The sequence below is a fragment of the Leptodactylus fuscus genome, chromosome 5, assembly GCF_031893055.1.
Source record: "Leptodactylus fuscus isolate aLepFus1 chromosome 5, aLepFus1.hap2, whole genome shotgun sequence".
In the NCBI taxonomy this organism is placed as follows: Eukaryota; Metazoa; Chordata; class Amphibia; order Anura; family Leptodactylidae; genus Leptodactylus; species Leptodactylus fuscus.
Window position 1 is genome coordinate 131,911,787 of NC_134269.1, and position 144,179 is coordinate 132,055,965.

Below are 144,179 nucleotides of genomic sequence, written 5' to 3' on the forward strand. Positions count from 1 at the left end.
CTGAATGGGAACCAAGGCTATATAGGGAGGAAGAACCCGCCCATGGAGTTGAAAGGAAGGCAGCTGTCAATCACAGGGCACGGCCAGATTAACCCTTAGAGGAGCACAGCAAACTGAAGGTGAAGGAGATGGGTGTGGTGGAAAATCAATTACCAAGGTAAAGAATAGGGCAGTGTTCAGACAGTGCAAGGAGAAACCAATGGAATAAATTACAACCGAACATGTCTCCTGCACCGCAGCGTGCGGCCGGATGATGGCGCCAACGCCCTGATGGGCAAAGATGTTACACCCATTCTGATTTTTTTTTCCAGCTTCCTAGTACATTGTACAGAATATTAAATGCTAACATTATAAAGAATATTTTCCCAAAAAAACATTAAGCCCTCATATGAACCCTCTGTGAACAAAAAAAATAAAAATGTTATGGAGTTTGGAAGACACAGAGTCAAAATAAAAAAAAAATGCCTGCAGCGCAAAAGGGGTTAAAGGGTTATTCTCTACAAGTCACTCTTTCATCACCAAGACTCATGTGGGAACTTTATAAAACACCAGAGAACCCGGAGAGAGCAATAAAAATAAACATCACTAAATCCCAATATATACATGTAACACACAAAGTATCTAGGGTTAAAAACCACATCCCTGTACTTCTGATGCATCTGATACTTCAAGGATGTACCAAAGTAATTTCCTACAATGGTGCAATCCCACAGACTGTATCCTCACAGTGATAAGAAACATACAAGACTCAGCATGGGAGGGTTTCCGACACTTCACGTGTCTATGATATCTCTCAAACCCAGCCCATTATGATGTGATCATGCCACACCCTACTGAAACAGACTTAAAAATAATAATAAAAAAAAAAATGAATAAGTAAAGGTTCAGAAGATGAAGAGGTCGTTCAGGAGTTCAAGCCAGAATAAGCCTTTTAGATAATTTTACACAGATAAATGTTCTGCCACTGAATATACTGTACTTGTAATTTATCCTATTTTCAGTAATGGTTATCTGGGTAACATTAAAAATTCCTGCATTCACTACAACTGTTAGATTATAAAATACAATTATAATTCTGAAGTGCTCAGTATATTAGATGTAATTTCTGATCCTAAAGAAAGGTAGCATGGCTCTAAATTATAATATCTCTATTGAAATCATCTTGGTGAGAATTATCTAGCAGTCTAAATTGTAGCACTTGTCAAAATCAACTGTATAGCATCTGAAGAGCTCTTGTGAATCAACAAAACAGATGTATAGTGATGCAAGGTTGCATTGAGATGGAAATAAAAGTGAGATAGATGGCAGTCATTGCCCTTAATCTCTTGAACTTAGCACTTCATGTATTGAATGTCAGAGGTCTGTCGAATATTATTTATAAAAAAAGAAATAAGGCTGATTCTTAATAATGCAGAAGAAAACACTTTATAATGTGATTCTCCTTACAGCTTTAGCAATGGGTAATAGAAGGTGGCAATCATAACACAGTAAATACAGACAGTGTAAAAGTAAGGGATGATAGATTTCAGATCACTACTATACGTTGCAATTCCTATACAAATCCATACCAATGTCTTTTAAAAATTGCTTTGTTAGTTTCCCCATCATACTCTCCATCTCTGCAGCCAAGTCTCTTTGTGATGACCACCCAAAATTTCTGAAAGATAAAGTTCTATTAGAAGGGTGGAATCCTCAAACAAGAGGTTAATACTTCCGGCACATAAGGAAAATGAAAATCAGTCATGGAAAAATTGGATGTAGTTGAGGATTGATCATCTCAAAGAGGTGGAGTTTTGAAAAGATTTCATAGCATATTAAAAGATTAGGCACATTGTTCATATAAGCATTTATGTTTTTGATGGTCAGAATAATCTGGAGGTTAAACGTTTTCCATGGCTTAATCTTAAGCTCTTCCCTGACTTAGTCTACAGACAGACAAAAAAAGCACCACAAACAGAACACAAACTTCAAATAATACATGGAGCACCTTTAGCTACTTGCATTCAACTAAAACTTTATAAAAAATATTTACTAAGTCACAATACAATACTATTAGAGATGAGCAAGTAGTACTCGATCGAGTAGGTATTCGATCGAATACTACGGTATTCGAAATACTCATACTCGATCGACTACCACTCGCTGTTCGAATGTAAAAGTTCGATGCAGAACCAGCATTGATTGGCCGAATGCTATACAGTCGGCCAATCAACGCTGGTTCTTCTCCTACCTTTAGAAGTCTTCTCCATGCAGCTTCCCCGTGGCGTCTTCCAGCTCTGAATTCACTCTGCCAGGCATCGGTCCTGGGCAGAGCCGACTGCGCATGTCCGCTTGTAGTGCAGGCATGCGCAGTCGGTTCTGCCCAGGCCCGATGCCTGGCAGAGTGAATGACGAGTCGGAAGATGCCGCGGGGACGCTGCAAGGAGAAGACTTCTCAGAGGATCCAGCCCGACCCTCACTCGTGGACTTGGTAAGTATAATTTGATCGAATGTTGCCTACCCCTGAAACAAGCATTTTCCCCTCATAGACTATAATAGGGTTCAATATTCGATTCGAGTAGTCGAATATTGAGGGGCTACTCGAAACGAATATCGAACCTCGAACATTTTACTGTTCGCTCATCTTTAAATACTATATATTAGGCCTGGTTCACATCTGCATTCGGTATTCCATTCGAGGAGGCCACTTGGAGACCCCCCAAACAGAATACTGAACGCATTGACAAGCAGTGAGCTTATGAAAGCACACGGACCTCATAGACTATAATGGGTCCGTGTGTTTTCCGCACGCTGTATGCACAGAACATGTGGAGAGAAGGGTACTTCATGAACTATTTTTCTGTCTGCATGACTTGTGCGGAGACTTTGCAGAAAACGCACGGACCTCATTATAGTCTATAGGGTCTATGTGCTTTCATTGCTCACCGCTTGTCAGTGCATTCAGTATTCCGTTCGGGGGTCCCCAAATGGACTCCCCGAACGGAATACTGAACAAAGATGTGAACCAGGCCTAAATTTACTAATTTTAATTAATTGTTCTTGAACACAACAGTAATTATTATAGCATTAATTAATTAAGTAATTACATCACATTACATCATGTATTTATTTATTTAAGCAGGGATAGGTGCAGCTTTGGGTTTAATGAATATTCAAGAATATTGTCTGAATCCTGCCAAAGGCAAAGGGATTCAGTTATACTCAAGACACAGTTTCTGCTAAAAACCTTATCAATACACTAACCATGATATAAAGTGGTATGGTTCTTGGATATCACTGAATCCATTCTGTAGCAGGAACCATTCAACATTGGCACTATTTTTGAATTTTGATAAAAACCTGCTACTCAGTTTGATGTTTTAGGCCAGGGCCCCACGTGATGTAAATGCTACAGCGGAAACATTAATGCAAAAATTGCATCCCTGCAAAGTGGATGGGATTCTAGTGGAAAAATATGCGAAGTGGACAAGCTGTGATTTCGAAAACCATCAGGACTCTACTTCTCTCTGTTCCATTGATCTGGTTGTATTTTTAACAGAATCAGGAAGAACCTGGCTGCATTCACCTACGAATCATCTCTGCTGCTTGCGGCCTCCTCTTCACTCTTCAGCCTTGTTGCCATGATGTAATGTGTGGCACACGGGAGCCCCCTGGAAGCTGCAGAGAAATATTGCAGTGAGCAGGAGCGGGAATAGGTAAGTTAATAGGGGCCATTACCAGACCTCTATTGACTATTAAAAAAGCTTCATGGGTGTGGCAGGGCCAAATCACAGGGCTCAAAGGGGGATTGGGGGATTTACTGATATCTTGATAGGCCAGTCTGAGACTGTCTACAAATCAATAATATATTCTGGGCTCCTGAGGGGGAGGCGAGTGCTTTCAATGCGCCTTAAGGTTCTGCTTATGGCCTCTGGCTGAATTTACAAGCTCTGAGGTTCCACTAAGGCCTGTGATTGGGTCTCAGCAGTCACATAAGGGTCACCAACATCATCACGCTTTTGTAATAGCGTCATTCCATTGACACACAATAAGTGTATATTATGTTCCTATACCTATCCTTGGTCTTCAATTAATATACTATGGGGTCCAAATAACCACAGAAAGCACACGCTTGTGGAAATTAACATCTTAATAAGTACTTCTGCCCTAGCTCTCTTCAGTTTGTCAATAAAAAACTGATCAACTTTTTTTTGTACAAATTTGCTACATGATTGGATTTATGAAAAATAGAGAGCCCAGATGTTATCCATGTGCAAGACCCATGGGACCAAATTTATTAATAGTTAGACAGTGCAAACTTAGGCAGTCTGAAAATGCACCAGATTTATCACAGTGACTGGATGATAAACTTGACTTATCTTCAGACTGTCTAGTATATAATTATACCAACCTTTAGTTGGTTTACTTTGTTCCAGAATTTTTCAGCATTATTTTGGTGCGTTTTTGGGGGCATCATGACACATTCAAGCTATATCCCATGTTAAGCATTTTGGAAAATTCTAGCCCAAATTATATACACCACACTGCACCAATGACACACTATTTTTACGCCCGTGTCTAGCTGTAACCGCAACATTAAATCTAGGTATGACAATTGGGGGTAATTTAGCATCAAAGGTAGTGGTTTCCTGGATTTAGCAGAAGTGTTGGTGGCGCTGGGTGCCAAATAAACAGCAGGTCAGGTGGTGCAATACAAAATAAGTGACTTTATTCAGCTTATAGAGGAACAAAAATAACAAACAACTTAGCTCACACACAGGGCAATACCTCACTTTTACTGACTAATCTATTGAGGGCAAGATACTCTACTGAGGTTTCTTCTCACCAGTCCGGCTCACACTGAGCTTAACCAAATCCTTTATGGAATCCAGTCCTTTTGGGACAGACCTCCTGTCTGTCTCTAACTGGTTCACATTTCACCTGCTCCTACAGGTCACTGGCAGTACTCCCTCTCTGGATTTGGGTTCCTTCTAGAATCCAGTCTTCTTGGGACAGACCCCTATCTATCTCTAACTGGTCCAGTCCACCTGCTCCTGTAGGTCACCAGCAGTACTCTCCTGCTGTGTGAACTCCCTCTGGAGCTGAGCCCCTTTCCCAGGTATGGGTGTGGTCAGGCTCCTTTTCAACCCTGTTTTTGGTTGCTCTACAGTGCCCTCTAGGTTCACACCCTCACATTGGTCATAGTGAATTTTACATGGACCAATGGTCTTGGAAAAAAACGGATGCCTGCAAACCCCCATTTAAAATCAATAGGGTCATGTGCTCTCTGTGGACGTCTGAATATGGGCAAAAGCCTCACACGCAAAAATCAATTTATTTCTGAAAAAAAAAAAAAAATCTTATTTTCTGGGCAATAGAAACATTTACTATAACAGACAGTCCAGCAATAGACAAATATCCTTTTTAAAAAGAATTAATCCACAAAGAAGTCATATTACAAGACGTCAGCAATAATATGATATATACCATAGCATATAACTAAATGGTTTACCTTCAGTAGCCACGTTGCCATTTCTAGGACTGTGATATGGCTGATACACAGAAAATGAAGTCATTCTACTTTCTATATAATTGAAGTTTGTAGGTTTAGTGGCTAGATTTATACTGATTGATCATATGCACTCAAAGCATAATGCTTAAAAACTCCCTGCTGAAAGCTATTGTGCAGTTTGGAAGAGAAGAACCACTGCTAAGTACCAATTGAGATGATGCTGTATACTTGCCATTTTTAAAGGACATTTCATGCCACTTGATTATGTTAACTAGGAATGTTTGAAATTTGAACAGAATTGCAGTGAAATGGCACAGTAGTTATGTGTTACAGAGATGGAGTTCTTTTCTGCATCTAATGACAATCACTTCTTGAAGACCGTTTTATCTAAATCTGTCATAGAAATGTTGGTGAATTCAAATATGGGACTCAAGTGTCCTATTTACTGGGGATGCTAAAATCTATGAATTCATATTCAGTTATAGAGGAGGAGGTATCATCAATTCTATCTGGACATGCCATTATTACAAAATGCCAAGCTGATGTCAGAGCTCATGAATAATTCCAGGCAAGATAGCAAGATCCTTTTCACCTAATCGCATAATTCATTGGGAAAATGTAAATTTATTAATTTTAGATGATAATCAATACATCTTTTTTCCATGTACAGGATATAAAAGTTAAATATCGCTATATTGAGCGTCATACATAATTCTATATATGCAGTATGTATATATATATATATATATATATATATATATATATATATATATATATATAGTATATGTATTGCAATAATGTATGAGGAAAAGTCTTAGATCATGTGCATGTGTCAGGAAAAGATGTGTCTGGAAACGATATAAACCAGTAACAATAGGTTACTGAGTTGCTTCTTCAACCAACTGGAATGTGGGTACCGTATTTAGGAATGACTCAAGATCCTGGGTGGTCAGGTTGCTGCCTGCCATTATCCAGAGTGAAATCATCCAGAACAGTGTGTATGGCTATTGTATGTAAGAACTAGAGGCTGCAGGCTGGACACACTCTATAGCTGAGTCTTCTTCCATACCAGCTAGTGAGATCACAGCCAATATCAAAACTTGGCAAACCCAGGGAAATGCTAGACTCTCACTTGGCTTCGGGCCACTTCACACACTAAACTACCAACAGTTTTATTTATTGTGTAGGAATATACATAGTTGGAGATTACACTGGGATCTGCCTGTGTCTGATATCATTAAGTGATGCATGGTGAATAAATACTGTATATAGCTTAAGCCCACTATCCTGTTGGTCAAGTTGTGCACTTAGAGTAACTGCAGGATAAACTCTGTCTGAATAAGGTCTTCATATCAACTCTCCCTTAAAGTCCCATAGTGGTCCCTGCACACTGACTAAAGTCCACAAACCACCTGGCCAGAGGAGTAGCTAGGGGTTCAGCACATAACCATGTGAACCCCCAACTTAGGTATAACAATATTATTAGTGATGAGCGAGTAGTACTCGATCGAGTAGGTATTCCATCGAATACTACGGTATTCGAAATACTCGTACTCGATCGAGTACCACTCGCTATTCGAATGGAAAATTTTGATGCAGAACCAGTGTTGATTGGCCGAGTGCTATACAGTTGGCCAATCAACGCTGGTTCTTCTCCTACCTTTAGAAGTCTTCTCCGTGCAGCGTCCCCGCGGCGTCTTCTGGCTCTGAATTCACTTTGCCAGGAATCGGGCCTGGGCAGAGCTGACTGCGCATGCCCGCGTTGCAAGAAAATGGCCACTTTGACTGTAAGCGGCCATTTGCTTGTAGTGCGGGCATGCGCAGTCGGCTCTGCCCAGGCCTGATGCCTGGCAGAGTGAATTCAGAGCTGGAAGACACCGCGGGGACGCTGCATGGAGAAGACTTCTCGGAGAATCCAGCCCGACCCTCACTCGTGGACTTGGTAATTTCAATTTGATCGAATGTTGCTTACCCCTGAAACGAGCATTTTCCCCCCATAGAGTATAATAGGATTTGATATTTGATTCGAGTAGTCAAATATTGAGGGGCTACTCAAAACGAATATCGAGTATTTAACTACTCACTCATCTCTAGATATTATCACTATATGGTGACCATATAATGGTAGCTATTGGCTTTACACAGGGCTCTGGAGACAATTTAGGTGAATACAGTGCAGTTACATTTAGTTACTTACAGGTGATGTCTCTGAATAATCGTTCACATTCCCTGCCTCTTTCATCTGGACCACCATGACCACTTCTTCCAGTCTCTGTAATGTTTTCAGCACAGACATTTTAGGCTTGTCACTTTTCCACCTGACCCACATTGCCCTCACCTGTACACCCATCCTTATACTACCCCAACTATAAAAAATATAATATAACCCCCCCATAATGAATAATACCCCCAAATGCACCTTTAAATTAATAACTTCCCTGTGTAAATGGTACCCCTTATTAATAATGCTGTAGGTGTTTCCTAATTAAAAGATAAAAAAAAAATATTAGGGTTCCAATACCTGGACTCCCACTGATCAGCTGTTTGAATGAACCGTGACACATGTGTAAGCGCCATGAACACCTCTGTTTATATAGTCTAAATCTCATAGCAGCCATGTAATATAACTACAGCCTCGTCAAATACACATCTATGTGACAATGCTGGAATTACATCACACAGTCACTATAAACAGACAGCGTGAGATATAAACAGCCACCATAGCCCCATCATACAGCTGGTCAGTTGGGAATCACTGATCTCTTAATGATGATTTATTCTGAGGATAGATCATCAATGAAAATGAGCTGGAAAACTACTTAAGGCTAAGGCTCCATGTGGTGTCCTGCAGCAACAGAGCACTGTATACCTACAAAAACATCAGCCATTTCCCTATAGGTATAATAGAAGCTAGCACAGAGGGTGCATGATGGTACATCGAGTCTAATTAGTGTATGAATAAAAACGGACTTATTCAAAAACCACTGAGGCAATTTACATACTAAAGGCTATGCAAGGATGGGATTAGTTAAAAATGACTTTTCCCAATGATAGAGCCCCATTTAATTAAATTGTCCTGATATTATGCCTCTAAGGGTTCATTCACATGAAGTCAATGGGAGGCTTTTTTTCTGCGCGGATTCTGACGCAAATTCCGCATCAGAATCCGTGCACGGAAACTCCATGTGAATAGACCCTAATTCCCCCTGACATAAATACTGCACCCCTAATGACCCATTATATAAATGACCACACCTTTAAGTTCATAATGCCCCCTAATATCAATGATGTCCCCTAATATAAATAACTTCCCCCTTGTATTCATAATACCCTCTAATAACCCTTATATAAATGACCCCCCCTTATATTATACTGTAGTTATAATTACTCCTCCTAACAACACCTTAAACTATTAAAATACACATAACTAACTTAAAAAAACAAAGAAATAAGTTATACTCACCTACCTGCGACTCTGATGCCTACAGCTGTGGTATCCTGTGTGTCCATGCGTTGGACATCTGTCTCAGCACGGGCGGTGCGATGCTATGACATCTTCGCGTGCCCTTGCTAAGAAGTAGATGTCGGTCTGCCTGTCTTGTAATCTGCAAGCAAGATTTGGCTTGTAGTTTACAAGTTGCTGGAAGATGTATCAATGGTGCTGGGGTGGGCACAGGAAGTCAGCACCCAGCAGCCCGGTGGAATCCCTCAGGAGCTTGGGGCTACAGCACTTGCCCAGGTTTACCGGGTGTTGACGCCGGCCCTGCCCATAGCAAACCTTTTGCTTTTCTCTACCCCCATCACAACATAGCAACCCCATTCCTGGCTCCCATACGGTATAACGCCCCATTTACACACTATAATGTTCCAAAGTTGCCTCTGCCCAGCATAATGTCTCATAGCAGCCCCTGCATACAGTATAATGTCACTTAGCAGCCCCTCTACAAAGTATAATTTCCCATAGTGGCCGCTCCATACAGTATAATGCCTCATAGATGCTACTTCACAAAGTATAATGTCACAAAGTGGTTCCTCCACACAATATAATGTTACATAGTGGCCTCTGTAAACAGTATAATGTCGCATTGGGACCCCTGCACACAGTATAATGTCCCATAGTGGCCCTGCACACAATAAAATGTCCTATAGTGGCCCCTACAAACAGTAAAATGTTCTACAGTGGCCCTTACACACAGTATAATGTCACATAGTGGTGCCTCCACCCAGAAGAATGTCCCACAGTGGCCCCATCACACAGTATTATGTACCATAGTGGCCCCTATGGTGTTGGTTACAGAGATTGCAAAAATTTCAAGTTCAGAAGAACCTGAAATTTTTGGGGTACACCACCCACAAACTATTATTATACTTTGGGGTCTTTTCAGACCCCAGAGAATAATGATCCAAGGCCCAGATGTGGTTACAAACATAAAGACCAATGTTACTTACCTCTCCTCTTCAATTATGTCTTCAATAACTCCTCTTCAATGATGTCATTATGTATCTTGACATCGACCTAGCCCACATGAGGTCACTAAAGAGGATCAAAGACAATGCAGAGTTCTGCTCAAACCCAGGAGAGGTAAGTAACACTGCTTTTTATGTTTGCTCGTCTCCCCTAAGGTTGCGGGCTCCGAAGCAGCCGCGATGGCTGCGACAACGGTAGTTATGCCACTTGGGGAGGGTTTGTATGATGGTATGTGATGGCATCTGACTGCCTCCTTTACACATCCAGTGCATACAGTAAGATGTATGTATGAATATGTGCAGAGCAAAGAGTTAGTGTCTGCAGTGTGTATGTGTACAGCACATAATGTGTGCATGAGTGTGTGTGGAAATCAGAATTAGTATATTATGTATATTTATGAGTGTATCCAGCTCATAAGGTGAGTGTATGTGTTACAGGCAATGTTTGAAAAGCAGTCATTCTATACAATGCCTAGGCGGAGAGAGAGATCGTCGGAGATGCTGTTAAAGGAAGTGTAAGCCTGAGGAAAACGGCAGAGATAGACCTTCATATCGCGCGTGTGCGGAAGTGGCAGCGGCTTCATGTTAGAAGCGAAGCACGCGATCATCATCAGAGATGATTTTTATAAGTTTGTAGACCGGGTATTTTTGGACACAGAAATACATAATGTGTTTGTGTTTCACAGTATTTTTTTTTTTACTTTTATATGTATTTTAGGGAAAGGAGTGATTTAGAACTGTGATGATTGATGGAATTTCAGTGTTCTGATAACGCTATTCGAGGACTCTGGACTGGTTAATGTGGAGCATGGCCATTTCTCATATAGTCAGTACAGGCAGGGGTGAACCTTCCCCTTTCGCCGCCTGAGGCGAACTATAGAAAGCCGCCCCCCCCCGGGGCCGGGAGGAGGGGGCGTGGCCTAGCAGAGGGGGCGGGGCTTAGCGGGGGGTGGGGCTTAGCACCGTTCGCCAGCAGAGATTCAGGCCCGGAGACTGCCTGCTCTCTGTCTGAGCGTGAGGGGAGGCTGCTGGAGCAGCGCTGCTCCAATGGCCTCCCCAAACCACCGCTCGGTGCTAAGCCAGTCCAGGACAGCTTGTCCTGGACTGGCTTAGGGAAGCAAAAATGCCGCCCTGACATAGCGCCGCCTGAAGCGCTCGCTTCAGGTCGCCTCATGGGAGGTGCGGCGCTGAGTACAGGATTTCCATATTACCAGCAAGGCTGTTCTGCACCTCCGTAAAGGTTTGTTCACATGGAGTTTTTTGCAAGCTGAAAAACTCTGCTTCAGGAATTAAAAAATATTTTTAAAGAGGACCTTTCATCAGATCGGGCACATGCAGTTCTATATACTGCTGGAGAGCTGACAGTGCGCTGAATTCAGCGCACTATCGGCTTTCCCGATCTGTGCCCGGTGTAAAGCGCCATCGGTCCCGGGACCGTAGCGCTTTAGTGTCAGAAGAGCGTTTCTGACAGTTAGCCAGGGACGCCCTTCTGCCCAGCAGCACCTATCACGCTGTACTGTGGAGCGGGGAGGAACGCCCCCTCCCTCTGCTCACAGTGCTCGTCCATAGACGAGTATTATCAGGAGCAGGAGGGGGGAGTTCCTCCCCGCTCACACAGTACAGCGCGATAGGCGCTGCTGGGCAGAAGGGCGTCCCTGGCTAACTGTCAGAAACGCCCTTCTGACACTAAAGCGCTACGGTCCCGGGACCAATAGCGCTTTACACCGGGCACAGATTGGGAAAGCCGATAGTGCGCTGAATTCAGCGCACTGTCAGCTTTCCCGCAGTATATAAAACTGCATGTGCCCGATCTGATGAAAGGTCCTCTTTAAGGCTGAAGCCTCACATTTCAGAAACACAGTTTTTTGAGCCAAAGCAAAGAATGGTTACAAAAAGAATGGGAAATACTTAGGATGCTCTTATGTTTTTACCTTTTTCTCAATCCATTCTTGGTTTTGGCTCAATAAACCACAACAAAATCTCCAACAAAAAAAGCTCCATTTCCACAATATGGAGCTTTAGGCTGGAGCCCCATAGACTGGAAACACCGCAATCTGTTTTTGCAAAAGCTATTTTAAAAAGCGCATCCAAAAAAGTGTCACGTTTTTTCCACCTCCCATTAATTTCTTTGGGTTTTTCAAGGCGGAAACCGCCTGAAGATGGGTCATATTATATTTTTTCCTCTGGTTGAAAAAAACAGGTGCAAATAATTCTATTATACCTGATCTCTGTGTAGTCTCCACTCCTAATTTTGGTTCACAATTACTGAACAAAATCACTGACCAAACGCTGCTGTGTGAAAGCAGCCTATGGGTCAGTGCACACTGATTTTTTTGCGGCTGATTTTGGCACTGAATCTGCCTGAAAATCAGCCTCCAAAAAAGCTTCCCAATAGAGTTCTAATGGGAGGCTTTTTTTGGCGGCTGATTTTCAGGCAAATTCAGCGTCAAAATCAGCGCCCAAAGACTCTGTGTGTGTTGACCCTAATACTTGGGAACTCCTCTGAACCACCTGACTTTGCTGAACAATCACAAGCTGTCCCCAACAACCTGTATAGTTTTGTAAGGAATAATGATTGGTTGGTGGCATGGACATGCCTCCTGTTTGGGTAGGACCTTCTCTATTTAACTGCATTGATGAGGCCAGCATGTGCTTTAGTACATTGCTATACTGTTGGTGCGCATGGCTGTTAGTATACTAGTGTACAATGCAACATGTAGAATATTTTATCTAGTATTTGGTCCCCTGATTAATCAAACGCAGAGGAAACATGCAGGGACAGAATCAATAGGCAGGAGGGGGACTTGCATATGAACTAAGGTGCTTTTCATTCTAGCTCTATCTCATAGATTGTAAGCTCTTGCATGCAGGACCACTCCTATTGTTTGATATGTTTTTCTTTGTCCCATTATAATGTTTCATATTGTCTGTTCATGTGTTCTCTGATTTGTAAAGTGCTGCAGAATATGTTAGTGCTATATAAATAGTTATTATTCTTATTTATTATCTGACAATATTAGAGACTATATCAGCTGGCAGTGCAGGGATAGAATCAGTAGGCAGGAAAAGTGGAATTTTGCACAGCAGAATGTTGCTGTGATGATTACAATGTACTAATGAACTTTGCATTAGAAGTACTCATTTAGTGGACTCTTGCAGAGTATACAGTTTGCTATTTGGGATGCACTGAGGGGATAGTACATATCAGCAGTTCCTTCTCCATGTTCCTGTCTCCAGTGTACTGACAACATATCAAACATCCCTGATTTCAATGATATATGAAGAGCATTTACATTTTAGGCCTTTTTTTTTTTTTTTTTTTTAAAGAGCCAAATCCAGGAGTGGCTACAAAAGTAATGAGAAATCAAAAGAAAGCATCTACCTTTTGCTCAATCCACACCTGGCTTTGATTTAAAGAAACTGCAGCAAAATCTGCAACAAAAAAACCCTGCTTTTCCAAAGCTTTAGCTTCAAACTACTGTCCAAACTGTTCTCGGGTTAAACTGTGAAGAGCTTTTCTCCAAGCCCCGAGCACACTGGGGCAAAGAGGCCAATAATTTCTTGCCCTCACTCACCATCCCACAGGCCACATTAATCCTGTAGGCTGTGAGATGGGAAATCTGTGGCACAGATAGTACAAATGGCACAATAATGTCCTCTGGTTTTATCCAAACAAGTTTAGACTGAACCATACCAGGGGACTACCTTGTCTGAACACAGGATTATATAAATCTAGTGTTTGTCCATCTTGTGGCAATAAACCCTGAACTACCTATGACTCCACCACAGATGCAAGCACAGATGTCTGTGCACTATATGTGCCATCTGCACCACTGATCATCAATCTCTCGGTAGTGAAGAAGGGACAAACAAAAATGTGTATTTTTAAATAATTTTCTGTGGTGGCACTGAAGGGGGCAAGGGATCACTCTGGATAACTAAGAGATACTATATTGAACCCATAGGGAGGTGTTATGGGGAAAATGGGTACTGAGGTTCATAGTTTATCCAGTAGTACCCATCACTGATAAGAAGGCACTGTAAATAGGAGTGCACTAAAAACACAGCCATAGTTCTGTCAAAGTAAAATGTTACATGTAAGTCTATAGACAAACAAATATTAAGCAGTAATACAAACTGAGAATTTAACCATACACTGCACTGATACTCGCTTTAACATGTAAAAGGCTCCAAAAATTATCAATTTATTAAGGAAAAGTGCATGCATGGTTTTTGAGACATCCATGGTGGTTATATTTCAAAAAGCAATTGCTTGTAAGTACTCCAAGGGCTTATTGTTATACGGCAGACAAATTTGTGGCAGTAAAACACTTGAAAAGTCATGAAGACTTAGCTTTTTTTTAAAAAAAAAAAAAAAAAAAAAAACGAAAAAAAAACAACAACCCTTTTTTGATTTTACAACACTGTAATAATGCCTCCAACAAAGTGCTATAGTGGAATATGATGGTGGACCCGGCTGCAGGACATATCGGCCTGAGTAGTGGCAGTGGCGGTAGTGCAGCTGTGGCAACATGTGTGATAGTATGAAAGGTATGGAAGTATGATGGACCAGGCTGCAGGAAATGTTTGGTGGCAGGAGTGGTAGCTGTTTAGAAGTAGCAGCAGTACAGTAAATGAAAAATGATGATGGAGAGATGATAACACTACTATTCAAAGGAATCAGTCAGAGATGCTTGAATATCCTCATGGATCCATTCCTGATTCGTTTTGACAAAACTCATTTTTTCCACACTATCTGTGGACAGTTTTGTCCTTTTAGATGATACAATGCCATCATCATCACTGAACACTCTCTCGGCCACTGCTTTAACCTATTTACCCAGAATTCCACGGGGTCAGAGTTATTTGCTGGACTATAGGTGTACTCTAGGTATTACTGTATCTGCTGGTGCAGCCGATCGGTGTCAGTTGCTTGTTATGGCTCCAGTTGGCGCTGCGAGCTGAAAAAATTTTGGTTCATCAACTTCCATATAGTGTACTGAGCCTGGTTGCTGCTGCTCTTATTTTCCTGACACTTGTTGCAATGGCAGAGATGGAGAAATGGCTGAGTGAAGTGGACTGAGAGCGGGCAAAGGCCACCTGGGTATAACTGCAACTGGCAGTTGCAGTGGTCTCCCTAAATGCAAACTAGATTTCCAGCTTATTCTGATGATGATCACATTTTTCTTCACTTGGGGAAGAAGGGAAGAATCCCCCAATTTTTTCTTTATAGCAAGGGTCCAAGAATGCTGCCATCCAATACCCAATCCTCTGCTCAATGCTAATACCCTTGTTACTGTGCAAGGAGAGGAACATACAGTCTGCCATGAAAAATAGGATGGATTTTTTGCAGGGCTTGATGTAGTTTTTATTTATACCATTTTTTGGAATGTCTATTGTATTGATCACTTTTTATTTAGATATCAAGTGAAATAGTGAAAACACAGTGGTTTGGCACTTTTTTTAGCCTGCTATAACAAATGGGAAAAAATATTTTAAGTTTTTAGTATGAGTTTTCGGACACAGGGATACCTTATTTGTATGCGTTTCACAGTTTGTTTGTTTTTTTTTTATTTGATATGTATTCTATGGAATGGGGGGGGGGGTGATTTGAAGCCTGGGAGCCTTCAGTAGGGAAAATGGGCACTAATCATGGGCATTAGTGCTGGGTCTCTTCTGTATAATACAACAGAGGCCCAGCGGCTATAGCAGCCACTCCAGAGATGAGTGGATGTTGTGAAGGGATTAAATTGAATGGGTTAAATTAGTCTTTTGTTCAGTAGAAGTATGATAGCAAATTTAAAAAATTTTCCGAGCATCAAATTAAATGAGTATAAACTATTTCTATCTCCTTTTAACTTAGTGTTGAGGTAGCAGCACAATGAGGAAACCACAGAGTGGCAAGGTGACATAATATGGAGATGGCAGAAGCACGAGGAGGCCAGAGAGTGACATGGTGACAGGGGGGGAGGTGGGAGGCACAAACAGTACCCACTGATGATGGCGACTATAAGAAGGAGCACTTGACTTCAGATGGGTGGCAGTATCAATAGAGTACTTCTCTGGCTGAAAGAATAGAAAAGGACAGAGGCGGGTTGAGGACAGATGAGGATGCAGGGCCTGCTCCCAGGCCATGCCAACTAAAAGTTGTGTCTGACGAACCCCCTGACTCTTGCTTTGGGGTGTCTGATGTGACTTGGGAAGAAGTGGATGACAGAGTCCACCATTCTAAAATCTCAGGCCTCTGGAAGTGAAAATGGCGAATAAGCCACTTTTCTTTTTCTCCAACTAATAAATGTCAACAAAAAGGTTTTACAAAGTAATGGACAGTGTCTGCTTTTAATTTGGTATACAAAGAGAATTTTGTTGCTGCCCTTCCACCTCTTGTTCTGCCACTGTACCTGCATCAATGAATCGTCTAAGACAGAGTTAGGATATCCCCTCTCCAGAAACTTACCCTGTACCTCAGCCAGTCTCTCCTCCCTGGCCTTCACATTATCAACTATGTGTGAAATCCTAGTAAGTTGATACTTAAGGAGGGACTTGATGGTGGCCGGTGTTTAACAACTAGGATAATGTAGAAGGGAATTCCTGTTAGTCTCCTTAGTGTACGTGTGACTGTAGCCTCCTGTCATTGGTTTTGGTAATTTGTGTATCAAGGAAGCTAATGGTCATATTATCATGATGGAGGGTAAACTTGAGTTCTGACCAAATACTGATGTTTTGTGAACTCGTTTAGAAAGGGGGCCTACCCAAATGCAAATGAAACCAATATAGCATTCATCGGTATTGTCCCCAGGTCATGAATTATAGTGAGAAACACAGACATGTTCAATATAAAGTACATTTGACCAAAGGTTCAATATATTTTCCACAAATATAGCTAAGGGGGAAAAGACCGATTTTTATTGGTGACCCTGGTGGGTTCTGTAACAATTTGTGTATTTTTGGTAGAGCGTAAATGACTGGGGTGGTGGGAAATTGTTTGGTCAGAAAATTTACAATGTCCATGTCAATTGTCCCCTTGCGGAGGTGATCAGATAGAGTAGCCTTAATCCTGTCTGCAATCTTGTAGACTGAATTACTAGGTAAGGTCATGTAGACATTTATGTCCTGAAGTTGGCTCTTAATCTCAGAAATATATTTTACCTTATTCATGATCACCAGGACACCTCCCTTGTCTGCAGGTTTGATAGTCAAAGTTTTATCTTTCAAAAGTAAGTAGTGAGTAATGGCCTTCTTGTCAGTATTGGAAAGGTTCATGTTGCAAGAGAACTGTCCCCTTTCCACATTTTTTCTGAATGTGTCCAGATCCCTTTTAATAAGGGAAGTGATGGTCTCTAATGTTGGAGAATTCCTAGGTGGGGGGAGGGTACACCTGTTCCTCAGGCCTAATTTTCCTGCTCTTATGAGACAAGTGGGACTGTGTGTGGTCACATCACTTTGTCCCTGTTTATCAGCAAAGTGGATCTTTAATTTTAGCAATCTGAAAAATCTCTGTATATCAAGATCTAATTGAAATAAATCAAACTTGTACGAGGAGCAAAATGATAGACCACTTTATAGGAGCTCCAATTGTGGTGAAATTAAGTTTTTGATAAATATATTAATGTCCCCACCTGTGATCTAGTAGACATAGAGGAACTCGATTGTTGAACATTCTCAGTATTAAATCTGCCTCTCTTACTAGTACCCTCTTTGTTGTTGTGATGTATAATTAGGTTTATAAGATCTTTCACTCGTGGAGCTTGATCTTGAATACTCGGGTGAACATTGGCATAATCTGGTTCCGTCTGGTGGAGAAATATCCTTCACACCACCTATAAACCAATTCGAAATTATAGTCCTCTTGGTCTCTCTGGAATTTCTTCCTTTTTTGTGCTTCAACATTTTTCCTGTGGTTCATTAATGTTGTATCGAGTTTCTTTAAAGGCCATAAATTCTGTGCTCGGATGGCACTTCCAATGCACTTCCAATGTTTTAACTTGTTTCTGTAGGGTAGTGATGTTCTTCTGCAGAAATGTGATAGCAGCATGATATTTAATGAACACTTAAATATCTGTTCAAATTTGTTAAATATCTGTTCAAATTTTACAATAATGCTTATTCTCTTTGAAGATAGTTGGGACTGCGAACATGCGCAATCTTCTGGGTTTCCTTTTGACCTTAATATATTCAGCAACCTTTGCGCAACGCAGCTCTATGTTGATTAATCATCTGGACTCCTTCTCAAAGTCTTGTGAGAAGGTGACAGGAAAAGTGTTGGAGTCCAGCTATATCAGCCCCAGGTTTCTGACATGTATTTTCTAGGGTGTTTCTGGAGTAGGCCTCAGCCAAGGTCTAGATCCTTGGCTCATTACTGGACCAGAGAAAAGCTGCAGATCCTGTATTCGAGTGCAGTTCAATGGAGTGAGAGGAAGTGTGTGATTGTGTCCTGTAACCCTAAGTCCATTGAGACAATATTACGCTTGTTTTGCTCATGTGGCTGGAAGTAAGCCACATGTATAGTTAGGTTATCAGTTCTGTTTAGTTAGTCGCTCAGACGAGCAGGTTTTTATTTTGTTTTGCTGAAGTTAAGGCTGTATTTTGTTTTGCTCATTTTGTGCCTGAAGTCAAAGTTTATTTTCTTGTTATTTTTCTAAATAAACCAGTTTGCATATTTTGTGTCCCGATCTTGACTGTTTGGGTCTGCACCGCTACTACTACCGAGCAGTCTCTAATCCTCGTCTCAACAGGTGCCATTGCAAGGAATGCACAACTGAAGTTTACTTGAGCCAAAATGTTGGCAGTCTCTTCCTGGTTATAGAGAAAAAGTGAGTTGATTCATATCCAAATAGCAGCCTTCCCACAATGGGTGGATACTTTATCAGCAGGGTGTGAGTAGCTCATTATAGAACGTGTTGAGGTAGGGTCCCAACAATTATTAGATCAATTGTAATAACTTCCCACAGGCGTGTAGTATTCCAACTTGTTTTATTAATCAATTTATTAGGGTTAGTTCACGCGAAGAGTGGAAGGGCGGATTTTGGGACCGAGAGTGACGCGGGGAGCCGCATCACTTTCAGGCCAAAATCTGCCTGCCACGACTGTTGTAGCTTCCAACAGGCACGATTTCTCCATCTGGAGAAGGCTCAAATGAATGGGCCGACTCCGGAGGTTGCTGCCGCGAGGGGGACACCGCGGCTCAATGAGCCATGGAATCCACCTGAAGAAAGGGCAGCTCGCTTCTTTTTCCGCTAGCGGCAACATGCCGCTAGTGTAAAAAAGAACGCTAGCGGTCTCCATAGACCACCTTTGTGAGGGGGCAGATTATGATAATGTATTCGCCATAATTCGCCCCCTCTGTGCCCGTGTGAATGAGCCCATAGTCTAACCAGACTAACCAACTCCTTTTGGCCATAGAAGCACAGCATTGATTCATTTACTACCAGTTACAAAAATGGACAGCTAAATAAAAGCTACTGAAATCTAATTTGTATGAACAAATCCTAATTAGAGATGAGCGAACACTAAAATGTTCGAGGTTCAAAATTCGATTCGAACAGCCGCTCAATGTTCGTGTGTTCGAACGGGTTTCGAACCCCATTATAGTCTATGGGGAACAGATACTCGTTAAGGGGGAAACCCAAATCCGTGTCTGGAGGGTCACCAAGTCCACTATGACAACCCAGGAAATGATGCCAACACCTCTGGAATGACACTGGGACAGCAGGGGAAGCATGTCTGGGGGCATCTAACACACCAAAGACCCTCTATTACCCCAACATCACAGCCTAACAACTACACACTTTACACACTCAATACCACCTCTCTGACAGTAGGAAAACACCTTGAAACATGTGTATTTGGCACTTGCAGTGAGGAGAGCTTGTCACCAGCAGTGAATTTGGCCCTTGTAGTAAGTTGAGGTTGGCACCAACATTTGTTTTGAAAATCAGGGTGGATTGAGCCTCTAACCAGCAGAGTTTGGGCAAATTCATGGTGGAGGGAGCCTCTAAAAACCCCAGTTTGGACCAATTCATGGTGGAGGGAGCCTCTAAAAACCCCAGTTTGGACCAATTCATGGTGGAGGAAGCCTCTAAACAGCCCAGTTTGGGCAAATTCATGGTGGAGGGAGCCTCTAAAAACCCCAGTTTGGACCAATTCATGGTGGAGGGAGCCTCTAAAATCCCCAGTTTGGGCCAATTCATGGTGGAGGGAGCCTCTAAAAACCCCAGTTTGGACCAATTCATGGTGGAGGGAGCCTCTAAAAACCCCAGTTTGGACCAATTCATGGTGGAGGGAGCCTCTAAAAACCCCAGTTTGGACCAATTCATGATGGAGGGAGCCTCTAAACAGCCCAGTTTGGGCAAATTCATGGTGGAGGGAGCCTCTAAAAACCCCCAGTTTGGACCAATTCATGGTGGAGGGAGCCTCTAAAAACCCCAGTTTGGACCAATTCATGGTGGAGGGAGCCTCTAAACAGCTCAGTTTGGACCAATTCATGGTGGAGGGAGCCTCTAAAAACCCCAGTTTGGACCAATTCATGGTGGAGGGAGCCTCTAAAAACCCCAGTTTGGACCAATTCATGATGGAGGGAGCCTCTAAACAGCCCAGTTTGGGCAAATTCATGGTGGAGGGAGCCTCTAAACAGCCCAGTTTGGACCAATTCATGGTGGAGGGAGCCTCTAAAAACCCCAGTTTGGACCAATTCATGGTGGAGGGAGCCTCTAAAAACCCCAGTTTGGACCAATTCATGATGGAGGGAGCCTCTAAACAGTCCAGTTTGGGCAAATTCATGGTGGAGGGAGCCTCTAAAAACCCCCAGTTTGGACCAATTCATGGTGGAGGGAGCCTCTAAAAACCCCAGTTTGGACCAATTCATGGTGGAGGGAGCCTCTAAACAGCTCAGTTTGGGCAAATTCATGGTGGAGGGAGCCTCTAAAAACCCCAGTTTGGACCAATTCATGGTGGAGGGAGCCTCTAAAAACCCCAGTTTGGACCAATTCATGGTGGAGGGAGCCTCTAAAAACCCCAGTTTGGACCAATTCATGATGGAGGGAGCCTCTAAACAGCCCAGTTTGGGCAAATTCATGGTGGAGGGAGCCTCTAAACAGCCCAGTTTGGACCAATTCATGGTGGAGGGAGCCTCTAAAAACCCCAGTTTGGACCAATTCATGGTGGAGGGAGCCTCTAAAAACCCCAGTTTGGACCAATTCATGGTGAAGGGAGCCTCTAAAAACCCCAGTTTGGACCAATTCATGGTGGAGGGAGCCTCTAAAAACCCCAGTTTGGACCAATTCATGATGGAGGGAGCCTCTAAACAGCCCAGTTTGGGCAAATTCATGGTGGAGGGAGCCTCTAAACAGCCCAGTTTGGACCAATTCATGGTGGAGGGAGCCTCTAAAAACCCCAGTTTGGACCAATTCATGGTGGAGGGAGCCTCTAAAAACCCCAGTTTGGACCAATTCATGGTGGAGGGAGCCTCTAAACAGCCCAGTTTGGGCAAATTCATGGTGGAGGGAGCCTCTAAAAACCCCCAGTTTGGACCAATTCATGGTGGAGGGAGCCTCTAAAAACCCCAGTTTGGACCAATTCATGGTGGAGGGAGCCTCTAAACAGCCCAGTTTGGGCAAATTCATGGTGGAGGGAGCCTCTAACCAGCCTAGTTTGGACCAATTCATGGTGGAGGGAGCCTCTAAAAACCCCAGTTTGGACCAATTCATGGTGGAGGGAGCCTCTAAAAACCCCAGTTTGGACCAATTCATGGTGGAGGGAGCCTCTAAACAGCCCAGTTTGGACCAATTCATGGTGGAGGGAGCCTCTAAAAACCCCAGTTTGGACCAATTCATGGTGGAGGGAGCCTCTAAACAGCCCAGTTTGGACCAATTCATGGTGGAGGGAGCCTCTAAAAACCCCAGTTTGGACCAATTCATGGTGGAGGGAGCCTCTAAAAACCCCAGTTTGGACCAATTCATGATGGAGGGAGCCTCTAAACAGCCCAGTTTGGGCAAATTCATGGTGGAGGGAGCCTCTAAAAACCCCCAGTTTGGACCAATTCATGGTGGAGGGAGCCTCTAAACAGCCCAGTTTGGACCAATTCATGGTGGAGGGAGCCTCTAAAAACCCCAGTTTGGGCAAATTCATGGTGGAGGGAGCCTCTAAACAGCCCAGTTTGGACCAATTCATGGTGGAGGGAGCCTCTAAAAACCCCAGTTTGGACCAATTCATGGTGGAGGGAGCCTCTAAAAACCCCAGTTTGGACCAATTCATGGTGGAGGGAGCCTCTAAACAGCCCAGTTTGGGCAAATTCATGGTGGAGGGAGCCTCTAAAAACCCCCAGTTTGGACCAATTCATGGTGGAGGGAGCCTCTAAAAACCCCAGTTTGGACCAATTCATGATGGAGGGAGCCTCTAAACAGCCCAGTTTGGACCAATTCATGGTGGAGAGAGCCTCTAAAAACCCCAGTTTGGACCAATTCATGGTGGAGGGAGCCTCTAAACAGGCCAGTTTGGGCAAATTCATGGTGGAGGGAGCCTCTAAACAGGCCAGTTTGGGCAAATTCATGGTGGAGGGAGCCTCTAACCAGCCCAGTTTGGACCAATTCATGGTGGAGGGAGCCTCTAAAAACCCCAGTTTGGACCAATTCATGGTGGAGGGAGCCTCTAAACAGCCCAGTTTGGACCAATTCATGGTGGAGGGAGCCTTTAAAAACCCCATTTTGGACCAATTCATGGTGGAGGGAGCCGCTAAACAGCCCAGTTTGGACCAATTCATGGTGGAGGGAGCCTCTAACCAGCAGAGTTGGTGGAAATCAGGGTGGAGGGAGCCTCTAACCAGCAGAGTTGTGGGAAAGCAGGGTGGAGGGAGCCTCTAACCAGCAGAGTTGGTGGAAATCAGGGTGGAGGGAGCCTCTAACCAGCAGAGTTGTGGGAAAGCAGGGTGGAGGGAGCCTCTAACCAGCAGAGTTGTGGGAAAGCAGGGTGGAGGGAGCCTCTAACCAGCAGAGTTGTGGGAAAGCAGGGTGGAGGGAGCCTCTAACCAGCAGAGTTGTGGGAAAGCAGGGTGGAGGGAGCCTCTAACCAGCAGAGTTGGTGGAAATCAGGGTGGAGGGAGCCTCTAACCAGCAGAGTTGGGGGAAATCAGGGTGGAGGGAGCCTAGTATTAGCAGAATTGTGCAACGCTTATGGTGGATGAGTATGAGGATGCGGAGGAATTGGAGAGGTTGAGTACAGACATGGAGTTTCATGTTGGGGTGCTTTACACAGGTGGGCCCAAAAATGAAGGCTCTATCCAGTGGTGGTTCATTTTTATCAAAGTGAGCCGGTCGGCACTCTCAGCTGACAGACGGGTGCGCTTGTCAGTGATGATGCCACCGGCTGCACTGAACACCCTCTCAGATAGGACGCTGGCGGCAGGACAGGACAGCACCTCCAAGGCATATAGGGCAAGTTCAAGCCACAGGTCCAACTTCGACACCCAATACGTGTAGGGCGCAGAGGGGTCGGAGAGGACAGGGCTGTGGTCGGAAAGGTATTCCCGCACCATGCGCCTATACTTCTCACGCCTGGTGACACTAGGACCCTCCGTGGCGGCACTTTGGCGAGGGGGTGCCATCAAGGTGTCCCAGACCTTAGACAGTGTGCCCCTCGTTTGTGTGGACCGGTGAGAACTTGGTTGCCTACTGGAGGAACTGCCCTCCCTGCCGCCAACGTCACATGCTGGAAACATCTCCATCATATTCTGCACCAATTGCCTGTGGCAAGCATTGATGCGATTGGCCCTCCCCTCTACCGGAATAAAAGACGAGATGTTGCTTTTATACCGGGGGTCAAGGATAGCAAAGATCCAGTACTGGTTGTCCTCCATGATTTTGACAATACGCTTGTCGGTTGTAAAGCACCCCAACATGAACTCAGCCATGTCTGCCACAGTGTTAGTTGGCATGACTCCTCTGGCCCCACCGGAAAGTTCAATCTCCATTTCCTCCTCATCCTCCATGTCTACCCATCCGCACTGCAACAATGGGACGATTCGAAGTTGCCCGGAAGCCTCCTGTATCACCATCACATCATCGGACAACTCTTCTTCCTCCTCCTCCTCCTCCTCCTCCTCCATTAAACGCAGTGAAGCGGACAGATGTGTGGACCTACTCTCCAGCTGTGACGGATCGGATGCTATCCCTAACTCCTCTGTGTGATCTGAGTTATCCCTGATGTCAATCAGGGATTCTCTCAGAACACACAAGAGCGGGATTGTAAGGCTCACCATCGCATCCTCAGAGCTCACCCTCCTTGTGGACTCCTCAAAGACCCGTAGGATGTCACAAAGGTCTCTCATCCATGGCCACTCATGGATGTGAAACTGAGGCAGCTGACTTTGTGGCACCCTAGGGTTTTGTAGCTGGTATTCCATCAAAGGTCTCTGCTGCTCAACCACTCTATTCAACATCTGAAACGTTGAGTTCCAGCGTGTGGGGACATCGCACAAAAGCCGGTGTTGTGGCACATGCAGGCGTTGCTGGAGAGATTTTAAGCTAGCAGCGGCTACTGTCGACTTGCGAAAGTGGGCGCACATGCGCCGCACTTTCACCAGTAGCTCTGGAACATTGGGGTAGCTCTTTAGGAAACGTTGCACCACTAGGTTGAAGACGTGGGCCAGGCATGGAACATGTTGGAGTCCGGCAAGCTCCAGAGCTGCTACCAGGTTCCGGCCGTTATCACAAACGACCATGCCTGGGCCCAGGTGCAGCGGCTCAAACCATATTGCCGTCTCATCGAGGAGGGCATCCCTCACCTCGGAGGCAGTGTGCTGTCTGTCCCCCAAGCTGATCAGCTTCAGCACAGCCTGCTGACGTCTACCAACGCCAGTGCTGCAACGTTTCCAACTCGTAGCTGGGGTCAATCTAACAGCGGAGGAGGAGGCGGTGGCGGAGGAGGAGGCGGTAGAGGAGGAGGAGGAGGGGGGTGTTCTTCTCGTGTCCCTGCCAGGAATGTTAGGCGGGGAGACGAGGTACACCGGGCCAGTTTGGGAAGCAGTCCCAGCCTCAACTACATTCACCCAGTGTGCCGTCAGTGAAATGTAGCGTCCCTGTCCGCATGCACTTGTCCACGCGTCGGTGGTCAAGTGGACCTTTGTGCAAAGCGCGGAACTAAGGGCCCGCCTGATGTTGAGTGACACGTGCTGGTGCAAGGCGGGGACGGCACACCGGGAGAAGTAGTGACGGCTAGGGACGGCATAGCGAGGTGCCGCAGTTGCCATCAGGTCCAGGAAGGCGGGAGTTTCAACAAGCCGGAACGCCAACATCTCCTGGGCCAGCAGTTTAGCGATGTTGGCGTTCAAGGCTTGCGCGTGTGGGTGGTTAGCAGTGTATTTCTGCCGCCGCTCCAATGTCTGAGAGATGGTGGGTTGTTGTAAAGAAGCGCCTGATGGTGCCTTTGATGGTGCAGGAGAAGGAGAAGTGGCGGAGGCAGATGAAGTGGTGTCCTGGCTCGTCCTCTGGAGTGCATCGCCAGCACAGTCAGCAGTGGCAGTGGCAGAGGCAGAGGCAGTGGCAGAGGCAGTGGCAGTGGCGTGAACGGCAGGCGGCCTTTGTCCTGCCGTTGCTGCCTGCCACTGATTCCAGTGCTTGGATTCCAAATGACAGCGCATTGAAGTGGTGGACAGGTTGCTCTTCTCAGAGCCCCTAATCAATTTCGAGAGGCAAATTGTGCAGACAACACTATATCTGTCCTCGGCGCATTCCTTGAAAAAACTCCACACCTTCGAGAAACGTGCCCTCAAGGTGGGAGTTTTTCGGGGCTGGGTACGAACTGGAACATCTTGGGAGATTCCGGGTGTGGCCTGGCTTCGCCTAAGCTGCTGACCTCTGCCGCTGCCTCTAGCTACCCTTTTTGGTGCTGCACTTGCCTCAACATCCACACTACTTTCCCCGCTTGACATCCCCCCTGTCCAGGTCGGGTCAGTGTCCTCATCATCCACCACTTCCTCTTCCAACTCCTGTCTCATCTCCTCCTCCCGCACAATGCGCCGGTCAACTGGATGCCCTGACGGCAACTGCGTCACATCATCGTCGATGAGGGTGGGTTGCTGGTCATCCACCACCAAATCGAACGGAGATGGAGGAGACTCTAGTGTTTGAGCATCTGGACACAGATGCTCCTCTGTTAGGTTCGTGGAATCGTGACGTGGAGAGGCAGGTTGAGGGACAATGAAAGGAGCGGAGAACAGCTCTGGGGAGCAGGGACAGTTGGGGTTATTGTTCTGTGAAGCTTGGGAATTTTGGGAGGAAGGAGGACAAGACTGTTGGGTAATAGGAGGAGAGGAGGCAGAGTCTGACTGGCTGCTGGACAATGTGCTGTAAGCGTTCTCTGACAGCAATTGCAAGACCTGTTCCTGGTTCTCGGGCCTACTAAGGTTTTTACCCTGCAGTTTAGTTAATGTGGCAAGCAACCCTGGCACTGTGGAGTGGCGCAATGCTTGCTGCCCCACAGGAGTAGGCACGGGACGCCCTGTGGCTTCACTGCTACCTTGCTCCCCAGAACCATTCCCCCGACCTCGCCCACGGCCTCGTCCACGTCCCTTTCCGGGAGCCTTGCGCATTTTGAATTCCCAGTTAGAAATTGGCACTATATACCAGTAGCAAAAATTGTGGGTGCACGTAACCCCAATATATTCTTTGAATTCCCAGTCAGACAATGGCACTATATACCAGTAGCAAGAAATGAGGGTATTTATAACCCCAATATATTCTTTGAATTCCCAGTCAGACAATGGCACTGTATACCAGTAGTAAAAATTGTGGGTGCACGTAACCCCAATATATTCTTTGAATTCCCAGTCAGAAACTGGCACTATATGGCAGTAGCAAGAAATGAGGGTATTTATAACCCCAATATATTCTTTGAATTCCCAGTCAGACAATGGCACTGTATACCAGTAGTAAAAATTGTGGGTGCACGTAACCCCAATATATTCTTTGAATTACCAGTCAGAAACTGGCACTATATGGCAGTAGCAAGAAATGAGGGTATTTGTAACCCCAATATATTCTTTGAATTCCCAGTCAGAAACTGGCACTGTATACCAGTAGTAAAAATTGTGGGTGCACGTAACCCCAATATATTCTTTGAATTCCCAGTCAGACAATGGCACTATATACCAGTAGCAAGAAATGAGGGTATTTATAACCCCAATATATTCTTTGAATTCCCAGTCAGAAACTGGCACTATATGGCAGTAGCAAGAAATGAGGGTATTTATAACCCCAATATATTCTTTGAATTCCCAGTCAGACAATGGCACTGTATACCAGTAGTAAAAATTGTGGGTGCACGTATCCCCAATATATTCTTTGAATTACCAGTCAGAAACTGGCACTATATGGCAGTAGCAAGAAATGAGGGTATTTGTAACCCCAATATATTCTTTGAATTCCCAGTCAGAAACTGGCACTGTATACCAGTAGTAAAAATTGTGGGTGCACGTAACCCCAATATATTCTTTGAATTCCCAGTCAGACAATGGCACTATATACCAGTAGCAAGAAATGAGGGTATTTATAACCCCAATATATTCTTTGAATTCCCAGTCAGAAACTGGCACTATATGGCAGTAGCAAGAAATGAGGGTATATATAACCCCAATATATTCTTTGAATTCCCAGTCAGACAATGGCACTGTATACCAGTAGTAAAAATTGTGGGTGCACGTATCCCCAATATATTCTTTGAATTACCAGTCAGAAACTGGCACTATATGGCAGTAGCAAGAAATGAGGGTATTTGTAACCCCAATATATTCTTTGAATTCCCAGTCAGAAACTGGCACTGTATACCAGTAGTAAAAATTGTGGGTGCACGTAACCCCAATATATTCTTTGAATTCCCAGTCAGACAATGGCACTATATACCAGTAGCAAGAAATGAGGGTATTTATAACCCCAATATATTCTTTGAATTCCCAGTCAGACAATGGCACTGTATACCAGTATTAAAAATTGTGGGTGCACGTAACCCCAATATATTCTTTGAATTACCAGTCAGAAACTGGCACTATATGGCAGTAGCAAGAAATGAGGGTATTTGTAACCCCAATATATTCTTTGAATTCCCAGTCAGAAACTGGCACTGTATACCAGTAGTAAAAATTGTGGGTGCACGTAACCCCAATATATTCTTTGAATTCCCAGTCAGACAATGGCACTATATACCAGTAGCAAGAAATGAGGGTATTTATAACCCCAATATATTCTTTGAATTCCCAGTCAGACAATGGCACTGTATACCAGTAGTAAAAATTGTGGGTGCACGTAACCCCAATATATTCTTTGAATTCCCAGTCAGAAACTGGCACTATATGGCAGTAGCAAGAAATGAGGGTATTTATAACCCCAATATATTCTTTGAATTCCCAGTCAGACAATGGCACTGTATACCAGTAGTAAAAATTGTGGGTGCACGTAACCCCAATATATTCTTTGAATTCCCAGTCAGAAACTGGCACTATATGGCAGTAGCAAGAAATGAGGGTATTTGTAACCCCAATATATTCTTTGAATTCCCAGTCAGAAACTGGCACTGTATACCAGTAGTAAAAATTGTGGGTGCACGTAACCCCAATATATTCTTTGAATTCCCAGTCAGACAATGGCACTATATACCAGTAGCAAGAAATGAGGGTATTTATAACCCCAATATATTCTTTGAATTCCCAGTCAGACAATGGCACTGTATACCAGTAGTAAAAATTGTGGGTGCACGTAACCCCAATATATTCTTTGAATTCCCAGTCAGAAACTGGCACTATATGGCAGTAGCAAGAAATGAGGGTATTTATAACCCCAATATATTCTTTGAATTCCCAGTCAGACAATGGCACTGTATACCAGTAGTAAAAATTGTGGGTGCACGTAACCCCAATATATTCTTTGAATTCCCAGTCAGAAACTGGCACTATATGGCAGTAGCAAGAAATGAGGGTATTTGTAACCCCAATATATTCTTTGAATTCCCAGTCAGAAACTGGCACTGTATACCAGTAGTAAAAATTGTGGGTGCACGTAACCCCAATATATTCTTTGAATTCCCAGTCAGACAATGGCACTATATACCAGTAGCAAGAAATGAGGGTATTTATAACCCCAATATATTCTTTGAATTCCCAGTCAGACAATGGCACTGTATACCAGTAGTAAAAATTGTGGGTGCACGTAACCCCAATATATTCTTTGAATTACCAGTCAGAAACTGGCACTATATGGCAGTAGCAAGAAATGAGGGTATTTATAACCCCAATATATTCTTTGAATTCCCAGTCAGACAATGGCACTGTATACCAGTAGTAAAAATTGTGGGTGCACGTAACCCCAATATATTCTTTGAATTACCAGTCAGAAACTGGCACTATATGGCAGTAGCAAGAAATGAGGGTATTTGTAACCCCAATATATTCTTTGAATTCCCAGTCAGAAACTGGCACTGTATACCAGTAGTAAAAATTGTGGGTGCACGTAACCCCAATATATTCTTTGAATTCCCAGTCAGACAATGGCACTATATACCAGTAGCAAGAAATGAGGGTATTTATAACCCCAATATATTCTTTGAATTCCCAGTCAGACAATGGCACTGTATACCAGTAGTAAAAATTGTGGGTGCACGTAACCCCAATATATTCTTTGAATTCCCAGTCAGAAACTGGCACTATATGGCAGTAGCAAGAAATGAGGGTATTTATAACCCCAATATATTCTTTGAATTCCCAGTCAGACAATGGCACTGTATACCAGTAGTAAAAATTGTGGGTGCACGTAACCCCAATATATTCTTTGAATTACCAGTCAGAAACTGGCACTATATGGCAGTAGCAAGAAATGAGGGTATTTGTAACCCCAATATATTCTTTGAATTCCCAGTCAGAAACTGGCACTGTATACCAGTAGTAAAAATTGTGGGTGCACGTAACCCCAATATATTCTTTGAATTCCCAGTCAGACAATGGCACTATATACCAGTAGCAAGAAATGAGGGTATTTATAACCCCAATATATTCTTTGAATTGCCAGTCAGAAACTGGCACTATATGGCAGTAGCAAGAAATGAGGGTATTTATAACCCCAATATATTCTTTGAATTCCCAGTCAGAAACTGGCACTGTATACCAGTAGTAAAAATTGTGGGTGCACGTAACCCCAATATATTCTTTGAATTCCCAGTCAGACAATGGCACTATATGGCAGTAGCAAAAATAGTGGGTGTATATAGCCCCAATTCTATTGCTAGGGGACTTGCAGGGTATTTCTGGGGTGAAGGTGGGGGGGCACACCGTTGGAACGGGTATCGGGGGTATATATCGGGTATACGGGAATACACTGACAGTGTATTCCATTCAGGATCCTGGGAAAGCTGGGTTGCGGCGATTGAGCCCGTCAGTGCCACGTTACACTGACAAGCTTCTCCCTGGAATTTAGCTCTTACAAGAGCTGTTGTGGTTGTCTTCTCCTTCCTATCCTAGCCTGTCCCTGCCTACCCAGAATCTAAGCCCTAGCTAGCTGGACGGAAACCTCCGTCCTCGGTGAATTGCAAGCTCAGAATGACGCGAACCTGGGCGGCGCTGTTCTTTTAAATTAGAGGTCACATGTTTTCGGCAGCCAATGGGTTTTGCCTACTTTTCTCAACGTCACCGGTGTCGTAGTTCCTGTCCCACCTACCCTGCGCTGTTATTGGAGCAAAAAAGGCGCCAGGGAAGGTGGGAGGGGAATCGAGTAATGGCGCACTTTACCACGCGGTGTTCGATTCGATTCGAACATGCCGAACAGCCTAATATCCGATCGAACATGAGTTCGATAGAACACTGTTCACTCATCTCTAATCCTAATGCCTACATACTGATGTACTATAGTAAGTCCAATCTGCTACATTTGCGCATTATAATGTTTTACTAACCTTATCATTATAATAACACAATATATGACTATCATAGATAAAAGGCAAGGAGTAAACAAGCCATAGTGTTCAATGTACGCACAAATGATTACACTATGAATATACAAAGTAATCAAAATATTTCACAATTATATAAAAAAATAAAATAAATAAAAAAGCACTTTCCGATGTGAAAAGGTGCAAGCTACTTGGCAGTATTACAAATGCAAAATATGCAACAATACTCTGCACACAGCAGCAGGATATAAAAAAAATATCAATCAAAATTGCAATACTACATATATATATATATATATATATATATATATATATATATATATATATATATATATATACACTCACCAGCCACTTTATTAGGTACACCATGCTAGTAACGGGTTGGACTCCCTTTTGCCTTCAGAACTGCCTCAATTCTTCGTGGCATAGATTCAACAAGGTGCTGGAAGCATTCCTCAGAGATTTTGGTCCATATTGACATGATGGCATCACACAGTTGCCGCAGATTTGTCGGCTGCACATCCATGATGCGAATCTCCCGTTCCACCACATCCCAAAGATGCTCTATTGGATTGAGATCTGGTGACTGTGGAGGCCATTGGAGTACAGTGAACTCATTGTCATGTTCAAGAAACCAGTCTGAGATGATTCCAGCTTTATGACATGGCGCATTATCCTGCTGAAAGTAGCCATCAGATGTTGGGTACATTGTGGTCATAAAGGGATGGACATGGTCAGCAACAATACTCAGGTAGGCTTTGGCATTGCAACGATGCTCAATTGGTACCAAGGGGCCCAAAGAGTGCCAAGAAAATATTCCCCACACCATGACACCACCACCACCAGCCTGAACCGTTGATACAAGGCAGGATGGATCCATGCTTTCATGTTGTTGACGCCAAATTCTGACCCTACCATCCGAATGTCGCAGCAGAAATAGAGACTCATCAGACCAGGCAACGTTTTTCCAATCTTCAATTGTCCAATTTCGATGAGCTTGTGCAAATTGTAGCCTCAGTTTCCTGTTCTTAGCTGAAAGGAGTGGCACTCGGTGTGGTCTTCTGCTGCTGTAGCCCATCTGCCTCTAAGTTTGACGTACTGTGCATTCAGAGATGCTCTTCTGGCTACCTTGGTTGTAACGGGTGGCTATTTGAGTCAATGTTGCCTTTCTATCAGCTCGAACCAGTCTGGCCATTCTCCTCTGACCTCTGGCATCAACAACGCATTTCCGCCCACAGAACTGCCGCTTACTGGATGTTTTTTCTTTTTCGGACCATTCTCTGTAAACCCTAGAGATGGTTGTGCATGAAAATCCCAGTAGATCAGCAGTTTCTGAAATACTCAGACCAGCCCTTCTGGCACCAACAACCATGCCACGTTCAAAGGCACTCAAATCACCTTTCTTCCCCATACTGATGCTCGGTTTGAACTGCAGGAGATTGTCTTGACCATGTCTACATGCCTAAATGCACTGAGTTGCCGCCATGTGATTGGCTGATTAGAAATTAAGTGTTAACGAACAGTTGGACAGGTGTACCTAATAAAGTGTCCGGTGAGTGTATATATATTACTATTAGAGATGAGCGAACGCCGTTCAATTGAATTAGTATTCGATCGAATATCAGGCTGTTCGATATATTCGATTCCAATCGAATAACACGCGGCAAACACAGTAAAAATTCATATCGCCTCCCAACTTCCCTGGCGCGTTTTTTGCACCAATAACTGTACAGGGGAGGTGGGACAGGAACTACGACAATGTAGGCATTGAAAAAAAATTGCAAAAAGCCATTGGCTGCCAAAAACATGTGACCTCTGATACATAAGAATAGTGTTGGCCATCTTCGTTTCATTTTCGTTTTGGAGTGATAGGGAGAGCTTGTTCTCAGTGTGAGAAACATAAAGTAAACCTGCCAATTATGCAGCAGGGTAGCAGCAGGGGATGTGGGCGAGGAGGTGGATGTGGATATCCAGCTGGGTATCCAGTCCACAGTCCAGGTACTGGAGAGGGGCTGCCAGAAGTGCCCCTCGACAGTAGCAACAGGGGACGTGGGCGAGGACGTGGATATCCAGCTGGGTATCCAGTCCACAGTCCAGGTACTGGAGAGGGGCTGCCAGCACCCAATTCACTCATCATCCTCCTCCTCTTCCTCCAACCCAGGCCCCTTCACCCTAATGTAATTGTTAAAAAACTTTATTATTTTTTCTATTTTAATAAATTTTTCATGGATACCCCCCAAGGGCCTGCAAAGCAATTTTTTAGGGCTCCAGCCCAAGGGCCTGAAAATTAATGTTTTAGGGCTCACCCCCCGAGGGCCTGAAATCTAATTTTTTTAGGGTCACCCCAAGGGCCAAAGAATAAAACACTTCTGCTGCTTGGCTCTAGTCACCCCAAGGACCAAAAAATAAAACACTGCTGCTGCATGGCTCTAGTCACCCCAAGGGACAAAAATAAAACACTGCTGCTGCATGGCTCTAGTCACTCCAAGGGACAAAAATAAAACACTGCTGCTGCATGGCTCTAGTCACCCCAAGGGCCAAAAAATAAAACACTGCTGGTGCATAGCTCAACTCACTTGAAGGTCAAAAAACACTGCTGGTGCAAGGCTCAACTCACCTCAAGGGCCAAAAACACTGCTGGTGCAATATTCCACTCACTCCAAGGGCCAAAAATACTGCTGGTTCAAGGCTCAACTACGCTCAAGGGCCAAAAACACTTCTGGTGCAATATTCCACTCACTCCAAGGGCCAAAAACACTGCTGGTGCAAGGCTCAACTAACCTCAAGGGCCAAAATCACTGCTGGTGAATTTTGTTCAGTTCCAAAGGACTCTGTGTTTAGATTTGGCTCAGTTGCAGCTCCAGAACATGCCTTGGAAGGCAATGTTTCCTTTAGTGGCTCCATCTCAGCAGGATGGTGATGATGAAGCTTGGTTAAATCTGGTGTCGGAAGGGAAAGTGGTTTCTGATCTACATCTAAAGTACTGGAGCATGTTGTTTGGACTATTCCCACCTGATCAGAACCCTGTAGAGGTAATGTAGAGTCCGATATTAGAGGACCATTACTGGTAGTAGTGGTTGCAGCCAATTCTCCACCTTTGCGGTCCTCTAAATAAAAGTTACCACCAGGACTTGATGCCAAAATGTTATCAATTTCCCAATCACAATCAAGGTCAATGTCTGGGTCCTCAGTCCAATCCACTGCATCAATCCAACACAATGAGAGTGATAGTTCTGGAACCACCGTTTTAGGGGCTAACAATTTTAAAGGAGCTAACACTTTGCTGGTGCAAGGCTCAACTCACCTAAGGAGCAAAAATCTCTGCTGGTGCAAGGCTGAACTAACTTAAAGAGCCTACAACTCTGCTGGTAAAAGGATGAAGTCACCTCAAGGGCCTCAATCTCTGCTGGTAGCTCAGCTTAAGGGCCTCTAACTTAATTTGGAAGGGCTCACGTTAAGGGCCAGAAAAGTGAATTTTGGAAGGTCTTACCACATCACACATACACACACATCCACAATGACAGTTCAGGGTGGGTAATGTTGGATTTCCCATTGCCTATTCCATCTGTGGTTGTCATGGGCAACGTGATTTAAAGGGGTGCTTGTTAATCTTTCTTTAGCTTAAATGTGGGTTTCTGTCCATCCAATTGGGGAAGAAAGAAGGTTTTCAGGTATTTTCGCACTTTAATAGATGTTTTTTTTTTTTGAGTGTGGAAAGTGTGTAGTTGATAGGCTGTGATGGTGGGGTAAAACTGTGACTTGGGCTTGTTAGATGCCCCCAGGCATGCTTCCCCTGCTGTCCCAGTTGCATTGCAGATGTGTTGTCATCATTTGCTGAGGTGTCATAGTGGACTTGGTGGCCCTTCTAAGTCGAATTTGGGTTTCCCCTGAAACAAACAGTTTTTCCCCATAGACTATAATAGGGTTCGATATTCGTTCAACTAGCCGAATATTGAGGGGCTATTCGAAACAAATAACAAATATTTCACTGTTCGCTCATCTTTAATTACTATATATAATTGTCAGATTCATTTACAGAGAACAGGAAAAAATACCATACATATTTTTCCAGGCAGAAATGATGTGTTCTTAGCTTGTTTACAGTCCCTTTTCTCATTTTTTCCATTCAGCACAGTCTTCCAGGTACACAAATAAAACTTAACTTCCAATAAATAGCTAAAATAAGTATGTCAAACCCAATTCACATACCAGTATGGAAAATTTAAAGTCCCTTTAGAGGTTATAGCGGGCAGATAGATAAACACCATATGTGTATATGTAAAAAATAGGGTAAATTGTTTAATCTTACCCATACACAGATTCACATTGAAGAGTCAACGACTGGGCCAAAGGTTCACTCAAGTAGTTGTTGCATAATCCCTGCAATGCACCTAAACAAGTTAACCCTGACCTCCAACAGACCCGCCCTTGCAAGGGCAATTCCACAGAACTATCCCCAAATTACTGTCCCTTACAAGGGAACTTCTTCCTTGTTTCCCAGAGGCAAGACATGTTTAATTTTGTTTGTATAGAATGTATACCCAGCTTACCACAGCACTTAGGGAGAGCATTGCAACTGCCAGTCCATCTCACTCAGCCAGCGCTTCCCCTCCTCTGCCAGTGACAAAAGTGTCAGGAGGAGTAAAATCAGCAGCAGCCACACCCTGTACAGTATTTGGAATTTGATGAACCAAAATTTTTTCAGTTCGCAGCGCCAATCAGAGTTGAAATTGGCAACTGACACCCATTGGCTGCACCAGCATGTACAGCCCAACCTAGAGTACACCTATGGTTGAGTAGATAACTCTGACCCCATGGGATTCTGGTCCAATAGGTTAGTTCAGTGGTTAGTGCTGGCCCATTGGAGTTTTATCTTGTCCAGTTCTAGGTGTCACGACCAAGAGGGTGTTCAGTACTACTGGTAGCAAAACTGTCCACAGTTAGCATAGAAAAATTAACTTTTTACAAAATGAATCAGGTATGGATTTGTGAGGATTTTCAAACACCTCCTGCTGATACCTCCAAATAGCAATGTCACCATCTCTGGTTATCATTATCTTCCATTTACTCTACTGCTGTGGATGCTACCTGATACTCCTAAATAGCTGTCCCAATGTAGAATAAAAAAATCCAGAACCGCTCCTAGAAATAAAATTAACTTTTATTCCTCCAGTTAAAATCCATCTTCAGGTCATGGTACAAAGAACCCTACACGTTTCGGAGCAGAAAACTCCTTACGCTGTGTTCACACCAGCGCCCGATCTCCGGTTCCAGGTTTCCATCTTCTGCCAACAGAAGACGGAAACCTGGCAGACCATGTCCGGCCGTGAGCGCCTGTGAGCAGTTTGTGCTCTCCGCGGCGAAACCAGGTTTTTCTAACCGGACACAATGTCCTGCATGTCCGATTTTGTGTCCAATTAAAAAAAAAAACGGTTTAGCTGAGGAGAGCACAAAACGTTCATGGGCGTTCACAGCCGGACACTTTCAAACGAATGGGTTTGAAAACTGACTGTAGGTTTCCATCTCCTGTCCAGTTTCGGGCAGGAAACGGAAACCTGCATAACAGAGACCGGGGTGCAGATGTGAACGAGCCCTTAGTCATAGCATATTTTTATAACCTCCAATTTGTCATAAACCACACCCTGAGGAAAATCACATTAAATGCACTCGCATGTGTATGACACAAACTCAATATGTTACCATAAAAACAAATAGCTATAGACATCATGTCACATTCACTTTGACATAACTTCTGCTGTGTTTGCCTTAGAGAGCTAGAAATAGGATAGATATTTCTAGGAGCCCTAAGAGTGTTCTACAATGTCTTATGTCAATTTGGAATGTGGTTTGTACCGAACTTATTCGTCATGAAACAAACAGGGGACCCTGATAATAAATGTATACAATGTTCACAGATTTTTCTCTCTATTCGGTCTATGGAGGCAGAGCTACTACTCTTCACCAAGCAATGGTCCAGGGCCTGCAGATATTGATTGGAGAGAGAAAACACCAGATACTGCCTCTGCATTTGCTGTTGCTATAGTCCTATTTCATAGCTCCAGCTGCAGCCTCTAGAGAAGCCATCGTAAAGAGAAGTGAAACCTGCAAAGGGTTTTTTTTTTGTTTGTTTTTATAACAGCGCTCCTATGAAGACACACTATACTTGAGTTTGATTGATTTCTGAACCTTGCTCCAAATTCTGTCCCTCTCCAACATGGAGCAGTAGAAGTTTGCATTCAACTGACCAATGTTTTTTCACTGTACTGTGGCTAAATTTTTGGAATCTTTTTACACACGCCTTAATGTTCCCTTTAGACAGCAATGCCACTCAAACTGGTTGTTTGCTGTTGTAGCCCATCTGTTCTTAGGAAGGACAGATTATGTATTTGAACACATTAGTTGCACAGTGGACACACTGATTTCCAAATCCGTTGTGGTTTTGGAAATCGCAGTATATCAATTATAAATACGTAAACGTCAGCAATTTCCCTATAGGTGTATAAAGAAACCTCTGCAAACTTTGTGGGAAAAACTGCATTGTACTGCAGGTGGTTTTTCCTACAGCACTTTTTTGCTGCAGCCAGCCAATTGGGGCCTTAGACCTTAGTGATGAAGTAAATTTTCCAGAACTTAATACAAGCATAGTCCACTGTTTGGGTAGGTGGTCTCATCCATACTCTTCCCCCTAGGAACATGCAGGCATAGTATACTTAAACTGAGTGTTCACACACTATATTTAGGGTTAGAGATGAGTGAGTAGTATTCGATCGAATGCCTCTCCTGCATAGTTTTTGGTGTACTTGATCGAATACCACATGGTAAATGCAGTAAAAATTTGATGCCCCTCCCACCTTCCCTGGTGCTTTTTTACACCAATAACTATGCAGGGGAGGTATTTGATGGAATACTACTCACTCATCTCTGTTTAGGGTCAGTGCACACTGAGTTTTTTGGCGCTGATTTTGATGCTGAATCTGCCTCAAAATCAGCCCCCCAAAAAAGCCTACTTTGGAAGCTGACTTTGAGGCGGGTTCAGCGTCAAAATCAGCGCCCAAAAACTTAGTGTGCCCGGACCCTTAATGGGGTAAACTCACACACACAGCTCTCTCCAAGTTGATGGACGGCCAAGCAGAAGGTGGTACACATTTCAGTAAATGTTGCTAAGGAGATGTGTATTTGGCATCAGGTTTGAGGTCTTGTAGTTGGATAATCATGTACATGTACATAAACATTGAGCAGTCAATGGGGATAAAATCTGCATTACCTCCCGATAGACAATTCCTCGGCATTAGCATTAAAAGTATGCACCGGCAATTTAATCCTCTAAGTAGAAATCCTGCAAGCTCTGCAGAGGATGTCAAAACCTGCTGATATCTAACCGAGTCAGCTCCAAGTTTGTATATCCCGGTCCACTCTACCTTTCCATCAGCCAGTGCATGTGGAAATAGAAAACTAGCTCTCTAATTAATCAAAGTCAGATCTGCCTGAACGCCTGGAGTTGCGGCTGATCCTCGTACCAGCTTCTCTCATGTTCTCTCTCTATGTTTTTACCTTGAAAACTTCTGCTCTGAGCTGGGAATGCCTGAAGGGCTTGCACGGTAAGTCAATGTGAAATTATCTCAGCAGGAAGAAGTTGCTTTTCAGCTTAAATGATTTAAGGCAGCAATTTTTCACACTCTCAAACTCTGACAAACGCACAGATTGCCTCTCATGTTTGACTTCAAAATATTCAAAGAAAAGCTATTTTTATTAAAAACACTCTAGAGAAAATTGTATGTCACTTGTTCTCTGATATAACTTTATTTCTCCTGACAGTGACAATTTGCACCTCAATAAATTCTTTTATTTTTTTCTCCAAAGCTAATTCAGCTTAATATTAGTATTTATACATAATCATATCAACTTGTCTCCATGAAATGTTTAAGGGTGTCAGGTATATGTTCCTCATTGTCACTCTGTATGGAGTTCGTATTCGTTGGGATAAGTTGATAAGAAACATAGTTAGTCACTTGCACTTGCTTTCGTGTAAGTTGGGGGAAAAATGTGTTGCTGCTGGCTTGCTCAGTGCATAATGTATACAAAAGTTATGTTGTGTAAAATCCTCAGTTTTAGTTTCTAGTGTTATTGGGAAAAAAAGAGATATTAAACATAATTTAACCCTTTAAGGATTCCACCTAGTTTGGGCTAGAGTAACTGTCATTTCATTTTTTTTGTTTTGTAAATGTTTAGATGAATAAATTTGTCCCCTCCTGCCTGCTAAACTGCTTAATCCACTGCTCAAAGTGAAGACGGATTATCATTCATAGACTTCTTTGGAGACGGGAGGGGGATAGAGGAAGAATAGCTGAGCCAATGAGAAAGAGAGAGTCACAGACACTGTCATCCTACTGCAGATGCAATAAGAGATCTATCTCACCATAGTTTTATTCACATCTATAAAACTCACATCTATAGTTCTTAGTACTGCTGAAATCTGCTGGAACTCCTGAAATTTACTGGACTCCTCTTTCTCCACTCTCCATAGACTTTTATGAAACCTGATCTATGTGTGAACTCGCAACACTCTTCAAAGAAAACTGGTCTAAAAAAGTAAACTGATCAGTTTAAGGGTAAGTTCACATGGGGTTTTTTGGTCAGGGTTTTGAGGCCATATTCGCTTCAAAACCCTGACCAAAAAGACAGCTCCTATTGAAATCAATGGGAGCCACTCAGGTCTTTTTTCCGGGAGCCGTTTCTTCCAGCTACCGGAAAAAAGAAGCGAGGTGGTCATTCTTCAGGCCAAGTCGCCTCGCGATTCAGCCTGAAGACACACCCTCCTCCGGACTAGGCCCATTCATTAGGCCTAATCTGGAGTAGAGTGCACGGCTACCCGGTTTTTGGATCGGAAGGCCGCCTCAGGTTCCGATCCAAAAAACCCTGTGTGAACTTACCCTTAACAAGTTGGACAGTTTTTTTTTTTTTTTTTTTTTTTTTTAAATAGAATAAGGCTGAGACCCCACATTGCAGAAACACAGCTTTCTTTTTTCTTGCAGATTTTGCTTTTGTTTTTTGAGCCAAAGTCAGGAGTGAAATATTATGGAATGGAAAATATAAACCAAGCTTTTAGACATTTTCCCTTCTATTATCTGCAACAAAAAAATCTGTATTTCTGCAATGTGGGGCATTAGCCTAATGTGAGTTATTTTCATGTTGTAAATGTTTCAATGTTTGGGGGGGTTTTTTTTGCCCACTAGATCAGTCACAATGGGCAGAATGAAGGTGAGGGAGGGTCACTTCAAACAATTATGTCTCAGACATTATAAAATGTACAAACTTGTTTTTTGTGTCGTATGAAAAAGGAGATTCTCACAAAAAAAGCAAAATGTACAAAAAGGAAGTTTATATGTTTTATAATGTCTGAGATATAACTTTGACTTGACCCTCCCCCTCTCATTTTCTCTACTACGCAACCCTGTATTCTCCTACTCAGTAACATTCAGTGAGAGGCAGAAAAAGCTCTCCATACAGAAGGAAGGGAAAGATTTAACAGAAACGATCCAAATAAAGAAAAATATATTACAAAATGTATTAATGACACAAATACTGCCAAAATCGAGAGTTGTTGGAAAGTTTAGATATGCATTAACTTTTCTATGTACACTGGGGAAAAGTCAGAACTTGAAAGCTCTATAGTACTCTTGGAGACCTAGATAAGGCAGAACAGCAACACTAAACTTATTAGACTCTGTATGTATGTATCTGCACATGGTGTTGTGTGCTGGGGCCCACCTGTAAAGTTCATTTTAGGGGCACACTGTACAACTAAAAGGGTGTTGACACTGTCTTTGTTTTTCTAGTATTTGCTTCAGACTGTTTTTGTGATGCAAGCCCTCTTAGTAGCTTGATAACTGGTTGTTGCTTTCAACTAGGGTCCTCTTATTTCTGTGAACCTGGAAAAACTGCTCACACAACAGATCTCAGGCAACAGCAGGATGATTATTGCTTAGGACCCCTGCAGTGATGATAACAAGGTGGGACTGGAGAGGAAATATACTGTTCTGCCAGCTTTTGTACCTAGATGTTATCTCATTGTCTATATAATAATAAACTGGGTAATCTGTTACGTTATCTACCCAGTAAGCTATGTATACAGTGAGTCGTGCACCACTCATAAAGGGTGTGACGGCATTGGGGTCCTATCCCACTGGCTCAGGAGCCTAAGGGTGCTTTCACACTGAGCATAGGCTGACTGATTCTGAACGTTAAAACACGTTCAGAATCAGCGCATACAAAGCAGATCCCATTCATCTCTATGGGAGCCGGCATTCGTGCGCTCCCCATTGAAATGAATGGGCTGCTTTTTTCCCTATTGGTTTCAATGTGATACGCGCAACAGTCCTACATGCGATTTCATAGTAATTAAGATTAAATATGTTTCATGGGACATTCCATTTAATCCTTTGTATTGTATTATACTATAAATACTTTCCCAACACAATTTTCTTGGCCAGTATACAATTTGCTGAGTATTATCCAGTAACTACACAGATCTGTGCATGTACATTTAAACATTTAACTGTAATAAATAAACAGTACATTCTGTATACACAATGTAGTTAACATTTTTCAGATGGATATAATCATGCATACTTTTTTACATTTATTTTTTTAGTTGTTTTTCACTTTTTACTGTAAAGGACAGGGTTTATATTGAATATAGACTAATTAACAAAATATTTACCCAAGGGAAACATTCTAAGATATTTAATATTAAAAGTATGCCTTGGGAAAAGAAAAATAATTGGATTATATATTACCTGCTACTGCCCAGTGATCATGTGTTCTTCATTTCAAATATCAAGACCATCCAATACATATTAAGGAGGCAAATATTTGTTATCCAAACACTTTATATAATTTCCGAATCATGATTACTTTAAGATTGCTTATCAAAAATCAAAATAGATTAAATTCATACTTCATGTATTTTATCAGTATGTAAAAGAAATGTGAAATTCATTGTCATAAACATTTATAAATGTATTTTTGTAAAATGATAGGAGAAGAAAAAAGAAAACCCTATTTGCACTTTACCTTCAAAATCAGTGTAGATATAATTTAGAACTGAAGACCTGTGTAACTCCTATAGACTACTGTGAAAAAGACACCAGACAGTCCCAGGTAAGGAGTTGTGGTTGCTATGTGGCATCTTTGGCAGCCAGTCTGTTTAAATAACTCTGCGGTTTAGCCTTAAAGGGCAACCAAGTTCTCATCAAAACTTGAAATCTTTCTAAAGGTCTTGCTGGGCAATCTTTTCTCTGGCTGAATATGCCTTCATATGGTGGTGTCCTATCAGTTTTATTCTGCTTATAGTCCCATTATTATTCTACTGGTTTCTTTACATGTATTTCTCCAGAAGTAACTAATATAGCAAACATATAGCTGAGAAAAGCCCAAATGAACATAATATAGGAAATCTGGGAACGCTGGTCTTGCAAATCCAGGTTACAATTCAGCTTAACCCCTTCACTCCTTAGACTTTTTTTTATTTTTGTTTTAGACTCCCTGCCTTCCATACTCCACAGTTTCAGGTTTTTTTTTCAGTTTACAGAGCTGTATGAACAGTTAATGTTTGTGAGACAAATTGTACTGTGCCCCACATTTAATATTCTGTACAATGTACTGATAAGCTGGAAAAAAGTTCTAAATGGGGTGGAATTGGAGAAAAACTGTTTGCATCTTCCTTAGGGGCATTGTTTTTACAGAGCTCAGTGTGTAATCAAAATGACATGTCACTTATATTCTGTTTCTGTACGATTCCAAGGATGCCAAATATATATAGTTTTATTTACATTGTAACCCCTTAACAAAAATCCAAAACCTTGCAAAAAACATTTTTCTTTGTAAGCTATCTGTAAGCTTGGTAAAACAATATATATATTAAAAATTCAGCTAGATTTACTGCATGGGAAACTCATACTTTCATAATTAGTAAAATTGAGCTACTCGGGTCATATAACATGGGTCATATAACTTAGGTCCTTTATTTTGTTTTATTCTTTCCCCCAAATACAGTGACACCTCTTTGAGCTGACTATTCACACTTGCATAGAAAAATAATCTTGTATAGGGGTGGTCCTCTCAAAGAAATATATATAGAATACCGATTTAAGTGTGTAATGGAGCAAGCATGTACAGTCCCCAAATAATGATGAGCCAAAAATCATGTATTTTATTGTTCTGCACATTACACAAAACCAGGTACCAAATAAGCATATGTAAGGGTGTGAACCTAGAGGGCATTGTATAGCAACCAAAACAGGGTTAAAAAGGACTCTGGCCACACCCATACCAGAGAGAATTGGGCTCAACTCCAGAAAGGGAGTGCTGCTGGTGGCCTGCAGGAGCAGGTGCACTGTGGACCAGTTGGAGAAAAACTGGAGGTCTGTCACAAGAAGGCTGGATTCTAGAAGGAGTCCAACTCCAGAGAGGGAGTGTTGCTGGTGACCTGCAGGAGGATTTTGGACCAGTTAGAGACAGAAAGGCGGTCTTTCCCAAGAGGACTGGATTCCATAAAGGATCTGGTTAAGCTCAGTGTGAGCTAGACTGGTGAGAAGAAACCTCAGAGTATCTTGCCCAAATAGGTTAGTTAGGGTTCAAGAACTGAGGTATTGCCCTGTGTGTGAGCTAGCTTGTTTGTTATTTTTGTTCTGTTATAAACTGAACAAACCCACTTATTTTTGATTGCGCCACCTGATCTGCTGAATATTTGGCACCCAGCGCCACCAATACCTCTGTAAATCCAAGAAAACTGCTACCTTTGATGCTATATTGCCTCCAATTGTCACACATATCACACAGAACTAGGCCCAGACCTGGAATAATAGAAAAGCCATTGTACTGTATACAAGTCACTCCAATACAAGCAGATAACCATATAGGATGCCAACTCTTTTTTACTCTCCTGGTGGTCTGCACATTTCCTGGTTGAACATAGGTCCATCATTCTTGGTCCCTAGCATGACACTCTTTCTAAATCTTGGTCTTCAGCATGGCTTTCCTCTCTTTACTAGATGTCAGCATGGTATTGTGGTCTTTAGCATGGTTCTCCTCTCATTTATAGCCCTCAACATGGTATTACCTTTAAATCTTGGTCCTCAGCATTGTCCCCTTTCTGGAACCCAGCATAGATTTCCTTTTCATTCCTAATTCCTAGCTTGGCTCCCCATTCATTCTTAGACTCCCAACATGGCTCCCCTTTACACTTCCCATCTTCACTGCTATCCTTGATGATATTTGCTGACATTTTATGGAACTGAACCTAAACTTTAAAGTCCACCATTGAATACTCTGTTGCTTACTGCCAGTCTTTGAACACAGAGGTGCATTCATATTTATGTCAGTGTATGTCAGCCCAATGTATAGTCTACATGTAGAGTGGAATCTTCCATAGAGTATAATGGGAGAAAAATTGGTCAATGAAAAAATTTGATCTTTAAGAAGGTGGATCTTCTGGAGAGGTTTCACAGTACAAATTTTCATGGTGCTATGTACACTGTAGGACTTTAAAAGAGCCATCTTAGTATTTATGACTATATCCATAACCTATGCTATAAATATCTGAAACCTGTATGTTCCCCCCACTGGGACCTGCATCTCAGGATGTTTGTATCCATAAGTGAATGGAAAATGACTGTGAAAGTGCACATACTCCATTTACTTGTACAAGAGTTATAGAAATAGTCAAAACTGCCCGACAAATTATTTCCATACAAGTGACTGGGGAGACTTGCACATACATGGCCCCTCTCTTTCCAACTCAAGAGCATACAGGTTTACATTCTTGAGATCAATACGTGTACCAGAAGTGTAACCTGGTCCAGATGAATATCTTATGTTCTTCAAATGCATAGCCCGATGATAAAAGTAATGATGGAAGCTCAGTATGGTGCATTCTACTTACAGTACTTATGGTTGCCAGATATGACGCTTTTAGGAGACAAGGGCTTGACCTGTTGCTCCATGGACCATGTGAAACATAGCATCAACTTCAAGACACACTCTGCTCTTTTCTCACCTATTATGCTAGCAAGCCTCTTAGCATATTTACTTACTGATCAGAAGATCAGCAATGGAGATCTGTGGCCCAGGTTACATCTCACACAGAGTGATCTTGTCACTCAGAAACAACCGATAAGCCATCAACGCCTGCAACAGTTGGCTCTGCCAATCCACATTGATTTTCTCTATTATGGCCACTTCCATAGACTTGTCTCTGAGGCTCAAAATTGGATCTGCCTCCAGACCGATGTGAGAAAAACTTATCCAAGAGCTGTATCTTTAGGAAAATCTCTACCTACAAGTTTCTGCTGGCCAAGCCAACAAAACTATCAAATCCAATGTTTTTTTCTTTTATGGGAGAAAAAACTTTAAATTATTTGACAGACAAAGAAGTAGCATTTATTCTCAGACACACCTATGGCTTCTCTACCTGCGTAAGGTCTCGTTCACACAGGGAGCAGAAGGGCGGATTTTGCCACTGAGAGTGACGCGGGGAGCCGCCTCACTCTTGGGACAAAATCTGCCTGCCACGACTGTCGTGGATTCCAACAGTCACGGCTTCCCCCTCCGGAGTCGGCTCAAATGAATGGGCCGACCCAGGAGGTTGCTGCCACGAGGCGGACGGCGTGGCTCAGCAAGCCGTGGAATCCACCTAAAGAAAGGCCAACTCACTTTTTTCCGCTAGCGATAACATGCCACTAGCGGACAAAAGAACGGACAAAAGCTCTTGTGAAGGGGCCCTAAGGTTACAGCAGTCGCAGTATAAACTACTCTCAAGGTGGTATCAATCTCCGGAATGGCTCCATAACCACAAATTAGCAGACTCAAACTTGTGCTGGTGATGTCTGAAGCAACTGGGAACTATGCTGCACATTGGAGGCATTGTATTCTTTTCTTTGTACTTGTTCGCTTAATAATTTTCAGAATCCCCAAAAAAAAAGTGTAACGTGCCAATTATCTATGGCAGGTCCTATGGATACTGCCATAAATGCTGAAATAGTGACAGGAAAGTTTCAAGTTATACGGAATATTCCTGCAAAACTAGTCGTATAAATTAATATGCTTCTCTCTAGTTTTCCGCTGGTAGATTCAACTACTTATTATTTGGGGAAATAACCAGCTTTCCAAAACAACATATCACAACATTGATATTTCAACTGCTTGTATATTTTTTCTTTCATAGATCATAGGCTACAGCCCGTATTTTATTATATTTAATTGATGATTGAAAGTAGTGCATGCCTCAAAGTATAGACTGTCCTTAGCAAAATGAAGAACTGTTCTTGCAGCTGATATGAATAGATGTAGCAGGTTTTAAAACAAATGGCCACAATACCTTATGGTATTAATGTAGTATGTCTACAACTGTTTCCATATAATTTGCCTTTCATTTGTTTTGTATAAGAACAGCCATGTCATCCACATAATGTAGAGCATGGACATCCACTTTATACTTGCACAACTGATGGACATAATATAAGACAACCAATTCAGCATTTCAGTGACATCTGGTTACAACCCCTTAACTTGGTCATGCAAAAAAACAAACAAATGGTATGGCATGTCCCTGGCTATATCACAAAAGCCGGCAAAGCAGTACCTCTTCTCCCACATCACTTTCTGGTATGCAGTTAATGACTTAGGATGTACTTCACTGACTTCCTGTATTGCCCATTGCAGAGTTAAAGGGATTTTCCAACCCCCAAATTGACATTTCATATTGATGACCTTTCAGACTGATGAAAGTTGAGTGTTTCATTTGATTTGCAGAGAAGAGAGTTGTTAACAGAATTGGATTAAAGGGGTTGTCCCATCACAAGGATCCTATCTATACTGCTTGTTAATCTGGATGTAAGACTTTTCCTAAATACACTGCTTCAGCAAAACTGCTTTGTTTGTCCACTATCTTACTTTATTCAATTCTTTGTGGCCACAGCCCTGACTTAGCTGCTCATGAGTCAAGTGATGTATCTGCCTGCTCTCAGGAGGGAGGGAGGAGGGGCTAAGTGCAGGGAGCGAGCCTGTGTTTCTAGCTATTCCTGTGTCTACACCACATGACCTAGTTCCCTGCTGTCAGATAGGGGAGAGGAGCTTCTTTCATTTCTTCTGTTCTCCCAGTTATCAGGCTAGCTTATTCAATTGTGTTCATTATGGCAGAGACAGGCAGTCTCTGTATGTAACACAGAATGGAGTTCCTGCTGCCTGTACTTCATAGTCCAATATGGGTGGGCGGAGCTAAACGGCAGGTTGCATGTGAAACCCCACCCACTAAATGATGCAAGAAACCAGGAAGAAAGAAGATTTTACAGCAGTAAAGACTGATGAGTATGTGAGGTGGGAATACCCCTTTAAAGGGCCTAGGGCCCACCAGAGGAACTTATTTTGGGGGCCGACCCAGCTGCTTCCTGTTAATAGCCCACACTACTGCTAGTAATATGCTCCTTTATTGACATCTTACATATGTGCTGACTATCCAGCACTACGAAGTATGTTTCCTGTATCATCATCCTCTATAGTACTCCGCATTCCCCTATAGTGCTATGGCCAGTTCACCCACAGTACTGTATGGGAAAAGACACGGCCATGGAGCACTACACATGTTATACAGTCCTATGAAAAAGTTTGGACACCCCTATTAATCAATCATTTTTAGTTCTAAATATTTTGGTGTTTGCAACAGCCATTTCAGTTTGATATATCTAATAACTGATGGACACAGTAATATTTCAGGACTGAAATGAGGTTTATTGTACTAACAGAAAATGTGCAATATGCATTAAACCAAAATTTGATCGGTGTAAAAGTATGGGCACCTCAACAGAAAAGTGACATTAATATTTAGTAGATCCTCCTTTTGCATAGATAACAGCCTCTAGTCACTTCCTGTAGCTTTTAATCAGTTCCTGGATCCTGGATGAAGGTATTTTGGACCATTCCTCTATACAAAACAATTTAAGCTCAGTTAAGTTTGATGGTCGCCGAACATGGACAGCCCGCTTCAAATCCTCCCACAGATGTTCAATGATATTCAGGTCTGGGGACTGGGATGGCCATTCCAGAACATTGTAATTGTTCCTCTGCATGAATGCCTGAGTCGATTTGGAGCGGTGTTTTGGATCATTGTCTTGCTGAAATATTACTGTGTCCATCAGTTATTAGATATATCAAACTGAAATGGCTGTTGCAAACACCAAAATATTTAGAACTAAAAATGATTAAGATTAATAGGGGTGTCCAAACTTTTTCATAGGACAGTAGATTAGAGTGAGGGAGTTGTGATGCAGGCAGAGCACACAGGGATCAAAGCAGAAATTTTAATCCCCTCTCCTCCCCTCCCCCGTCTCCCTCACAGTACAATGCTCCACAAGTATATAATGCTCCACAGTGCCCTCAACTGGAGAAAAAAGCTAAAGGCGTCTTTTTTGGGGGGGCGTGGCTTGCCATCAACCGAAGCAGGCACATCCGAGCTGAGCTCCTGCACAGCTACCTCAATCTACTGTATATCTGCGGCTGTAACCACCATCTGACCCATTAGCTGCCCTGAGGCTCTCCCCCAAGCCTGGGGCGCTTATTCCTCTACTCCAAGGCCAGATAACGAACTTGGCCCCTTGTGGCCTACCTCACTCCCGGAGCTTCACCGGCCTGCTACAAGTCTCATTACATCAAGGGAGCTCCCTCCAACCTCGTGCTTACTTCCGGCCCTGGGCTTGCTGTCAAGGGTGGTATCCTGCTCCTCAGCATTGTCGCGGCACTCCTGAGTGATCCATCTTTTCTGGAGCCTGGGAGGCCCGACATCCTGGAGTTCAAGTGCTCTCTGAATCCTACAGAGTATCTGCAGTCTTGCATCTGAGCTGGGTGAGCCCATTTTAGACTTTTGTGTAGTTTCAGCAGTGACCTTCTGTTGTGCCTCCTGGCGCTGACTGTTTTTGCCTTACTGTTGGTTGCTGGGGAGGGGAGTGTAGAGCTCCTACACTCACCCTCCCTGTGCTGAGTCTATGGACACTTGTGTTTGTGTGCAGCTTTCTGGATAACTCCTCCTGGCAGTGTATTTCAGAGCCGTGTGAGAGTTCCGAGCCCTTCCACCACCATCAGGGGGGCTCCTCACCCTCCCTGTGCTGAGTCTATGGACACTTAGACACACAACTTAATCGCCCACTGTGGTTCAGAGCTGACTTGGAATAATACCACTGTGCGTCATCCTTACTTCACTGACGTTTCTCAAAGGAACCCTCACACCCCTCTTCTAGGACATCTCTACAGTGGTTTTCTTATTCTCTACAGTGGTTTTCTTATTGTCACCCTCTGGTGTCTTTACCATGCCTAGGAGGAAGCCCTCTTACTCGGGAGTCCCCAGAAAGCTCTCCGAGTTCTTCTCAGCGGATCCATCCGGCTCTTGAGGGAGTTCTGCTCATTCCTCTACTGGTAGTCTGCCTCCACTACAAGATACTGATTTGTCTCAGATGGCTGACTCTCAACCTACTGACTCCCGGCATTTGCAAGCGTCCAGTGGTAAAAGAGGCCCAAGCCTGTCTCCTCAAGGGTCGCCATCCAGCAAAGGCCCGGTACATAAAAAGGGAGGTCATGCCACGATTGATACCTCCAGCAAGACCTCTCTCCTCAGCCATGAGGTTATCTCGGACTTTCCGGTGTCCTCAGACCCGGCTACATGTGACACCCTGAAGGGAATGCTAGTTTTGCTTCAATCTGGTATTCATAAGAGTGTCTCCTAGTGGGCAAGTTACAGGACAGCATTGACGCCCTTGGGGATGATCACATCAAACACAAGATGGGAGAGTTTTCCACTGCACACAACAAATTGGTTGATGCATATAATGTTCTAGAGGTGGAGGTTTGCTGGTTAAAGATCAAAGCAGCAGATGCCGAAGATCATTCCAGGCATAACAACATAAAGCTACACGGTATCCCTGAGGACATTTCTTCCGAGGACCTCCCAGCTTATATCAAATGCCTGTTCAAAAAGATCTTGCCCCATCTCACTGATCTTATGCTGGACAAAGCGCACTGCATACCCAAGGCAGGCTCAACACCTGCTGAGGCCCCTAGAGATGTCCTGACTAGAATTTATTTTTATCACATTAAGGACTCCATACTCACAGAAGCCCGGAAAAGTAGCACCCTTCCCGCACCCTTCTCGGCAATCTCTGTATCCGGACCTGTCGGCAGCCACTATTATTATTATTTATTTATATAGCACCATTAATTCCATGGTGCTTTACATTTGGGGGTTACACACAATACACAAAATATACAGGTAGATATAATACTAACAATGACCGACTGGCACAGTGGGGTAGAGGGCCCTGCTCGCGAGGGCTTACAATCTATGTGGGAAGGGGGTAGAGACAGAAGGAGAGGGGGAGACTGTACAGATGTCAGTGAGGTGATAGAGTTATTGGAGGTTGTAGGCCTTCCTGAATAGGTGAGTCTTCAGGGCCTTCTTGAAGCCTGTGATTGTGGGGGGTCAGTCTTATGTAGCGTTGTAAGGAGTTCCAGAGTATGGGGGATGCACGGGAGAAATCTTGGAGGCAGTTGTGTGAGGAGCGGATGAGAGCAGAGCAGAGTAGGAGGTCATTAGAGGATCTGAGGTTACGTGTGGGCAGGTAGCGGGAGATTAGTTCAGAGATATATGGAGGAGCCATGGTTTTGTATGTTAGCATTAGTAGCTTGAACTCAATTCGCTGGGCTATAGGTAGCCAGTGGAGGGACTGGCAGAGGGGAGCAGCCGATGAAGATCGGGGGATGAGATGGATTAAGCGAGCAGAGCAGTTTAAGGTGGACTGGAGGGGGGAGAGGGTGTTAGCTGGAGTCCATGGAGAAGGGTGTTGCAGTAGTCTAGGCGGGAGATTATGAGGGCCTGGACGAGCATCTTGGTAGTTTCCTGGGTGAGGAAGGGGTGGATTCGGTGGATGTTCTTTAGCTGGAGGCGGCAGGAGGTGTTGAGGGTTTGAATATGTGGCTTGAAGGATAGGTCAGAGTCCAGGGTTACGCCAAGGCATCGGGCCTGTGGGACAGGGGTAATTGTGGTTCCATTAACTTTGATAGATGGGTCAGGTGGAGGGGCCATACAGGATGGGCTGAAGATGATAAACTCTGTTTTCTCCATGTTGAGTTTGAGAAAGCGGGAGGAGAGGAAGGAGGCTATGGCCGCTAAACAATCTGGAACTCTGTCCTCGGACTTACTGTCTGATCCATTCCCCATCTCCAACGGTACTCACCAGGGTTGTCCCCTCTCACCCATAATATTCGCGCTTGTAATGGAGCCGTTGGCGGAGTACATTAGGCTAGATAAAGACATTGCGGGTATCATGGTTGGTCACACTCAGCATAAGGTTGGCTTGTATGCGGACAATGTAATTTTGGCATTGACTTCTCCAGGCCCTTCCTTGAAGGCTGCCACTGCCACTTTAGAACGATTTGGCAGAATATCTTATTATAAAGTGAATCCTACTAAATGCCAAATTTTACCTATCATTATTCCCCCATCTCTGCGGGAGGATCTCTGACTTAACTTCCCCTACCAATGGAAGGATGATTGTATCACATATTTGGGTATCACCTTGACGGCCCCTAGTTCTAATTTATTCTCGGCAAATTATATCCCGCTTGTATCTAAGGTATCCTCCCTTCTTGCTAGCTTTGCTAAACTGATGCTGTCCTGGGCGAGCAGGATCGCTATTGTTAAAATGATGGCACTGCCTTTGATTTTATATCTATTCCGCACTGTGACCATCCTTATACCTGACTCCTATTTCTCTAAACTTCAGCGCATACTTTCACGGTTTATCTGGGAGGATAAAAGATCCAGGATCCGATTTCAGGTGATGTCTAGGCCCTGGTCTTCTGGGGGCGCTGGAGTCCCTGATGTTACAAAGTATTATGTAGCGGCAACCCTTGAGCAACTCCGGGTTAGCTGGAGTGATGTGGCTAATTGGAGGTGGGCGGAGATTGAGGAGTCTATGCTGGAGGCTCCACTCATGAGTATATTACACCCCAGGGACCTTTGCCCGCAGTTTCATCAGGCCCCATTGCTGAGTATAAAAGCGTCTGCATGGGTGTGGCGATATTTCCTGTCACATACCTCCTTAGAGGATTTGGTCCCCCTAGCGAAACTCCCACTGTTATACACAACCGTGTTTCTCCCCCAGTTGAGGATTTGCAGTTGGATAGCGAAAGGTCTTTGCAAAATTTCCCATCTCTATGTGAATGATTGCTTTAAGTCCTCCTCTGTATTGCGGGAGGAATATGACCTCCCTCACAAGGATTTTATCAAATTCCTGAAGCTTAGGCACCTTCTTCAAATCCATGGAGCGTTGAGACTTGTTTTTCCCAGGCTTGAATGGAGACTGTGGAGACGAACCACACCTCTTAAAGGCGGCACCTCAGCTTTTTATACTTTTTTATCCACCCCTCAGAACAGATCAAACCTCTATGCCTTTCGAGGTGGGAGGTGGACCATGACAAATCTATTTCTCTGCCTGAGTGGTATGAGGCCTGTGGGTTTGTTAAGCGGGTGTCAAAGGGTGCGGCCCACTGGGAGACAGCTCAAAAAATCCTTCTACACTGGTTACGCAGGTTATTTCCAATGTGGGATTTTTTTTATTGCACATTGCCAAATGATAAATCCATGGCAATGTGCAAGATCTGCAAGCATAAATACTTTGGCCATACAGGAACAAATGTAGGAACTACATCTCTACATACTCACATGAAAAAGCATTACCAGCTTCTTTAGCAAAATAGACTAGGCAAGGCTATGGCAGGAAAAGTGAGCAAGACAATCTTATTCCATCTCCCCATGATCTTTCTTGTAGGCAAGCCACATCTACACTTAGCACATGGTCATTGTGATCATCACCATATCCTCCTCTTCCACAATGTCAGTGCTTCATATAGGAATGTGTGTCCAGGAAACATCAATTTTCAACCAGTCACTTGGCGTTTCTGTAACATTACTCACACCTGGCCAAGTTGCTGGTTACACTTGCTATTGTATCACTTAATGGATTCCACTGTGTTTTACCAACTGATGCTTTCTACGAACCTCAATGGAAGATATGTAGTCACAGTTATTTCTCTATGAAAGCTGCTACTGCTTTATATCACTATGTGTAGGAGAATGTGGACCTTTTTTATGGAAATGTTATTCTTGGGAAAGGTATGCACCATTGTTGAATGTGAAGAAGTATTGGAAGAATATGCAAATCTGTCTTCCATGATGTAAATAGGAAGACAGTGCCTCAGTGGATATTCTTGCATATTCTTCCCATGATCCCTCACAGTGGAGCGCCTATGGCTTAATAAGACTCCACACACCTACATGGTGGTCTCTCCATAAAGAGTGACAATATCCCCTTAACCCTGTCTAGAAGCCTCTCACCTCTGCCAAGTCAGTCTTCTCTACGCCAAGCTGAAGAGATCCAAATAGATTGAAACAGCTGTCCTCGGCTGAGAGACTGTACTTCGTAAAATCTCACATCATTGCAGTAAAGGCCTCTGGGAAGGTCGGGCATGATGTTAAAGGGCGTGCACCCTAGTGGGCTGCATGACTGAGGCAATGTCTTACTATTTACATCATTGAAGACAGATTTGCATATTCTTCCCATGATCCCTCACAGTGGAGCGCCTATGGCTTAATAAAACTCCAGACACCTACATGGTGGTCTCTCCCTAAGGAGTGATGATACCCCCTTAACCCTGTGAAGAAGTAATTATGGACAAAGATAATATACAGCTTTCAAGGCCCATTGAGTCAATGTTTTGAGCAGCAGTGGCCACAGTTCAGAAGCACAACAAAACCAGGGGCTAGTTCTACCTCATTTGTTCAGGCCCAGTTCCTCCAACCATGCAGGGCTTATCTGCCATCTCTGGATCTTCCTCACTGGACTGTTTCTCACCCCCATTTTTATCAGAGTAAGGCCTTGCTTACACTGATCGCCATGCAGTTTTACAGCTAATGTGCCTGAATCAGAGAAGCCTTACAGTGGAGGAGTTGCTTCACTGCATCCTACAGCAAGTACCCCACATGTTGCTAGAGACAATGGCACCAATATTGTTGATAGTCTGTAGTTGGCTTGAATAACATATTATCTCTATATGACTCATGAGCTGAATCTGGTGGTGTGCAGCTTTATTAACATGAATAATGGATTTAGTTTTAATCAAGTTGTATTGAAGTTTTCCAGAAAGACAAACACACAATACAAAATGCAGGTATTACAAACATCACAATGTATGTGCTAGGGTACTTAAAAGTCCAAAAACAGGTAAAAACAGAATGAGGGGGAAAGAGAGGGGAAAGAGATGGAAAGACACAAAAAGATGCCCAGACACAAAAGGAGAACACAAGAGGAGTAGGCAACAACTAACAAGGTGGAAGTGAGGGGGAGGCCCAGGGAGAGTCAAGAAAATAGAGTGGAAAACTCAGGAGACTCTCGGAACACAACTCATGGTCACCAGAGGGATTCAAACTTAGACCTGGAGGGAGAGTCCTCTGGTACCAAGACATCCATCTGTCTAATGAGGAGGAACTCCTGGATCCATTCCAGAAATGAGGGAGCAACAGAACTGTGCCAGTGGTGTGGAATAACCATCCTGGCGGATGTATGGAAGTGACGCAGGAGATCACCCTTAACCTGGGATATCTTGCCTGGGATAAGGGAAGGGAGAGCCAGTTGGCAGTACCACACCGCTAGCATACAGAGAGAACACAGAAGATAAGTAAACCTAGATCTCCCTGCGCTCCCACCAGATGTGGAGGAGAGAGCCCACAGCGGAACCACAGCACCAAAAGGTGCCAGAAACCGAGGGGTAAATCCTGTGCTGTGGAGGAGGTCTGAGAAATGGTACCAGCGAGTTAGGATCTTGAAGTTTTTCTCCTGAGCACTACACTGCAGCGGGAGTTTGTGCATGAACAGAAAAGAGTGGGCCCAATCAGCTGGAGATAAATGCAAATCCAGGTCCTTTTCCCAAGAACTGGTGTATGAGGGGAGACCCAGGGTGACAGCTGACAGCAGGACACCATAAAAGAAAAAGAGGGAATGCACTGGGGGCTCAGCCTGAAGAAAGATGCTCTCAAGGGCAGAGGGGGCACTGACAGCAAGGAAAACTTGCAGAGGAAGGTGGAAAGTTGATTATACTCCAGCCAGGAAATCTGGATGTCGGGAAAGGTCTCCTGCAGCTGACCAAGGGAGGGTAGCTGCGATGACCCAGCAAGCTTACCTAATCGAATATCGTTACTAGCTGACCAACAGAGGAACCGAACAGCAGAAATGCCTTGTGGGAACATGGAATTCTGACAAAAGGGGCTAACAGGGCCGGGACCCTTGCCAGCGAGCCACCTCTGCAAATGCAGTCCCAAACTGAGAGGAAGTGTGAGGAGGGGGTGGAGGTTGACGAAGAAGCTGTTTGAAATGAGAGGGGACCCAAGGGAGAGAAGAAAGATATGTGGAAAGAAGATCGGCTAACTCAAAATACATATCTGGGTTTAAGTAAAACACAGTTGTTAAATTCTGCTACTAAATTAACATAGTCCCAAGGGGATGTATAATCTCTCTTTTTTTTTTCTTTTATATAGGTTGTGAGCCCCACATAGAGCTCACGATGTACATTTTTTCCCTATCAGTATGTCTTTGGAATATGGGATGGAAATCCAGGCAAACACGGAGAGAACATACAAACTCCTTGCAGATGGTATTTTGCCCTTGGTGAGATTTGAACACCAGGACTCCAGCGCTGCAAGGCTACAGTGCTAACCACTGAGCCACCGTGTGGCCCCTCAAGGGGATGTATAATCAAACAGTGTTAGGCTAGGTTCACATCTGCGAATGACAGAGAGCCCGACCTCCAAAACAGTAGTCACCCATGAAGACTGGCAGACCCCATAAACTATAATGTGGTCTCTTTGGTGTCCGTTGGGCTGCTGCCAGTTATAGTATAGTTCATACAGAACTTTCTGCTGATTTCTGATAGTTTCTTATAGAGCGTACTACACAGTGTAACATTTAGAGACACCAAAGACTCTGATGGTACTAAAAAGTTCTGAATAAATGGAGTTCAGTTGGAAAGAACATTTTTTCTTAAAAGGAATTTTCACAGGAGACCATTACCAGGAATGTTAGGCTAGCTGTTAGAGAGTTAACATGGGCTTATAAAAAACTATATTGTCTTAGTTGGAAATACAATCCCTAGAATACTATAATAAGAACAGTTTTGTGCACAGAGGGCTGAGGTTTCATGTGCAAGATTTATCCTGAATTGGGAAAAAGAAGCTGCAGCTAGCTCCAAATGTATCTTCTCTAGGAAAAAGAATACAGCTCATGAGAAAGTAAAAATAAAAAAAATTAAGCGAGATCACAGGAAAGGTTTTGAGACTTAAAGGGATCCTATCATTCAATCACTTTTTTTCCCGCCCCCAGTGCTACAAAAGAACTTATTTACATATCAACAGGAACCGGGATTTTAGGCGAACGGAACCCCTTAAGGGGTTAATGATATGTCATAGGTATATAACATTGCAGACACCAACCTTGTATCAAATTCGCTTATTAGATAATAAATACCGATAGAATCTTTTGTTTATAAAGATCTATTAGCTGGCTTTTTCTCTTGCTGTTTTTTCGTGTATTCTGATTCTTGACCTCTGGCTTTCCCTATTGACTACTTTTTTGGATTTAAATTTTTACACTGCATTGCTCGATTGTTACTGGACCCTCGGCTAGCTGACTTCCCTTTTTTGTTTGTCTTGTCTGTGTTTTGTGTTTCACGTATATAGGAAGGGATCATCTCCAAGTTGCCGCCTATTACATAGGATAGGACTAGGCAAGCAGGAAGGGACAATGGGGGCTTTCAGCTTAGGACTCACTATCTCTTGTGCCCCTTACCAGGATTTCCAGAAGCTACTGGGGAATTGCTCCTATTGCAATTCCCTAACACCAGATATGTATTTCAAGTTAGTCGTGGGGTGAGGCTTTTGTACCAGAGGCTTTTGTAGTTATAATAGACACCATGGACTAAACTAGTAACCAACCAATTTCATATATCTGGGAAATGTGGTAGTAGCTCACTGTCTCTATATGAGTGATTGAGGTTCTAGACTGTTACAGTAGGAAAATTCTTGATAACATTTGAAACTGTTGAAGCTGGGATGCCAAGGTCTTTGAAGATAGTCTTGCACCCTTTCGACAGTTTGTGCATGGTGAGAACAGCATTTCTCTTCTGCTTAGACAGAATTCTTGTCATTGCCACCATGAACAAGGAACAGGGACTAAAATGTCCTCATAGATGTGCAGTATTATATACCGCTAGAAAGCCAACAGTGTGCAGAATTCATCGCACTGTTATCATTCCCAATATGCGCCCTGGTGCTAGAGATATAGGTGCCGTTAGTTTAGATAGCAATATCTCCTCACCGTCATCACTGGGCAGTGTGGAATGCCCCTCTCTGACAGTACAAGCCTATGGAAGAGTACTGCCTGGGGAAGGGGAGCTCCTTAATAGCCCAGTGATGATGTTGATTTATAAGGCCCGCCTTTCTGACAGTGGAGAGATATCGGGTGCCAAAATAATGTCACCAATATCTCCAGCACTCAAGCGCACATCAGGAAAGCCAACAGTGCGCTGAATTCAGTGTACAGGCAGCTTTCTAGCAGTATATAATACCACACATCTACTAACAAGATGGAGACAGGGGAGCTTCATTTCTAATAAATCACAACTTTGTCTGATTTTGTGTTTTATTTCAAAGTGAGCAGCACATTACATTACTTATGCCCTGGCATGGTTTTCATTTGCTTTTTTCCTGTAAATGTTTTATTTTGACATTTGTGTCTTGGCTTTTCTGTAGCAAACATGTTTATTCTCCAGGCAGTTTCTAATCACTTTATTTTAGGAGACATTTTACATACTTAATGTTAACGGTTGGAAATAATGGTGAGCACAACTGTAGTGTAAGTACATTATACAGTACATAGTGAAGAGATGGAAGGCAGTGCTTATAGAGGTCTTCTTTAAGATAAAGCTTTCTAGGTATTAAGTATTTCTTAGAGAAAACATCTATTGTACAGCCGTGTACACATTTTATATGGAAGCATGCAGACCATAGTTCTGTTAGATTCAGTACAGATTCAACATAATGGCATGCTCCATCAGAATCTATATGTATTTAGGTCAATTGAATCTCTGCAACTTCTGTCCACAGTCATATATGCTCTGTGTCCTGGACTCTAATGTGCACGAGCCCAACATATGACAAATCTTGCTTTTGACAAAATAATTATCATATTAAAATGACATTGCAAGATAAAATATACCCAATATGATCAATTATTTTATACCCTTTACAGGACTGTTAGATTTTAAATGACTCGATCTGCATTCATAATATCATTTTTCGATATAAAGATGAACTACTCTTTGTTCCAAAATGCTAATTATATTTCAAAGAATCTCCATGAACAAGATATTTCCTAAACCCACCTACAGTGGATCCATTTGCATTGCAAGGCTAGCACCATGTAAAGCTGTATGAAACCATAAAATACATTTTCATTGAAAACGGATCACTTTGCATTATGCTAGTTTTGTTACCCGCTGATAACGTGAGAAATGACTAGGACAAAAAATAACAGTTTTCACATAACATATGTGACCTTGAACCAGTGTATGAGCCAAAGAGACAGTACAAACACAGCTCCACCAGACAAGGGACTTTGATGCTGGGTAGCTAGGGGGTCAAGCGCAGAAAGGGGAAATAAGTGGTAAAATCACTGTCTCTAGACTCCTCAGATAAAATAGAAACAAGCACTTGGCATTTTCAGTGCTGACAACCTGGCTTGTTTGTTCACTCTAATGAGCACTCTGGCTCCATTAATGAGCAGACTGAATCCATTATCATCATCATTTCAAAAGGTAGCGTGCCACTAAATAGCTTCCCATATTAGCAGGCATTGCCCTTGTTGTTCCATTTGATCAGCTGTGGCAGCAGGGAGCTGCTGTACTCTCACTTTTTCTGCTGGGAAATTAGCAAGTGAAAATTAGTTTTAAAAAAAAAGATGATGTATGTATATAAAATATATATGTCTGACCCTTAAAATATCTGTAATAAAATACTAATACAAGGTTATGTGTCCAAGGCTGAAGAGCCGGGAAAGGGAGAATAGCAATTTAAGCATATTTTTAAAGCTGTCTTATTTTTCCCTTGGACAAACAATCGAGACCTATTCATCTTTCATGCTAACACCTTTCTTGATAAATCAAAGCACCAATTAACTTTGTCAAAAAAATCTGGTGGCGTGTTTACGCTAAGAGGCTGTTGAGGGCAGCAAAAGCTCACTGTGCAACCTTTTGGTTTGCTAGCTAAAGTAAATGCGTTTTCTTCATTCCCTTCTTCCTTTATATCCTTTTTATCTTGTAACTGGAGCTCTTCAATGGATACCATTCTTTACAGTGTTAAGGGATTTTAATTAGGCCTTGACTGCAGCACTATATGTACCTTGTGGCAAGTGAATGAAACGAAATTGTACATATCCATATAAAAGTATTAGGGAAAATAAGAAACAAAGCAAGCATTGAAATAGAATGTAAAGTTCAAGTGTTTTCAAATTAGTAATGTTTTGTATTGAAAAATTTCGAACAGTTTCTTAATTTACATCTGGAAATGTTCTGGGAAGCACCACATAGTTTCTCTGATGTTTTTAACAAGAAAATATAATATTTTACAACTGTAACACCTTTAAGTTTGGGCCACACAGGCAGAGATCGCAGCATGTTACACTATGTACTCACCACACTCAACACACTGCAATCTACAGTAAGGCTACACCCAGACGAACAAGGTGAAAAATCACCTTAAAAAATGTCCATTTTTCACGGCAGTCTTGCACCACAGGGGCACCTGTTATCTGGGAACCCCCATACATTTGAGTATATGGAGGGATCCTTGAAAATAGATGAATAGGACGACAACGGACCATCAAAATAGCGGCCGTGTGAGTTACCCCCATTGGCTGACACTGAATGCTTGCTTGCATACATGTTTTCTGTATGTTGCCCCTGCCTTAGGCTAAGCTCAAGCATGGGTTTGTTTAAGGCTGAGGGCCCAATGTAGCAGGCTACAGCAAAAAAAAAAAAAAAAAAAATGCTGGAGAAAAGATAGTGGTGGAAACGCACCATAGTTTTTTCAACAGCGTTTTTCACAGAAAGTCGGCAGAGGAACACTGCCCCTATTATATGGAAAACAACAGCATTTCCATTGATATAATTGACATGCTCTGATTTTCAAAAACACAAGCATTTTTGAAAACACAGCTTTTCCGCTACAAACGTTTTTCTGCAATGTGTGGATGGGATTAGCCAGAATCACATCCACTTTGCTGGTACTGTAAAATGCTGAGTTTTTCGCTGTGGCATTTCCATCGCGGCCAAAATGTTTTTTATCCAATGTGAAGCCCTCGGCCTAAAGGGGTTTTCTAAGAAAACAGCACAACAAGCCAAATTTTACAAAAAGTTCCCTAGTACATGATTACTGTGCACCAAGTCACCAGAAAATTCTTGAATAGACAAACCAGCACGGATATAAATAATAGATAAACCTTAACGTTTAAGGGACACATTAAACTTAATAAAGATCCTGAAAAAGTGGTATGGTTTACGCATCATTGTACACAAAGTAGAGCAAAAGCTAATCATAGGCAAGAAAAAGGATAGATCTTACCCCTTTAGTTAATTGGGAGTCAGTGTATTGGCAAAAGATATTGTGCAGACATGCCCAGAGATTGTTGCCTTGCGGGGCTGTACAATATCCTTTGCCACTGCACTAATTCCCAGTCAACTAATAAGGTAATATCCATCAATTTTCTTGCTTATGATTAGCCTTTACTATACATTGTGTACAATAGTGCATATGAACCTTTTTAGGGGCTTCAGTGATTTTAATGAGTCTATTAAAAGTTGTTTTATGTATTCTTTATATCCATGCTGGATTGTCTATTTAAAGGGTTCACCATTCCTCACCAGTCTGCTGGCTCTCTCTTCTTCTCACTTCCTGAATTCTTTAGAGACTGTCAGGTATGCTTTGATTGTTTGATGACCCAACACTATGAAGTACCTCAATAGATATAGACATTTCCTTTACCATGAAAGATAATTTAATGATTTATTAGGATTGCTAGAAATCGAATATACATGCAGATCAAATAATATGCACAGTAAATTTATATTGCTTTACACAGGCTTGCAGAGAAAAAAAAGTACATGCTACCAGGACCCAGGATGGAGAGTGGGATTGTCTTAATCTCACCTCTTATGTCCGTGAGATAACAGGCACTGAACAAGTTTCCTTTCTAGGCTCTTAAGTTAAATGCAATTAGCTGATCTGAGACTGTGACCTAACCGGAAATAACAGCTCTGAAAGCAAGCATGATCCAAGAGAACTCAGACCCCCTCCTCTCCAGAGAGAGTCATTCTGCCAGCCCTGAGATCAGATAACAGATCGGGGACCAAGGAAACATGTAAATAATAGAAATAATAATTTCACAAAACATTTTTAAAGCTATTTATTTAAGAAAATTCTTGAATTTACATAAGCTAATTAAGATCCTTTGAGATGAGAATACCTCTTTGAGTCCAGAGCCCCACGGGATGGAAACATGATGATTTGCCCGTGGTGGAAACCCAGCGGGAAAGATCACGGCATTTTACAGTAAGTGCAAAGTGGATGGGATTCTAGTGAATCTCATGCCCACTTTGCAGTAAAAACCACGGTATGGACATGCACCAACACAGTTTTGGAAATCACAGAATGTCAATTATATCTACGGAAATACTGGCGGATTCCCATAGATAGAATTGTAACAGAAAGTCCGTAGAGGAAAACTCTGCAAAGTTTCTGTTTAAAGCACTGCAGGAAAAACCGCAATGCATTGGCGCTGCGGTTTTTCCTGCAGTGCTTTATTGCTGCGGGTCGTCCAGTGGGGCTTTAGCCTTAATGCACAGCATGTCAATTTTTGATATGGATTTGTTCTACAAAAGTTTTTCTTTGTACTGCATAAGTTGAAATATGTGGCAAATGTTCTACAAAATTCACATGTAAAGGGCGAATCTCTTTTATGCATTGGACAAACTATTGGCTTTGATTTTCAAATAAAGCCCAAATTTTTTTCAAAGCTAAATGACCTAGCAAGTATTTTGACTTGGCTGAGAAACGTATTTTATGATGCTATATTATATCTTCTGTTATTGTGTAATTCATTTCTGTATTGTATGTACAAAACAATCTGTATCCATTGTGATTTATATAGGGTCAAATATTTCTAATCCTGTCCCAATTTTAGATAACTCAAACTACACAGTCTTAAAAATCACCAGATTTATCACATTTAATAATGTAAGATAATAAATCTGGTACATCTTTAGACCATCTAGAATAAGTTGATACCACCAATCTGTAGGCTTAATTTGCCAAAGAAATTTTTATTGGAATTTTGGTGATTTGTCGTACACATTATTGCATTTTAAGTCTCACCTACTTTTATAAAGCCTCACCCACTTACCAGAGAAAGTAAAAACCTGAAAAAAATACAAAAATACAAAAATGTAATCTAGTATCTATGGAGGTGTCTACATTTAAATGATGTCCAGTTAGGTGAATGATTCCCATTTATATTAAAACTAAGGATAGTTAGCATAGCATGTTGTGATTTTTGCCATGAAGCCATGCTGTGTTTAGAAATATTGCTTAGTATGTGATACACTTATCTGGATAATCTGAATATGTCCTGTCAAGGTGACAAATTTGTTTCTTTGGAAAAAATTTAGGCAGAATTCTGGTGAATTTAGCTTTAGCTAAGTTCAGATTTCTATGTATAAAGTGTAATGCTCTCAACTGTCATGGGGCCTGATACAGAAGGAGATCTGTCTGCACTCACTACGGCGTAAAAAAAATCACAGAAGCTTTCGTCCATCATGGTTACTTTTTGATGAAACAAGAATGTTTAGGGAAGAGATTCCTCTTAATCTAGTGGGGATTGTCATGTATGTAAATGTAAATTTTGCCATTAGCAGTATTTATATTTAGAGATGAGTGAATAGTATTCAATCGAGTAGGTATTCGATCGAATACTACGGTATTCGAAATACTAATACTCGATCGAGTACCACTCGCTATTCGAATGGAAAAGTTTGATGCAGAACCAGCATTGATTGGCTGAATGCTATACAGTCGGCCAATCAACGCTGGTTCTTCTCCTACCTTTAGAAGTCTTCTCCGTGCAGCTTCCCCGTGGCATCTTCTGGCTCTGAATTCACTCTGCCAGGCATCAGGCCTGGGCAGAGCCGACTGCGCATGCCCGCTTGTAGTGCGGGCATGCGCAGTCGGCTCTGCCCAGGCCCGATGCCTGGCAGAGTGAATTCAGAGCCGGAAGACGCTGCGGGGACGCTGAACGGAGAAGACTTCGCGGAGGATCCAGCCCGACCCTCACTCGTGGACTTGGTAAGTGTAATTTGATCGAACGTTGCCTACCCCTGAAACGAGCATTTTCCCCCATAGAGTATAATAGGATTCAATATTCGATTTGAGTAGTCGAATATTAAGGGGCTACTCGAAATGAATATCGAATCTGGAACATTTTACTGTTCGCTCATCTCTATTTATATTTACTTTTATTACTGTATCATTGAAAATGTATGTGTGATTGTCAGTCAATGATAAATAGTTGTTTTAGCTTATACTATTGATTTCAATTATTTTCATGCTCATATTGAACAGTATAAACAAACCTTAGTTCACATGTCCAAGACACAAACTAGGTGTTTCCAAAGGAAAACTTTCTGTACAGATTTTTTATATGAAGGAAAGAAAATATATAGAATGCTTTAAAAAAAATTCTAAAGTTATTCAACTTTGATATTTTTAAAATAGTGAAGTAGAATTATTGCATACTTTAAGTCCTTCCCACCGCAGCCATTTTTTTTCCTTTTTACTCCTCTTTCCAAAAACCTTACAATAAAATACAATAACCTTTTTTATTTTTACATTCAAAGCAGCATATGAGAGGTTAATTATTGCGGGACAAAATGATACCATTTAATATCCTGTAATATATACTGGGAAGCTGGAAAAAAAATCAGAATGGGGTGGAATTAGAAAAAAATCTGCATTTGCGTGATTTTTATATGATTTGATTTTATAGTGTTCACTGTGCAGCCAAAATGACGTCATCTGTATTCTATGAGTCAGTACAATTATGGGGATACCAAATGTATTTTTTTTTTTACATTTTAAACCCTTTAAATAATTAAAAACCTAAAAAAAATTCTGACATCTGTAACTTTTTTATATATCCGTTTATGAAGTAGCATTAGGTGTCTTATTTTGCTGGGCTAGACGTACTTTTTGTGTATGCCATTATGGGGAATGTCTGATGCTTTGATTACTTTTTATTCCATTTTTATGAGAGGCAGAATAGCCGTTCAGTTTTTTATTCAATTCACATCACCACACTCTCTACAGAGTGACCACACATAGATAAAAATAGGAATGTTAGTATATCTTTTTATATTATCAGGAGATCATATTGCTTTGAGAAAAGGTGCTCAACTTTTGCCACACATACCTTTACCAGTCCAGCAAAGTCATAACGTTAGGTAAGCTACATATGTAGTTTTACTGTAATGCTGTTGCTGGTTCCTACAAGCAATATATTCCACCACCACTGCCAGGACAAAGTCTTCCGTCCTCCTCACTACTAGCAATGATATCACCTGTATTCCACATTTTGTGTGATCAAAGCAAAGGTTACTTTGGAGAAAGGAAATGGCCTCATTTAATCGCAGGGCCATTGCTCTCTCCAAGGTAACCTCTGCTGAGTCCTTGTTAAAATTTCTAAAGTTAGTAAGAAGTGAGTAATGGCAGGTGAATTCCTTTTTCCAACCTTGTGACTGTCTCCATAATAACTACCAGTTGAAATTCCTACATTGGGACATAGAAAATAATAAAGTTGCTCCTTTACTGAGGAATTGTAACATTTCACCACTTATAAAGCAGTATTTCAAGTGCATTTTGTATTGTTTTCATATTCCAGTAAATAGACACAGCCATACATTTATTACATTTATTGTTGCATATGTATGTATAACATATTGTACATATAGTAATAACAAACATAGCTATGGTAATAAATGATTCTTAAAATGTTTTTTATTTACTTATGGATTTTCCTATCTATCTATCTATCTATCTATCTATCTATCTATCTATCTATCTATCTATCTATCATCTATCTATCTATCTTTTTTGAAACACAGCTACATTTGTAAAATCTAATACATGCAGTAAGGATCTGATCCTTAAGAAGAAAATGTTTTTTTTTTCTCCAACATCTGCATTTTTTACCTATGTATATAAATTAAAAAAAAAACTAAAACATCAATGCCTATATAGGGTTAAGAGTGGTTGTCAAAGCTGTAAAGATTTTTAATTTAGCTGCATGTTGTCTAGTGTCTGGGGTGGTTTGCTTCTGCAGTTCCTGTGTGTTCCTCTTCGCCTTTGGTGACACCCTCTGATTTGAACTTGGAATCACAAGAAAGCCATTCTAACACTGTCACTGTGTTGCCAGGAGATTATTTCTTTTGTTAATATTTTACCATTATATTTGACAGGATTTCACATTTTCTGTAGTCCGCCTTTAGTACATTGAACTGCCAGACAGAGAAATTAATACCCTGAGTGACTGTATTTTAATTAAGCAATTTCATGCAAATTACAAATTTTAGATTGCCAAATAATATATTACACAAAAATTGTAGGCTGGCTGATCTGATATGCATGGAGTATTACTCTTCCAGGCACTGTGCATACATGGGAAAATGAACAAAAATGCTAATTTCCAATCTACTATGCAAACGGTAAAAGATGCCTATTTAGATACATATGCTTTTCCTGGAATGGGTAAACATTTCTTGAATTTAATAAAGCTGAGATCTGAAGGTGTATGAGGGTGAATAGGTGTATATATAATATACAAGTGGCTTGAATACTTAGAATTCACTCTCTTATGACAAATTGTGATGTCATTGTTAAGATGTCATTGTTGTAAAATACCATAAAGGCTTTGTTCAATTGTGTGTGTGTGTGTGTGTGTGTGTGTGTGTGTTTTTGCATGTTTTGCAAAAAAATAAAAAATAAAAAAAAATAAAAATGCAAATACTGCAGGCTTTTTCAAATATATATATGCATTGTGAGCAATATTTATCATTAGTATATTATAGTATATATTATATTACTATGATATATTCAAAAAATTTTATAATTTTTTTTCAGACCTTTAGTATAAGACTCTTAGTTGTATTTAAAAAATATAAAGCAAATCCTGCTTTAAAAAAAAAAACAAAAAAAAGAAAAAACAAAAACATCCAAAACAAAGAAAAACAAACAATATATATATATATATATATATATATATATATATATATATATATATATAAACACGCACATGATATATTTGGAATTATGGCTAAAAAAGCTTGTAATGTGTAAACTATATAAAGATGGTTGATCATATATGGTCAGCGCAAAGAATAATCACATTAACTACCCTTTGAAGAAACATACAATGGACTACACATATAGATAAGTAGATGAAGAACAATACTTGCATTCTAAATACACAAAGAGATTCTTCACAGTAACATTGTTGAACCTTAATATTGAAACATAATACTCTAGCACAGGTGGCAAAAAGAAGGATTAAAAAAGGTAGTTGTCATTTACAGTATATTATAATTTATAGCATTGATATATATGAATATGGCCATTTGTGTGCGTTTCATGAGAAATTGCTTTGATAACTAAACTGGAGATCAATTAAGTTTGTATCCATCTGTCAATTAATATTATTCAGTATTATATAGCCAATGCAATTCGTCATGAAGCCTGATTCAACACAATATCACAATTTGCTGACAAAAGCTATGAAAGGTTGTATTTCACATCTCCTCCACCCACATAGTTACCACACATAGACAAATAGGATAGTTAGCACACCCCATTGTATTAATTTATCAGAAGGTCATGTTGTTTTCAGAAAAGTCGCTTAAGAGGTTATTCCCAGCAAATTGCAAATTGAGGTGAATGGGAGCTACGGAAACAGCTGGAAGTATTTCTGCTGTAAGGCTGTATTCACACAGAGTAACGCCAGGCGTTTTTTGTGTGTTTTTTGCACATAGCGCTGCGTTTACGCCGCGTAGCGCCGCGTTAACGCCGCGTATACGCCGCGTTAACGCCGGGCAACGCCACCGCTAAATAGCGCGGCGTTAACGTGGCGTATACGCGGCGTTAACGCGGCGCTACGCGGCGTAAACGTGGCTCTATGTGCAAAAAATACACAAAAAACGCCTGGCGTTACTCTGTGTGAATACAGCCTATTACATACAGAGTGCTACTCCTCAGATCATTCAAGCTGCATTTTGATCCACATGCAGGAAAAAGTTGTTGAAATCAGCAAACTCTTAGTATTCACAGTATTACAGTAATGTGGAATGTAAATTACAGCCTTTCTAGTGTCACCTGTAGGTACAGTGGCTAAATCAATGTGCAGTCCATTATGGAACAATGAAACATGACAAGGGTCAGGCTTTTGGTCACCCTGCGCAAAGGTCTATTTCCCTATTCTTACTCTACTGTATATTTAGCTTGTTGTCTTTTTTTTCCCAAACAACCAGAAACAGGAGCACATGCACTAGTTGCCCCCACCCTCAACTACGCTCCAGCTAGGGACATCAGCCAAACCTGAGATACCTATATGTACTCTGTATATAAAATACAGTATTGTTAGTCCCGAAATGCATAGCTGTTTCCATGCTATATCATCTGCAATAAGCCTTGGACATTCTATGATGTTTTTTTAACATGGATTAATAAAGGTTAAATTTTATTCTACGCCTGGTGGACACTGGATTCTTCTTGCTTCGCTAATTCATACCTATATGTAGACCGCACTGTATCAGATTTCATTTGTTCATCATCAATAGAGTGGGGTTCTTGTCTTTTTGAGATGCCCTTTAAGGGTGGGTCGACATATGGCATTTGCATCAGTATCAGTTTTTTGTCCTTTTAGTCATTACAACTGATGCCAAAACTGATGCAAAAATGCATCAGTTGTCACCAGGCTTTTTCACAAATTTCTACTCAAAAAACATCATTACACTGTAAGCAGCCATTTTCTTGTAGCGCGGGCATGCGCAGTCGGCTCTGCCTAGGCCCGATGCCTAGCAAAGTGAATTCAAGGCCAGAAGAGGACGCGGGGACGCTGCACAGGGAGAAGAATCCTGGATGGGAAGGCATTAATTAACCAGAGCCAGCACGGCTTTATGACCAATAAATCTTGTCAGACTAACCTGATTTCCTTCTACAACAAAATCACTGAATGGTTGGAGCAAGGGAATGCCGTGGACATAGTATATCTTGACTTCAGTAAGGCATTTGATAAAGTATCACATAACCTTCTTATTGAAAAAATGATTAAGTATGGCTTTGACAAAAAATCAGTTAGGTGGATTCACAACTGGCTTAATGATCGGGCACAACGAGTAATACTAAATGGCTACACATCGAACTGGAAGAAAGTCAAAAGCGGGGTGCCGCAGGGCTCTGTTCTGGGCCCAGTACTTTTTAATATCTTTATAAATGATCTGGACGATGGAATTATTGGGGAACTCATAAAATTTGCAGATGATACGAAGATAGGAGGAATAGCCAACACTAGAGAGGAGAGAGAGTGTATTCAAAAGGACTTAGACACACTGGAACAATGGGCTGAGGCGAACAAAATGGTATTTAACAGGGACAAATGCAAAGTTCTACATCTGGGTAACAGAAATGTAAAAAACATATATAGTATGGGAGGAATAGAACTGAGTGATAGTGGGGGGGCGGAGCCTGACCTCGAACTGCTATGGACGCTTAGCCTGTGAGCTCCATAGCGTGTGTCCTCTTATTTGCCATTTTATAGCGAACACCAGCCTCCACCATGGTCAAAATTGGTCGTGACAAGCCTACAGACTCCCAGGAGACGAAGGGTTTGCTCCCACACCAGGCGGCCATGCATAAATATCTCAAAAAGCAGCTCTTCAGCCCGGCCGCATCTACCTCAAAAATGGCGCCGGAAGATATCTCCAATGTCGCTGACGCAGCGATTGACTCGGATGGAGAAGGATCCCTAACCGACTCCAACCCAGCTCCAATTTCTAAGACTTACCTGCGTAAAGTTCTCACCCAAGCAATAGCTCCTCTGGTCGCAGAGTTTGCAGAATTCCGGGCCGAACTCAAGTCCACCACTCGCAGAGTCGACCATCTAGAGGAGGGACAAAATGAACTTCTAAAGACAGCAGTCTCCATGGCGGATCGCATGGACTCTTACTCTGCACATTTTAATAATACCTACCTGCTTATGGAAGACCTGGAAAATAGAGCTCGCAGGCGCAACTTCAGGATCCGAGGCCTTCCGGAGTCGTTCCTTCCAGACTCCCTCCAAACGGTAGCTATGTCCCTTATATCCTCCCTAATAGGACAAGAAGCAGCAACTAAAATCAGTATCGAGCGCACTCACCGTGCGGCCCGTCCAAAACCCTCCCCAGACGAACCTCCGAGAGACATTATATGCGCCCTCCTTTCCTCCTCTGATACCGCTGAACTCCTGCGTGTTGCCAGAGGAAAGACGGATCTCTCTTATGATGGCCACACGGTGCAGCTTTTCCAGGATCTCGCACCGTCCACCCTGCAGAAAAGGAGACTATTTAAACCACTCCTGGAAAGGCTGAGGGCCCAAAACATCCCCTATGCATGGCTCTTTCCCTTTGGGATATCTATTTTGAAAGATGGCAGACGTCTCACCGTTCATCAGCCGGCGGACCTGGAGCCTCTCTGGGAGGTCCTTGGGATTCCACCGATACAGCTTCCCTCGTGGATGCCTATCCAAGATGACCCGCTGCAGATACCTTCCTTCCCGCTCCATGACACGGGGATCCCTCGAACCCCCCGGCGCTTGAAATCCCCTGCTAACCGCAAGCCGCTTGAGAAGCCAAAAACTGGCTCCCAGAAAGCCAGATAGGTGACATGTGAGTTACTAACTCTCTCCTGTTTGTTTCCCTCTGACCTCCTGGCGTTACGAACTTGCCCCACCGGATCCCTTCTACCGTCCCACTGCCCTTATATCCACTACCTGCCTCCCTTCCCCTTCTCCGCTCAACCATATTTTATGTTGTTTTGTGTTATTAGTGTTTTAACTACATGATTTTGGTGTATAACTCTCATTGGACTGTTTCATTCAATAATCAGAAGATCTGGGTCACTGGACTTTGTTCATCATATTTTGTGTCGTCCCAAAATGGAGGACGTTGTTTTCTTATTTGTTTACTTCTTCTCCACTTTTTGAGCGGGCTTTTTCCCGCCTTCATCTTCGTCTCTGTTTATCTTCAACTTTCTGTCTCCTAGCCCAACATTCTCCTACTTTCCTATTCGCTCCCCTCCACCCAATTACCTCTCCCCTTTTTCGCTCCCTCTCTTCCTTTCACCACTCCCCTCCTTAAGCTCCTCCTGCTCATCTCATTCTTCCCCCTTTGGCTTCATTTCTTCTCTTCCCCCCTGCTTTCTACTTCCTGCTCTCTCCTTCCCCTACTTTTTGGTTCTGCCCCCCCTGTTCTTTCCTTATCCCCTTCTTCCATAAGGCGGCATCCGCTTATGAGCTCCGTCACCACCACCCACCATATTATCGTCATCCTCATATATTGTACGTACTCGAATTGCATGTTTAGATGTTTTCAGTATCATAAGCGTCTTTACTGTGTCCCACATTGCATCCTCCCCCCCCCCCCCGGTCGATAACCCTTTACCGTCCCACCCCCCTCTCCCCCCCTTCCCACGCTCCCTCCCCCTTCCACCCCCCCCCTTTCCCTGTCCCTTCCTTGCAGATGCGATACAGACCTCATATCCACCTGACGCCTATGTTTGCTATCAACCGCTATATTCATGCATCATATGTACTTAAACTACGTGTTTCGCTTTTTCCGTACCATATGCATCTTTACTGTGTCCTACATCGCATCTTCCTCCCCTAGTCCATAGCCCCTCCGCTTCCCCCTCCCCCCCCTTTTTTCCCTCTCCCTATCCTTTCCTTACAGATGTGTTACAGACCTTGTATCCACCTGATGCTTATGTTTCTTAGAGCGCTCTTATCCTTGATGTACTATTAATCGCCATATTATTGTTTTGTCTCATACATCATATGTACTTAAACTGCATGTTTGGCTTTTTTCAATATTATATGCATCTTTCCTGTCTCCCGCATCACACCCTCCCCTCCCCTGGCTTATAACCCTCCGCTATCCCATTCCCCCCCCCCCCTTGCTCCCTCTCCCTTCCTTCCTCACCCCTCCCCCCCCACCCCTCCATTACAGATGCGATAGAGACCTCATATCTTCCTGATGCTTATGTTTGCTAGAGCGCTTTATTTCTCGATGTACTGTATATCAGATGTCATTTGCCTCATAACATATGCTGCTGTATGCCTGATAGCAATTGTCCTTCTCAGTTTTCCTTTACCGACCATGTTCACAACCCTTCGCCCTCTCATCCCTCATCACCCCGATCCCTTCCCCCCCCCCTACCCCCTCCTTCTCCCTTCCCATCCTCCCTCGTACCCCTCCCTTAGGGTCTCAGTAATACTCTTATTTCCATTACTCAGTGACAAACAGTTTATCGCCTTATCACTTCGCTTGGTATATTTTGATTATTGCCCCTCTTCTAGTTTTCTCGTTCCTACTTATGGTACGGTGGATATTACATAGCTTCTTAGGTTTATAATATCAGTCTATGACTAGTTATTGCCTTAGATTGCCCCCCCCCCTTCTTCCCGGGATGTTCCTCCCCTATATTACAGACCAAAGACCATACCGCTTGATTTATGGTATTTTCAGGACACGTATTAGATCAGGCACTTCTTTAATTCCTACTGTCCACCCCGAACGCTGTTCACTTCTATGTGACAGATTTTGCACTATTGACTGTATTGCAGGCCCACAGTCACCCTACAACTCCTTTCTTGATTCACTCTCCCTGAGTCCGTGTCATCCCCTCCCCTACCTTCTCTTCCCTCACCTTGTTTAACCCCCCCTCCCCATCGTTTCACCTTGTCAGTTAGTGTCTTCCTCCCCTTCCTTCTCATTAGCTCTCCTCCCAGTCCCCCTGTCCTTCCTTTCCCTCCGCTCCCACTTCTACCCCCACACTCCCCTCTGTCACCTCCTCGTTGTCTTTCATTCCCACTTTCCCATCTTCGCTCCCACCCCCTTCTTCCTTCCCTTCTCTTATTGTTTTCTGAGCCCCCCCACTCTCCCTCCCCCCTTGCATCGAGTATGTCGACTCCTGACTTCGCGACTCTTACTTACACCTCTTACAATGCCAAAGGTTTAAACTCTCCACAGAAGAGGCACCATGTTCTCCTCCTACTTCGAAAGCTTAAATCTTCTGTTGTCTTTTTACAAGAGACCCATTTTAAAGCGGACAATATACCTAAATTCCCATCTAAAGACTATAATCAATGCTTTCATTCTCCTCACCCACTAAGTAAAACATGTGGCGTTTCCATACTCATTCATAAAAACACCCCCTTTCAACTTTGTCAATTGTACTCAGACCCGGATGGCAGAGCTCTCTTCATAAAAGGCACGATAGCCTCCACTGTCTTTACCTTCGCGTCGGTTTATGCGCCTAACAAACGCCAAGTACCATGGCTCTTAAACGCCCTTTCTACTCTCGCCTCCTTTAAGGAGGGATTCCTGGTCCTAGGGGGAGATTTCAACCTCTCGCTCAACCCCCTCCTGGACTCCACATCCAAATCAACTCCTATCTCTCAACGTCTCCTAGGCAGCTTGACCCGAGCTCTTAATGATCTACACCTACTGGATGCCTGGCGTGCCTCTCATCCGTCTGATAGGGACTACACGTTCTTTTCGCACCCACAAAACTCGTACCACCGCCTAGATTATATCTTCATCCCCTCGGATTTACTTCCTACCCTCCTACACACGTCTATCGGCACGATCTCGATTTCGGACCATGCCCCTGTCTCCGCTACACTGGAACTCAAATCCCTCCCCAAACCCCAATGGACTTGGACACTAAATGAGTCCCTATTGGAAGACACTGACCTTGTCACAGACCTTGAAGCCTCTCTGTCTGAATACTTTAAACTAAACGCGCAACCTGACATTTCCCCTGCTATAGTATGGGAAGCGCATAAGGCCTTCATTCGTGGCCACCTTATTAGACACGCTTCGATACGCAAGAAGGAAAAGCAGAGAAGGTTAGACGGACTTCTCATCCGTATTGCTCAACTGGAAAGATCTCACAAACGATCCCTGGCCATACAGTCCTTACCCTCTCTTACTGCCTTACGTGAGGAACTTAAAGACCTCCTCAACGCCAGACAGGCCAAACACCACCTACACTTCCGATCCCTTTTATATGCACATGGGGACAGAGGAAACAAACTTATGTCAGCCCTCATCAAGAAAGCGAAGTCGAAATCCTTCATCACCTCTGTTAAATCGCGTACTGGAGCTCTAGTTACCTCCACTCAGGATATTGCCACAGCATTTGTCCAGTTTTATACCGATCTGTATAACTTAAAAAACTCCCCCACCGACTGCCCCGAGACGGATAGGGCACGCCTCACCATTAAATTCTTGAACTCACTTAACCTCCCTACCCTGTCCCCCACTGACACAGCAGCCCTACTAGCCCCTGTTACGGCCAGTGAACTAAACTCAGTCATACATAGCTTTCCCATAGGTAAAAGCCCTGGCCCGGACGGCTTTCCTCTTCAGTATTTTAAAAAGTTTCTTAATATTCTCTCACCGCACCTTGTCAGATTGTGTAACGCACTCCTCCTGGGAGGGTCCCTCCCATCCCAATCCCAGGAGGCTTATATAACCCTTATCCCAAAAGAAGGCAAAGATCCAACCCAATGCGGGAGCTACCGCCCGATATCTTTACTTAACGTGGACCTTAAAATCTGGGCCAAGCTACTCGCCCTTTGCATTAGGCCCCTTCTCCCAAACTTGATCCATGACGAGCAGGCCGGATTTGTTCGTGGCAGGGAAGGCAGAGATAATACAGCGATTCTTCTACCACTGATACAACGGGCAACCACCCTCAAAGAACCCTTGATACTGTTAGGAGTGGACGCGGAAAAGGCGTTCGATAGGGTGGATTGGGACTTCATGCGCTCAACGCTACTCAAGTTTGGCTTCCCACCGCCCTTTATAGCTGCCATATTTACGCTCTACGCCCATCCCCACGCACGGATACGAATCAATGGTACCCTCTCTAGCCCATTCTCTATCTCTAACGGTACACGCCAGGGATGCCCCCTCTCTCCCTCCCTTTTCATTTTAGTTTTGGAAACGCTCCTGCAAGCCGTTCGCCAGTCTGATCTTGTTCAGGGAGTCTCCATCAAAGGTCGCACATTTAAAGCGACAGCATTTGCGGACGACGTACTTTTTATTATATCCAACCCCCTTACTGGCCTTCAAGCCGTTACAGACATCCTCACTGCATATGGTGCTATTTCCAAATACAAAGCCAATTTATCAAAATCTGAGATCTTACCTGTCTATTTACCGCCATCTCTCAAGACCACCTTACAGACTTCAACCCCCTATCAATGGGCTGACACATCCCTTAAGTACCTTGGAATTTACCTGGCCCCAAACCTGGCAGACCTCTACAACTTAAACTTCGCGCCGTTGCTCCGAGATCTCCGAAAAGACCTTGACACGTACTCCTCCCTCCCACTTTCGTGGTTTGGTCGCAAAAACCTCATCCAGACTTATCTAGTCCCTAAGATCTTATATAAATTGAATATGCTTCCCATCTTCCTCCCTAAGATATTTTTTGTTAAAATTCGGCAGCTCTTCTCCCGGTTTATCTGGAGAAATAAACCCCCGAGACTCTCATGGGCGTTACTGGTTAAACCGAAAGCTGAAGGTGGTATAGGCCTACCAGACATATCGCGCTACTATGCGGCCGCTCAATTGCGATGGTGGTCGACCCTTACCTCTCCTATCCGACCCACAACTTGTGAAAGAGATGCTCGTACGCTGTCGATGCTTTGGCTCCCACCCCCGCGCATACCAACCTCATTTTCTTCCTCGCTCCTACTTCGTGGTGCTCTAGAAATCTGGAGATCCTTGGCGCACTCGCTTGCGCCGTCCCCATCTCCGCTACTTCCAGTGGGACTCTTACCTTGCCTCCAGCTGTTCCCCTCGTCAATAGACGATGATCCCTGGCGATCTTTGATGCATGTCACACTATTGGATATTGCCTCTCCAGACGGCCTATTGTCTTGGGAGAAATGCGTTCCACTACTCCCATCTAGAAAGCTATCCTTTCTACACCTTCGAACTCTTAAGTTCCACATAGACAAGTTCAATGCCACTTCTCCTCTACGTACCTCCCTCACTCTCTTTGAAAAGACATTGGTTTCCAAAACAGGACTCCTGAGGAAGACCTCTGCCCTCCTACACAAACACATCCACCCTTCCAAACCTTCCAAACCGGCATTCATCTCAAGCTGGGAAATGGAGCTTCACCGGACTCTTACTGAGGAGCAGATTAATTCTGTGCTCCGCCAATCCCATGGCCCATCGCCATGCATCAGAATCCAAGAATCGCATTATAAACTCCTCACTCGCTGGTACCGCACCCCCGACTGGCTATACAACAAACGCCTCTCCGACACTGACAAATGCTGGCGTTGCAACTCTGCTCAGGGCACATACCTCCACCTGTGGTGGACCTGCCCGGTAATCAGAGACTTCTGGGAGACGATACAACTTCATATCAGACGCATTACGAGATCCAAACTGACCATCTCCCCTGAAATTATTTTTCTCTCTCTCCCATCCACCTCTTTTCAACCGCAAACTCACATTTTAGCCTCACACCTTCTATCAGCGGCAAAGGAGCTTATACCTCGATATTGGCTTCAGCCTTCCTCTCCACCAATTTCACTCTGGTGGGAAAAAACACGTGAAATCGCCCGCTTTGAGGAGTTATTGAGCAAATCCCGAAGGAGACATGACACTTTCCGTAAAATCTGGAGACCATTCCTGGAGTATTTCTACCCCCCCCCCTCACCCTCTCCTCCCCTTCTCACTTACTGACTCTTCCCCCCCCCCCCCCTTCTTTTTCTTATTGTCTTTCTTGTGCCCCTTGTCTTACCCCCCCCCTCCTTTTGTGTCTCACCCCTCCACAACCTCTCCCCCCCTCCCCCATATTCCCCCGTTCCTTATCCCAACCCCGCCACTGGACTCAGGGAAAGGACGAGAGAGGGAGATAGAAGACAATTGAAGTACTCCTATGTCTCACGTCTCGCATCACACAATCATTAGAGATTGCGAGACCTCGCCTCCTCCTCTCATTAGTTTATCTCTCCCGTATCCCTTACATATTCTGATTCCGATCAGCTATCCACCTAGCCCATCATATGATTCTACTTCTGACCTGATGGGTGTTCATTAATACAACTGTATGCCGTTTATACATTCTTTTTGCCTGTTCATTGCTAACATTGTTATGTAAGATTTTTGCTATTTTTTCTCTGTAAAATGTAAAAAACTGTTCAATAAAGTTACTTGAATTAAAAAAAAGAACTGAGTGATAGCATAGGGGAAAAGGACTTGGGCATAATAGTAGATCACAAATTCAACATGAGCCAACAGTGCGGTGCTGCTGCAAAAAAGGCTAATAAAATTCTGGGATGTATTAAGACAAGCATTGAATCTAGATCAAGAGAGGTCATTATTCCGCTGTACTCTTCCCTGGTCAGACCACACCTGGAATACTGTGTACAGTTCTGGGCGCCTCAATTCAAGAAAGACATCAATATATTGGAGCAAGTCCAGAGAAGAGCAACCAAAATGGTGGAAGGTCTGCAAACCATGTCCTATGAGGAGCGGCTAAAAGAACTGGGATTGTTTAGTTTGCAGAAGAGAAGGCTGAGGGGAGATTTAATAGCAGTCTACAAATATCTGAAAGGTAGTCACAGTGCAGAGGGATATACCCTATTCTCATTAGCACAAGGAAGTACAAGAAGCAATGGGATGAAACTAAAGGGAAAGAGATACAGATTAGACATTAGGAAAAACTTTCTGACAGTGAGGGTAGTGAGAGAGTGGAATAGGCTGCCACGGGAGGTGGTGGGCGCTCCATCAATGGAAATCTTCAAGCGGAATCTGGATAAACATACAGCTGGGATGATTTAGGAAAACATGCACTCGCAGGGGGTTGGACCCGATGGCCCTTGAGGTCCCTTCCAACTCTACCAAAAAGAAAAAAAAAAAAAAAAAAAGAATCCAACCGGACCCTCACTCATGGACTTGGTAAGTAGAATTTGATCTAATGTTGCGTACCCCTGAAACGAGCATTTCCCCCCATAGACTATAATGGGGTTCGGTCATCTTTATTTACCATCACTTTTTACCATAAGAGTGGTGTATGCCTTGTACATGGGGTACAAGAGGGGTGTATGGGGGGTGTAGGTTGTGTGCGAGCCAGAGGTGGAAATGTGGGTGAAAGCTGTGAATGAAAAAGAGAGGGGAATGGGGGTACAGGCTGTGTGCAAGCAAGAATGTGACATGGGGGCCCCCACATCACCACACTCTTGATAACACATAGCCTGCACCTCCTTTTCCCCTTCTTCCTCACACAAAGCCTATGCCTCTATTCCCCCCTCTTGCTCACATAGAGCCTGCATCCCAATTCCCCTCTCTTGTTCACATGTAGCCTGCACCCCATTACCCCCTCTTGCTCACACGTTCTCTTTTCCTTACCTTCCATCATTCTCTGTTCCCAGCAGCTTCTTCTTCCTGTGTAACACCACACTGTCCTATATAATCAAGAATAGCTCTGCCCACACAAGCGTTTGATTATATCCTAGTGGGCTAAATGACCTTTTATGTCATGACCAAATGTCATGACGTCAACAAAGGTCCTTCAGCCCACTAGGATTTAGCATCTACCATTATAGACACCAGCACATAAAAGTTTCTCATGCCTGCTGTCATCATGCAAATGCAGGGAGGCAAGGCTACAGACAGCAGGCGGCCCCTGCTTGGGTACAGTAGAGATGCCAGCAATTGATGACCTCATTACTCTTAAAAGATGGACTGTGGAGGAAGCAGTTCGGGTGCTGCCACATCCATCTTCAGGCAGCATCCAGCAGCATCCTGCGCTGCTAGAATTTCAAGGCAGTCAGATGGAAAAATACTATAGGTTGCATTTTTCCATTCTGCTGAAGCACAGATCCAGCTCCATACAGTGCCAGAACTGATGCCTCTTGTACCAGAACCGATCCCATAGAAAACTATCGGATATATCCTAGCATCAGTTTCCTCCAGCTTGTGTGTACCACATCGGAGGGAAACTGATAGCCTCATCCGATATATGTGAAATGCACCCTCAGAAGCCACCGGTTCTCCTGCTGGTAGAGGGATTGTCGCAATGCAAGACAAGTATGCAAATTAGATTTCCTCCTAGAGAAAATGTAGGAAATATGTGAAGCACAGATTTTATTATTAAATAGCTGCAAATGGGCATTATATTGGTAACTTCTATATAGTGCTCCTTGAAAACTGTAAACTGAGGGACTGGAATTAAAGAATTAATAGCCCTTGAATAGAAAGTGTAAATCATTGCTGTCCATAGAAAGCACTATATACAAGGATTATTGCCATCAGTATCGGCAGTTCTTACATTTATTATCTGTATTTGTACTAGTAAGAAAAGTCACGTATTGTACTGTTTTTATTCTTATTTATTACATCTCTTATCAAGGATTTCTATGCATAATACAAAATACATATAAGGCCATTCTAAACACAATTTCACAATTTTGTACTGTTCTAAATGTCCAATATTGTTTAAATTAATCGTTCATTTTTTATTTTTATTATTCCTCTTAAGTGTATAGATGTGAATTTATTCTCACTACTCAGACACACATAATAAAAATGAATGCATCTGAGTGACAGGTTAATGTAATATACAGCATAATTTGATAATAATAATACAAAACTTGTGAAAATTGAATACTTCAAAATTAGTTGGGATTTTTTGTAAGGGCCATTGAATGCTTTACTTGAATAGACCTATTACTAATAATTCATTGTAGCAATTGGCCTACTGCAATGCCTTGTCAGAATTCGCTATGAAATCTGTATTGTGTTATAAATGCTGACATGAGAAAGTTCCTTCTTTTAATATTGAAATAGCATATTTTTCTTTCTCAATCTTTCTCCCTTTTTTGTGTTTGATGAAAGCTCATCATTTAACCTTATAAAGCATAACGGTCGGCTGAAATATCCCAAACATGTTTTCAGGTGATACATTATCCATTTTTTATGATTATAAAATAATTTATACAATGTATGAGCTGTTTGCTTGTTTTAAAGGGAAACTGTTATTCTGTACATTTAATCATATTTGCAGATTATTATAGAACCCAAGTAGATAAGCAGATTGATAAACAGTCTTAGGGAAAAGTCAGTAGAACTTGTGATTTATATCTCTGCTTATTGACAGTCTTCTCTACATGAATATGCATACATAGATAGTGGTCAGTCACTGATTAGAGATGGGAGAACTGCTTAATCATGAACTGGATTTGATCCAAATATTCCAAATTGTCCTACTTTTAGTGAAACTGAACTGAATTTGCCTCGGACAAACTAAAATGGCTGGCAACACATGTTTGAGAAGTAAATACAGAAGAGAAGTGTGTGAGACAGTGGGGAGCTGTCAGCTAATGTCAGGTGGGCTTAAAAAAATCAGACTATAGTGGTATATGGACACCTTACAGTGCTTATGTTATATGCAGTATATAAGATGCTGCAAGCATCACCGGAAGCTAGTTGCAGTAATAGTGGAAAGATAGGGTCTGTGATTTATCTCACTGCATCATATAGAGCACAGTTCAGAATGCTTGCAAACAATGGGAAAGTAGTTAGATTCAAGCAATTACAGGCTGATTAGTGATAGAAATCAATAGACAGCAGTGAGGGTTTGCTCTTCAGAATGCTGCATTCCTCTCTAATACTAAATTACAGAGATACAGACAGACCAGTTAAGTCTGTCATTGCCAATAATATAATTTTAGGTCTGTTGTGCAATGGAGCAGTTTCATCTGTATAAACAGTCTTTAAACATGCATTTTATTGAAAAAATAATCCTGCTGCAGAAAATATTCAACTCAAAAACCTGTTATTGTAAGCCTTTTTTATGTTAACCCAATATACAATCTAGCTTGATCTAATATAAAAAAGGGTTATTTAAAACTAACATTTCATGAAATACTTTTTTGTAAAACCAATAACAAAAAAGATACAGTGTCAGAATGGTTTCATATCACTATAATTAAATTCAGCAGTGCATTCAGTAAAAAAAAAAAAAAAAAAAAAACTGGAAAGAAAGGTAGAGGACAATAACAAGCAATAAGAATGTGGATGGTAGCAGGCTCAACAATACTACTGGGCTTGACAGGCCTGCCAGTAGCTGCAGTGTTATCATACTTAATGAGAATAAAGACATTTTTAAAAGAAGTGAACCACAAACATTGAGTGAGGGTTGTGTGTGTTTCTCCTCAACAGGTAATTTACCATGCTGTCTTTCTGTGTTGTCAAACATGTTTTTGTCTTCACTTACATAGATCCTATTCTCTAATAATAATGTGACGTGCTGAGAGAGTCCTTATAACTAGAGATGAGCGAACACTGTTCGGATCAGCCGATCCGAACAGCACGCACCCATAGAGATGAATGGAAGCACCTGTGACGCTGACTTTGCCGGCGGCCGGCCGGCGTCACAGGTGCTTCCATTCATTTCTATGGGTGCGTGCTGTTCAGATCGGCTGATCCGAACAGTGTTCGCTCATCTCTACTTATAACCCAAGACTTCCTCTTCCTCTTTTTTTGAAGAGTTGGATGAAAATGCCACTGGTTTCTTTATGTAGAGGTGGAGTACATTAGTGTTGGTGGAAGTAGTAGTGTCAGGGGGTGTGCTACTGGTGGTAGTACTGTTAGGGGCACTAGGGAGAAATCTGTTAGGAACTGTGAGGACATAGAGGAATCCCATTGCCATGATGACTGACAGATAATGGGAAAGCTGATGATATTACTGAATGCAATGATTAATTCTATTACAGATAAAACTTTGCAACTGGCTCAGGGCAACATCACATGAAGAGGGTGGTGTTAGCTGCCATAGTAAGAATTCTACCCAAAGTGCAGCCCCAGCATCCAAAAAACCTGCCTGGGGAAAATCTAAAGCAAGCTCAGGTGGTGGTGGCATTGACGAGTTTCCACTGCTGCTATTTTTATGGCAGCAAGTACATGTGGTTATCACTTTTTTGTACATTACGAAATGACATGGGCAAGGCTTAAAATCTGCAAGTAGATCCATGGGCATGCAGGCACGTGTGTAGGAACTAGGTCTTTCTGTCCTCACATGAAATGGCGTCACCAGCTAATTTGGCAATATGGAATTGTCAGTGCCACCAAGTGAGCAAGACCATACAATTCCTTCTTCCCATGATTGTCATTGTAGGCAGGACACATCCACACCTAGAACATAGTCATCATGATTATCATTCATTATCATCTTCATCTGCTTCTCCTCCTATTCCATGCCAACAGCAGTCACCTTCCATAAAGGAATGTGTGTAAAGAGCAATATGCACACAGTTTCCTAGCTGGCAGGGGTTCAACACCAAGCAGGACCCATCTGTATCCTTCATTTTCTCCACATTGAAATATTGAACCACCCCCAAGTTCATTAGGGTAAACCATTGTTTACACTAACCTCCCTCATTTCATGATTTTAAGGCGAGGTACACATTGAGTGTCATTGTTTATATATGCTGGAGTGTCAATATGAGCAGCAGTATATAGTTACATAGTAGATGTGGTTGGATAAAGACACAGATCCATCAAGTTCAACCCTACAGTGTTGATTCAGGGAAGGCAAAAAGAAAGCCCATGAGGCTTGTACCAATTGCCTTTTATCAGGGAAAAAAATCCTTTCCGTCTCCCAGCAATCATTATAAATCCCTGGTTCAACTTTTCTTTATCAAAATCTAACACCCATAACCCATAGCATTGTTTCCATTCCATTGAACTTGCACAATGAATCTACCATTACTAAATCATGTGGCATAGTATCATTACTCTTACAGTGAAGGATCCCCGACTATGTTGCAGGAGAAATGTTCTCTCCTTCAGACGTAGATGCTGTCCCCGTGTCACTGTAACCAGCCTAGGAGTAAAAAGACCATTAGAAAGTTCATTTTACTGTCTTTTTATGTATTTGTACATTAATTATTAGCTCTCTCTGTAGACATTTTTTTCCTTAACTGAATAACCCCAAGTTTGATAAGCTGTTCCTATACTCCAATCCACTCATTCCCCTAATTCTCCTAGTTGCCTTCTCTGAACTCAAATGTCCTTGTTATACACAAAATTGCACTCAGTTTGTGTGGCCATACCAGTAATTTGCATAAACGCATAATTATGTTCTTGTGAGGAAAATATATGCTTCTTTTGATGGATCCCATAATTTTATTTGCCTCGGCAGCAGCTGCCTGGCACTGGTCACTGAAGGTAAGCTGACTGTCCACCAAAATCCCCAAATCTTTTTCATTGGCAGTCTTAGCCAGTAATTTACTATTAAGCACATAAGCCATACATTTTTTTCTTCCACCAAAATGCATAACCTTACATTTACCTGCATTACATTTAATTTGCCAAATCTCTGCCCATGCTTCCAGCTTGCTTAAATCCCCCTGTAATATTCTACTGTCCTCCTCATTTGTGATTACTTTACATCCAAAAATATGGAAATCCTGCTCTGTAAACCCTCGTCCATGACATTAATAAACATATTAAAAAGGAAAGTACCCAATGCTGGCCACTGTGGTACCCCACTGGTGACTGTGATCGAGTCTAAGTATTAACCGTTAACAAACCCCCCATTTCAATCTCTGAGTCAGTTGTGAACTCAAGTGCATATATTTTCCTCCAGTTCCAACATTCTCATTTTGTATACAAACCTTTTATGTAGTACAGTATCAAAAGTCCAGCTACACCACATCCTCCACATTATCCATGTGCAGTCTAGAACTGACCTCTACATAGAAGATCATCTGGTTAGTTTGATATAAAGCCCTGATGATTGGGTGTTTATAGACATTGAGGTACTCTAAGATAGTATCTCTTATAAAAGCTTCAAATATCTTACCCACCATGGAGATTAGACTTACTGGCCTATAATGAGGTTAATTTTAGACCTATTTTAAAAGGTCTGTTAGTACTATTAATGGGTTAATAAGTGCACCCATATAACTTTAGCAGTGTGTTGAGTGATTTTTGGGATTCTCTGAGAAATCCTGGCATCTTCTGCATTTACATGGTGTAGCTTCCTGCTGCCTTAGCTGATGCATTCAACTGGTTGTAGGCTCTCACACGCCCCTCCCTCCCTCCATCTCTAACGCCCAATGCCTGTCTCCCTATCTATTCGTCCCATTGCTGGCCCTTCACAATTCACTCACCCCTGTACCCTATTATACTTTACCTGTCTTCTTTATGCAGAAGCAGCTCCTCTTCTTTTGTGACTGCCAGCACACAGATGTCCCGGCACTGGGCTGTAGCCTTCAATACATCTCTATTGTGCAGGCTCCCATGCTTGCGCAATAGAGATGGAGTGTGTTACGTTCGTGTCTATGCCCAGACCCAGAATTTGTACTGCAGACTGCACTGCTAAGGAAACAGGGGAAGGAGACTTTCCCTGACGCTACGGCGGCTAGCTAGGCCCTGACTGTGGGTCGTGGTCAGCTGTTCCCAAGCTAGCCTTGGCCCCGACAACTCCTGGTTCTCTAACACGAAGGCCTAGCCGACAGGGCAAGAGCTACAAGAGAGTTAGGGACTGGGGATACTAAGGTGGTCACCCCTACAGAAACCAAGGTACAGCTGCAGACAAAACAAACAGAATGGGATGTGTTGGACAACAGACAACACAATACGCAACAAGAGAATGAGGAGAGGGACAGTGGAGAGGTGAGGAAAGGGTTAACACGGGACTGGGGCAAAACAAACTGGAACCCAAACCTCACAAATAACCAGATATTGCCAGGCAAACAGAACTGAAGGACAGGGTAGAGTAGAATTGTGGAGGGACAAACCAGACTCACACACAAGGCAACACTCACACCACTTCCTAGTCAGTTGTAATTCCACAAAACAATACTCCTCCCAGAGCCACGAATTCCAGTTGGTTACAACGAAAACCAGCAACTAGTGAAGCCAGCCCTCCTCCTAATAAAGGTCCCAGAATCGTCCCATAGGATAATGGTAACAACCAACACCTGAGGTTCAATCCAAAGAACCTCAAGTACATTCTGAAGGCCGATACTCAATGCCCAAAGAGATGGCCTAATGGCAAGGAAACCACCAGAAGACCCCAAACCTTTGGATCAAAACCCTGACCAAACCCCACCAGAAAAAGACACAATTTTTGAGGGGCCAAATGGTGGCTCAGTGGTTAGCACTGCAGCCTTGCAGTGCTGGAGTCCTGGTGTTCAAATCCTGCCAAGGGCAAAAAAACCATCTGCAAGGAGTTTGTATGTTCTCCCCGTGTTTGCATGGATTTCCATCCCATATTCCAAAAAAAGACATACTGATAGGGAAAAATGTACATTGTGAGCTCTATGTGGGGCTCACAATCTACATTTAAAAAAAAAAAGAAAAACACACAATTTTTATACAAGTCTTCAGGTCATGACAGAGTGTTGGCTTCAGTACTAAACCAAGACTCCAGTTTTTTTTTTTTCACTCCATGAGTGAGCAATCCCGAAGGTAGGAGGAGGAGCCTTTACACCCAGATGGAAGCCTAGACAAGAAGAAGATAAGTAAGTATTATGGAGTGGATAGGGGAAGGGAGTAGCAGTGAAGATCTATTTCCGGAAATGGGGAAATGGATTGTCACATGACCACCCTAGGAATATGGATAAATATAAATTTTTGATTATATAATTCAGAAAGTAGGAGGGGGAGGATGTTTAGATTAGTGTAGGGTTTCATAGTTAACCCAGACAACCCCTTTAACTCTCTTAGAACTCAGGTTCTTTACTGACTTCAGTGCCAGAATAAAGAATCCTTTGCATTCTAGATATTCTAGCAGCAGTGGCATAACTAGGAATTGTGGGGCCCCGTGGCGAACCTTTGACATGCCCCCCCCCAAAGACCCCGACCGACCGCCCATTTTCCACCACATTCCTGCAGAAACTATTATGCCCCATAGTGGCCCCTGCACACAGTATTATACCCTATAGTGGCTCCTGTATACAGTATTATACCCTATAGTGGCCCCAGCACACAGTGTTATACCCTATAGTGGCCCCAGCACACATTATTATGCCCCATAGTGGCCCCTGCACACAGTATTATGCCCTATAGTGGCCCCAGTAGCACAGTATTATGTACTGTAAAACATAATACTGTAATAAGTTCACTGCCTGGGAAAGAAGGGGTTACAATGTTGTGTGCTGACAACACAGCCCTGCACATATTGTTATGTCAGTCCAGGTAGCTGCAACGGGGCTAAGGGATAGCAGTAGGGAATCTCGCCCTGCACTACTCCCACTAGCTATCCCGGTCCCTGCCTCACGGGTGTGGGTCGGCTGTACTCAGGCTAAGCCTGACCCCGACAGCTCCTCTCTCACTGATACCGTAGGCCTAGAGGGAAGTGGGAGAAGGAATGCCCTATAAGACCTCTAGGGACTGGAGACTAAAGGGGGTCACCCCTAACGAACAAGTGAAGCTGCTACTGACAGGGACTGACAAGGGTGTGCGCTGACTAACAACACAAGCAGCACACAGGAAAAATGTGGGAAAGGATTCCCCCAAACCAATATGGGAAGGAACCATACACTAGGAAACAAACACAGGGAAACTGAGTAGAAATCAAAGGATAAGGCAATTCACTCACACAGTCAATTTTACACAGAGGGAGGATTGGTGAACACAGAAGGGAAAACACACAAACCAACTCGTTCACCCAAACCTCCCAAAAATCAACCACGGAACTTCCTCTATCCCAGAACACCACCTACTCCTCCTGCTAAGGCCTAGCTATGTAAAAGCGACACTCAGCACAGAACCATGGGAGGCATGGGTTTAAATACAGAGTAGAGACCACTCCTCCCAGGTACAAATGGGAGGACAGACTAATCAACCAGGAGATAAAGCTGCCTACCATCAGTGCGCACGAGCAAGTCAGAAGGTGTGCACCAATACTCACGACAGGACAACCCCGCAGCGCCAGGATGCCACCCCAGACACTGCGCAGCCAAAAACTCCCCAGGTAAGAAAAATAGAAATTAAAGAACCTAAATACTCCTAAGGGCTAGTTCACACGTGGGCAAAGGGGAGGTTTTTGACAGCGGAATTCGCTTCAAAAACCTCTCCTTTAACATGGTGGTCTATGTAGACCACTAGCTTTTTTTTTCCTCCTAGCGTTTTCCGCCTGAAGAAGGGACATGACCTTTCTTCAGGCGGAAAACGCCTGAAGAATTGCATAGAAGTGAATGGGAGGCGAAAACCGCGTGGTAAAAAACCGCGCGGTTTTTTGCACACAAAACCGCGCGGTTTTTTGCAAAAAACCGCGCGGTTTTCGCCTGCAGTTTCTATAGCACATATAGGAAAAAAAAACCCTAGCGAAAACCGCTAGCGAAAACCGCGTCAAAAACCTCGTCAAAAACCGCGTGGAATGCAAAAAACAGCGTCAAAAAAACTCCTCGAGGTTTTTTACCTCGCACAAATAAGCTAGGCGGTTTTCACGTGTGAACTGACCCTAACAGGATCCTCCCCTCAAGGAGAAGACTCTGGATTCTCTAGGAGAATCCTTCTTCGGGAACTCCTTGTGGAATTTCTCCACGAGTCTGGGAGCTGACACATCCGACTCCAGGACCCAAGAATTATCCTCAGGACCGTATCCCTTCCATGCCACCAGATACCATAGCTTCCCCCGAACATATTTGCTATCCAGAACTCGTGATATCTCATACTCCCCGGACTCAGAAACTGGTGGAACCTTAACTGGAGACGTTCCCTTCTTGGCCTTCTTTAACAAGGAGACATGGAAGACCCGGTTTATCTTCCACCTTTTAGGTAGTTGCAGCTGCGCCGCCACTTCATTTACCATCTTGATGATCTTAAAAGGACCCACAAATCTGGGACCCAGCTTCTTGCTAGGAACCTTCAACCTGATATTCTTGGTGGACAACCAAACCATCTCACCAGGGAAGAACTGCAACTCTCCTCTCTTCCGATCCGCCTGGACCTTAGCCTGGTGCGACGCCCGCACCAGATTCTCTCGGATACGGGACCATACCCCTTGCAGCTTTTTAGAAAATAGCTCCTCCTCCGGAACTGGGGAAGAAATGGAAGAAAATACTCCGAAAACAGGATGTCTACCACCGGAGCAAAAAAAAGGTGTGGTACCTGTGGCATTGGAATCATGGTTGTTTAGGGAAAATTCTGCCAGGGGGAGAAAGGCAGCCCAATTATTCTGGTTCTCTCGAACAAAACACCTCAAAAACTGTTCCACATCCTGATTCTTCCTCTCTGTTTGTCCGTTAGACTCTGGGTGAAACCCGGAGGAAAACGACAGTGTAACTCCCAACCTGCTGCAAAAAGCCCGCCAGAATTTAGCCACAAATTGCGGTCCCCTGTCCGAAACGATCTCCTCAGGAAGACCATGCAACCTTACAATCTCTTTAATAAACGCCTCAGATAGTGTCTTGGCACATGGCAGCCTGGAAAACGGGATCAAATGGCACATTTTCGTGAAGCGGTCAACGACTACCCAAATGACCGTGAAACCCTTAGACACCGGAAGGCCCGTGATGAAATCCATAGACAGATGAGTCCAAGGTGCCTTAGGAGGTTCCAATGGATGTAGAAGACCGTGGGGACGGGTATGCGACGCCTTGGCTCTTGCACAGACCGAACAATTTTGAACAAACTGCAAGACCTCCTTACTCCACCCTGGCCACCAAAAATTCCTAGACACCAATCTCATGGTCTCTGAAACCCCCGGGTGACCAGCAAGAACCGACTCATGACACTCCCTCAGGAGACTTTGTCGGAGAGTAGTTGGGACAAAAAGCTTGTTTCTAGGTATTTTGGAAGGTGCAGCGTGTTGCGCTTCGATCAAGGCCTTCTCCAATTTCGCGCCCAATACTGCTACCACCACTCCATCCCCAAGAATAGTGGCAGGCGCCTCTCGTTCCTCCTCAGTCGACATATACCGGGATAAAGCATCAGCCTTAACATTCTTTGAACCCGGCACATAAGTCACGTTAAAATGGAACCGCGCAAAAAATAGAGCCCATCTGGCCTGCCGTGCATTTAATCTCTTCGCCGACCCAAGATAAATCAAATTCTTGTGGTCAGTAAATACCTGGACTGGCCTTCTGGCCCCCTCCAGGAAATGACGCCAATGTTCGAACGCTAGTTTTATTGCTAGTAGTTCCCTATCTCCGATGTCATAATTCCGTTCAGAGGCAGAGAATTTCTTAGAAAAGAAGGCACAGGGATGCGTACCCTCCTCGAACTCCTGAGAAAGTACTGCTCCCACCCCCACCGAGGAGGCATCCACCTCCACTCGGAAGGCCAACCTCTCATCCGGCTGCCTCAAAATGGGAGCGGACGAGAATCGCTTCTTCAGTTCTTCAAACGCAGCTAGCGCCTCTGGCGACCACTTAGCACAGTCAGCCCCCTTCTTAGTCAAGTCCGAGATAGGTTTCACAACCTCAGAAAATCCCTTGATAAACTGGCGATAATAGTTGGAGAACCCCAAGAACCGTTGGACCGCCTTTAGGTTCTCGGGTCGCGGCCACTCCAAGACTGCCCTGACCTTCTCAGGGTCCATCTCGAACCCCTTGTCCGATAGGATATAGCCAAGGAAACATAATTTATTGACCGCGAACACACATTTCTCCAGCTTAGCACTTAATTGGTTAACCCTCAGGAGATCTAAAACCTCTCTCACTCTCTCCCAATGAGTCTCCAAATCCGGGGTGTAAATGAGTATATCGTCCAGATAGACCACAACCCCCCTCCCTATGACGGCACTTAGTACATCATTAATAAAATTCTGAAAAAACGCAGGCGCATTGGTTAGACCGAAAGGCATCACAAGATTCTCAAAGTGTCCTAGGGGTGTGTTAAACGCTGTTTTCCACTCATCCCCCTTCTTGATTCTCAGCAAGTTATACGCCCCACGTAAATCTATTTTACTAAACCAGCGGGCTCCCGTAATCTGGCTGAATAGATCCGAGATCAACGGAATGGGATAGGGATTCCGCACCGTGATTTTGTTAATCTCCCTAAAATCCAAACAAGGGCGCAACCCTCCATCTTTCTTCTTTACAAAGAAAAACCCCACTGCTACTGGGGACTTAGATGGGTGAATATGCCCCACCTCTAGACTCCCCTCAATATACTCTTTGAGCGCCTCCCTCTCCGGAATAGTGAGATTGTACAACCTTGTCTTGGGTAACACTGCATTAGGTATAAATTTAATTGAGCAATCATAGGTGCGATGTGGTGGTAATGTCTTGGCTGCCCTTTCCTCAAAGACCTCCCTGAACTCACATATTTCTTGAGGCAAATTGTCTATAGACAAAGACATAACGGATATGGGCAGACATCGACCATTACACCCCTGCCCCCAAGAAACTACTGACTCGGTCTCCCAGTTGATAATAGGGTTATGCTGCTTCAGCCAGGGCCACCCCAACACTACTTGTGCTGGTAACTTAGACAACAAGAACAAGTCAATCTCTTCCCTGTGGCCACCCACAATAAACTCCAGACCCTCCACCTGTTTGGAGATGACAGCTTGCTGTAGAGGGGTCTTATCAATAGCCCACACCGGTATCTGAGACTCCAAGACCAAAGGACTCACCCTTAATTGCTCACAAAACTCTGAGTCAATAAGATTGACTGCCGAACCACAATCAACCAAAATCCGGCACTTCTGCCCATTTACCCATCCTTCAAGGGTCAACCCGGCAGTCTGAGTACAGGAAATATGCACACCTCCCTCCTTAGTAGGTTTTCTCCCTTTACCCTCAATAGACCTGGGGTTATTACTCTCCTTGGCGAACCATTCTCTGGAGGGGCATACCCTTGCTACATGTCCCATCCCTCCACACACAAAACAGCGTACTGTGCGGGACCCTTCACTCTTGGGTCTTGCACTTCGCACAGTGGCCCCAATCTGCATGGGTTGGTCCCCCGGGTCCTCTCTAAAAACAGAGAATTGAGGAGGGCTAAGCCCCCCCGGACTCTTGTCTCCACGCTCCCGGAGGCGCCGTCCAACTCTAATTGCCAGCTGCATGGCCTCATCTAGATCTCCCGGAACAGGGTGAGAAACTAGATGGTCTTTAACCTGGTCCGAGAGCCCTGTCTCAAACTGACTAAGTAGAGCGGGGTCATTCCAATGTACTTCTGCTGCCCACCTACGAAACTCTGTGCAATATTTCTCTATAGCGTGATCCCCTTGCACCACACGTCGTAGGTTATACTCAGCCGTGCGTACCCTGTCTGGGTCGTCATACAGTAACCCCATTGTGGAGAAAAACGCCTCTACAGTTAGTAAGCAAGCTGAGTCGGCTGGTAACGAATGTGCCCAGATGAGGGGATCATCTCTCAATAAAGTAATAATAATCCCAACTCTCTGTACCTCCGAACCGGAGGAAAACGGCCGTAGCCGGAAATACAAAAGACAGTCCTTTTGAAATCGGAAAAAATCTGACCTCTTACCTCGGAAGGGTTCAGGTAAGCTGACTTTTGGCTCCAGAGGCCGACCCACAGGAGCGCTACTCACCTGCCTCTGTATGCCCTCCACCTGAGAGGCTGTGTGTTGAGCCAACTGCTGTACTTGAGATACGCCAGAAGCTTGGATGGCATCCATTCGTAGCTTGATCCCCTCCATCTCAGTGGAAATCTGCTGCACCGCCTGGTACAACTGTTTCAGGTCCGTCATAATGCAGACGAACCTTTTTTTTTTTTTTTTTTTTTTTTTTACCGGCTGAGTGTACTGTTATGTCAGTCCAGGTAGCTGCAACGGGGCTAAGGGATTGCAGTAGGGAATCTCGCCCTGCACTACTCCCACTAGCTATCCCGGTCCCTGCCTCACGGGTGTGGGTCGGCTGTACTCAGGCTAAGCCTGACCCCGACAGCTCCTCTCTCACTGATACCGTAGGCCTAGAGGGAAGTGGGAGAAGGAATGCCCTATAAGACCTCTAGGGACTGGAGACTAAAGGGGGTCACCCCTAACGAACAAGTGAAGCTGCTACTGACAGGGACTGACAAGGGTGTGCGCTGACTAACAACACAAGCAGCACACAGGAAAAATGTGGGAAAGGATTCCCCCAAACCAATATGGGAAGGAACCATACACTAGGAAACAAACACAGGGAAACTGAGTAGAAATCAAAGGATAAGGCAATTCACTCACACAGTCAATTTTACACAGAGGGAGGATTGGTGAACACAGAAGGGAAAACACACAAACCAACTCGTTCACCCAAACCTCCCAAAAATCAACCACGGAACTTCCTCTATCCCAGAACACCACCTACTCCTCCTGCTAAAGCCTAGCTCTGTAAAAGCGACACTCAGCACAGAACCATGGGAGGCATGGGTTTAAATACAGAGTAGAGACCACTCCTCCCAGGTGCAAATGGGAGGACAGACTAATCAACCAGGAGATAAAGCTGCCTACCATCAGTGCGCACGAGCAAGTCAGAAGGTGTGCACCAATACTCACGACAGGACAACCCCGCAGCGCCAGGATGCCACCCCAGACACTGCGCAGCCAAAAACTCCCCAGGTAAGAAAAATAGAAATTAAAGAACCTAAATACTCCTAACACATATAGGTTAAACTCTCCAGTCTGCACTCACTCAGTGCCGCTCACTCCACCCCCCGGCATCTTCTTCCTGCGTGATGTCTCCGCCCCTCCCCCACTGTCAGGACGCAAGCCGAGACTCTTCACCACCCGGAACCCGACACCTTAGGTGTCCTTGGGCCTCAAAAAGTAAAATATATTGTTTATTTCTTTTTTTGGCATATTAACTAGTGAGGGGGCCCGGGCCCCCTAATGTGTCGGGCCCTGTGGCAGCTGCTATCACTGCTACCGTTGTAGTTACGCCACTGTCTTACAGCTACTCTCTTGGTCTTCCATTCTGGATTACTACTATGGGCCCAGTAGGGATAATATCAATTTTAAGGAGGGGATATGAGTGGCATACCAAAGTTAGGTGTTGTACTAGGTATTGCAGTTATGACCCTTTTAAATGAATGGGACTGAGCTGTCGTATCATGGGCCCAATGAACATGATATTATCAGTACAAGGAAAAAGTTGTTGTGCTCATCAGCTGTCAGACCACAGACAGGTGCTTCAAAGATCTGATTATCAAGGGTCTCAGTTGGGAGACCACCCCTAATCTAAAACTGAGGATAGGCCATCAATATTTTATTTCCGGAAAACTCCTTTAAAGCATAAAAAATTCACAGCAGTGTGAATTTTCGAAGCACTTGCAGATTTCATCTGTTGTAATACAATGGTTTAAATATGTGACTTAATTCACACCGAAATATATCTATTTTTTGTTTAGTATTTGAAAATTTTACTGCAGAAAGTTCAGTATTGTATTGGTCAATAGAGATTTTCTCCAATTTCCCCGAATTTCCCAAATTTATTTTGGGTTCGATTTAATAGAAGTGGCCTCAACTGTATTTGTTCCAAATATATTTTGTCCAAATCCAAAGTGCCCTGATTACCAAGAAAAGTTATGTATCAGGTTTCCTAGGACTTTAACATCGTTTCAAGTTCTTTCTTGGTGCTTACATAGCATAGCCCATGAATGTTTGATGGGTAGGCGCTCAGAGTACTATTTGAAGAAGCAATCTTTTCTGTGCTGATGACATCACACTCATTAGTCACTTGATACAACTCATCCCATGCTTTAACGTAATCATATGAAATTATCTACTACTACTACTACTTCTGCAACCATTACAATTAGTAGTACTACTACTGCTGCTACTACTACTACTACTACTACTTTTACAACCACAACTACTACTAGTATTACTACTTCTACAACCACTACTACTGCTACTTCTACAACCACCAGTACTACTACTACTACCACTACTACTATTACTACTTCTACAACCACTAAAACTTCTACTACTACTAGTTTTACAACCACTACTACTTCTACTACTACTTCTACAACCACTACTATTTCTACTACTTCTACAACCAATACTACTTCTACTACTTCTACAACCAATACTACTTCTACTACTACTTCTACAACCAATACTACTACTTCTACAACCGCTACTACTAATACTACTACAACCACTACTACTACTACTTCTGCCACCATTACAATTAGTAGTACTACTACTGCTACTACTACTACTTTTACAACCACTACTACTACTAGTATTACTACTACTACAACTTCTACTACTGCTACTTCTACAACTACTACTACTTCTACAACCACTACTACTTCTACTACTACTTTTACAACCACTACTACTACTTCTACAAACACTACTACTAATAATACTACAACCACTACTATTACTACTACTTCTAATACCACTACTATTTATACAACCAAGGGGGCCCTAGAAGACGAGGCCTACTTCCTGCTACACTGCACCAAATACTCAGCTGTGAGGGCCGTCTACTTCCAAAGACTCTCTGCTCACATCCCAGACTTCACATCTCCAGATGTGAGACTCCTACTGGGAGAAGAGGAGTCCACTGTGGAGATTGCTGCCCAATATGTGTCTACCTACCACAAACTGAGGGGAAGATGAGACCCCAAGCACTATTACACCTCAAATCAACCACCCACTCACCCTATACCCGCCCATACCCACCACATGTGCATTGTTCACCTGCCACCAAACGTCTAGAATGACAAGACCCCAAAGACTATTGTACCCCAAAGCACCCATCCACTCCATGCCCGCCACCACCCCCTCCTCCACCCCAACCTCACCTACTCTACCTGCTTTGGCAATGTGAAATACCTATTTGGACGTGCCAATAAAGCTTCTTTGTTGTTGTTGTTGTACTACTACTGCTACTACTACTACTAATTCTACAACCACTACTGCTACTAATTATGTACTAATAAAACTACTGTAATACAAATAATCTCTCATATTCTGCATTGAACCTCAAAACAAACTCCACAGTGTGGTTTTATAGCACAGTTGTTGAGCTGATATCTCTTATTAGAAAGAACATACTGATCAATGTTAATGGCGGTAGAAGGTATAAAGCCATAATGAAAAAATATGTTAATATTAAATGCCATATTAAACAGTAAAAATATGCTTCCGCTAACCAGTTTTATTACTTTTAATAGTAAAATTCTGCTTATGCAATAACTTAATGTCTAAATAATATGTTCATGTGTTTTAAAAATGTGAAAGGCATTTGAAGTAAATGTAAAACCCAGGTGCAGACATTTTTTGGGTGAAAAATGTTTGCAATTAAATAGTAACACAAGAGACTCATTTTGCTTTTTGAATAAATGAAAATATGAAATTTAACACCTAGAATTTTTTAAGTATGGAAAGTGTTATTAAGGACATAATTTTGTCATTAAAGCACTCCATTAAAGCATGCATATATCAATATCAGCTAGTAAGGAATATTTCAAATGCAGAACAAATGATAAAATATAGTAGAAACTTAATTTTAAAATGTATAATTCATGATTCCAAGCTGATTAATTAATATGTTTAAATGTTCTGCTTCAGAATATAACATTTGTATTTAAATTTTGAGCAAGGCCATATTACTTATTTATACTTGAAAAATGACTGTTGAAATGTTATTATGCCATTTGTTTTTAGACTATAAGAATAGAGAGTGAGCTTTGGAATGTAGGAGACATATGCAACATCATTCAAGCCACATTTTAACACTAAAATAATAAGACAATGAATCTGACTGATGCATTTCTCTTCTCGCTATTTAATATTTTATTAATGTTGCCTGTTCATTGGTTCATATACTGAAGTTTTTCACATACTTACATATACTCTATATTAAATAATTCTGTTACGGAGCTACAAATACCCAGCTTCCGTTTATGCAGACAGAGCAATATTAGATGGCAAAATTCTGAACTTATCAATATAGAGGCTTACTGAAGATTCTAGTTCTTATTGAACACAATGATAAATTAGTCTAAGTAAACTCCTAAACTCCCCTAAGGTAGCTGCATGGAGAATTCAATAATTTATAGTGTTTCTCTTGTAATAAACATTTATTAATGCATGATCAATGTGGTGCAACCACTGGGACGCAAACAGATCTCTAGATTTGGGGTCACAAGTTACGTTCTTGAGGCATTTGAATTGGGCAGTGGTAACACATCCATCCTACTACCCTGGTACATCACTAAGTGTGCTAAAGGTAAGTTCAAAGAACTCAATAGGCAAAACAGTTTCCAATTAAAGGAGTTAAAGGTACTTTGCTTATTCATTTCGAGAAATCTGGATACTTTTTAAATTAAATTAATATTACATTCATTGTAATTATACTGATCAAAGTTGTTCTTGCTAACTTTGTTAAACATTAGAGATGAGCGAGTACTGTTCGGATCAGCCGATCCGAACAGCACGCTCCATAGAAATGAATGGATGCACCTGGTACTTCCGCTTTGACGGCAGCCGGCCGCTTAACCCCTCGAACTGATCCGAACAGTACTCGCTCATCTCTATTAAACATTCAATTCAGTTTTTGCAGGAGTTATCACCCAGGCTTTGCCAAACTTCTGATGGCAAATATGTAATCAAGTACAGTGCAATAAATGTATCCCCACCACAATATCATTGCCTACCCAGACAGATTTGTTGTTATATAAGGGAGCGTTCACACTACCGTCAGTGTCTGACAGGTAGTGTCCGCTCAAAATCTGTCACAGACATTAGCAGCGGACACTAGCTGTGTCCGTGACTTTTTTCATTCACTTAAATGGCGATCGGGTGCGTTGTTTTACACTCCGTTCCTGTCCTTAAGTGTCTGTTTGTAAAGATGTCCGACTTTTCAAGCGGACAGCAAAACCCGACATGTAGGTTTTTTCTGTCCGCTTGAAAAGTCGGACATCTTTACGAACGGACACTTAAGGACAGGCACGGAGTGCAAAATAACGCACCCGATCGCCATTTAAATGAATGAAAAATGTCACAGACACAGCTAGCGTCCGCTTCTAATGTCCGTGCAAGATTTTGAGCGGACATTAGCAGCGGACACTACTTGTCGGACAATGACAGTAGTGTGAACGCTCCCTAACTACAAAATGAAGCAAAAAGAAACAGTTGTTAGGCCCAATGAATGGGCCTAGTCCGGAGGAGGGAGTGTCTTCAGGCCGAATCGCGAGGCGACTCAGCCTGAAGAATGAGCACTTCGTTTCTTTTTTTCCTGGCTCCCAGAAAAAAATCCTAAGCAGCTCCCATTGATTTCAATGGGAGCTGTCTTTTTGGTCAGGATTTTGAGGCGGATACTCAGAATAAACAAATACAGCTGGACAATGCAACACTTCAAAACTCTGGGCACTAAGTGATCTGTTCCCAACAACTTACCAAGCTTCACCTGAGTGTTTTGTCAGTTTGCTAGCCTGTGTTTCACAAGAAGCACAATGGCCCATTCTATTCTAATGGGCCTATACACACAGACTATGGGTGATCATGGGTCCAGGACAGATCAAGGGAGTGGACAGAGGGCACATGATGTCCATCAGGGGCCAGATAATGCCAGGGGAAAGCCAAACACTGCAAATATGACCAGAATAGTTGGGGCAAGGTGAGTGTAACAGCTTGTTATATTTACTCACCTCCCATAGACCTTCACTTATTATACTTTGGGCTCAGAGAAGAAATCCCAGTATAATGATAACTTTTCTGGTTCATGTTGCACAAGTTCCATAGGGCTGAACAAGTCAAACAAGTCATTAAGGTTTTACTAATCAATTGCTAATAACATTTTGGTATTTGTGTTACTTTACTGGGTTCTTTTCAGGAATGCTCACTTATCTACTTACTAAGTATCTCCCTACCACCTTTTTGCCGTTCTTTCTCGAGTTCTGTTTTAGAACTATCATCATCAACAAGTTCAAACAGGGCCTGGATGCCTTTCTCGATCAGAAAAATATTATGGGTTATGGATTTTAGATTTTAAGGACACGTTGATCCAGGGTTTTATACTGACTGCCAGATTGGAGTTGGGAAGGAATTTTCCCCCTGCAATGAAACAATAAGCCTCATGAGGTTTTTTTGCTTTCCTCTGAATCAACACTGTAGGGTTATAGATTGGACCTATCTTCATCCAACCTCATCTACTATGTAACCATGTGATTAATGTGTATGTTCATATCATTTCCATGCATCTCACTGAATCTCATAATTTCAAAAGGCATTACAAATATTACAGTGATCTTTGTATAACTTTAATCTATACCTATCAATAAGGCTATTTTTTGTCCAGTAGCAAGGAAAAAGACATCTATTATTGTACTTTTTTTTCCTTTAACTTCACAATTAGGCTAATATCTTAAATACTATGCAACAACTAAAATGTAGCTAGGTAAAATTATTACGACTTTCAAAATTAATAAAAATTGCGCCTAAAACAGTATTACAAAGATATGAAGCTCATTCATTAATGGATCCTGTGATAATATATCACTGAAAATGTTGCATGAAGGACAGACTTTGATAGGATTATGAACAGAGTAATGGCAAGACATTGAAATTAAAATTTACATAGACTATATGTCTTGAGATTTGAAGGGTATGAAGATAATGATACTAGCATTAATAATAATAAATAACAAGTATAAAATAATTCACATAAATAGAATTTCCCTACTGCTTGTATCGCAGTTATCATTTCAAGTAAGCAACTATAAAATATAATATTTATTGACAATATTTCTTTAGTAATTGGAATACACAAGTTTAAATATTATGATAAAAATTATAATGTTGAGATTGTGAAAAAACATACACATGCACATAGGCAGTACATACATTGCACCAACATAATTTACTTTAACCCCTCAATGACAGTCTATTTTGGCCTTCCGGAGAAGGCATTATCATTATCCTCTGTCATATGGGAGCCATAATGTTTTATTTCTCCCATTGACACAGCCATATGACAGCTTGATTTTGCCAAAAAGTTGTATTTTTAATTGGAACCATTTTGGAGTACACATTATGCATGAAAAAAACTTGTATTTGTTTGTGGAAGATAGTAATATTTCAGTGGTTTTTTTCCACACTTTTCACCATACAGTATAAATCACATATTGTATATTGTGTGTCAGTACAATTACAGTGATACCCAATTGATAAATTATGTTTTAAATTTTTACTACTTTGGCATGATAAAAGTGCTTTATAAAAATATTCTGTTTTTGCATTGCCATAATTCATAACTTTTCAATATTTCATTTTATTCAGCTGTGTAAGGGTTTATATTTTGCAGAATAAGCTCTAGTTTTCATCTGTACACTTTTGGAGTGCATTAAACTTTTTGAGAACTTTTTATGACATTTTTGGCAGGTAAGATTAACAAATATCCAATATTGTGTTCTTTTATTTTTTTATAGTGTTCATGATGTGGGATAAATAACAGGCTAGTTTTTTTAGTGCAGGTTGCTTCTTATGTAATTATACCAATTCTTTGCCGGTTTATTCTTTAGGTTTAAATATAATAAAGCTATGTGTTAGGGGAAATTGTGGCCTTAAAAAATTATTTTTAACATTTTCAGGGAATTATACAAATTAATGTTATACTGACATTTGGCCTAGTAGGCTTCCATACTTGGTAGAGCTGGAGGCCATGGTGGGGCTTCCAGCTTCCATGTCAACCATCCTACACCCTACAATCACACTGTAAGGGCTGAGGGAATGGCAGAGGGAACCTCTTCTTTTTGTCTAACCATTTTACCTGCTGTATTTGCTATTGACTGTCACATGTAAAGGATTAAACTGCAGAGGATCAGAGTTAGTCATCCCTGCCAGTTGCGGCGGGGACCCAGTTATGTGTCAACTGAGTTCCTGTCAGTGGCAGTATCCTGGCAATCACCATGACCAATATGTTTGTTATGTAACATCAACTGCCATATTTATGTAGGATGGAGGGTTTAAAAGCCATATTAATATGTTTTTCTCTTTTTAATGTATTTGTTTATTTTCAGGAAACCAACAAAACAAAGGATTAGGGTCCTAAGGACTCATTTACATAGCGAGTTTTGGCACTGATTTTGATTTTTCTCAAAACTGGCAGGTCATTTTGCATGATTCTGCCTCCCGTTGAATATATAGATTGGAGCAGGAACCAGCTCGATCTTGCCTTAAGACAATCTGCTCATTAGTCCGTTTATCTGGGCCTAACCAGTGGCGGAATGCATTGCCTCAGCATTCTGCTCCATTGATCCTGGCAGCAGAAAATTAAGAAGGTGGTCTAAAGTGGGTGTCTGCCTCAAATTCATCGTTTTATACTGTCTGAGCATCATCAGTGTTGATCCGTTGCTTGCTGTCATCACTGTCCTCATTGCTTGCTGTTCTTGGTAACTAACATTTTACAACTATCAATAATGAGTTAAAAAGCAGAGACCTCTGAAAATGGGCTGTAGAAGTCGCAGCAGTTACAATTGTATGCAGGCGTGTAGGCCCCGGTACAATCTTTTGTCCAAGGCCCCGTATCTCATCCCTAAAGCTAATTTTTGATGGCGATAATTACAGGTGCTATGGAGTTTAATCATCCTTAGTATGGTTAGGGTAATCTGTGGCTCTCCATGGCTTATGGGCCAGATGAAAGCTGCAATCTCAATACTGATGCAAGAGCTTATGGGCCCTCTAAGGCTCCGGACCCTTGGTAATATTGCACCCTCTGCACCCCCTCAAGTTATGCCCCTGCGTGTAGGAATTGCAAACAAGTTGATTCTGTTTACATTTTATTCATGTACATCACTCATTAACTTCCATTGTGTAAGAATTATAAACCACATTGTATGGAGGAGTTATTTTGTGGGTCCTTCTTTATAGAAAGCATATTTGATGAGATGTAAAGTGGTGGTACTTTCTGGGTAAATAGTAGTTTTGTGCTTCTTTTTTAACTATTGGGTGTATGTTCCAAAAATGTTAATTCGACAAACACCTAAAGTTAATGGGCTGTGGAAAAGATTCTTTGCATAATTAGATACATTTCTAATTAAATTAACCTGAAATAGCAACATGAATAAATTTTAAAGGGGAATTTATTTGCATTTAAGGCTCCGTTCTGACTGAGTAACGCGTCGCATATTCTGACACGTAACACATTGAAATCAATGGGTTAAAAAGTCTCCCATTAATTTCAATGTGTAGCGTGCATAAGATGGAACCCATTGAAGTCAATGGGATTCTGTTTTGAAGCGCTCACTCTGACTGTTTACGTGTCAGAATGAGTGACGCGTTACTCCGTGGGAACGGGGCCCCCACATAGCGAAATGCAAAGTAAATGCATCACATTTTTTTTCACAGCATTTTTCATTGAGTTTTTCTCAGCATATTTTCTTCCCTTATACCTCTATAGGGAAAATGCAAGCATTTTGCAGGTATCATTGACATGCTGCAATTTTCAAAAAGTGGACGTTTCTAAAAACGCATCTTTTCCACAGCTGATTCGTTTTCTGCAATGTGTGGATGGGATTAGCCAGAATCTCATCCAATTGCAGTTACTGTAAAATGCAGCATTTTTGCTGCATGATTTCCGTAGCAGCAAAAACACTGCATATTTGCAACGTGGGGCTTTAGCCTAAGGTCGGGGCCTCACTTGGCATAAACTTTGTTAACTTTGTTAACTGTGTTAACTTTGATTATTCATTTCTATTTTTGTGAAAAAATGTTTTATTGTAGTAAAAAATATTTGATACCTCCATACAATGTTAGAAGTTCAATAATTAGATCTGGCACAATTTTATAATTATTTCGTACCACACCTTCATACAACTGATTTCACCCATGATTTGGCCAGATTTACAGGCCTGAACAGTATGGCAGGAGAGGGACTCCTAACATTACAGTTATCTATGATGCTAGGAGTCCCTGCCTCCCAGAGACATATTGTCCTTTACTTATTGAACAATATAATGCAGAGACTCATAGATAAGTACAATGCTTGTAGTCCCTCCCCTGACCTGATATTCAGGTTGGTAAAATCGGCAAACACAGAGTTTTGGGGGTAAAACTTGGACATGTGAATGAGGGGTTACATTTATAATTTTGTTGTATTCATTTTTATTGTGGATAATTGTTGAAAACCACCTGACCAAGTATGAATCTTGTAAGCCAATGGCTGGTCAGGTTCCAGAAGTTAAAGCAAGCTCTATGCCAGCAGCCAGTGCTGATCGCCCCTGACTTCAGGAAGGAGTTCCTGGTGCAGACAGATGCCTCAAATGCAGGTCTAAGAGCAGTGCTGTCCCAGGTTTTAAATGGTGAGGAGCATCCAGTGATGTACCTGAGCAGGAAGCTGTACCCTGCAGAAAAAAACTACGCCTTTGTGGAAAGGGAATGCTTGGCCATTAAGTGGGCACTGGATGCCCTGAGGTATTACCTCTTGGGCAGAAAATGTAAGTTAATAACTGACCATGCTCCCCTTACATGGATGAAAATGAATAAGGACAGAAATGCTAGGGTTAACAGATGGTTCCTATCCTTGCAAAATTTTTCTTTCAGTGTGGAGCATAGACCGTGGAAATTAGTGGGAAATGCTGATGCCCTGTGAAGGGTCCATTGTAATATGGCCTCAAATGCCCAGCCCTCTGGTCTGGAGAAGGGGGAGGGGGATATGTAAGCCGATGGCTGGTCAGATAATGGAGGGGGTGTATATCTCACCTAGACTACTAAGGTGGGTGAGATGAGAAAACTCCAGAAAGAACAGTTCTCAGTAGATAACTATTGTCTGCTAAGGGTTATTTCAGAGTTTCAGTTACTGGGCTGGATTTTTAGGAATGGCAGGTAGGTTGGTAGTGGGACCTGTCATTCCACCTCCCTCCAGTCCACACTTTTGGGATGTTCCGGCAGCGACTCAGCTATTGAGAGTCTCTTCATCAAGGAGGCTTAAGAAGCCAGCTCCAGCAGCAGACTGGGGCAGAGCTTGGCTGGAGAGCTGACAGAGAGGTCATATTTTTGGAGCTCTGTCCTGAGTGATTCAACTGGCTTTTGGATTTCTGTTATTCTAGGTGAGGTAACCTATTCTATGTTTAGTTAGAGCCTAGCCGGGCAGGGATTTATTTTTGTATTGTTTCCTTTGTTGCTGCACTACCGTTTTGAGTGAAAATAAACTCTATCTTTGTTTTGGACTAAAAGAAAATGGACTTTTGTGTCTATGCCCCCCACCTAGCAACCCCAGACCCTGAGAATCTATATAACCTGTCCATTTCTTCTATACAAAAATATCAGATCCTACTCATATTTGCTCTGTTCCAAAAATCTCTTAACAAAACTTTCATTAGAAACTTGTCTTGTGCTTTTCACACCGACAGATTTTATAAATAATAACTAAAGATTTTGAACTGATTTGACAACAATTCCCACCTCGTTTATCAATACATGGTAAAGTAATACTAATGGTTATCTTTTCAGATATATACATGAAATGAGATTGTTGTTAAAATGTTTGTTGGAGAAAAACTCTGTTCTTCAGTATATTTCCTTGTCCTAAGTAGGGGGAGCTCTAATACTAGACATCTCTTGCACTGCATCTATAAATCAGAGCGCTGAGAGCTTGTCATAGGCTCCATAATAAGGGTCATTTTTCAGGCAGAATGTCAAAACTAGTATCAAAGGACCTTCCAAGAGTCACAATAATTTGGTTTCTTGTTAAATAAGCAATGTCTAGTACACAAAAATGGCAAACAGATAACAGGTCAATTTCATACAGTATAAGGGCACTGAGACCTCTAGAGTAATTTACCCTTTGGGATTTTTTTTGACGGCTTCTAAGATAAATTATCTATAGCTCGTGAAATGATTAATGAAAATAAAATCTGTACAATATTTGTAAAATTATGCATTTGAACAAAAAGAAAACAGGTTCTAAAAATAGATATCTTTTTATTATTTTGGATCTGGAAGCTAGAAAACATCCCTCATGATACAATGGTTTTGAATACTGTATGCAAATCAATTTATTTAGGCCCAGGACAATTTATATCACATGCCTTTAAATGTAAGGGTATTTTATGTCTCTGTTTTTATGTTAGCTCCTCAGCCACAGGAAAACAAAAGATATATGGTAACTGTAGGGACAGGTTTATATAACAATGGAAGTAAATATAGTGGTCCCTTATATTACAGAAATCTCAAGTTACAATATTTTCAACCTTTTAAAGTGTCTTTCATTAGAGTAAAACACAATCAACATGCCTATGTACAATGCCAAAGGTTGTGTTAATTGATAGAGCATGACATTGGCTAGTAAATATAATCGGCTATCTCTCCAGTAGAGGGACTTGTGCATGCACATTGTGCATAGTGCAGAAGCCAGATTGTAAGGGGTCAAGAAGAGGGTTAGCGGAGAGAGAGGATTAAACAAGAATAGACCAGAGTCAAGGAAACCTGGGGACAAGAGCAAACTCCATACAGGAGTATAACTTAACATATTACCCTGATGCAGGACAGAATTGCAGCCGTAATGCCCATTGTTAAGTAACATATGGAGCAGGCCCAAATGGCCCAGAACCGTGTCTATAACAGAACGGCTAAACTTTGAACCTTTAGTCCAGGTGATTGGGTGTTGGTGTTGTTTAGCATGGAAGAAAGTACATTTCTGGCCAAATGGCAAGGGCCAAATGAGATGAATGAAGCTGAACAGTATACCACTTTTCACTGCACATAGAATTGATATACTCAAGTTTGGAGAGCTAAATCCAACGTGCTTGAGGCCATAATGGGAGTTTAGGGGTCGCAAAGACAGTGATAGGTTCTCTTGAAGCAGATCTTACTGACTTCTACGTGAAAGGATTTAATCCAGAATTTGGAATCATTTACCAGTTTTCCATAACGGTATGATTACATATTAATTTTGTTGTCTTACAACTAATTAAAGGGGTTGTCCACTTTCAGACCAATATTGAGAGACAAATGTTATGGTTTGTGTAATAAAAAGTTGTACAATTTTCCAATATACTTTCTGTATCAATTCCTCAGTTTTCTAGTTTTCTGCTTCCTGTCATTCATTCTGCTTACCTCTAGTGGATAAAACTCTGACCATGGTCATGTGATATATAATCCATTATCATGTGATGAGCACATACAGTAGGTGCTGCTTGTTATAGTCACAGCGCAATAATCAGACATCTGCCTGGTAATCAGCTGTGCACCTGTGTGCTCATCACATGACCATGGACCGTAAATCACATGACCATGGTCAGAGTTTTATCCTCTAGAAGTAACAGAATGAATAACAACAAGTAGAGACCTAGAAAACCATGAGGAATAGATATAGAAAGTATATTGGAAAATTGTATATTTTTTTATTGTACAAACAATAATATTTGTTTCTCAATATTGGTCTGAAAGTGGCCAACCCCCTTTAAGATTGTATCTTGAAGGGTCACTATAGAAGTAACTTTTTAGTAAAAAGGAATGGGGTGTTTTTTTGATGTGTCCTGTCAGTTAGACTGGGCAATATATACATTTTGGCTTTTTCAGGCAGCCACCTAGTGAACAGTAAATAAGATAGTACACCTACTTAACATAGTAGTTGGTGGGAGTTATAGTATTTCCTGCATCCAAGTTGACTCATCCTTGCGCTGCTTACCCATTATGTTGCAATGGCCACATATTAGGAAATGCTGCAGTCCATGGCTACAGCATAAAGCTGATTTTGATGGACCATTAAAACGGACCTTGAAAAAATGGATATGTGAATAGTCCCATTGAAATCAATGTGTTTACAAAGACGGGCATCAAATGGCAATTTTTGATATTTGTGAGCATAAAAAGCCAATACTGTCCATCTGAGTTGGGTTCAGTTATTAGGTGGTAGTGTTTATGGATAGGAAAATAGAAGGCAAACCGTGTGTGTGTGTGTGTGTGTGTGTGTGTGTGTGTGTGTGTGTGTTTCTGTGTATGTGCATGCTAATGGGCATGCTTAAGTATAGATGGGGAGGATGGAGGTGTCGAGTTCTTTCTCATTTAACTAGCATCCTATATGACATATTGTTAAACACATTTCTCTATTATTTAAGCATTATATACTATAATTAAAATATGCAGAATAATTGTTCCTGCAGATCATGCACTATTGAAGCTACAGTCTTCATTCACATATCTAATTAGATGAATTGTACACCTGCTAAGAAAGGTTATGCTGCCATAAGATGGAACTTGTGAAATGACATTGGAAATATTTTCACAACATCTGCAAAGGGTCAGTGGTTTGGTCACTATCAAGATAAAGAAAATGCTCTTTATTCTTAATCTAAAAGTAAAATATTCTAACTTGATGACCTGGGTCAGGCCTAGTTGATAAGCTGTGATTGCAATTATTGAAATAAACTTAAATACATTGTTATACTTAAGAAGAGTAGAAGACAGCAAGTGTCTGGTGCAGATTCTGAGACTTATGACACTAACAGCATGGGTCTGATTAATGTCTATCATATGGGAAACTAAAAAGCATTGTTATCACCGTAAATTTTAAAACAGTGTAAATTGAATATTCAGCTTGTCTGATAGTAATTATCTAGAAAACAAAACATATAATTGCATAAAGTATTTATGAATTCTTTGAACTGAGTCAATGATGAAACCGGTCATTAAAATGTTTTGTTATTAAGCATCGCAAACTTAGGATACACTAATGGTATTCAATTTTCTATCTTCAAAAAGTTTTATATTTTAAAGTTCATTTACACTTACCAAAAGTGTGTTAAGCCGTGGCCTTATGTAGTGCAAAACGCCATGATTTGGCTGCGGCAGAAACGCTGTGCAAAAACCACTGAGCCTTACGGTACCTGCCAAGTGGATAGGATTCTGGCTAATCCCATCCAAAGGTTGCAGAAAAATATCCTCAGTAGACCATTGTGTTTTTGTAACTCGCAGCAATTATAGCTACAAAAATGGTGGAGTTTTCCGAATATATATATATATATATATATATATATATATGTGAAGCAGAAAGTCTGAAGAGGAAAACTGCAGAATTTCTGTGAAAAGTGCTTTTTAAAAAACTGCAATATGTTTCCACCATGATTTTTCCTGCAGTGTTTTTAGCTGCAGCTCGCTACATGGAGCCTTATCGTCAGTGTATTTACATCATTGTCAGAGATTTATATCGGAGCTGCCATTACAGATTCTATGAAAAATCACAAACATAAAGTCCTGAATGCAGGACTTTTATATTTGTCCAAATAACATTATAAATGATATATGACCCGATGGGCCCTTTTAAGGCTAAGGCCCCACATAGTGGGCCACAGTGATAAAACACTGCAGAAAAAAATATGGCGGAAACGTATCAGTTTCCACCACATCGCTTTTCACAGAAAGTCTGCAGAATTTTTCTCTGCAGGCTTTCTGCTTCAATTAAACCTATAGGGAAACTTCAGTAGGTATAATTGACATGCTGCGATTTCCAGAAATGCAACAGTTTGGGAAATCACAGCATTTCAGCTGCAGGTATGTTTCTGCAATGAAGATGGGATTCACTAGGATCTTTTTCCACTTTGCAGGGACTGTAAAACACAGCGGTTTTTGCTGTGCCATTTCTGCCACGGCCAAGCTGTGGTGTTTGTGCCACGTGGGGCCTTGGTCTAAAGTAAATCCAGATTTCTTTATTTCCATCCTATAATGGATCTGTCCACACTGGAGTTTCTATTTTTCTTTTCCTATAACACAACTACCACATCATATTGAAATTCCAATGGAATTGGAAACACGGCTTTATGGTATAGGTAATAAATTACCCTTATAATTCTAAGAATTATTCACACGTTCATATTTAGCACCCTAAATATGAACGTGTGAATAATTCTTAGGATTATAAGGGTAATTTATTACCTATACCATAAAGCCGTGTTTCCAATTCCATTGGAATTTCACATCTGCGCCTGGTCTCCGTTTTGTGGGTGTCCGTCTTCTGCGTGAAAAACTGGACAGGTGACGGAAACCCGGCAGTCAGTGTCCGCCCGTGAGCGTCTTCTGGTCTCCGTGGTGAATCCTTTTTTTTTCTAACAGGACACAAAATCTTGCATGTCCAACTTTGTCTGGTTAAAAAAACGGTTTCGCATGTAGGTTTTTGCTGTCCGCTTGAAAAATCGGACATCTTTGTGAACAGACAGTTAAGGACACCCACGAATAGTAAAAGAACACACCCGATGTCCATTTAAATCAATGCAAAATGTAACAGGCACAGCTAATGTCCGATGTTAATGTCCGCACAAGATTATGTGTAGACATTAGCATCGGACACTAGCTGTCGGATACCAACGGTAGTGTGAACGCTCCCTTACATTCTGCACTATTTAATTGTGGACTTTATGGCTATAGCCAGTGATCAGCAACAGAACTTTGGAATGTGGCAATACGGAGGCAGATATCACAACTAATAGGGTCAGGAGAACAACAGATTGTAGGCAAAAAGTCCAAAGTATGAAATGAAACAGGAGTATAATTAGGAGTGAGTTCAGGCCAGTGTCCTCATCCTGGTTCACCTTCATCCCCACAAGCTCCATCCGCTTAAAAAATGGTGAACAGGTTAGAAAAGTAAAGTGGAATATGTCTGCTACAAATTTGGTCATGACTCATGAGTAAAAGATACATGGCTGCTACAGCAGTTTTCTGGCATATATACCATGTTTCCCTGAAAATAAGACAGTGTCTTATATTAAATTTTCGTCCTAAATATAGAACATGTCTTATTTTCGGGGGATGTCTTATGGAACAGGGGACAACCCGCTCCATAAGACATGCAGGAGGTTGGGGGGGGGGGGGGGAGGTAGGCTACTTACCTTCCCCATCTTCATAGCAGCGCTGGTGCTGCTGTTGATCACGGCGGCAGAAGTGGTGGGCAGGGCTTAGCGAGGCTGCCGGCAGTTGTGTCAGAGAGCTTCACTTTATTGGCATTGCAGCCGGCTGAATGCTATGCACTGTATTCCATCTGCACAGGAAAACCGGCTGTTGCCTCTGCTGTGATAGCACTGTTCTGGCTGCTGTGGGACTCCCCGCAGCATATGCACAGCGAGCATCTCCCAGCTCATCCTACAGCAGCAGGGACAGTGGATACAACCTATGATATCACAGCAGAGGCACACAGAACATCGTGCACAGTGTTCAGCCGGCTGCAATGGTTTTCAGGGGATGCCTTATTTTCGGGGGTGCATTATATTAGGCAATTAAACAGAAACCTCCCCCATGCCTTATTTTCGGGGGATAACCTATTTTCAGGGAAACATGGTACAGTATTATAGTAAATGTGTTATAGTAGATGAGTTGGTATAATATGTTACTGTGGTGTAAAAGGGACATTTCCAGGCATTTCCATCATGGGCATGGGGTGAGCAGGCCTTAAATTTTTTTTAAATTATATGTAATTGAAAGGTAGTGTCACGTACATATTGTTTTAGCATGTGATATGGGTGCAATGCTAAGGGGTTAATTCACTCAACTCACACAACCCATATCAACAAGTATTAAAGCAATGATGTATTAAAGCTATAATCCTCATGATTAATGATCAGTCATATATTTTGAAATTCCAAACTTTCCATACTTTATAAAACTGGAAAAATAAAATACAGTGTGTTATTTTATATATGCATATGATTAGCGTGAAGCAGTGTCCCAAAAATAATTTACATATCAAACATTACTGGAATGACAACACTACTGAGCCAACCGAATTAACTTGGTTAGCTTTCTTGGCCTCACAATATTTTATCCCCAAGCAAGTACCCAAAGGCAATTTTTGTCTAAATGATAATTTTACCCTTTGCTTACTCCAATGCTATAATATAGTACATGCTACCCATGGTTTCTAGGGATTTGCCAATTAGTGTAAATATTGCAATTAAAGCAATCAAATCCAGACCATAATGTGTGACATCTGTTTTCCTCTTTCCTTTTTACTCTGTTAAACAAAATAGCCTGGTGCATAAATCCTTTGCAGTACCAGAAGCAATTTTGTTAAGACATGAAGTGAACATATGTTGTCTACAAGCCTTCAGGCTTTTGCTGAAAAAAGGAAATATAGCACTTCAAGGCAAATATTGTCCCAACAGAAAATGTGCCAAAACCAATATGTCGGTATAATGTCAAGTCTATTTTGCTATAAATCACATAGTGATTTGTACATATTTAAGGGTGGTACAATTTTGTATCTTCTTTAATAGGAAGAGACCATAACAGGAAATGATCTTGTTTAGGCTATAGGCACAATAATGTTGAAAACTGAAATACGTTTACACATTTTAATGTGAAAAATATCAAATTTAACATAATAATTTACACTTACAGTAAGACTGACAGCTCAGTCTGCTTTTAATGTGTTACTAATGCTCTAAGCTGTAGTTGCAACATAGAATACCACTTTTTTTATTGTAACGGGCATTCTTTTTCTTTCATTTAAAGCCTGGGGACAGACACACTGCATAACGTGAATGTCAGTGAAATTTTGTAGCCGGTTCATCTGCACGCTACAGTGTGAACCTGAAATCAGGTGGCTTTTGCTGTTGTACACTTACAAGAATCAATGTGGACCCCCAGCAGCTTTCAACCTTTGCTTGATATTTCTCCCTGCAACTATAGATCATAGAAAGTTAGCAAGCAAGCTCACAGTAGCTAACCCACACAGGACTCTGCAGATTTCCCATATCAGGAAAGTAGCAATAGATTCTTCGAAAGTCTGCAAAAATGTTCTGGGTTTTGCTGTGGAATTCTATGTATAACCTCTGAGGACATGCAGTGAGAAACGCAGGATCTTACCCACAGCAAAAATAGACATGATGATGCTTGAAAACCTAATGTACATGTCCATTTCTTTATTCATGAACCAGAAGAATTTGTAACAAGTTTATTATTGTCTCCTTATTCAAGTGAACATGCGCTCTCAGCCATTCCATGTGTTAGTAGGTGTAACCAGAATGACTTAACAACATGACAATTGGTTCTGCATTTCTGCACATTTCTGCAATTTGTTAAGCACAGGATGATGAGCCTTATTCACATGATCATTCAGTTTATAACTCCCCCTAACTTCCATGAATAATGGATGTACATGACTGTTTTTGATGTCCGTTGTGTATCTGTTCCATTTTGTTTTTCTGTTTTTGCTAATTGAGTGTTTTATATCCACTTATAATGGGCCATTTAAAAAAAGGATACATTTCATTGGTCTTTCTTTTCTGTTTTTAACTAACCATTTTTTTCTGTCCGTCAAATAAACGTATTCACTTTTGTGTCTGCTCCCTTGTCAATTCACGCAATGGGACTCAGGGCCCTGCTCTCAAGAGCTTATAATCCTACGAGATACATGAGCTCATTTACAGGTGAATGTGAAGGACCCAAATGCCCTTATGTGTGGGTTTTCAGACAAATCAACATGACTGAAAGGTTGGCGTTTGGAGTCCTGCATGGCAATACTCTATGTATGAAACAAAGAAAAATGTACATTCAAAAGGCATGCAGGTCATAATTCATGTTTTATAACCATCTAGGTATAGGATTTGGTCAGGAAAGACAGACATTTCTCTGACTTCAAGCACCTGAATTGTTAACCAGACCCCCCTAAATTATGTATGTATTTGAAGGGATTATGGTTTCATCTTCATATTTTGTATGCCTGGAAAGATAAAAACATTCTCCATTACTTGCCTGTGATATCATTCCAATATGATGTACCCCCCAGAGTTATGGCATATTCCAAAAAAATAAGTTATATCCCTGTTTACTGGGTGCAGGTATTTAGCCAGCCACAGTCACAGTTTGGAAGTTGACAGAAGGGGATTGGGTTAGAGTTTCAACTAAAATTGATTCTGAATAATTTTTGTCAAATACCTCAAGATGCAACCAAGCTTGTCCAAATTCTTTCCACTGATCTTCACTTATGGATTACTTAGAAAATCCAGTTAGTAACAAGTCTGTTTCTTTATCTTCTCTTTTATTTTGTTTTCTGTTTTGCTTGTGTGTATGCCTTTTTATTACGTCTTTCCACTTACTGCTTTCCAAGACCATAACATTTCTTATTTTTTTGTCAATGATATTGTGAAAGATATCACAAACCATTTAAATATCACAGCATCCTTTGACCACAGCATCTAAAAGGTTGAATGCTCAGGATCAGTGTTTTGTCTGATTCTGGGTAATAAATGCAGTTATCCATAGTATCACTCTCCTGGGCTCTGACTTTTTTATGGCTTATGTATCAGAATAAATCCCCTTAGTGACTGCTGGAAAAAGTTGTATTGGTGTTCACTAAAGGGTAAAGCAAAGTCTGCAGTATCTTTCCTCTCTACTCCCTCCTTCTTCTTTGTATTATTTTGACATAGAATTAGATAAACATTGCTCTCTTGCTTAGCACTGCAGTTCCATTGCCACATAATGTCAACCCCAATTAAAAACCTTTGTACAACTATGTCACATTACTATGCAGAACTGGTATAGTAACAGTGCTAGGTAAGTCTTGTATATGTAGCTGCTAACTGTATATTTTTTGATACCACATTAAATTGGTGTTAAATTAAACATAATGTTCTAATTTACTTTGGGAGAAATTGTACACAGTAGGTGTGTGATACAGAAATAATGCATTAATAAGGCATATCTATTCTTAGAAAAACAACAATTTGTACATATCGTGCATTTACATATAATGACAAATAATGCTCATGCACGTGAAGTTTCTGTGTGAATAATGAAAACTGTATTAAACCTGTAGTGGGTTTTATACTGTAATTGCTTGTAATTTGTGATTGCTACCAGCATGGCTAATTATCCATGTTTACCTTCTTTTTAAATACTGTATTTGGTTTCTAATATATCCAATTTGTACTTTCTAATTGGGAACAGTATGGCTAATTACCTGTGTTTACTTCTTTTTGAAAGTGTTTTTTCAAATATAGATAAATGGTAATTGGTACAAGCAGGAGTAATTATGCATGTCTACCTCCTTCTGAGCAACACACACATAATCCACAAGCTAGGAGTTTTCAATAACAGCCTGCTTCACGAGAGGTGAAGATGGCAGAGCACAAATGGGAAAGCCAGGGAAATTATCAAGAAACGCAAACTTAATGTTTATCACAATGTTTGATATTGGTTAGGTAGTCAAATGGTAAGTATCTACTGTCATGGGGGGGAATTGGTTCATTTCATCGATATTCTACCTTGAAATGTAACAAATATAGAATAAAATGCTGCTGGTGAATGATTTTTATTATGAAGGCATGTTTGCCTGGTGATTTCAAGGGAAATATATTGGATAAAACTAAACAAAATTAATGATGTTCAGACTAAACATGATACAATGATACAAACATAAAGAAAAGAAAAAGAGGAAGAAACGAAAAAATGCCTAAAAAACGCTGACACGTTTTGGAACGATGTGTATCATTTTATTCAATTAATGGATTAAAAGATAAATTTTATTATTAACTTCAGTGAGATGCTGACATTTCTTCCATTTTCTATGTTGAATCATATGCTCCAAGAGTCTGGAGCAGCCAGTGCACCCTGATTATTACTACGTATGGAGACTCGTCAAACGGTGAGCCACAGATACCCTTTTTCTTCTCTCCTGTAGTAAGGCTGAGGGCCCATGTTGTATAGGCGGGGTGCTTTTGGCAGCTGAGGAAATGCATTAGAAAATAACACTGCATTTTAGGCCGGGGCCCCATGGGTCTGAAACGCTGTGACATGCCTGCAGCGGAAATGCCACGGGAAAAATTGCGGCGTTTATCAGTAACTGCAAGGTGGATGGGATTCTTGCCCACTTTGCGGTAAAAATTGTGGTGCGGACATACTGCGATTTCAAAAATCGGCACGGTGCGTGTCAATTATATTCACGAAAACGTGCAGCAGATACGCTGCGATTTCCAAAACCGTTGCAGATCTAGAAATTGCAGTATGTCAATTATACCTACGGAAACACTGGCGGTCTCCCTATAGGTATAATTAAAACAGGTTTTCTGGTAAAAGCATTTCAAGAAAATGTGATGCGCTGTCGCTGCACTTTTTTGCCGCAGCCTGCTACGTGGGGCCTTTAGCCTAAATATACAGGGAAAAGGCAATAATTTCAACAGTGTTTTTCTTTCCACACTATGTGGATGGGACTAGCCAGAATTTTATTCACTTTGTTGGTATTGCAAAATGTTGCATTTTTTTCTGCTGCATTTCCATAGCAGCCGAAAACACTGCATTTCCGCAAAAAGGGACCTCATAACTGAAGTCTGTATCGGGGTATGCCATGAAAATACAGAGAAAGCAGGCAAATCTAGAATATATTCAAAAAGGCCCCTGACTGCAAAAAGACACAAACAAGTAATGTGACAGGACCAGGGGCAAAGTGGTAGAAGGAGTATACATTTCTCCCAGGTTCCTGTCATACACAATTTAGGTGCAGCTGAGCAAAGCTGTGCTCCTGACTGGTGGGTCTTACCAAAACCCGGGTAAAGGTCTGGCTGCTGGGGCAGGGAGTATTGGTGTCTCTACTCCATTCAGCCACTCCAGGTTTTGGGATATGTGGGGTTAAATCCTTGCTATCCAGGAGTATGTGGATAAAAGGGCAGTCAGCCCACAGATATATGGCTCTGTCTACTGGGGAAAATACTTGTGAGTAATACTGCTGTATTGTGTGTTCAGGGAGCTGTGCAGAAGGACCAGCTCTCATAGTTAGGTAAGCTGTGTTGTAGGTAGAAGCCAGACGGCTAGGATTTATTTTGTATTGCATTGTATTTATTTTGTTCCTGCACAACTACAAATAAAACTGGTTGCGGCCAGTTGCACCATACTTGGCTGGATTGGACTTTAATTTTCAATTGCACAAATGAAACAAAACAAGAACATAGGGATGAAGAGCCAAAGTAAAAGCAAAAAGGACTAGTGGAGGCAACAATATCACCCTGGAAATTCCCAGGACACAACAATAGCACGTGAAATGTACAACAGTAATGCCAGGGCATAGCAAGATGTAATATGACAGGCTCATCCAAAAAGGGTAAATAGGGGAGCAAGAAAAACATAACTAAAGAGAACAGTATGTCATAGCTCAACGGCAAGCCTTGATCAACTAAGTAGGACAGAGATGGGTAGTGGTCTGGGGGAGGGACAGTAAGGTTACTGAAGGGTAATTCAGTCACCCAGGGATATATTTTTGTGTGCAATATAGTCAAAACAAGGAGACCACTTCTTACTCATTTTAGTGTAACTTTGGTTTTTGGAGGCTAGCAACCATTCCAGAGAGAAGGCTAGGTGTACGTGCTGGGTCAGTTCCGCTATTGTAAAACAGGAGGTAGTTTTCCAATGCTGAGCAATCATTAGTCTCGCAGCCAAAATGATCTTTCCGAGTACAGTACTCAGAGTGTCAGGGAGAATGCAGAATCCAAAAACAAAGCGCTAGACCCAGGGACGTTTGCAGCTGGAGACCAGACAAATGTGAAATAAATTGAAAAATGGCAGTCCAGAAGGCCAAGACCGGGAGGCAGTTCCATCACATGTGCAGCATAGTGCCAGTGGCGCCACAGCCTCTCCAGCAAAGATTGGAATGGGAGGGAGACATATGTGCCAACTGGGTCGGAGTTCGATACCATCTAAGCGCTATCTTGCAGGCCATTTTCCAGTGAGCCGCTCCGCTGGAGACTTTCCTGACAAAACCCAATGCCGAGTACCAGACTTGGAGAGGGATTGTTCGATTAAGATCAGATTCCCAACGAGATAAACAGGCTGGTGTAGCCTGCTCAGGAGGAGTGACAAGGAGTTTGTAAAATGCTGAGGAACCACCCCTGATCTCAGCATGAGGTCACCATAGACGGAGGGCCAATTTCGGAAACACAGAACCAGTGGCTGCACGTGACTGCAAGACGTGCCTGACCTGAAGGTATTTGAAGAACTCACTGTGGGGGAGAAAGAATTCTTCCCGTAGCATAAGGAATGACTTAAGGTGTTCCTGTGAATAGAGCTGTCCTACTGTACATATCCCACTCTCCGACCGCTTCCTTAGATCTATTTGGGGAAGAAGAGCAGATAAAAAGGCTAATGGATGGTAAGTCCTGTAAGGGGGACAAGTCCTTTTTTGACACATGAGAGCATAAATAGTTCCAAGCCCAGATCAAGGCCTTCAGAGCCAGCAGAGAGAGGCTCAGTTCCAGGGGGGAACACCTTAGGGTGGAGGAGACCGGCTAAGGGACTCTAAGGCTCTACTTTGCTCCATCTGCACGCAGCAGCAGCGGGCTACCATCCCTTCAGTTGTTCTAGGATAGTAGCTATATAGTATTTTTTGATGTCCGGGATGCTAGAACCACCCCTAGACCAGAGCCTCATCGTAACATGGAGCCTAATTCTTGGCGTTTTTCCATCCCAGATGAAGGTGGAAAGCACTGTCTGGAGTTTACTGAGTTAGGAATCTGGTAACAGGATGACAACCATCTGAAACATATACAATATTATAGGAAGCACCATCATTTTTACCACCGAGATTCTGCTAGCCCAGGACAACATTGGTTTCTTATATCCATTTAGTAAGGGGGTGACTTTATCCAACAGGGAGACATAATTATGAGAAAATAGAGCTGGGTGCTGTCAGAGATATGCCCAAGTAAGCAATCAACTCGTCGCTCCACTGGAAGGGAAAGCACCTGCTCACCTCCTCATGTAAAAGAGTGGTAAGGCCAATAGGCAACATTTGTGACTTAGAGAGGATGACCTTATAGTACAACACTCTGCCAAAAGTTCCAGCTCGCTTCTTTTTTTTCACTAGCGAATTCCACGTCAAAAAACTCTGTGTGAACATACCCTAATGAATTTAAAAAAAACAAAACAAAACAAAAAAATGGTTTCAGAATACACTGTGATGTATGGCCACTCATGGTTGTGATGTGATTGGCAGTCTGTTACAGGTTTTGTTAACATGTTGCGATATTGTGAAGAATTATTTTTGCAATCATTTTGAGCCCTTAATAAAAGTTGATTAAAGGTAAGAGTGAACACATGCATAGGCTTCAGTGATAAAAGGGTTAAAAGAGAGGGCGAAAATCCATAATGGTTTTTTTTTCCCCACAGAGTTTTTCATTGAGTTTTTACTGCATTTTTTTCAGCATTTTTTTTCCTTCCCCTACAGTGTCATCTCCCAAGCAGCTAATCAATGAGGGTGCCATCGTGGCAACCACCGCCAATCAATGTAGGCCATCAATGATTTAACCCCGGAAATACTGTTATGTTTGTAATAAATGGATATTTATTTAACAATAAAGAGTTGATGGTCATTGCAGAAAAATTCTAGTTAAAGGGAGTCTGTCAGGTCTACAATGTCTTGTCTCCCAAACTACTGTAAGTAGCAGAAACCTACCATTAGGGCTAGTTCATTAGGGCTAGTTCTTACGCGTGAACACATTCCGTCGTGGCCAAATGCATGGGCCTAGACCGGAGGGTGGTGTCGCGAGGCAGATGCTGCGGCTGAATCAGCTGTGGAATCTGCCTGAAGAAAGGGCAACTTGCTTCTTTTTTCCACTAGCGGGAACAAACCGCTAGCGGAAAAAAGAACGCTAGCAGTCTACATAGACCTCCATTTTGAGGGAGCTGATTTTGAGGTGGATTCTGCGTCAACATCCGTCCCCTCTTGCCTCGTGTGAACTAGCCCTTATGGATATAAAAATCAGCCTGATCCATGAATATGTGGCCATAAAGATATGTTTCTGTGATTCTGATTTCTTATTGTTTTGGAAGGTATTTTGGACCTGATAGCTTAAGTTTTAAATAAAAATTGGTTCCAGCACTGCACGTAAAAATTCAAACAGGTAAATCCTTTTGTAGATGATGTGCTGTAATTCTACTTTCCATTTCCATAACAGAAATTTCAGTAATGAAGATGGGAATTCTACTGTATCTAATAATATTATATCACTTATTCAAGAATAATTGCAAAATGATATGTATTTTACATCATGTATAGAGGCAGAGGATGCGCATATATGTATTTTAGTATATCATGTGCATGTATGTCTGGGTCTTATTGAGAAATGTAGTCTGAACATGTGCATAATTAATCTTGAAGACAATTAGACATTGTTCAGTTCACAGCTGAATGCAATTAGCATTAGGAAGTTTACATATGTTGGCAATAACACAGATTAGCGACTAAAGTGCTTGTTAAAAAAATTAACCTGAGGCTGCCTGAGTAGACCTTTCTTAATGATCTTGTAAATGCTGTTGATGAAGTAATAATCAATTTTGTTTTATAAATAGTAAATCAAGATTTTTTTTGCCTAATTAGAAAAGATACAGATCACTTCACTTAAGCTAATCCCCATTTTGGGTGTTATGAATGCAATGAACTTCACTATAGCAGCTATAAAGATTGGTAGTCATTCATAGAATAGAAAGAAGCAAAACCATTGTCCATTACATGATCGTTTTCATTGTTTTCACAAGACCATGGTAATTTCATTTGGTTGATGTCAATTATATTATTGAAATAAAAGTCTTGTATATGGAATACGTGAGGAGTCATTATTTTCATTTCTAAGTGGAGGTTTTAATGAAACTATTTTTCCGCTGTTTCTGGAATAGTGTCACCTATGATGACTATTTGCAAAACGTAGTTGTAGGTGGCAACAAATGCCAATGACACAATTAAAGAGAAGGTTGCGGCTTCTTTCTAACGGTTTATAAGCAGTGACCTTTAATGGTAAACAAGTAAATCTATTCATCTCACCAAATTTCGGTTTTGTACAATGCAGTCCCCGTAACCGTATAACAATTGTTTATATTTAATCCCATGCACTATGGACAGTTATTGTGCCGTAGCTTCTTCTTCTAATCATAAAAGATGCAAATACCGTCTCACTGCTGACAGTATCACACTTCACTGAAATAGAACATGGTACGGTATAATTAGCCTCCGCTTTAAATAGATATCTTCGCAGTTCAGGATTTTACTGAAGTATTGCAAACATTCTCTATATGAGGCATATTATGTTAGAATCTTTTTAGATTTATTTGGTTTCATCTGTAGCATGTCATAGGTAACATTTTTATTTTCTACATACGTACGAAGTAAATGTAGCTTTTTTCAAAGAGACATCATTAAAATATTTATAGTGAAACATTTCAGATTGTGATATATATTGTCTAATTTTGCTGTAAACTAATTAAAATTGCTCTAAATCTCCTTACCTGCTTGTAGGTATGAGATAAATCTAATGAGAGTTGGTATCCCAATGAGATCTTAAGACACATAAATAATTTGTAGGTATATAGTTTTAATGACAAAATATTAAAGCAATTCCAAGGACAAAACAAATGTGTGCAAGATATCTATGCCCTATGGTCCCAACCTGCAGTATGTATCTCAGGGGGTACATGCCGTGCCTCTAGGGGGTATTGTCACGTTTTCATGCTGTGTTTTTAATAGGCAATGCAGTGTACTGTACAGTTTTTATAGCCTTTAGGGTCATTATGTCATTTGTTTAAATAGAGGCTGATTTGGCCTAGGATCACTGAGAAAAACTGATCTTCAGATGTTTCATCCCTTACATAGTTTTTCTTTAAAATTTCGTATTAAAGTCGTATTATTTAGGCTATATTCACACAAAATTGGTGGAAAATGGCCATAAAAAAAATGCATTGATCATGGCTCTCTTGCACCCCCGGGTCACTTGTTTTCACAGATCCCCCATACATTTCAGTGTTTGGAGGGATCCATGAAAATGGCCTTAAAATAGGACATCACCTACATTTTGACATTCCGTGACAATGGACTATAAAAATAGCAATCATGTGAATAGCACCCAAATACAGACAGTGGAATTAATGCTGACTAGAGATGAGAGAACAGTAAAATGTCCGAGGTTCGATATTCGTTTCGAGTAGCCCCTCAATATTCGACTACTCGAATCGAATATCGAACCCTATTATAGTCTATGGGGGAAAATGCTCATTTCAGGGGTAGGCAATGTTCGATCAAATTATACTTACCAAGTCCACGAGTGAGGGTCGGGCTGGATCCTCCGTGCAGTCTTCTCCTTGCAGCGTCCCCGCGGTGTCTTCAGGCTCTTCCAGCTCTTCATTCACTCTGTCACGCATCGGGCCTGGGCAGAGCCGACTGCGCATGCCCACACTACAAGCGGACATGCGCAGTCGGCTCTGCCCAGGCCCGATGCCTGGCAGAGTAAATGAAGAGCCAGAAGAGCCGGAAGATGCCGCGGGGAAGCTACACGGAGAAGACTTCTAAAGGTAGGAGCAGAACCAGCATTGATTGGCCGACTGTATAGCATTCGGCCAATCAATGCTGGTTCTGCATCGTACTTTTACATTCGAACAGCGAGTGGTACTCGATCGAGTACAAGTATTTCGAATACCGTAGTATTTGATCGAATACCTACTCGATCGAGTACTACTCGCTCATCTCTAATGCTGACATGTTACGTCTAATAAAAAAAATGACATAACACGTCCAGTATTCACTGCCATGAGAATGTAGTCTTAGATCATGACGTCAAGACAACATTAATTTCTGTGGCCAAGAGATCAGGGTACATATGAAGTAAAAAGAGCATTCATGGGGTAATGATGTCACAAAAATGTAAACCAACAGTGTCCCAAATTCAAATGATCTGGCACTCACCTTAGTTAGTTGTGCAAATAGGCACAATGCTAATCACAGCATTTAATGGAGATAGTCTCAGCCAGGCGTGGGGCAGAAATCCAATACTGGGGAAGCTCCAGGAGAGAGACTAAAGACACTCTACCACCTGAATGTTTATTGAGAAGCCAGAAGCAAATCCTTTACAGGGGACACTTTTCCTACTTGCTACTATTTCATCTAGCATAGTAAATCATACTCACATTTGTATCCGGTGTTTACTTATAAACCAGGTTTTGTCATTTAGAAATGGTATATCGAAAATGAATCATAAAAAGTAGGTGTAAATTATCCACCCCGCTGTACATGCAGTTGACTGCTACAAACTATCACTGACTTCAATGTTCATGTGCCAGCATCACCAGTGGAGTAACTAGAGTCCAGGTTGGGCCCCCCACCGCAATTTTATCCCCTTTTGTGGTACAACCTCCCACCAGAATCTGTCCTTGAGTATGCTCTGATCAGTTGCTTCATTTGTCATGAAAAGGTTAGTTTTCTCTTTTTGACAGTGGAAGGCTAAGTGTCATAAATTTTCTCACTCCATTTCACCAGTGGACAGGAGTAATACATTTACAATGTGCAAACTGCCAGTGATCAGAGGGATTCAGAAAGGTGATAAGTCTTCATGTAGTAAGGGTGACTTATGGACCCAGTGGTAGATGAGACCACTGTGAACCATTTAAAGAGGACCTTTCATCAGATTGGGCACAGGCGGTTCCATATACTGCTGGAAAGCTGACAGTGCACTGAATTCAGCACATTGTCGGCTTTCCCGATCTGTGCCCCGGGTAAAGCGCTATCAGTCCCAGTACCGTAGCGATTTACAGTCAGAAGGGCGTTTCAGTCAGTCAGGAACATCCTTCTCCACAGCAGCGCCTATAGTGCTGTAGAGTGTGAGCGGGGAGGAACGCCCCTCCTTCTGCTCACAGTGCCCGTCCATAGACGAGTATTATCAGGAGGGGAGGGGGCGTTCCTCCCCGCTCACACTGTGCAGCGCGATAGGCACTGCTGTGGAGAAGAACGTTCCTGACTGACTGTAAGAAACACCCTTCTGACTGTAAAGCGCTATGGTACTGGGACCGATAGCGCTGTACCCAGGGCACAGATTGGGAAAGCCGACAGTGCGCTGAATTCAGCACACTGTCGGCTTTCCAGCAGTATATGGAACTGCCTGTGCTCAATCTGATGAAAGGTCTTCTTTAAGAAATGCCAGTGCTTATGGGCCCCCTAAGGCTCCTAGGCCTGGGTGCAACTTCAGCCTCTGCACACCCTCAAGTTAGACCCCTGACCATCGCCACCAAGGGCTGTAATTGACTACAGTGGTCATATACATAAAATTCATATAATCACTGTAGAACAAGTTAGTAAAGAAACATGGGTACCACTGAAGTAGCAGGTTTGGAGAGCAAGGGTTTTGAGCAGTTGACTATGTTTTTTTAACAGAAAACACAAAATTTTAATTACATATCTATTACTTTCTAATATAAAAAATTCACAGCTTAACAAAACAAGTTGAAATAATTATACAAATATACCACAATCAAGTGACCTACCAACATAGAAAAACGAAACCCCTTGTCACCTAGCAATTAATCCTCTACTCTTAAGTCTACTAAAAAATCTGTGAAAACAAAGAAAAATAGGACGTTCTATTTTTTGACAATCTGTGAAATCAGACCGTCAATTAAGGACATGCATAGACCAATTGAAATCAAGTGGTTCTAAAAATAGCTGCCAAGCAGCTTTTTTAATGCTTTGTGTATGAGGTCTTAGCTTCAGTTTCCTAACGGACTTCTGTTAAATAACCTTGCGTGACACAGAACATGCAGCAAACCCAAATCTAGAAGCTTAGATTGTCTACAATTACAGCCAATTTTTATCCCATTTTATACAATAAATATAGAGTGTAGTATAAATAACGTAAAACATTTAATAGAATATTATGGTGATTTTTGCTCAATATTGATTGATTGATTGAATATTGATTGTGCTCAATATTCCTATATATGTTATCCTAGTGCACAACACCAATTGGACCTGCATTCTATTCTGTTCCAATACCAGTGATTTGGACATGACAACTTACAAGCTAAAGCTTCATGAATAATTAGTGTGTTAATGGTTTCTTACCAAAAGAATAATTAACAAGACATTCTATTACTACAGATAAACGAACGGCGTTCCATCGAATTGATATTCGATTGAATATCAGGCCGTTCGAGGTGTTCGATTCCAATCGAACACCAGGTGGAAACTCACTAAAAATGTGACTCCCCTCCCACCTTCCCTGGTGCGTTTTTTGCACCAATAACTGCGCAGGGGAGGTGGGACAGGAACTACGACAAAGGAGGCAGTTAAAAAAATTGAAAAAAATGATTTGCCGCCGAAATCAGGTGACCTCCAATTTAGACGAATGGTGGATTTACCATTTGACTAATTTGGGACTGTGAACTACATGAATGTGAGACAGGGACAGATCTACAGGCAGGGTTAGTTAGGGATAACCTTTATTTAGGGGGGAATGTTACTCACCTAGCTCTTTGGGGCTCTATCTTGTCGGGATCCCTGTCAGCTTGCGATATGCGTGACCTGACTTTTTCCCATAGGAATGCATTGACCAGCGTTGATTGGCCGAATGCCCGTACACTGGCCAATCAACGCTGGTCAATGCATTCCTATAGCGAGATATAGCAGAGCCCGTGTGGTTAGCCCGGCTACTCCAGACACCGGAGATGAAAGAGCTCTGCACCACATCCAATCATCTCTCCAGCTACTCCTCCTGTACTAACACGACTAGCTCAGCTTGGCTATTCCTTAGTACTACTAACATGCTCATCTCGGCTATTCCTTAGTGTAATAGCCTAGCTGAGCATGTTAGTAGTACTAAGAAATAGCCAAGCTGAGCGTGTTAGTCTGCTGCATATCTGCCAGCTCTCCTACACACTCAGCTTGCTATTCCTCAGTACTACTAACACACTCAGCTCGGCTAGTCCTTAGTGTAATAGCCCAGCTGAGCGTGTTAGTACTACAAACCCCACCCCCCGGTGTCCGCTTACCTGCAGCTCCCTGTTCTTGGTCCACTTCGGTCCATGGTCCGGGTTTCAGAGTGCCCTGCCCCCTCTCCCCGACTAATATTGTAGAGAAGGCGGGGCTTTGGAGAGTGTGGGCAGGGGGGGGTTGGGGTGTGGGGTTTGTAGTACTAACATGCTCAGCTCGGCTTTTACACTAAGGAATAGCCGAGCTGAGTGTGTTAGTAGTACTAAGGAATAGCAAGCTGAGTGTGTAGGAGATGTAGGAGAGCTGGCAGATATGCAGCAGACTAACACGCTCAGCTTGGCTATTCCTTAGTACTACTAACATGCTCAGCTTGGCTATTACACTAAGGAATAGCCGAGATGAGCGTGGTAGTAGTACTAAGGAATAGCCAAGTTGAGCTAGTCGTGTTAGTACAGGAGGAGTAGCTGGAGGGATGGTAGTGCAGAGCTCTTTTATTTGTCTGGAGTAGCCGGGCTAACCGCACGGCCAGCTCTGCTATATCTCGTTATAGAAATGCATTGACCAGCTGCTGTGAATCGATTTTAGACTCCGCCTCCTCAGGCAGAACCAGTGTTGATTGGCCGAATGCCGTAGACTGGCCAATCAACGCTGGTCAACGCATTCCTATGCGAAAAAGTCATCTCCGGCATATCGCAAGCTGACAGGGATCCCAACATAATAAAGGTACTTGATGCCCCCAGACATGCTTCCCCTGCTGTCCCAGTTGCTTTCCAGGGTGTTGGCATCATTTCCTGCGGTGTGATAGTGGACTTGGTGACCCTCCTGAGTCGAATGGTAGGATCCCCTGTAGCAAAGCATTTTCTCCCATAGACTATAATGGGGTTCGATATTCGATCGAATAGTCGAATATTGAGCGGCTATTTGAAACGAATATCGAATCTCGAACATTTTACTGTTCGCTCATCTCTATCTATTACCTGATACTTATGTACCCTAAATATATCTTTATGGTGTATATACCAAAATGTGTGTTGAACTTGATAATATCTAAATAAAAAGCTTTTACTTACAACAAATTCCTTTCTCAACTCCGATTCATAGAAAATCTTTAATATTAAGAATATGCCAAAATCCCTTTCCATATCCTCCAAACTCTGATAAAGAGACTACAAATAGGCACCTTTTTATAAGGTCCATAATAAAGTTGTCCAATTTCTAGAAAATGAAATATATATTTCTCAAAATTACAGTCTGTTGTCAACCAAAGATGGGAGAACCTATCTGGTTTCATTTTGGGTCCAAGAAGGAAGTCCAAAAGAAGTAAGGGAAAGTGAGCATGAATGCTTTTCTTAATTTTTTCACCTTCATGGATCTTTAACTATTATACTTTGGAGTCTGAAGAGATGACAAAGTATAATACAGCAGCCATTTTAGTTCGCCCAAAACTAATCTCCATTGGGTTGGAAAAAAACAACAATTTGGAGAATTCAGGTTGAACCCGGTAATAGATGCTTTGCCCATCTCTACTGTCAATCATTTTCTTTTGTGATTTATTTTGCTGCCAAACTAACTTCTGTAACTGGGATGCAAAATAAAATTCCTGAAACCTTGGAAGAGGAGTTTTTCCTCTTCTTACTGGTTTCAGAGATATTTCTGCTTCCTTCTGACCCTCTTCCTGTCCCATACCAGTTTATTTATGATAGGTTCAATTAAATTAAATGTCTTTTCATCTATAAAATCTGGACTCACTGCCAGGGCATATGGAATCTGCAGAAACAAAGAAATAAGGAGTCCACTGAAGTAGCAGAGTTGGAGAGAAAGTGTATTGAGCAGTTGATTATATGTTTTTTTTTTGCCAGAAAATACAACACTTTGAATTAAATCTGTATTTTTTTTAATATATAACATTCACAGCTTAACAACTCTTTAACAGCAATGCTATATGCTAAGCAGGGAGATGAGTCATCATCATCATCATCATCATCATCAGCCTCTCTGCTCTCACACACGTAGAGCATAGCAGGGGCCACAAGATAGCTCAGTGGTTAGCACTGCAGCCTTACAGTGCTGGAGTCCTGGTGTTCAAATCCCACGAAGGAGATGCAAAGAGTTTGTATGTTCTCCCCGTGTTTGCATGGATTTCCATCCCATATTCCAAAAAAGACATACTGATAGGGAAAAAATGTACATTGTGAGCTCTATGTGGGGCTCACAATCTACATTAAAAAAAACCCCAAAAAAAACATAGAGAATAGCAGACAGTGCACACAGACACTTCCAGAGTGCACAGTGGAGGCTAATTAGCATACAAGTAAAAACAGGTTAATTCATAAACTACTGAGGTGACTTACGTACAAAAGGTATGGGTGAAATAGCCTTTCTAAAGGCTATGCAAGTATGTGCTTAGCTAAAAATAACTTTTCCCAATAATAAAGCCCCTTTAAGGTAAATTTTCATATGTAGGGCTAAGGTTTTAAAATCTTTGACTTTTTAGCAACAAAAGCTTAGTAAGGGGCATCATAGGAAATGTCATTACTTGACCAGTTTAGAATGGAAAAAACAACTAATAGATTTCCTTTAAGTAATAAAAATTATATTGAAATTGAACGTGTTCATAGCTTGTTTTGTACACACAGACTACACTTACCTATAAATTTCCCATTACTTTAAAAACTGTGTTTTCTATAACTGTTTATGGTAGAAAATTGTGGGTCTTACACAAACCTGAAAACACATCCTGCAAAATTAAGCTTTTAATATTGAAAACATAATTCAGTTAAATCTATGTAACAGTTCACATATCATCGGTAATGGCATGAGGAAAATAAGATTTGAATAATTTTATTCATTTGTGGCAGAGCTAGGATGAAAGAAGAAATGGAAAATATAACTACTTTTTGAGTACACTTAATATCAGTTATAATAGCTTTGATTGCTGAGAATTATCTAGAGGTACAAAATGTGTAATGGCATGAACAAAGGCAGAGAAAAACAACCAGCACTGTGTATGGTACATTAAAGAAGGGGGAGAGGATTACAGGATGAAGAAAATGAACAGAAAAGCAAGCAGCACTGGTTAATTATTAGGAGGAAAATAGTCCATTTTAACTTCCTTTGTGGCTATAATTATCCCTTGTATTTCTATTCTCTCTAATCATCCGGTCCACTTAGACTGATATTATTGCGTCTTTTACAACTTCACCTTGGTGGGGTTTTTTTTATTTTTTTTAACAACTTCTTAAAATCTGTGTACTAGCAAAGCATATAAAAGAGACATCACTGGCTTTCTTTAAAGAAAATTTGTATTAGAAATGTGTGATAAATCATGTAACTTGCACGCACATTTCTCACCGTATATACTATATTGTTCTTCATATATTTCGTATGTGTGACAGGTGATTCACTCTTTGCCTATAGATTTCAGCTGTGTGTAGCCTTCTTCTTACCACTTTTCCTAAATGAAGATAACTGATATCAAAAGTATATTATATTTATTATTTTAGCTTTATATTTCATGTCATATCTTATTTGTACTTGTATATATTGAATGCATACTTTACCAGTGTTTGGAATCAGTAGTTTGGTAATGATCATCAAAGTGATGTCTACAGTATTCACTCTTCTTTAACCACTTTCAGACCACCCATTGGGTATATACATCCGGAAAGTGGTTGCCTTCTTCTACAAGGACGTACCGGTACGTCCAAGCAGAACTCAACAGGGAGCTGGTTGTAACTTCAGCCGGATCTCCCAGAGAGAAGGCAGGAAAGATTTATTACCTTCCCTACCTTTTCGATCGCTGAGTATACAGCGCTTAATGAGCGCTATGAGTGCCGCCATGATGCAGCTGCCCTCTGAACAGGCATTCATGTGATCCGCCGGGCTCAGTGTCTTATAGGAGTTGCTTTGGTCCTGTAGGACCCAGACCAGCTCTATAAGTCTTAAAACAGCATTCAGGGAGCTGTATTGCTCCTACAACTGGAGCTAAATGTACCAGCCCCAGTTGCAGGGGAAATCAGTCTCCAGTACAAAAAAGAAGTGATCAGATTTCCCCAAAGGTCTATTATGATCTTATGGGGACACAATGTTAAAAAAAAATAGAACAGTTAAAAAATATATAAATAAAATAATAAAAAAATAAAATAATACACCAATAAAACTAATTATTAAATGTTATAGCCCCACCCAGGATGACACCATACAAAATAAAGATTACTGTAACAGAGAGGAAAAACTATTTTATAAAGTTTTTCAGTAGCACTTTGTGTTATTAACTAAAAAAAGAAAAAAAAAAAAGAAAAGAAAAGTGAAAAAGACATGATTTCCCTCCTATTTTGAAGAAGGTTCCCAAAACGTACGTTTCGGTATGACAGTGGTGTACACCTGGGCCTATGTTTTGCATCTTCAACATGGATATGCATACTTATACTAACTTGTTAGCTATAAGCCTGTTTATGATACATTGATTTCTGGTCTTATACCACTAGGTACTTTAGTGAATGTTGATGGGGCATTACTCAGTTCCATTGGGATATTTCTATCTATTCTTTCTTGTGATAGATGATTTGTATTATCATTAAATAATAATATTATGTATCCTGAATACATTCATTGTCTTATTATGACGTAGATTATATCCTTAATGTCTGTTTATGTGTGCATCCCATGGCATTACTATTATAGACGATTGTAGATATACTATTAATATCAAGCCTTTTTTGGTGGATTCCACTTGTCTGGCACTTCAGCTTTTTTACTGTATTATCTTGTCTTGTGGTATTATAAAAGTATTAATAAAATGTATCATCTTTTATTTTCTAAAGTGGTGTTTTCATTTTCAGTACCTCTGGTTTAATGTTTGTGTGTACTTCATAACGATACGTAAGAAACCAGTTATGGGATTGTTACCAGAAAACCTTTTATCACCTGATTCTTGAACTCACTACTAGCCTAGACATTTACTATCCTGATTTGTCCTCCTAATCCAGATTGAGCTTGTAAATTAATCGTGGGTTCTGGTCTTGATTTATGATAGTGGATCGTTTATTTTTGTATGTTTTCTTTAATGATAACTTGGATGTCAAAATCAGAAAAGTTCATCTGGGACCCTTCTCTACTTTGTGGCATTTAGTGGTATATTTTATTTGGTAGAGTTACTTTTGGGGCCCTTTTAGAGGACAGTAGAGACCACTACCATTACACCCAATGATATAGTCCATCCGTTATGATGTATGGCTGTCTCCTTGGATATTGGTGACTTACGAGTACTGGCTTCTACCAATGTAATAGGACATAATAACACTAAACATCTAATCACATGAGGAAACGATAGTGTCATTGGCCCTTTTTGGTTGTCTAAATGGCCCTGCCCAATTGGTCCTATTAGTAGCAAGAAGTTGGTATATTTCTTGTGCATTTGTATCTAGGCTTAGGAAAAACATTTTAGATAAGTTCTATTAAAAGTTATATTTTACTGTAGTAATTTTGTCTTTATTTTGTTTTACCAATTTGTAGTGCACAGACTATTTTATCAGTTATATTTCTTGAATACTGGGGAATAATTCTACTTTCCAACAACCTATATATTGGCACAATGGTTATAATCAATATTCTTCAAACTAGTCACACTACCAAATGAACATATAAATAGGCATCTAAATTATCCTAAATGGTTGCTACTAGAGATGAGCGGACACTGTTCAGATCAGCCGATCCGAACAGCATGCTCCTATAGAAATGAATGGAAGCACCTGTGACGCTGACTTTGTGCTGACTTGGTGCTTCCATTCATCTCTATGGGAGCGTGCTGTTCAGATTGGCTGATCCAAACAGTGTTCGCTCATCTCTAGTTGCTAGAGAATAACCTGATATTATGCTTCTGTTTACCAAAATCTTGAATTAAGATACTCTCCTTCGAATCTACATGCTGATGATGGAGGTAATGAAATTAATTAATTTCTAAGGCACCGTTACCAATAAGTATTTGGACACCCATGCAAATGAAGATATCTGCGGTTGTGATGTACGTCACGCCTTCCGCTGTTAAATAGGAAACAGTATTGGCATTAGTCGCATGCAAGATGCCACAAAGTGCAGAGCTGTCTGATTTTGAGAAAGGGGTATTTGTGGGATACAACAGAAATGGTCGAACCTTAAGGGACATAGCAAGAATCGACAGTGGCCTATGTGATTATGAAGTGGAAGGTGAATGGTGATTGTCAGAATGTGCCCCGAGTTGGCAGATCCCCGACACTGGGAGATAGAGACCGACGAGTGCTGGCCAGAGAAACCGCACCCAACCGATGGCTCACATACACCAGGAGTATCTTTGGAAAGCATAGAAAGATCTTTATATATTACTGTCATTAGTTTTTATACCAATTTTCTTGCTGATATGGACAAATACATTTTATTGTAACCTGTATTTATCTCTAAAATAAAGCAAGTGTTCCTAAAACTTCAAATGAATTGTATTGTGTTCCCCCACTACAGACATTTCTATTCTATCCAAAAAATAGGGATCAAACAGCTGGAAATTGCGGTGATCAGGGGTGGTCTCTACTGACCCCTAAATAGGCCCCAAAAGTAACTCTACTAAATTAATTATACCACCAAATGCCACAAAGTAGAGAAAGGCCCCATTACAGATTTGACATTGGAGTACAGGAGCTTAAAGTTACACCACTGCCATTGATTACTAGAATTAGGATAAAAAGTTTCCCAGAAAGCTCCATGTGAATAGAGGTGTTGTGTGCACCACTCCACTCGTGTCCATGAGACTGTCAGGGTTGCTATCACTAGCAGTACCATAGAAATATACAACCATTCCTTTCACATGGAGTACTTAGGATAAGTCCCAGCGGTCAGACCCCAGAGCAATCAGACGCTTTTCTCCAAACCTGTGGATAGGGAGTATGTGTATATAATGGGGAAACACTTTTAATGAAAATATGTGATTATTTAATAATGATTGCAAATCAATTAAGATAATTTTGCTGTAATAATATAGTTGATGATACCCGAAAGAGTCCTTTTGTTAAGTAAAAAATTAGACACTACACATCTTGCACGGCCAGTGGCGTAACTAGGAATGGTGGGGCCCCATGGTGAACTTTTGACATGCCTCCCCCCCTCGACCCTGAACGACGCCGAAGACCTTGACCGATCCCCTCCTATGCATTTCTGCGTGTTCTATTATGTCCCTTAGTGGCCCCTGCACACAGTATTATGTCCCTTAGTGGCCCCTGCAAACAGTATTATCCCCCATAGTGTCCCCTGCACACATTATTATGTCCTTTAGTGGCTCCTGCACACAGTATTATCCCCCATAGTTGCCCCTGCACACAGTATTATCTCCCATAGTTGCCCCTGCACACAGTATTATCCCCCCTAGTTGCCCCTGCACACAGTATTATCTCCCATAGTTGCCCCTGCACACAGTATTATGTCCCACTGTGGACACCCATAAACAATTATTATACTCTGGGGTCTTTTCAGACCTCAGAGTATAATAATCGGAAACCCGGGGGAATAAAAACATAAAAAACTACTGTTACTTACCTGTCTCCCGGGCTCCTATGCGGTCTTCTCCGCTGCCTTCTCCACTGCTGTCCTTGTTCAATTATGTCGGACGTTACATGACCCGGGACGCAGGCTGGGTTCATGTGACATCAGAGACGTCAGAAAGGACATCAGGAAGGAGGCCTGGCAGGATCATGGAGAGGTAAGTAACATGTTTTTTATACTCAGACCCCCGAGGATAATGATATCAGCGATAGCAGCTGTCACCGGGCCCCTAATGTCCCAGGCCCTGTGGCAGCTGCCTCCGCTGCTATGGCGGTAGTTACGCCACTGTGCATGGCGAAACATAATCCTTTGAATGTTTGAATAGGACATTTGTTTTCTGTCATATAATATTATTATTTTTTTTATATTCTGGACACAATTCCATGTCTTTTCTATGTAGGTAGGGGACTAGCAAATGTATGTCTATTTAGCCTTAATTACAAGATCATATTTATTAACTATGTAATAGAAAAACTATTAGAATTCTATCTCTATCACTATCTTTTATCACTAACTGTATTTTTAAATCAAATTCTGTATTATATTAATTGCATTTTTTATTGAAATTCACATGTAGAGATTGTGTGCTGTGCTATGCTTACCAAGAATAAGTGACACTTGAAGCTGCAGCTAATGTTAATGGATTTCTGGCTGTCAAAGGTCATATAATAATCAAATCATCACGTGCAAAGTTGATGTGACAATGTGACATGGATAATGTTGTGAGAAGAGAGGAGATGTCCTAAATTATTTCACAATAGCCTTAGGAGAGCAAACATTGTTGTTGATATACATTTGATCTGTTATTTAATTATACTTCTTTGACATTGTAAAAGTAGAATTTATTCTCCTTTTATGTGATCTTTCACCTATGTAAGAACCAACACCTGGCATCTTTTCAAATACTTTTTTTTTCTTACATCAGTGGCAAAAGTTAAAAAGGTAACATGAAAAGAAAGATGAAAAAGGAATACTGTTCAAATTGAAGGACGCTAGTTTCAAGTTTCAATCTTGTATCAAAACATCTCCGCCTCATCTTCTTTCTCAGTCATCATAAATGAGAAGTACAAAGAGGTACACAAACATCAGTACAATGCAATGTGTATACTGCTATCCAGAAATCAGAGTTACAAAATTATACCTGACATATCAAAAAACTGACAGTCACATCCTTAAGATTTTCTTCTGTGCGTTCCCATGGACTTCCTTTATTAATAAATCTGACACATAAAAAGCATCTGTATGACTAAAGTGTCAGTTACTCGAAAGGCCGTTTTGATCTATTCCTTAACTTTTAAAAGGAATATTCTCTTTTTCACAGAGACGAGATCCGCTCACTCACTGCCAGCTTTCAAATGACCAGCTCTTGAAGTTTAATTCTAAGTTTTAAATAAATATTGTATGCAAGACGAATAATTATGATGCTCGAGAGAGATGTAATGACATTGATTCTTTTTTATCTGAAAAATCTCACGCCTGGGGGCTGCAAAGTCTGTATTTTCTGCAGTTGTATAAAGGTACATTCTACATATTAAATATGCTAGATGGAAATGACATGAATACATTGCATAATAATTGTGAAACTATTGAAATTTATATAAACCCGAACATGCATTTTGTTTTAAAAATTAATAATGCACAGAAAGAAAAAAAAAACAATCTCATTTGAACGAGAGACCTTCAGGAAATATTACAAAATAAATCTTTTACAGAGTTCTCTAGTAGTATTGTAAAAAAAATATATATAACTAGAAATATGTTTTGTTAACTCGGTCCATTAAGTTCTAGTAATATTGTACTGTAGAATTTGAACAGCTGTGACCAAACCTAACTCATCTCCAGATTAGTTAACTAATGCAATTTCCTATGATACCAATTCAACACAGGATAGGTTTACATGGAGCCTTTTTAGTGAAAAAATGCACACAGTTTTTAATAGAAGTGAATGGAGAGCAGATTTCTATTATGTCCATACACCAGAGGTGTTCTATTAATAGCAATTAACGCACAGGTGAAATACATAGTCATTTTTGTTACACATTACTGCAATTAAAAATTGCATGCAGTCCTTTAGTTAGAAAGTGCGGTGTAAATCCAGACTTACAAAAGCCTTCAAAGTGTCACAATACCCTTACTAGTAGTCTAGAGACCAGTGGCTGGAAACAGGGAGTATAACAATAGCAATACACAGATAGACTTACAGTCCGTTCAATGGAAGGCAGGGAGGCTTGGCCGGAAGCAGCAGTCCTATTATCAGCAGGAGGGCTTGCTGGAGGCAGTGGTTCCACGGCTCCTATGGACCAGGTAGATAGCAAGACTTTTAGTAGAAGGAGGACTTGCTGGGGCCAGTAGTTCCACGGCTCCTATGGATCAGGTGGATAGCAAGGTCTTTTAGTAGAAGGAGGACTTGCTGGGGCCAGTAGTTCCACGGCTCCTATGGATCAGGTGGATAGCAAGGTCTTTTAGTAGAAGGAGGACTTGCTGGGGCCAGTAGTTCCACGGCTCCTTTGGACCAGGTGGATGGCAAATCTTTGGTAGCAGGAGGACTTGCTGGGGGTAGTAGTTACAGGTAGCAACCAACTTGGCAGGTGAATAACTAACTTGGAACAGTCAGTTAGAGCTTGAGGAACTTGGTAGAAGGCAGGCTTCTGGAACCAATACTCAGGCAACTTGAGTAATCACAACACACATGCTAAATAGTCAAGAATCAGGAAACCAGGGTAAGTCACAGGCAGGAAACACAAAAAACTCCATCTTGACTGCTGGCAAAAAAGAGTTTAACAAAACAAGATCCTGACATTACTCCCACCTCAGGAGCGGCCTCCGGACGATCCCAGACCAGGCTTCTCAGGATATTTATCATGAAATTGTTTAATCAATCGAGAGGCATTGATGTTATCCAGAGGTTCCCAGGAATTCTCTTCTGGAGGATAGCCTTGCCATTTGATAAGATATTGTAACTTGCCCCTGAGGATCCTGGAACCCAGAATCTTTTCCACAACAAAATGTTCTTGATCATCTACCAAGACAGGACCAGGAGGAGGAGATGACCGTCCCGGAAAAGGATTAGAAATTGTAGGTTTCAGCAAAGAGACATGGAAAACAGGATGAATCTTCATGGTCTTTGGAAGACTCAATCGACAGGTTACTGAGTTTACCAGACCACTAATCTTAAAGGGACCAATGTACTTTTGTCCCAATTTTAGTGAGGGCACCCTTAATTTCAGGTTCTTAGTAGATAACCAAACTGCGTCTCCTACCTTGAATGTTGGTGCTGGTTTACGAAATCTGTCAGCTGTATTCTTAAATCTCTCTTGAGCTGTGCGCAATGTTTGTTTTAACAAATTCAGATCTTGGTGTAAAGAGGCGATTCTTTCTGTAACTGCTGGCACAGGGGCATCCACCGGAAATCTGGGAAAGATCTTTGGATGATAGCCTTGGTTAGCATAGAACGGTGTTACTTTTGTACACGCACTTTGCGAATTGTTGTAGGAGAATTCTGCCATAGCAAGCAAATCAACCCAATCATCCTGTAGATGGCAGACGTAGCATCGTAAATATTGTTCCAGAGTCTGGTTAGTACGTTCTGTCTGTCCATTTGATTGCGGATGAAAAGCAGAAGACAAACAGACATCTATGTCCAATGCCGCACAGAACCCTCACCAGAATCTTGCAGTAAACTGAACCCCTCGGTCAGAAACAACCTCATCTGGAACTCCATGTAGGCGAAAGATATTTTGAATAATTAAGTCAGCAGTGTCTTTAGCTGAAGGCAGACCTGCACAGGGTATGAAGTGAGCAGCTTTCGTCAGACGATCAACCACCACTAAAATTGTATTTTTTCCCTTGGAGGTTGGTAGTTCTACAATGAAGTCCATGGAGATTGACCCCCAGGGGCGAGTTGGGATAGGAAGAGGCTGCAGTAGACCTGTTGGTGCAGAACGTGGTGTCTTACATCTGGCACAGACATCACATGAGCGAACATAATTCCTGACATCTTCTCAAAAACTTGGCCACCAGAAAAAATGAGAAAGAAAATCTTGGGTCTTCTGTATCCCCCTGTGACTTGCCATCTTGGAATCGTGCATCAGTTTCAAAATTTTTACTCTCACTGCTTCAGGAACATAAAGGCTTTGCCCTTGAACCCACACTCCGTTCCTTAGAGTTAAACGTACATCCCTTGTGGGTTGTGAAAGAAATGGATCTGAATCATAAGCCTCCTTAATGTCACTCAACAAATCTTGATTGTGAATTACCCCTACAAAATTGGAATTTGACAGTATTGTGTTGGGTAAAGAACCCGGAGTAGGGTCAGCAGCGTACATTCTGGATAAGGCATCAGCTTTACCATTACGAGAACCTGGCCTAAAAGAAATCACAAAATTAAATTGATTGAGGAATAAACTCCAGCGAACCTGTCGGGGAGACAAACATTTTGCAGATCTGATAAACTCCAAGTTACGATGATCAGTGAGGACAAAATCTGTTGTGATGCTCCCTGGAGATGATGCCTCCATTCCTTAAAGGCAGCGATGATGGCCAATAATTCTTTATTCCCTACATCATAATTTCTTTCTGCAGGTGACAAACGTTGAGAAAAGAAAGCACATGGATGTAATAAATTCTTCTCTCTGAGAGAGAATAGCTCCAATAGCACTGTCCGACGCATCTACGTCAACAATGAAGGCCTGTTCCGGATCAGGATGAATTAAGACTGGGGCTGTGGTAAATCTTTCCTTCAAGCGGTCAAAGGCTTCCTGTGCCTGAGTGGTCCAAATAAAAGTTGTTGACTTTTTTGTTAGTTGGGTAATAGGGGAAACGATCCCTGAAAAGTTCTTAATGAAGCGTCGATAGAAATTTGCAAAACCAATGAAATGTTGAACTTGTTTAACGTTCTTGGGAACAGGCCAATCAAGGATTGCTTGTATCTTACTTGAATCCATGCTCAATCCTTGAGGAGTGATTATGTACCCCAAAAACTGCACTTCAGTTCTATGGAACTCACATTTCTCAAGTTTGATGTATAGCTGATTCTCTCTCAGGCGTCCTAAGACAGTCTTTACATGCTGTTGATGTTCCTCGTGAAAATTTGAGAAAATCAAAATGTCATCCAGATATATGACCACGAAGAGATCTAGAAGGTCCCTGAAAATGTCATTCACAAGGTGTTGGAAGGTGGCTGGAGTGTTACAAAGTCCGAACGGCATAACAAGATATTCAAAGTGCCCATACCGAGATCTGAAAGCGGTCTTCCATTCATCCCCGATCCTGATGCGGACTAGATTATACAGTATGCACCACGAAGGTCTAATTTTGTAAATATCTTGGCCTGTCGTACTCTCTCCAATAATTCTGGAATTAATGGCAAAGGATAGCGATTCCTAACTGAAACTTTATTTAATTCCGATAGTCTATGCAAGGTCGGAGAGAGCCATCTTTCTTTTTTTTTTTTTTCTTTACATGTAGATTGTGAGCCCCACATAGAGCTCACAATGTACATTTTTCCCTATCATTATGTCTTTTTTTTTTTGGAATATGGGATGGAAATCCATGCAAACACGGGGAGAACATACAAACTCCTTGCAGATGGTTTTTTGCCCTAGGTGGGATTTGAACACTAGGACTCCAGCGCTGCAAGGCTGCAGTGCTAACCACCGAGCCACCGTGTGGCCCCACCATCTTTCTTCTTGACAAAGAATATGGGCGCTCCAGCTGGAGATGAAGAGGGACGAATAAAGCCTTTAGCCAAATTCTCATCAATGTATAACTTGAGAGCTTCCAGTTCTGGCCCTGCTAGCGGATAAATGCTCCCAAAAGGTATAGATGCACCGGGTCGGAGATCTATTGGACAATCATATGGACGATGTGGAGGAAGTAGATTGGCTTTCTTTTTGTCGCAAACATCGGAGAATTCCTCATAACAAGGTGGTAAACTTAGCACTTGAGCTGGATCTTGAACCTTTATGCTGGCAAGTGGTACATTAGGGGCTGGAACCGTATCTTGAATATTCATGCTGGTAAATGGTACATTTGGGGCTGGAGCTGGATCTTGAGTATTCATGCTGGCAGGGCGATCCTTTCCCAGAAAACGTATCTCACTAGTTTCCCAGTTGATATCAGGGTTCTGGGTCTGCAACCATGGAAAACCCAAAATGATAGGAAAGTGTGGCGAGGAAATCAGCATGAAGGTAAGTGTCTCTTGGTGATCAGGTTTCAGCTGGATCTTCAAGGGTACTGTCTCATGATCTACTGGCCCTGAGACTAGTGGAGATCCATCCACTGTCTCCAGTACCACCGGTGTAGCCCTCTTCCGGAATTTGATCCCATGCTCTTTGGCAAACAATAAATCTATAAAGTTTCCACTAGCTCCTGAGTCAATCATGGCCGTACTGGTAACCCACTGAGAGTTGATCAATATCTGAATTGGAAGTAGGCAGTGTGATCCTCTTTCCTTTTCTTTAGGGTGCAGAGTCACAGGAGCTATAACAGCATTCAGAAGTAAAGCTGACTCTGAAACAACTGACTCAGAATCAGAAAAGTCACATTCAGCAATTGCTGCAGCCGTTCTAAGTGGACGATTAGGACAATTCATAAGGAAGTGACCCGAACCACCACAGTACAGGCATAAGCCCTCCCGAAGCCTATGTTCTTTACGGTCCTGACTTTGACGTCTTTGTAGAGAATCTATTTGCATAGGTTCAACCCCTGCATCCCGGGGAGGTTTACTCAGTGGATCCTTCATGGATGAAGAGGGGAAAAAATTACTACTCTGATTCAGGGCAAGCCATCTCTCTTTCTCCTGCCTCCGTTCAGTAATACGCGTGTCAATACGGATACAATGATTGATGAAATCGTCCAAGCCTGAGGGAGTCTCTGCTCGGGATAACTTATCCTTAATAATACTGGATAGGCCCTTACGAAAAAGAGGAAGCTGTGCCTGACTGTTCCAGGTTGTATCCACAGCCCATCTTCAGAATTCCATAGCATAGTCAGTAACAGAGCGCCTGCCCTGACGTAAAGTTAGAATGGCAGCTTCAGCTGTAGCACATCGATTAGGGTCATCAAACATTAGATTCATAGCGGTAAGGAAATCGTCCAATTTGTCCAAGATGGGATCTTCAGTCTCAATGAAAGGGTTGGCCCAAGCTATGGCTTTATGAGTCAGGAGCATGATAATAACCAGCACTTTGGAACGATCGGTTGGAAACTGGCTAGCATGGGCATCAAAATATAAACGGCATTGGTTTATGAAGCCACGGTACTTGTCACGTTCACCGCCGAATCTAAAAGGTGGTAACTTAGGAATGGGAGTGGGAGCAAGAACTGGTGCCTGCGCCTCCAATTGTGGGGTGCGGTTACGTAGTTCCTGAATTGCTTGCCCAAACACCTGTGTATTATGGTTAGATTGTCCCTCCATTGCATCAATCTTTGCTTTTAAAGCCTGCATCTCAACATGCATAGAGGTAGTCAGATTGTATAGTTTCTTGAAACGTACCTCCAAACTCTCTGAACCAGCGGTCTCCGTCATCATGGCCTGAGTATTCTGTCACAATACCCTTACTAGTAGTCTAGAGACCAGTGGCTGGAAACAGGGAGTATAACAATAGCAATACACAGATAGACTTACAGTCCGTTCAATGGAAGGCAGGGAGGCTTGGCCGGAAGCAGCGGTCCTATTATCAGCAGGAGGGCTTGCTGGAGGGCTTGCTGGTTCCACGGCTCCTATGGACCAGGTAGATAGCAAGACTTTTAGTAGAAGGAGGACTTGCTGGGGCCAGTAGTTCCACGGCTCCTTTGGACCAGGTGGATGGCAAGTCTTTGGTAGCAGGAGGACTTGCTGAGGGTAGTAGTTACAGGTAGCAACCAACTTGGCAGGTGAATAACTAACTTGGAACAGTCAGTTAGAGCTTGAGGGACTTGGTAGAAGACAGGCTTCTGGAACCAATACTCAGGCAACTTGAGTAATCACAACACACATGCTAAATAGTCAAGAATCAGGAAACCAGGGTAAGTCACAGGCAGGAAACACAAAAAACTCCATCTTGGGGGCCACACGGTGGCTCAGTGGTTAGCACTGCAGCCTTGCAGCACTGGAGTCCTGGTGTTCAAATCCCGCCATGGGCAAAAAAACCATCTGCAAGGAGTTTGTATGTTCTCCCCATGTTTGCATGGATTTCCATCCCATATTCCAAAAAAAGACATACTGATAGGGAAAAATGTACATTGTGAGCTCTTTGTGGGGCTCACAATCTACATTTAAAAAAAAAAAAAAAAAAACCTCCATCTTGACTGCTGGCAAAAAAGAGTTTAACAAAACAAGATCCTGACACAAAGACTGCAATTTACACTTCCCCCACCACCCACAGTTGGCTACAAATGGAAACAAATAGGATAGCTAGGATATCCCTTTGTTTTAACTTAGCAGGAGGTCATATTTCTTTTAGAAGATGCCTAAATTGTGACATATATGTCATGTCCAGTCAAGAGGAAAGGTAAAAAAGGATTTATCTGTATGTAGTATCTCAAGTCATACACTCTACAGCATGACATAGTATTTAAAGTATGAAAGTATGCCCCACTTTTAGCAAAAACCCTTATAGGGGGCGAATTATAATAACATTTGACCATATAATCACCATACATAACTTGCATAATAATGCAAATATTACTACCACATAGTGATTAAATAATATCAACCTACCAATTATTACCATTATACATCTAGTAAGCCTTGTCTGAGACAGAATATAAAACAATTAATTAAATCATATGATTCATCATTGACTTTTCCAATTGTTTTACTTTGCTTCTCTTTCTGGTTTGTCAGGTTCAGATGCACACATCTTTCAATCTTAAGGGCCCCTTCACACGGAGTAAGCGCACGTGTATTTTGGCAAAATACACATGTAAAAATCAGACTCCCATTGACTTCAATGGTTTTTTTTTTTTTACACGTGTAAAAAAAACACGTCAAAATACACTTCAAAATACACGTCAAAATACATGTGTAAAATGTAATTGAAGTCAATGGGAGTCTTATTTTTACATGTGTATTTTGCCAAAATACACATGCGTTTACTCCGTGTGAAGGGGTCCTATTTAGTCACCGTTTGGCTAAATAACATACTTTTGTTGTGTATGCCACTTTCTTTTTAGACTTGGAGAAAAATTACTTTGATACATTATGCAAATGAAGCAGTTGGTGCAACTGGGAGCAGGCCTTCAGCCCAGGGAGCGCTGTTCTTGCTGTTCTAGTAGGATGAGTGATGTCATAGCAATGGGATGATCAACTCCCACTGCACAGGTTTGCCCAGGCAGGACAGACACTAGGGGTCTGAGTATCAGGAGTAGTGCTCCAAGAAGCTGAAGATCTGGCCTCAGTGCACCAATTGTCTCATTTGCATAAGGCTTCAAAGTACGATAACAACAAAAGTGATACATAGAAATAGTGTTTATGTCTATAATGTGCTCTGTAACACAGTGGTATCAGTTGAATATGCTATATTGATGTGACAGGCCTAGGAGCCTTCGTTAGGCTCCCAGTTGCCATATGAACAAAACGGCTCCCCCAATGAGAAAGGCATGGGGCTGGTGGGGTTACCACAGTGCCTGCGATCAAACTGAACTATGAACTGTCCAATACAGAGGAGGCTTGGCACCTAGTATCCACCAAAATAAGTCATACAATTTTTTTTTCCTTTTATCTTTAAAAAGTTTGACAAGAAAGGCTGAGGTATATTATAAAATTTGGTAAGGTGTCCCTATAGACTGACCACAGTCCCAGTCTAGATAATAGAAGTGATCAGTTATGCTTGACTACACAGTCATAACTGGCCACTTCTTGTTCTGTGTAACAAAACAAACCACCTGAAAGGTTGACCAGTACATATGAGAGGGAGTGAACTGGATATGTGTTAGAATAAGGTCTTGACTAGATAGACTCTACCGCAGTGGTTCTTAACCGGGGTTCAATCGAACTCTAGGCCCTATGCACGGTTCATTTTGAGTACCAGTAAAAAAAACCAAAAACATATACCGATGTCTTGAATTTGAAAAAAATCATATTTGATTTATCACTAAAGAAGAGTTCGGTGAATGTGCATATGAAACTGGTAGGTTCGGGACCTCAAACAAGGTTAAGAACCACTGCTCTACCGCAAGCTACATATGCCGTTGCTCAAAGTATACATCCAGCTATAAACCAATTTTTAGGTGAAAATAAGAAACCTGCAAGGTTTTTTTATTTTCAGTATAGGTGAAAATAAGAAACTTTGTAATATATCTTATTAAAGATATGTTTCCTGAACCCCTGTATAAGCGGTTTTCCTTCTCCTTCAATCTGTTTTGTTTGCATTATATCCATCTCTGTATTATCACACACAGACGTCTAAGGAGGGGAAGGAGGAAGTGAGATTCAAATGCAGTCTGAATAATTGATTTATTGCCTCTTCTTGTGCTCCCACAGCCTCTAACCTACAACTTAGCACTTAGCAGTGTTACACTCTGCTGTTCCTTGCATTTTTAACAGCAGCAATTATTTCAGTTGCACACTGTTCAACTGTTCGAACGGATTTCGAACCCCATTATAGTCTATGGGGGGAAATGCTCGTTTCAGGGGTACACAAAATTCGATAAAATTATACTTACCTAGTCCACGAGTGATGGTCGGGCTGGATTTTCCTTGAAGTCTTCTCCCGGCGCAGCGTCCCCACGGTGTCTTCCGGCTGGAATTCACTCTGTCTAGGCATCGGGGCCTAGGCAGAGCCGACTGCGCATGCGCGGTTGGCTCTGCCCGGCCCGACGCCTGAGCAGAGCCGACTGCGCATGCGAGGGCATGCCCGCACATGCGCAGTTGGCTCTGCCTAGGCCGGATGCCTAGGCAGAGTGAATTCCAGCCGGAAGATGCCGCGGGGACGCTGCACGGGGACGCTGCATGTATAGCATTCTGCCAATCAACGCTGGTTCTGCATTGAACCTTAAACTTCGAACAGCTAGTAGTGTTCGATCGAGTACGAGTATCTCGAATACCGTAGTATTCGATCGAACACCTACTCGATCGAACACTACTCGCTCATCTCTAGTATTGATATGACAATGGTGGTGGATATATAACTCCCTTATGTTTACTATTCTGAACTATTCCCCATTCATACTCCTAAAAAAAAGTATATATTTCACTTTGGGAAAGCTGGGTGGTCGTTCATGTGGATTAGCACACAAATGAGCTGTTAATGAGTTAATTAGCAGCCAGGTGGGAGGCCTCCATAAAATTAGGCCCTTCACAATGCTCCCTGTCTGTGGAAGACCAGCTGTGTGCAAGGGCCAGTGGGAGCCAGAACCACATCAGTAGGTACAAATCACTGTGTTTGTGGAGATATTGGGTAGTAGGTCCCAGATCTCAGAAAGAGGGACACTGAACGCGTTACGTTAGTACTACAGAGCTTTTGATGTATTCATTTACAACTTAGGTTATGAGTGGGTACCATGTTTAAAAACCTGACATGTTCGGTAAGAGTAAAGCGGGAAGCATTTAATGTTCTCTTTAGCTTACATCCTTCTCTAAAGGCTGCATATAAGCACAGTCCTACTATACATACATTATAGATATAGCAAAGTTTAAAGGGTATACTCTCACCACCTCTTCGAATTCAATTTTTCAGCAGTTATTCATAGGCTGTGTGGAGGCCACTGTGGAGTATATTATACTGTGTGGGGGAATACTGTGGAGCATGTTGTACTTTGTGGGGCCACATATGCATTTGACAAATATTTATGAGGTTAAGCACGATTAATTTTAATCTTATTATTATACATTGGGGTCACCCCAATGTATAATTCACCTTACTTCACGTCTTCTCGGCATCCATGCACCATCCGGCTGTTTTAAGCATCCTCTTCTGCCTGCAACTGAGGTCATGTGCACTGGACATCAGTGCTGTGATTGGGCCTCAGTTGTCACGTGGGGGCGTGTAGATTTCATAACATCAGCGTGCCCCACATGACTGCTGTGACCTCAGTCACAGGCTGGAAGAGCCCCAGAAAAGATGAGTATAAGTATTTTTTTATATTTAATCACTTCCTCTTGGCCTCTAATTATCATACTCTGGGATCTGAGACAACCCCAATGTATAATCAAAGCACTATCGGAAAAAGGACGACATAATGCTGGGCACCTTTCCATTAACAGTATCTATTGTGGATTGGGAGCCAGGCTTTCCCCAATTGCTATCAGGATTCTGCGAGACCCCCTTTGATCTCCAGTGGGCTCCGTACCTCTCTGGTCCTATTCGAGCTCTGTTATCATTATGCTGTCTGTTACCAGACCTCCACTGCCTATTAAAAAAAAGCAGGGTATCCGGTAAGGTGCACTAAAGGCATGGAGCCCACCAGGGATTTCACCGGTTCCCACGGGGGCGAGTCCAGCCCTGGCTGTAATAATATTGCATGATGATAACATTGCACAGTCACTATAAAACAGATATGTACAATGTAAATAGTGAAGGTGTCACGGCACTCCAAAAAGCACCACAGTATCTTCAAATCAGCTGGGGCACCAGTTGTTGGACCCCCACTGATCTATTACATCTCTTGGACTGTTAGGACCCTGCAGATCATTTGTTTCCTGCAGCTCCCAGTATCATTTTCATACTGGGCGCTGCGCTGCTCACTCACCGTATTCTTGATAACTGCAGTTGTGGGTACTAAAGCTGTATAAAGTACCCTTTCAAGTACCTGAGATAATGCGGCAGTACCAGTAATCGTTACTATCAAGAATACACTGTAGGGAGAAGGTAGAGAGCCTAAACAAAAGTTTGCATCAGGGCCCACATGACTATAGTTACACCACTGGCTCTATCTTGTAATGAGCCATGCACCTATGTATACATCACATGACCATGGGCTTATTTTTATCCACTAGTAAGCAGAATGAATGACAGCAATCAAATTCATATAGAAAATATATTGGAAAATTGTAGAACTTTTCATTACACAAATAATAATATTTATTTGCTGAAACTGGACCAGCCATCTGTATATGATTCCTATGATGCTTGTTCACTAACCTGCAGGCTGTTGTGCTCTCTTCACTTCCTGCTTCTCTCGGCACATAGGTGGGTGGGGTTTCACTTGCACGAGATTGGTTGTAAATGAATTACCACAGTGAGAAGCTGATGTAGCAGAGCTGGATTTGAGTCAGCTTGCATTACATACATACAGAGGTAATGGACTACCTATCTCAGGTCTTATCAGCCAAATCCAATTAAACCGACTGATAAGAGCTCAGAAATCCCCGAGCTCTCACCTCCCCTATCTGTGTCATTTAAGTAGCGGAGCTTCTCAAACAGCTCAGAGCTTCTCCCAGCCCCTCCCTTCCCCCCTGAGAGCAGGCAGCTACATCACTTGACATTTGAGCAGATATTCCCAAGCACCATAGAAACAGAGTGTAAACAATGAAGTTAATAAATTAAGATAGCGGCCAAACAAAGGAGTTTTGATAAAACAATGCATTTAGGAAAAGTCTTAAATCCAAATAAACTAGCAGTATAGATAGGATCCTTGTGATGGGACAACCCCTTTAACCCACCTTTATTACAGTTTCTGAATCAAAAGTC